Consider the following 144,179-nt stretch of genomic DNA (forward strand, 5'->3'; position numbering starts at 1 on the left):
ATGGGATGGGGAAAATGTAATTATACCCTTGGGTGTTTTTATATTATACAATTACTGGTATAATATAATTTTGAGGTAGAAAATGCTATGTATTTTCAGTTTCTGAGTGTAATCTTCTACAAGTACAATGTTATTTTTATAGTATTTTAAACTGTTTTTTAACCTTACCGATAGAGTTTGGATGTGCTGTCTCCGCCAAAACTCATGTGGAAATCTGATCCCCAATGTGGCAGTGTTGGGAGCTGTTTGAGTCATGGGGGTGGATCCCTCATGAATGGGTTAATGCTCTCCCTGGGGAGGGGGGCCTGAGTGAGATCTCACTCTATTAGTTCCTGCAAGAGCTTGTTGTATAAGACCCTGGCACCTCCCCTCTCTCTCTCCTGCTTTCTCTCGCCATGTGATCTGCCATGTGATCTGCTTGTACCTGCTAGCTGCCCGCTTCTTTCTGCCATGATTAGCAGCAGCCTGAGGCCCACACCAGATGCAGCTGTCCCAGAATCATAAGCCAAATAAACCTCTGTTCTTTCATGTTTCAGGTATTCTGTTAAAGCAACACAAAATGGACTAATTCACTTACTAATTTTAGTTTACTTTTTTTGTTAATTAGTGAAAAAGGAGCATCATAATCTACAGCTATAATTGTGAATTTGTCTATTTCTCTTTTTAGTTTGGTTAGTTTTTGCTTCAAGCCTTTTGAATCTCTTTAATTAGGAACACACACATTTATGATTGTTATGTTTTAATTTGACAAGTTAATAATGCATATTTTAAAGCCAATGGCAACCATTAAATACACAGCTAATAAGAAAAGAGTAGAATACTAAAAGATACTCACCTGGTATAAAAAAAAGCACAAAAATAAGATGCAAAATACAGAAATTATCAAACTGAATTAAAATTCAGTACATTAAATATAGAGACACAGAGAGTTTAAAAGTAAAAGCTTGAAAAAAAATACACTATGTCAACAGCAAGTGTACAATATATTACTATGTTAATATCAGAAAATGTAGACTTCATGACAAACAATTTCAGCAGAGATAAAGAGGAACATTTCATAGTCATAAAAATCCAACTCATCAAGAAAACATAACAATTATGAGTGTATGTGCCCCTAATAAAAGAAATTCAAAAGACATGAAGCAAAAACCAACGAAACTAAAAAGAAATAGACAAATCCACAATTATAGTGGTAGACTAAAGCTCCTTTTTCACTAATTGACAGGAAAAGTAAACTAAAATTAGTAAGGTTAAAAAATAATTAAAAATACTGTAAAAATAACATCATACTTATAGAAGATTACACTCAGAAACTGAAAATACATAGTATTTTCAAGTATACCTGAGACATTTATCGGGACAGATCGAAAACCAGATCATAAAACAAGTCATAATAAATTCTAAAGAATCAAAATCCTGGAGACTATATCCTATGACAGCAATGGAATTAGTATAGAATTCATTTTCCAAAATATGAAAAATAGCCTACTAGTTTAAATTTGAACATCCCATCACTAAATAGCTCATGGATCAGAGAAGAATTCAGAAAGAAAATTAGAAAATATAAACTGAATGAAAATTAAACTAGGTACATCTAAATACATGAAATGTGGTTAAGTAGACCTTAGAGAGAAAATTATAGCTTTAAATGCCTATGTAAGAAAATAGTAAAAGAGTTAAATCAATGTGTAAGTTCCCATTGTAAGAAGCAAGAAAAATAGAAGCAAATCATTTCCCTTACGGTTAGTGATGTTGAACATTTTTTCATGTACCTGTTGATCATTTGTATGTCTTCCTTTGAGAAATGTCTATTCATCTCATTTGCCCATTTTTCAACCAGATTATTTGTTTTTTTACTGTTAAGTTGTGTGAATCCCTTATATATTCTGGATATTAATCCCTTGACTGAAGCAAAATTTGCAAATATTTTCTCCCATTCTGTAGGTTGTCTTTTCACTCTGTTCATTGCTTCCTTTGCTGGGCAGAAGCTATTTAGTTTTATAAAATCCCATTTGTTTATTTATTCTTTTGTTTTCTGTGCTTTTGGGTCTTATTCATAAAGTCTTTGCCCAACCCTACATCCTAAAGTGTTTCCCCTGTGTTTTTTTCCTAGGAGGTTTATAGTTTCAGGACTTATACTTAAGTTCTTAATCCATTTTGCATTGATTTTGGTATATGAAGAGAGGTATGGGTCTAATTTCATTCTTTTACACATGGATGTCCAGTTTTCTCAGCACCATTTATTGAAGAAGCTGTCATTTCCCAAGTGTATGTTCTTGGTGCCCTTGTCGAAGATCAGTTAACTGTGAGTATGTGGGTTGATTTCTGGCTTCTCTCTTCTGTTCCACTGGGCTGTGTCTGTATTCATGCCATTACCATGCTGTTTTGGTTACCATATCTTTGTAGTATCATTTGAAGTCAGGTAGTGTTTTGAATTACCTTTGTTTTTGTTTTTATATTTTCCTTTTCCTCAGGATTGCTTTGGTTATTCAGGATCTTTTATGGTTCCATATGAATGTTAAGATTGTTTATTCTGTTTCTGTGCAGAATGTCATTGGTATTTTGATGAGGATTGCTTTGAATCTGTAGATTACTTTGGATAATATGGACATTTTCACAACATTAATTCTTCCAATCCATGAACATGGAATGTCTTTCTATCTTTTTTTGTCCTGTTTAATTTCTTTCAGCAGTGATTTGTAGCTCTCACTGTACAGATATTTCACCTCCTTGCTTAAATTTATTCCTAGGTATTTTTATTTATTTATTTTGTGGCTATTGTAAATGGCTGGTTTTCTTGCTTTCTTTTACTGCTAGTTCACCATTGGTGTATAAAAACATGACTGATTTTTGTATTTTGATTTTGTATCCTGCAACTTTATTGAATTTGTTTATCAGCTCTAAGACATTTTTGGTAGCGTCTTTAGGTTTTTATTTATATAGGATGTTGTCATCTGCAAACAGGGAAAATTTGACTTTGTCTTTTCCAGTTTGGATGCCCTTTTTTTCTTTCTCTTGCCTGATTGCTCTGGCTAGTACTTTCAATACTATATTAATTAGGTGTGGTGAGAGTGGGCATCCTTGTCTTGTTCCTGTTCTTAAAGGAAAAGCTTTTAGCTTTTAGCTTTTAGCTTTTAGCTTTTCCTGATTCTGGATGATGTAGGTGGTGGGTTTGTCATATATGGCTTTGATTGTGTTGAGATATTTCCTTCTGTACCATTTTGTTGAGAGTCTTTATCATGAAGGGATGTTGAATTTTGTCAAATGTTTTTTCTGCATCTATTGAGATAATTATATGGGTTTTTTCCCCTTGATTTTGTTGATGTGATGTATCACACTTATTGATTTGCATATGTTGAACTATCCATTCATCCCTGGGATGAATCCTACTTGATCGCAGTATATGGTTTTTTTGATGTGCTGTTGAATTCTGTTTTCTAGTATTTTGTTGAGAATTTTTGCATCTATGTTCATCAGGATATTGGCCTGTAGTTTTCTTTTCTTGTTATATCTTTTTCTGATGTTGGTATCAGGGTAATGCTGGCCTCATAGAATGAGTTTGAGAGAATGGTCTCTGTTTTGATTTTTTGCAATAGTTTGAAAACAATTGGTATTAATTCTTCTTAAAGGTTTTGGAAAATTCAGCAGTGAAGCCATCTGCTCCTGGGCTTTTCTTTGTTGGGTGTCTGTTGTTTACTGATTCAATTTCATTGCTAGTTATTGGTCTGTTCAAGTTTTCTATTTCTTCTCCCTTCAGTCTTGGTGGCTTCAGTCTTGGTGGTTTGTATGTGTTCAGGAATTGATCTGTTTCCTCCAGATTTTCAAATTTGTTGTTGTATAATAACAACATAATAGTCTCTAATGATTCTCTAAGATATTATGTCACCCCAGTGATACACGCTGTTATCTAAAAGATTGAGAATAACAATGCTGGTGAAGATGTAGAGAAAGGAGAACATGTGTACATTGTCGGTGGGGCTGGAAATTAGTACAGCCATTATGGAAAACCCTATGGAGGTTTCTCAAACAACTACAGATAAAACTACCATACAATCCAGCAATCACACTACTGAATATATACCCACAGGAATTGTCATATCATGTTAAAGGGGTACCTGCACTCCCATGTTTACTGCGGCTCTATTTATAACAGCTGAGATATGGAACCAACCTAAATGTCCATCAATGGATGACTGGATAAGGAAAATGTGGTATATATATACACCAGGGAATACAACTATGCCTTAAAAAACAGTGAAATTCTGCCATTTGAGGCAGCATGGTTGAGCTTGGAGAAAATTATGTTAAGTGAAATAAGCCAGGCACAGAAAGAGAAATACCACATGTCCTCACTCATAAGTGGGAGCTAAAAAATAAGTAAGTAAGTAAGTAAGAAAGAAAGAAAGAAAGAAAGAAAGAAAGAAAGAAAGAAAGAAAGAAAGAGAGCAATTACAACAATACATTGAACTTTCAGAAGGAGAGAACAGAACTGTGGCTACTAGAGGGAGGAAAGGGGGAAGCAAGGGGGGGGGGTAGGAAGAAATTGGTTAATGGACACAAAATAGCTAATTAGAAAAAATAAGTTCTATTGATTTGCAGTCGTACTTGGCATCTATAGTTAACATAAACTTACTACATGTTATCAAACGGCTAGAAGAGAGGAGACTGAATGTCTTTAGCACAATGAAATTATTATGTTTTATAATGATGACTATGCTGATTATTCTGATTTGATTATCACATATTGTACACAGGTATTGATATTCAACTCTGTACAGTACAAATATGTACAATCAATTACATGTCAATTAATAAAACAGAAGCACATCAAGCCTTAAGAACGTAAAAAATAAATAAATAAAAAAGACAAGATCAGAAATCAATGAAATAGGAAATGGACAACCAACAGAGAAAATAAATTAAATCTAAATATAGTTTCTTAAAATAATAACAAAATTGATAAACCTCTGATAAGATTGATCAAAAAAGTGTAAAAAAATAACAGATCACCAATATCATTTGTGAAAGAGGAAGCATTTTGACAGAAATTAAACAAATATTGTGAATGAATTTGTCAATAAATTTCACAATGTAAATAAAATGGGCAACTATTTTGAAATATTTACCAAAGCTAACACAAAAAATAAGAAATCTGAATAACTTATATTTATTAAAGAAATTTTAGTCATAATTAAAACCTTACAAAGAAAACTCACAGCCCACATAGCTTTACTGGTAAAATTAATCAAATCAAACATTTAAGGAAGAAAAAATACCAGCAAAATATAAAAACTTTCACAAAATGTTTATTTATTAGGTCCCCATCACCCTGATACTAAAATCAGACAAGGATTTTTCAAGAGCAATAAAAAATTTACAGATCATTATCTCTCATAAATACACATGCAATTAAAAAAAATATTAGAATATCACATGCAGTAATATATGAAAGGAAAAAAAAAAACCTTGATCTTACACTATACATTAAAATTTGTTCAACATGGGTCATATAACTAAATGGAAAAGCTAAATATATGAAGTTTCTAGGAGAGAACATAGGAGAATATCTATACAATCTTGAGGTATATGAAGACTCTAGAAAAGAAATAGAAAGCACTAACATAAAGGGAAAAATAATAAATTGGACTTCATCAAAACTAATAACTTCTTCTTACCCAAAGTCATCATCAGAAATGAATACCACAGTAAATATATGCAATATTTATATGTCTAATATATCTATTAATAATACATTTTTTTAAATGTTCAAAAAATGAATAGGTGTGTGACAAATTGGAACAAAATATTTGCAATACAAATACACTCAGACTTCTGTATCCATGGGTTTCGCATCCATGGATTCAACCAATGGTGGATAAAAAATGTGAAGAAAAAAACCCATAAAAATAATATAACAATAAAAAATAATACGGTATATCAACTATTTATAGAGCATTTACATTGTCCTAGATATTATAAGTAATCTATAGATGATTTAAAATATACAGGAGGATGTGTCCTGGGTTATATGCAAATGCTATGCTATATAAGGAACTCGAGCATCTGCAGATTTTCGTATCCATGGCGCTTCTTGGAACCAATCTCCTGTGGATACTGAAGGATTACTGTACTCGTATTTGTATTTGTCTATTTTCTTACTGTTTCTATGTTATCTACATTTATTAATTTCTTTTTTCTTTCTTCATGCTTCACAGACAACTTTAGTTTCTTATTGTTTGATAAAACCTTTAGCTATTTAGACTTAGAAAGAGAGATTCCAAAGATGTTTTTCTCATTAATGTGATTTTTTTTTTTTTTTCCTTTTTGTCTTTTTTCGTGTCCGGCAACGGATCGCAACCCTCAGTGTCGCGCCCGTACTGGACCAGGACTGGCAACAACCCTCGGCGTTGCTCCCACACCTCGCTCAGCCAGTGAGCGGGAACCGGTCTGTATGTGGGATCCAAACCCTTGGTGGGAGCGCCACCACGCTCCCAAGCGGCGCACTGTAGCAGTGCACCACTGGGCCGGCCCAATGTGATGTTTATAGGAAATTTTTATAGACAAAACTTATAAAGATAAAAGGATCCTTCCTATTTCCATTTTCCATTTTATGTGTAAACATAATCCACAATAGTCCCAGGTATAATATCCTTAAAATACTTTATTGTAATGTCTTCATCATAGATAATTTAAATGACCCAAATCCTATAATAAATAACAACATTGTTTCATGCTTTATTTTCAGGGAGAGGCAAATCAAGTTGAAACTTGTGCTTGCTTGAGAATTATTCTTGAATCCTGATGTTAAAAATGACAATGTTAAAAAAACAATCCTACATATTGGGTGGAGTTTCCACCTTCGGATTTCTCTTGTGAGAGGATGTACACATTAGGGTGAAAGAATAAGCTATGGCATGCAGGTGTTCTCTGGGGTTCTTACAAAAAGTTCTGCTGATTGCTGTGTGACTGTAGCACTTCTGATATTGGTTTCTATAAAACAGGAACCTAGCTGATCCATGCACGGATCTACAAGGCATTCAGATGATGCTGTTTCTGAGGGCCTGGGGTCCCTCCTGGACTAGCCCCCTATTTTCTGGTATTAAGTAAGTGGGAAAAATTTAAGGTGATGTTAAGTGGCTCATCTCTTTCATTGCTCATTTGCTTGGCCATGTGCTCTGCCTAGAATGCTATCCTTTGTTGTTGACCTTAGGTTCTTTCTATTCTATCAGTTTAAAAATCTTTTGCTTTTTTTTCCCTTGCAGAGCAGTTAGTTTTAGGAGTTAATTAATATGTAGTTGTTTATTGCTTCAAAGAGTAGACAGTTATCAACTTTAATTAGAAGGGAGCTAATAAATAGTAATAATTATATATTCACTGTGTAGCACAGTAGCAAATATGTACCACTCATTACTTTAAGTACTTGATGATAATAAAGGGGAATATTATTCTTCTGTTCAATATATCCCTAAAATATAGAGTAAACTAATTTTCACATTTTAGAGAATAAAGGCCATGATTGTGTCCTTAGTAATTAAAATAGCTGAGAATTTAAACAAAAATTTAGTGAGTTGATCTTATTTTATATATACATATATAAAGTTTCATGACTTTATTAATATCCCACACATATAAGATGTAATTTCAGTGATTCTAAACACATATATGTATGTATTTGAGAGTTGTGAAAATATCAGAAATTCCTGGAAGAAACCTAGAACCTTAACAATTTGGGGAAGCTGGCTTGCCAGCATCAAAATACTTGCCTTTAGTTTTCTTTTATCTTATTTAAGAAAAGAAACATAAATATTGAATAGATATAAATAGTATATCCAGTATATTTGCATTATAAAGACTAACGATGAACTGAACAACCATGTAATTGCTACCCATTTAAGAAAAAAAGACATTTAAGATTTATCATTACACAAGATGAAAGAAGATCAAATGTTGGTTTTCAAGGATGGTGGGTCAGCTTCATATAGTTAAGGACTCAAGCTCCTTCCAACTTATTTGCTGCTCCATCATCTGCAGCCTGTGGCTTCTACTTCAAGGTCCAAGGTACATCAGGATGGCAGTCAGTCTGGTTGTAAGGAGGAAGCGTGGAAGAAGGTGTGCCTCCTGCTGTTAGGATTCAGAGAAAGTTGCTTCCAGTTCTTCTGTTTACAACACTTCGACCAGAAATCAGTCCAAAAGTCTCACCTAGATGCAAGAAATCTGAAAAGTGTAGTCTTTGTTTGGGTTGTCCAAGTTCCTTCATAAATGTTGGATGTTTTTTTTAAGAAGAAAGAGAGAATGTCTAAGAGACAACTAGCAATCTGTATGGTAAGGAGTAATTAATCTATTTTACACAATGATCCTTAGTGAGTTTCTTGTGTTGTATAGAATATCTACTTCCAGATTAAGGCTCATCATTTTACTTTCTTTATCATGTCTTTAGATAACAGACTATTAAATTTAATGCATGAGAATGTAAACTTAGTACAGCCATCATGCAACACAGCACAGAGGTTCCTCAAAAAATTAAAAACAAAACTACCGTATGTTTCAGCAATTCCATTACTGGACATATATCCAAAGGAAAGAAAAATCAGTATGTCAGAGAGATATCTGCACTCCCGTGTTCGTTGAAACATTATTCACAATAGCCAAGATATGGAATCAAACTAAGTGTCCACTGGTAAATGAATGGGTAAAGAAATATGGTATATAAACAACAAAATATTATTCAACCTTAAAAAAGAAGGAAATCCTGTCATTCGCAATGATGTGGATGAAGCTGGAGGACGTGCGAAGTAAAATAAGCCAGGCACAGAAAGATAAATACTGCATGATCTCATTTACACATGGAATCTAAAACGTCAAATTCATAGAAGCAGAAAGTAGAAAGGTGGTTTCCAGGAGTTGGGGGTAGGGATAGGAGAATGGGAATATCTTGATCAAAGGGTACAAATTTTTAGTTATACAGGATGAGTCAGTTCTGGAGATATAATGTACAGCACAGTGACTACAGTTAATAGCAATGTATGGTATACTTGAGAATTGCTGAGAGAGTAGATCTTAAATGTTCTCATCACAAAATATTGTAACTATGTGAGGTGATGGATATGTTAATTAGCTCGATTGTAGTAATCATTTAATAATATATGCATATATCAAAACACTATATTTTACATCATATATACAAATTTTATTTAATTATACCTTGATAAAGAAAAACAAATTTAATAAAGTTGAATTTAACATTTTTTATTGCTGTTATTCATAGTTTAATAAATTTGTTCATATTCCAATTTCATAAAAAATGTATTAGTAAAAGCCAATCTAACATTTTTATAGCTTTGCCTTTCACATTCATGTCTTTGATCCATATGGGTCATATTTGTGTATGACATAAAGTGGGGATTCTATGTCTGTTTTTCCTATGCACTTGTCTCAGTACCATTTACAGAATAGTAATTCTTAACTGATTTGCAGTGCTAGATCTGTAATGGATCAGGTTTCCATGCATGTTTAGGTCTATTATTGGGATCCCCATTTTGTTCAATTTATATGTTTGTCTTTGTATACACTAATACCACAATGTTTAACTATAATAGTTTTATAATAAATCTTGATATTCTTTAATGCAGATTTCCTCACATTGTTTTTTCTTCTTCAGAAGAATCTTTGTTCTTCTTGGCTTGTTACTGTTCTATGCGTGTTTTAGAGCCATTTGAAACCTGTGGCTTGACTAAGTCATTTGGCTGCACTTCAAAGGAAATTCTCTCAAAAGACAGGATTTTAAAATTGTCTCTATTTGTTTTTTTCTGTGTTTTCATGGTTCTAGCTTCCCGATCCAACAATTATTTCATTTTCCAGGTATGATGGAGGCTGTATCTTCTTCTTTACCTGGATACATTGTGGCCATTCTTCTCTTACAAATAACAGTATTCACCTCAGGTAGGGATATCTATTTCCTTTTTATGGTGCATCACATCTATAAAGAAAGATAATGGTGGTAAATGACCGTGAAGGGAATGAGCAAGCTTTTCACTGCTGTTCTGCAGATTCTGCCCTTCTGTTGTAGTTTTGAGGGTAGAAATGAGCGTTAAAGCAGCTTGTGATGAAGAAATGTTATTTTAATCACTGTGTCTTTCTCAACCACAACTAGATGCCACAGTATTGTGATGATGCTCCTAGAAGAAGAGGCAGATAAATGTCTAACATCTACCCTTGGGAAGCTCAAGTTCTCACTGGCAAATCATAATGGATATATCTCTTATATTTAAGAACACACCACAATTATGTATGTGACCATATAAGTTATAAGTTTAGTAGGACCTCTGATAAAAAGGCTGGTGTGAGTGGAACCTGTCCACAAACTTTTCTTAGAGCAATGGGCCATTAAGTTTGATAATTCAGATTCCTCACTGTGAGAGGGTAAACATTCTAGGAAGAGACAGGAATGAATTTGGCATAGTTGAGAAGAGCAAAAAACTAATGTATGATAGTTATCTATAACAAACTATAGCTTCATGACAAATGATCCCCCAACTTAGTGATTTAAAACAACATCCAGTGTATGATATCTCACAGTTTGGGGGGTCAGCAATTCTGGCCAGTGCTCAGCTGGCGATTCTTCTGCTCCATGTGACATAGACTGAGGTCACTTGGTGTATTCTGCTGGTGAGATGGATAATCTAAAGGGCCCAACGTGGCCTCACTCTGAGGCCTGACATTTGGTGGGGTAGACTGGAAGGCTGGGATCAGCTGAACAAAGAAATCATGGACCACACAGTTTCAAAAGGGAGGAATATTGACCCCTTCTATACGTGGAAAGAGCATCAAAAAAATTGTAGCCACCAAAAACTGATTTTTTTTTTTTTTTGTCTTTTTTCCGCGTCCGGCAACAGATCGCAACCCTCAGTGTCGCGCCCGTACTGGACCAGGACTGGCAACAACCCTCGGCGTTGCTCCCACACCTCGCTCAGCCAGTGAGCGGGAACCGGTCTGTATGTGGGATCCAAACCCTTGGTGGGAGCGCCACCACGCTCCCAAGCGGCGCACTGTAGCAGTGCACCACTGGGCCGGCCCAATGTGATGTTTATAGGAAATTTTTATAGACAAAACTTATAAAGATAAAAGGATCCTTCCTATTTCCATTTTCCATTTTATGTGTAAACATAATCCACAATAGTCCCAGGTATAATATCCTTAAAATACTTTATTGTAATGTCTTCATCATAGATAATTTAAATGACCCAAATCCTATAATAAATAACAACATTGTTTCATGCTTTATTTTCAGGGAGAGGCAAATCAAGTTGAAACTTGTGCTTGCTTGAGAATTATTCTTGAATCCTGATGTTAAAAATGACAATGTTAAAAAAACAATCCTACATATTGGGTGGAGTTTCCACCTTCGGATTTCTCTTGTGAGAGGATGTACACATTAGGGTGAAAGAATAAGCTATGGCATGCAGGTGTTCTCTGGGGTTCTTACAAAAAGTTCTGCTGATTGCTGTGTGACTGTAGCACTTCTGATATTGGTTTCTATAAAACAGGAACCTAGCTGATCCATGCACGGATCTACAAGGCATTCAGATGATGCTGTTTCTGAGGGCCTGGGGTCCCTCCTGGACTAGCCCCCTATTTTCTGGTATTAAGTAAGTGGGAAAAATTTAAGGTGATGTTAAGTGGCTCATCTCTTTCATTGCTCATTTGCTTGGCCATGTGCTCTGCCTAGAATGCTATCCTTTGTTGTTGACCTTAGGTTCTTTCTATTCTATCAGTTTAAAAATCTTTTGCTTTTTTTTCCCTTGCAGAGCAGTTAGTTTTAGGAGTTAATTAATATGTAGTTGTTTATTGCTTCAAAGAGTAGACAGTTATCAACTTTAATTAGAAGGGAGCTAATAAATAGTAATAATTATATATTCACTGTGTAGCACAGTAGCAAATATGTACCACTCATTACTTTAAGTACTTGATGATAATAAAGGGGAATATTATTCTTCTGTTCAATATATCCCTAAAATATAGAGTAAACTAATTTTCACATTTTAGAGAATAAAGGCCATGATTGTGTCCTTAGTAATTAAAATAGCTGAGAATTTAAACAAAAATTTAGTGAGTTGATCTTATTTTATATATACATATATAAAGTTTCATGACTTTATTAATATCCCACACATATAAGATGTAATTTCAGTGATTCTAAACACATATATGTATGTATTTGAGAGTTGTGAAAATATCAGAAATTCCTGGAAGAAACCTAGAACCTTAACAATTTGGGGAAGCTGGCTTGCCAGCATCAAAATACTTGCCTTTAGTTTTCTTTTATCTTATTTAAGAAAAGAAACATAAATATTGAATAGATATAAATAGTATATCCAGTATATTTGCATTATAAAGACTAACGATGAACTGAACAACCATGTAATTGCTACCCATTTAAGAAAAAAAGACATTTAAGATTTATCATTACACAAGATGAAAGAAGATCAAATGTTGGTTTTCAAGGATGGTGGGTCAGCTTCATATAGTTAAGGACTCAAGCTCCTTCCAACTTATTTGCTGCTCCATCATCTGCAGCCTGTGGCTTCTACTTCAAGGTCCAAGGTACATCAGGATGGCAGTCAGTCTGGTTGTAAGGAGGAAGCGTGGAAGAAGGTGTGCCTCCTGCTGTTAGGATTCAGAGAAAGTTGCTTCCAGTTCTTCTGTTTACAACACTTCGACCAGAAATCAGTCCAAAAGTCTCACCTAGATGCAAGAAATCTGAAAAGTGTAGTCTTTGTTTGGGTTGTCCAAGTTCCTTCATAAATGTTGGATGTTTTTTTTAAGAAGAAAGAGAGAATGTCTAAGAGACAACTAGCAATCTGTATGGTAAGGAGTAATTAATCTATTTTACACAATGATCCTTAGTGAGTTTCTTGTGTTGTATAGAATATCTACTTCCAGATTAAGGCTCATCATTTTACTTTCTTTATCATGTCTTTAGATAACAGACTATTAAATTTAATGCATGAGAATGTAAACTTAGTACAGCCATCATGCAACACAGCACAGAGGTTCCTCAAAAAATTAAAAACAAAACTACCGTATGTTTCAGCAATTCCATTACTGGACATATATCCAAAGGAAAGAAAAATCAGTATGTCAGAGAGATATCTGCACTCCCGTGTTCGTTGAAACATTATTCACAATAGCCAAGATATGGAATCAAACTAAGTGTCCACTGGTAAATGAATGGGTAAAGAAATATGGTATATAAACAACAAAATATTATTCAACCTTAAAAAAGAAGGAAATCCTGTCATTCGCAATGATGTGGATGAAGCTGGAGGACGTGCGAAGTAAAATAAGCCAGGCACAGAAAGATAAATACTGCATGATCTCATTTACACATGGAATCTAAAACGTCAAATTCATAGAAGCAGAAAGTAGAAAGGTGGTTTCCAGGAGTTGGGGGTAGGGATAGGAGAATGGGAATATCTTGATCAAAGGGTACAAATTTTTAGTTATACAGGATGAGTCAGTTCTGGAGATATAATGTACAGCACAGTGACTACAGTTAATAGCAATGTATGGTATACTTGAGAATTGCTGAGAGAGTAGATCTTAAATGTTCTCATCACAAAATATTGTAACTATGTGAGGTGATGGATATGTTAATTAGCTCGATTGTAGTAATCATTTAATAATATATGCATATATCAAAACACTATATTTTACATCATATATACAAATTTTATTTAATTATACCTTGATAAAGAAAAACAAATTTAATAAAGTTGAATTTAACATTTTTTATTGCTGTTATTCATAGTTTAATAAATTTGTTCATATTCCAATTTCATAAAAAATGTATTAGTAAAAGCCAATCTAACATTTTTATAGCTTTGCCTTTCACATTCATGTCTTTGATCCATATGGGTCATATTTGTGTATGACATAAAGTGGGGATTCTATGTCTGTTTTTCCTATGCACTTGTCTCAGTACCATTTACAGAATAGTAATTCTTAACTGATTTGCAGTGCTAGATCTGTAATGGATCAGGTTTCCATGCATGTTTAGGTCTATTATTGGGATCCCCATTTTGTTCAATTTATAGTAAAGTGGGGATTCTATGTCTGTTTTTCCTATGCACTTGTCTCAGTACCATTTACAGAATAGTAATTCTTAGCTGATTTGCAGTGCTAGATCTGTAGTGGATCAGGTTTCCATGCATGTTTAGGTCTATTATTGGGATCCCCATTTTGTTCAATTTATATGTTTGTCTTTGTATACACTAATACCACAATGTTTAACTATAATAGTTTTATAATAAATCTTGATATTCTTTAATGCAGATTTCCTCACATTGTTTTTTCTTCTTCAGAAGAATCTTTGTTCTTCTTGGCTTGTTACTGTTCTATGCGTGTTTTAGAGCCATTTGAAACCTGTGGCTTGACTAAGTCATTTGGCTGCACTTCAAAGGAAATTCTCTCAAAAGACAGGATTTTAAAATTGTCTCTATTTGTTTTTTTCTGTGTTTTCATGGTTCTAGCTTCCCGATCCAACAATTATTTCATTTTCCAGGTATGATGGAGGCTGTATCTTCTTCTTTACCTGGATACATTGTGGCCATTCTTCTCTTACAAATAACAGTATTCACCTCAGGTAGGGATATCTATTTCCTTTTTATGGTGCATCACATCTATAAAGAAAGATAATGGTGGTAAATGACCGTGAAGGGAATGAGCAAGCTTTTCACTGCTGTTCTGCAGATTCTGCCCTTCTGTTGTAGTTTTGAGGGTAGAAATGAGCCTTAAAGCAGCTTGTGATGAAGAAATGTTATTTTAATCACTGTGTCTTTCTCAACCACAACTAGATGCCACAGTATTGTGATGATGCTCCTAGAAGAAGAGGCAGATAAATGTCTAACATCTACCCTTGGGAAGCTCAAGTTCTCACTGGCAAATCATAATGGATATATCTCTTATATTTAAGAACACACCACAATTATGTATGTGACCATATAAGTTATAAGTTTAGTAGGACCTCTGATAAAAAGGCTGGTGTGAGTGGAACCTGTCCACAAACTTTTCTTAGAGCAATGGGCCATTAAGTTTGATAATTCAGATTCCTCACTGTGAGAGGGTAAACATTCTAGGAAGAGACAGGAATGAATTTGGCATAGTTGAGAAGAGCAAAAAACTAATGTATGATAGTTATCTATAACAAACTATAGCTTCATGACAAATGATCCCCCAACTTAGTGATTTAAAACAACATCCAGTGTATGATATCTCACAGTTTGGGGGGTCAGCAATTCTGGCCAGTGCTCAGCTGGCGATTCTTCTGCTCCATGTGACATAGACTGAGGTCACTTGGTGTATTCTGCTGGTGAGATGGATAATCTAAAGGGCCCAACGTGGCCTCACTCTGAGGCCTGACATTTGGTGGGGTAGACTGGAAGGCTGGGATCAGCTGAACAAAGAAATCATGGACCACACAGTTTCAAAAGGGAGGAATATTGACCCCTTCTATACGTGGAAAGAGCATCAAAAAAATTGTAGCCACCAAAAACTGATTTTTAAAGTAAAGTTTGTTGTTCAGCATTCATGATCCACATCCCAACTCTTGACAATAAACAGTATTCTCCATTCATTCTTTAAATATTTAGAGAATTCCTACTATGTTCAGGCAATGTTTTATACACTTTGGATGTAAAAAAGAATAAGACAGAGATTCCTAGCAGTAGCTGGATGCAAGTTCCTTTATCAGATATATGGCTGAAAACATTTTTCCCCCATTCTGTGGGCTGTCATTTCATTTTCTTGATGGTACCTTTTTTTTTTTTTTTTTTTTGTCTTTTTTCCGCGTCCGGCAACAGATCGCAACCCTCAGTGTTGCCCCCGCACCTGACCGGGGACCGGCAACGGGATCGCAAGCCTCGGTGTTGCTCCCGCGCCTCGCTCAGCCAGTGGGGTAGACTGGAAGGCTGGGATCAGCTGAACAAAGAAATCATGGACCACACAGTTTCAAAAGGGAGGAATATTGACCCCTTCTATACGTGGAAAGAGCATCAAAAAAATTGTAGCCACCAAAAACTGATTTTTAAAGTAAAGTTTGTTGTTCAGCATTCATGATCCACATCCCAACTCTTGACAATAAACAGTATTCTCCATTCATTCTTTAAATATTTAGAGAATTCCTACTATGTTCAGGCAATGTTTTATACACTTTGGATGTAAAAAAGAATAAGACAGAGACTCTTCTGTTGCATGACTTACATATTAACAAGCCATAAGAGAAAATAAATAAATTAAAAAGGAAATGTCAGGTAGTAATATATGCTATAAAGATATGTTTAGGTATGATTATGGGAAGTGTTGAATGAGTTGTAACAAAACATTCCTCTAAGGAGTGGAGACCTGAGTGACAAAAAGAAGGCAGGTATGGGAAGTCTGAGGGAAAAACACTGCTGTCAGAATGAAGATAATCTCTGAGAGCAAAGTTCTGAAGTCAGAACGGAATTGGCATCAAGAACCAGAAAGAATGGGCCGGCCCGGTGGCGCACTGGATGGTGCGCCGCTTGGGAAGCACGGCGGCGCTCCCGTCCGAGGGTTCGGATCCCATATACAGACCGGTTCCCGCTCACTGGCTGAATCGAGGTAAAGCATCGTATTGCACCTGCGACTAAATCCTTGATCTCCACCTTCCTCCACAGAGCAGTTCACGGTGAGCAGCTCTACGAGCCACCAGGTGATTATGGTAGGCAGACAGGCTGAATTCAGCTGCCAACTGTCCCCACCACAGAGTGCACAGCACATGGAGATGGGCTGGTTTCGGGATCACTTCTCCCAACAGGTTTACCTGTATAAGGACGGGGAAGAACACTGGGGAGAAAGCAGGCAGAACTATATGAATCGCACAGTGTTCCTGAAGGATGCCTTGGGAGAGGGCAAAATGACCCTCGAAATCTACAATATCAGTGTTTTTGATGATGGGAAGTACCACTGTTTCTTTAAAGATGGTGACACCTACGAAGAGGCCATTGTGAATCTGAAGGTGGCAGGTAAGAGTAGAGGACAGCCATGTTCAGGTTTTCTAGGGAATGCGGGTCTGGACCCAAGACTCCAAATTCATAAATGCTGGGCAATGAGGAAATGATCTCAGGGCATTTTTAAAGAATGTGTTACTTTTTAATATAATGACTTAATAGAATTTATAGAAAAGTACGGAGAATAATATAATAACCCAGATACTGTTGACAATTTGTCGTATTTCCTTCAGATCAAAGTCACCTCTGTATTTCTCAGTGGTGCCATTTACTTTTCTCCTTTCCAAGAAGTGATCATTAAACTCATATTATGTCTCCTGTCTGTTCATTTATGTATAGGCATCCATAAAAATAGATAACATTATTTTGTGTACTTAAAATTTTACATAATAGCATCATTATACATTAGCCTAATTATTAGGCTTTATTATTTATTTATATTTATATTTATTATTACCCTTTATTAGCCTAATTATACTCGTAGTATTTTATTATTGATATCAATTTATGTTTATTCAAGTAGATACACAGTTCACTATTTTTAACCACAGTATAGTATTCCCTCCCTTAAGTATCTTTCTATTGCTTTATGCATTCCTATATTGATGGACATTAAGTGATAGACAAGTTTCTGTTTCTATGTTACACTATAATATTTGTGTGCAAGAGTTCCTTTAGGATACACAGCTAGGAGTTAAGTTGCTGGGCTGTTGTGTACAAATATCTTCAAATTAGTTTGCCAAATTAAATTGGTCCAAAATGATTGGACCAATTTTTTACTAGACTACGGTCATGAAAAAGCTACATCAATACTGATACTTAGTATTATCATGCTTTTAAACCTGAAAGTTTGATTTTAGTTTTGATCTTCCTTATTAGTAGAAAAATTTTGTTTGTTTCTTTTTTGTTTCATGGAGACTAGGTTTTCCCTTTTTGATTCTTGCCTGTTTGTTATCTTTGCTCATTTTACTACTGGGCTCTTTGATTATTTCTAATTTATGGAAATTGCTTTTTATTCTGGATATTAATTTTCTGTTTTTGTATGTGTTGCAACAATTTTTAGTCTAATTGTTTTTTTGGAAAATACTTTTATGGTGACTTTTTTTTTTTTTTTTTTTTTTTTTTTTTTTTTTTTTGTCTTTTTTTTTTTTTCGTGTCCGGCAATGGATCGCCACCCTCAGTGTTGCCCCCGTACCGGACCGGGGACCGGCAACGGGATCGCAAGCCTCGGTGTTGCTCCCGCGCCTCGCTCAGCCAGTGAGCGGGAACCGGTCTGCATTTGGGATCCGAACCCTCAGACGGGAGCGCCGTTGCGCTTCCCAAGAGACGTACTATCCAGTGCGCCACTGGGCCGGCCCTTATGGTGACTTTTTTGCACAGATCTAATTTTGGTATTATCAGATTTATAGTCTATCAATTATGGTTTGTAATTTGTGTCATATTAAAAAATCCTCATGTTATGAAGACATTTTCTTATATATTTTAAAGAAATTCTTTAAGTTCTTTAAGTTCTTTACTGGAATTTAATTAAATTCTTTAAGTTCTTTACTGGAATTCTTTAAATTCTTTAAGTTCTTTACTGGAATTTAGTTCTTGATCCACATGGATTTTACTTTGTGTATATTTTGAGATAATGCTCTCTTTCAATATTGAAATACATATTTATTGAATATTTCCAATAATTTTCAGGCACTTCTGTCATCTATCAAGTCCCTACCTGTGTGTGGGTATTTTTGTGAGTTAGTTTTGCTGTTATGTCATGATGTAACTATCTATACCTATGACAATACTGATCTATTTAAGTTACTACAGCTTATGTGCCTTGATATATGGTAGGATGTATCTTACAATCTTATGATTCTTTTTCGCAAGTGCCTTGGCTCTTTATTATGTGAATTTGAATTATAAAATTATATTCTTTTAGGAATTATTATCGAAATTGAATTAAATTCATAAGCTAATTTGGAGAGATTTGCTATGTTTCTTTATTGAAATGTCACACCAGTGAACATTTACTTAGGCTTTTTAATTTACTTCAATCTTATTTCAGTTAAATTTGCTATGTTTACCCAAAAGGTCTCGCACATCTTTTGTCAAATTTCATTAGTCAATTTTTTTGGATTATGAATGAGAATTGTTAAAAGTTATTGATTATGGTTGTGGTATAGGAGTGTTATTGATTTATTTTTCAGTTTTTGTTCTTTATGTATTATTTACTTTTTGAATAAAAACCTCCTCAAAATTAAATTTAATAATTTAAAGGATCCACAGTGAAAAGTCTTCCTTCCTATAGCCATGAAATCATGAAATTCACCTTCCACAAGCAGCTAATGTGATTTGATTCTTATGTACTACTTCCTGAGTATTTTTTACATATGTATACACACACGAATGCATAATATACACATATATGTACATGCATTTGCAAACATACAGACATACAAATATCTCTCTGAATATATTTATGTATATTCATAGCTTCTTTTAAAATAAATGCTAATAAGACTATACTTTCAGGGATCATTTCTATAGTTCGTTAAAATAAATGCTAATATACCATGTACATTGTTTTGCAACTTGCTTTTTTTACTTACTAACGTAAGTTGAAAGTAATTTAATATTAGTATATGAGTTTTTTTTCCTATTCCTTCTATGGTTGCAAAGTATTCCACTGTGTGGATGATTCAGAGATTATTTTACCTATATCCTATTAAGGAACTTGTAGGTTTCTTCAAGCTGTTGGTGTGCAAACAATGCTCTAATTAATAATTTTAAGAAGCACTATGTAAGTCACTTCATACACGGCCAAGTGTGTGTCTTTGTGTATGTGTATAAGATTTTTATTTTATTTTCATTTTCTCTTTACTATACAGCAGTTTTAGTTTTACAGAGAATTTGGGCAGAAAGTATAGGTAGTTCCCATACCCTTCCCCCACCCATATATAGTTCTCCTATTATTGACATGTTACGTTAGTGTGGTACATTTGTTACAATTACGAATCAATATTGATATATTATTACTAACTTAATTTTATATTAGGGTTCCCTCTTTGTATTGCACAGTTCAATGGGTTTTCGCTAATATATAATGTCATGTATTAACCATTACAGTATCATGCAAAATAGTTTTGCTGCCCTAAAAATCCTCTGTTCTCCACCTATTCATTGGTTTATCAAATCAAACACACATAGACACACACACACACACACACACACACACATTCTGGACTTTTAATTAGACTTTATTGAATTGATTGAGAAGTATGGAGAGAACTAGCTTCTCTTTTTGTACCTAGTACAGCTACTCTCCTATTTCGGTATGGCTTCCTACAGGATTCTAGTCCACAGCATCAGTTAACTGTGAGGTTTCTGCGTTGACAAGAGCCAAACTCTTTTAGGGCTCCTTCAGTCTCTAGAGGCCTCTAAACTACCCATTATTTTCTTTTTAAAATAAATTTTATTGTGTATATTTAAGGTAAACAACATGATGTTATGGGATACATATATATAGTAGAATAATTTATAGTAGAATTGCCTCTAGAAAACCAGCAAAATTCTTCATGAAGAAAGGCCAAGAACTGGCTTACACACACTTGAGTATGGGACAGGATTGATCCACCAGCATCTTTTTAATTTTTCCACATAAAGACTTTAAATTTTATTTACATAGGTAAATAATCTTCTTTAAATTATTATTATTTTTTAAAAATCAGGATAATTAGAATATTCATCTTTATACAATGTAATTGATTTTTGTAGCCCTTCACCAATTCCTCCCTTTCCCCTTTCCCACCCACAACAACCTCAGTTCTGTTCTCTTCTCTTCAAAACTTCAATGTATTATTGTGATTATTGTATCTTTTTTCTTTTTAAAATTTATTTATTTATGAATTTTTAATTAGCTCCCACATATAAGTGAGGACATGCTGTATTTCTCTCTCTGTGCCTGGCTTATTTCGCTTATAATTTTCTCTAATTTCATCCATGTTGCTGCAAATGGAAGTATTTCATTCTTTTTTATGGCAGTCTAGCATTGCATACACCACGTTTTCCTTATCAAGTCATCTGATGATGGACATTTAGGTTGGTTCCAACCCTTGGCTATTGCAAATAGAGCTGCAATAAACCTGGAAGTACAGGTATACTTTTGACATGATGATTTCCATTCCTCTGAGTATATACCCAGCAGTGGGGTAGCTGGGTCATATGGCAGTTCTATCTATAGTTGTTTGAGGAACCTCCATACCATTTTCTGTCATGGCCACACCATTTTACATTCTCACCAACAATGAAGGAGGGTTCCCCTTTCTCTGCATCCTTGCCAGTATTTGTTATTCTCGATCTTTTTGATAATAGCCAGTTTAACTGGAATGAGGTGACATTTCAATGTGGTTTTAATTTGTATAGATGCTGAGTGATGTTGAGCATTTTTCATGTGTCTCTTGGCCATTCATGTATCTTCCTTTGAGAAATGCCTATTCAGCTCCTTTGCCCATTTTTTAATCGGGTTACTTGTTTTTTTATTGTTAAGTTGTTTGGGTTCCTTGTTATTCTGGATATCAATCCTTTGTCAGATGAAAATTTTGCTAATATTTTCTCCCACACTGTTGCTTGTCTTTTCACTTTGTTAATTGTTGCTTGTGCTGTTCAGAAGCTTTTTAGTTTGATATAATCCCATTTGTTTATTTTTCCTTTTGTTGCCTGTGCTTTTGAGGTCATATTCATAAAGTCTTTGCCCAGTCCTACTTCCTGAGTTTTTCCACTGTTTTCTTCTAGGAGTTTTATAGTTTCAGTACATATAATTAATTCTTTAATCCATTTTGAGTTGATTTAGTTATATGGTGAGAGGTATGGATCTAGTTTCATTCTTCTACATGTGGATGTCCAATTTTCCCAGCATTATTTATTGAAGAGGCTGTCTTTTCCCCAGGGTATGTTCTTGGTGGCTTTGTCAAAGATCAGTTGGCTGTCGGTATGTGGGCTATTTTCTGGGTTCGCTATTCTGTTCCATTGTCCTGCGTGTCTGTTTTTATGCTGATACCATGCTGTTTTGTTTTCTATATCTTTGTAGTATAATTTGAAGTCAGGTAGTATCATGCTCCCAGCTTTATTATTTTTTTTTGCTCAAGATTGCTTTGACTATTCAGGGTCTTTTGTTGTTTGATACAAATTATAGGATTTTTTTTTTCATTTCTGTGAATTATGTCATTGGTATTTTGATGGGGATTACGTTGAATCTGTTTTTTTTTGCTCAAGATTGCTTTGACTATTCAGGGTCTTTTGTTGTTTGATACAAATTATAGGATTTTTTTTTTTCATTTCTGTGAATTATGTCATTGGTATTTTGATGGGGATTACGTTGAATCTGTAGATCACCTTGAGTAGTATCGACATGTTTGCAATGTTAATTCTTCCAATCCAAGAACGTGGAATATCTTTCCATCTTCTTGTGTCATCTTTAATTTCTTTCAACAGTGGTTTGTTTTTCTTGTCATAGAGGTCTTTCACACCTTTGGTTAACTCTATTCCTAGGTTTTTGTTTATTGGGTTTTTTTGGTGACTATTATAAGTGGACTAGGTTTCTTGATTTCTTTTTCTGCTAGTTCATTGATGGAGTATAAAAATGCTAATGATTATGGTGTGTTGATTTTGTACCCTGCAACTTGGCTGAAATCATTTATCAACTCTTAAGAGATTTTGGGGGGAGTCTTTAGGCTTCTGTCTATATAGGATGTCATCTGCAAACAGGGACAATTTGACTTCATGTTTTCCCATCTGGATGTCCTTTATTTCTTTATCTTCCCTGATTGCTCTGGCTAGTACTTCCAATACTATGTGAAATAGGAGTGGTGAGAGTGGGCATCATTATCTTGCTCCCATTCTTAGGGGAAAAGTTTTCAACTTTTTCCCATTCAGGGTGATATTTGCCCTGGGTTTGTTGTACATGGTTTTAGTTGTGTTGAGATACTTTCCTTCTATACCTAATTTTCTGAGAGTCTTTATCATAAAGGGATGTAGAATTTTGTAAAATGCTTTTTCAGTGTCTATTGAAGTAATTCCATGATTTTTGTCTTTGAATTGTTGATGTAATGTATCACATTTATTGACTTGCATATGTTGAACCATCCTTGCATCTCTGGCATGAATCCTACTTGACCATGGTGTGTAATTTTTTGGATGTGTTGCTGTATTCTATTTGCTAATATTTTATTGAGAAATTTTATATCTATATTCATCTAAGATATTGGCCTATAGTTTTCTTTTTCTGATGTATCTTTGTCTGGTTTTGTTATCAGGAATATCTTTGCCTCATAGAATGAGTTTGAGAAAATGGCCTCTGTTTGAATTTTTTTGGAACAGTTTGAAGAGAATTGGTATTAATTATTCTTTAAAGGTTTGGTAGAGTTTGGCAGTAAAGCAATCCAGTCCTGGGCTTTTCATTGTTGTTGGGAGACTGCTGATGACATCTTTGAACTCTTTGTTATTGGTCTGTTCAGGTTTACTCTGTCTTTTGGGTTCAGTTTGGTAGTTTGTATATGTCCAGAAATTTCTCCACTTCCTCCAGGTTTTCAAATTTGTTGGAATATATGTTGTTTATATTCATCTGTAATGGTTCTTTGTATTTCTGTGGTATTGGTTGTAATGTCTCCTTTTCTATTTCTAATTTTTGTTATTTGTGTTTTCTCACTTCTTTTTTTAGTTAAGATAAACAAAATAGAGAAGCCTAGGTAATGGTTTTTCTGTTTATCTTCTCAAAAATTGAACTTTCTGTTTCATTGATCTTTCGTATCATTTTTGGGGTTCCTATTTCATTTATTTCTGCTCTGATGTTAATTATTTTTTCCATCCACTAAGTTTGGGGTTGGATAGTTCTTGTTTTTTGAGTTCTTTGAGGTGTAGCATTAGGTTTTTTATTTGCAATATTTCTATTCTTCTGATGTAAGTGTTTATTGTGATAAGCTTCCCTCTTAGTACTGCTTTTGTAGTATCCCACAGGTTTTGGTATGATGTGTCTTTATTTTCATCAGTTTCAAGAAATTTTTTGGTTTCCTGTTTAATTTCTTCTTGTGCCCATATATCATTCAGGAGACTGCTGTTTAACTTCCATGTATTTGTATAGCTTCCAGAGTTTCATTTGTTACTGATTTCTAGTTTTAATCCATTGTGGTGTGAAAAAATACATGAAGTGATTTCAATTTGTAAAAATTTGTTGAGACTTTATTTGTGACCTAACATGTGGTCTATCCTGGGGAACATTCCATGTGCTGATGAGAAAAATGTATATTCTGTGGTTGTTGGATGAAATGTTCTATAGATGTGTGCCATGTTCAGGTCCTCAACTATTATGGTATTTGGGTCTATCTCTTTCTTTAGGTCTAATAGTGTTTTCTTTATATACCTGGCTGCTCCAATGTTCAGTGTATATATACTTATGATTGTTATATCTTCTTGCCAGATATATCCCTTTATCATTATATAGTGGCCTTCTTTGTCTTTTTTTACAGTTTTTGGTTTAAAGTCTGTTTTATCTGATATAAGAGTAGCTACTCCTGCTCATTTTTGGTTTTTGTTTGCATGGTATATCTTTTTCCATCCTTCCACTCTTAGTCTGTGTGTGTCTTTACAGGTGAGGTGAGTCTCTTGAAGACAGCATATTGTTGGGTCTTGCTTTTTAATTCCATCAGTCAGTCAGTTCCTTTGTATTTAATCCTTTTATGTTAAGAGTTGTTATTAAAAGGTGTTGATTTACTCTCGGCATTTTACTGATTTTTGTTTGAATGTTTTAAATATCTTTTGTTCTTTCCCTTTTGTTGTTTATCTTCCATTTATGTTGGTTTCTTGAGGTGGTTAGATAAAGTTCCTTTCTCTTTATCATTTGCCTTTTTGTTCTACTCATGGGTTTTGTTCTTTCTTGTTTATTCACAGTAGTGATGGTTATTTTTCAGATACCAGGTGCAATACTTCCTTGAGGATTTCATGAAGGGCTGGTTGTGTGGTGGTGAACTTCTGCAGTTTTTGTCTGGGAAATATAGTACTTCTCCTTCATTTCTGAAGGATATCCTTGCTGGGTATAGTATTCTAGGCTGGCAGTTTTTGTTTTTTAGTATTTTGAATGTATCATCCTATTCTGTTCCAGCCTTTAGGGTTTCTTATGAAAAGTCTGCTGTTAGTCTAATGGAGGCTCCTTTATAGGTGACTTGATGCTTTTCTCTTGCTGTTTTTAAGATTCTCTCTTTGTCTTTTAGCTTAGCCAATTAGACTATAATATGCATTGGAGAGAACTTTTTTGGGTTGAATCTGTTTAGGGATCTTTGAGACTCCTGGATGTGAATGTCTGTATCTCTCTCTATACCTGGGAAGTTTTCTGCTATTGTTTCATTGAATATGTTTTCAATGTCTTTTCCTTTTTTAATCCCCTTCTGGAATCCCTATGATTCAGATACTTGTGTGCTTATGGTTGTCTGCTACCTCTCTAGATTTTCTTCTTTTTTAAAAAATTCTTTTTTTTTTTTTTTTTTTTTTTTTTTTTTACCTGGGAAGTTTTCTGCTATTGTTTCATTGAATATGTTTTCAATGTCTTTTCCTTTTTTAATCCCCTTCTGGAATCCCTATGATTCAGATACTTGTGTGCTTATGGTTGTCTGCTACCTCTCTAGATTTTCTTCTTTTTTAAAAAATTCTTTTTTTTTTTTTTTTTTTTGCCTACCTGGGTTTTAAAAAGGCCGTGTTCAAGATCAGAAATTCTCTCTTCTGCTTGTTCTAGCCTGCTGTTTAAGCTCTCTGTTTTGTTTTTCATTTTACTGAATGAATCCTTCAGCTCCATGACCTCTGCTACCTTCTTTTTAGGGCTTTAATTTCTTTGTACATTTTCTCCTTCAGGTCTTGTATGCTTTTTCTCATTTTTTTGTGTCATCTAACTGAATCTTCTTGTATCTCATTGAGTTTCCTTACTATTGTTCAAAAATCCTTTTAAATCATTTCTAGGACTTCCTATTCTATAAGATATGGTATTTGAGAATTATTATATTCCTTTTGCGGTGTCATATTTTCTTGTTTTTTTCGTATTTATAGTATGTCTACATTAGTGTTTAGTTGTCTGGTAGAGAAATTGCTTTTTCTTGTACTCTGGAGTTGGGTTTGAGGAGAGGGAGTTCTTGTGGATGTGTTTTATAATGATGGCTGAATGGGGTGTTTTAGTATTGGTTCCAGGTTGACACAGTAGTGTAGTCTTTGTGTAGGTACTTTGGCTGAATTCGGTGTTGGAACTGTGTGAGAGTGCCTCTGTGGTCTAGTCCTCAGATCACTTCACATTTACTTGCTGAGGTTAGTTACACTCTCTTGGTTTGTCAGGATGTAGGCAAGCTCTCAAATTTTGGGGGGTAGTGCCTTGGAGTCTTGTCACTCCTAGATTATGGCAGATGTTCTTGGGCAGGCCTGTTGGCACCCTGGCTAGCCCCCCTGACCCTAATGGGTGCACTGGGGTATACTAGTGCTCCTCAGTTTGAATGGTTGACCCTGGGTGGGTTTTCTCTTTTGTCTTTCCTCTTTCCCTGGGCTCCACTATTGACTCTCCTATGTATGCTGATGAGTGGTCAGCAGGTCACCTGTGAGGTAGCTGTGGCTGCTGTTCTAGCAGTGAGCTGCCCTTGTGGTGGCAATTGCTGTGGTGATGGCTGTCATGGCCCACTCACGCATCAATGGTGTCTTTGGCAGTGGCAAGGGGTGTTGCTGATGGCACAGCTGCCTGTTATGCTGGCACCCGCAGCAGCATCTGGGTCAGGTTCTCAGGGGTGGGGCCCACTTACTGGGGTACCAGCATCTTTACCTTTTTGAGCTTGAGATTTATGATCCTCTTTTACTCCTTGAAGTTCTCTAAGAGAAGCTCAGGGTCATTAGATGCCTTCCCTGAGAAATAAATGCTGAAGTAATAGCTAAAATCTCCTTGAATTCCAGTCACTTCCCTGTTCAGGTTCTGTAATGACTATCTTGTTCGATTTAGTTTAATTTCAGGAGGTGCTTTTTGTATTTCATCCAATTTTTGGGTTGTCTTTAGCAGGAAGGTTGGCGCAAATTATCTCATCATCATCACTGACAACGAATTCTCTAAATACATAGTTTCAATTTTTTAAAATGGATTGTACTTATTTATTATTTGCATACTATTCTACTCCCCAAAAGAAATTGATTCCTTATCTACATTCAGGAAGTGATGATGCAAATTCCAAAATAGCCAATGTAGAGACTGGGACACCCAGGTGAAATTGGTTCTATCTTGGGTTTATCAAATTATTTTTCTTTTTGTGTTAAAATATATTTTTCATACAGGAGAGTGTGCAAATCCTAAGTGCATGGATCCATGAATTTTCACACATGCCCATGAATTCGCCCCTCTGATCAAGATATTGAATATTTTGGGCCGGCCCGGTGGCGCACTGGATAGTGCGCCGCTTGGGAAGCGCGGCGGCGCTCCCGCCCGAGGGTTCGGATCCCACATACAGACCGGTTCCCGCTCACTGGCTGAGCGAGGCGTGGGAGCAACACCGAGGCTTGCAATCCTGTTGCCGGTCCCCGGTCGGGTACGGGGGCAACACTGAGGGTTGCGATCCGTTGCCGGACACGGAAAAAGACAAAAAAAGACAAAAAAAAAAAAAGATATTGAATATTTTCAACCATCATCCCAAATTGTTCCATCTTGTCAATACCTAGTGAATACCACTCTCCTCCTGCTGAAGTAATCATTATTCTAACTTCTATCTCTATAGGTCAGTTCTGCTTATTCTAGAACTTAGTATAAATGGAATAAAACACTTATATGTATGATTGTTCACCATTATTCAAAAAATTATGCTGTGAGTAGCAGAAGTTTGTTCTTTTGCGTTTCTTTGTAGTACAGTGTTCTATGCTGTGAATGAACATTTGAATTACTTTCAGTTTGGGGTTATTATGAATAATGTGGCCATGAATATTCCTGAACTTTTTTTTTTTGTAGACATTGGTACTCATTTCTGTTATGTATATAACTAGGAGTGAAATTTCTGGGTCATGAGCATGATATAAGTTTAACTTTAGTAGACACTGATGACTTTCCAAAGAGATTAAACCAATTTACAGTCCTGGAGCCAACCAAATAGGAGAGCTGTCGTTGCTCTATAGCCTCTCCAGTATTTGGCAATGTCAGTCCCAGTCCTGTTCATTTTAAACATTCTAGTGGTGGAGAAAGTGGAATATCATTGAAGTTTTACTTTGCATTTCCATAATGGCTGGTGATATTGAGCATTTTTGCATATACTTATTAGCCATCTGGATATCTTTTAAAATTAAATGCCTCTTCAAATGTTTTTCCCTCTTTAGAACCTAAGTTTGTCTGTCTTATTGATTTATGGTATTTTAAAGTATATTTTGTACACAACTCCATTCTCAGATATATTACAGATATCTTCTAGTCTGTGGCTTGCTTTTTCTCTACATGTTGTCTTTTGATGAAGACAAATTACTTACTTTATAAAGTCTAATTTATCAGTCTTTTCTTATACAGTTAATATTTTTGGTGTCCTGATATCTCAGACTTAGACTGAAATATTGTCCTTGCCCTAATTGTGGCCACCCCATTAAACTTATGGCATACCTAACAGGCCACAAAGAATGAAAAGGTCCATTTACTTCTCAATTCTTGAGCTCACACCAATAATTAAAATGATGTTTCTCTCTTCTCTCCCCAGCTCTAGGCATGGATATACAGATTAATGTTCAAGTTCCTGACACAGAAGGGGTCATGGTGGAGTGTAACTCAGGAGGGTGGTTCCCACAAGCCCAGATGGAGTGGAGAGACAGCAGTGGGAATGTAATTCCACACTCATTAAAATCTTACTCTCAGGATGGAGCTGGATTAATGGTGGAGTGTAACTCAGGAGGGTGGTTCCCACAAGCCCAGATGGAGTGGAGAAACAGCAGTGGGAATGTAATTCCACACTCATTAAAATCTTACTCTCAGGATGGAGCTGGATTATTACACCTGAAGATGAGTGTCCTTCTTACAAATAGTACTGATGGTCCTGTCACTTGCTGCTTTTACAACCCAGCCATTGGCCAAGAGAAAAGGGCAAGTATTGTCCTATCAGGTGAGTGTTTGTGGCTTGGTTCCATCAAGGAAGAATTTTTTCCATCAATATGGCAACCTAAAGAGAAAATTAAGTACAGTAATAAATGTGAAGTGGCTTTATAAACTATGAACTGCCATAGACATGTACTATTTAAGTTGTATTATGTTGCTGGAAACCAGCAACATACCAGAGGCTAAGGGGGGATATTTTTTAAAATGGAAAGTATTGGAATAATTAGAGAAAGAGCCCTTATTCTGAGTTGCATGTTAAGGCTTCAAAAGTTATATGTCATTTGAGTACTAGATACACTATCTCTAGCTTTTTGACCTTGGATGTCACAATCTTCAAGACTACTGATTTTTTTTTTTCAGTTGGACATGATAACCTACATAGCATTTTGACTTTAAAGTGAAATATTTCAAGTTAAATGGCTTTACAAAACATAAAGCAATATGCAGAATTAAGATTGATTTAAAGATTATGTATGTCACAAGTGGACTTTATTACTACCTTATGAAGATTTAGACATATAGAAAATTCAGTTGCTAAAGGTCCAACAACCAATAAGTGATATATTCAGGATTAGATACTAGCTCCTCACCCATGATTCAGGCTACTTTTCTCTGGGAAGGGAAGGGTGTGATTATATAGGTTAGAGGCAAACACCATAAAATTGTGCCCTTTATGCTTTAGCAGTGCAGTCTGGAGAACTCAAGGAGAGTGGAAAGGACAGGAGGTAAGAACAGTGATAGGGTCCATTTTAGTTAGGACAACAGCTCAATTGTTACACAAAAAAGACTCACTCCACAGTAGTCTAAACATAACAGAACCAGTCAGTTCACAGTGAGTGTGGAGCTACTCCTTGAGGAAACTCAGTTACTCAAGTTCTTTCCACCTTATTGATCTGCCATCTCAAGGGATATCATTGTTAAAGCTGGCTTTTATGTTCACAACTTCATCCCAGCTCTTGTGGGGTGGAGAAAAAGAGGAAACACAAGACAAGATATTTCCTTTTACATCAAGAAGTTGTACATGTCAGTCCATTTCTATTCCACTGACCCAAATTAGTTGCCACAGCCAGCTTCCAGGGATATATATATATATATAGTTTTTCACTTGGTGACCATGTGTCTAATTCATAGTTAGGGTGTGGACCATCAACTGCCTAAAAGACCTGGAAAACCTGTTGATCAGCAAAACTTAATTTATTAGACCTAATGTTGTGAGGGACAACAGCATCTTGACAGAGTATTAGTAGTATCCTAATATGGGGAAGTTAGGATAGGGTATTTACAGAGTTTTAGGGCCTCCGCTGGATGATTTAAGGTAGGTCTTGCAAGGTGAGAGACAGGTTAGAGTATAATAGCTTTGGATTGGTGAGTACAGCAGGATGAAGGTCTTGAGGTGAGTCCTGATGACTCAATTGTTACTCCTGTTGAGTAAACTATTTTAATTGATTCACAGACTTATATTCCAGGAGCAAGAATTTCCTGGAGCCAGTAGCCAAGTTATTATTGCTTGTTTTCAGTCATTTAATATATGGACATGAATGTATGGCTAGTACCCAAACTGTTTACCAGGAGGACAGGAGATTGTTTCATCTGGGCATTGTTTAACACATGGACAGGGAAAATTTTGGTTTTGTTTCTCAAGGGATACCACTACTACTAAAAAGGAGAAGGAGAGAATATTCCCTGAGGGACACCATCAGTGTCTACCAGAGGGTCTTTGGGTATGATCTCAGATCAATTTTAGCTCTATTGTGAGAGTCCACCAGACAGCAGGAGGTAACTATTTAACTTGATCCCGTTCACAAAAGCTTAATATCAGGAAATTAGAAAATATCCTTTCTTTTTTTTTTTTTTTTTTCCTTTTTGTCTTTTTTCGTGTCCGGCAACGGATAGCAACCCTCAGTGTCTCGCCCGTACCGGACCGGGACCGGCAACGGGATTGCAGCCCTCAGTGTTGCACTCGCACCTCGCTCAGCCAGTGAGTGGGAACCGGTCTGTATGTGGGACCCGAACCCTTGGCGGGAGCGCTGCCACGCTCCCAAGCGGCGCACTGTAGCAGTGCGCCACCGGGCCGGCCAGAAAATATCCTTTCTCCTCACAGTCATGGAAGATCAATTAGGAAGCCAATAAAATAAATCTTGTAAACCCTTTCTTCTTGTTTACCAATGCCACATTTTAGGTGCTTGGGTCCATTTGTGATCCAAAATAGATTCTTTCAGTAAACTCAGAATTTCAATCACTGCCTACTTCATGGGTCTTACTTTGGTTTCCCTTCTGATACTACCTTTCTATTCTGAGTCATCCAGGTTTCCTTGACTGGTCAACAACAATCAGTGTTGTTGAAGCTAAGGTGTGAATGTAGACCCTTGGATCCCATGGTCTTTCTTGTTGATTCTTTTTATTTGAATAGAAGCCTTTCATAAAGTAAAAAAGCAAATTCAGTCATGGTGATAACCAAGTAGGGAAGATGCCTTGACAATGGAGCTAAGCTAGTTTTACATGTCATTATTTTTTCCCTAGAATCCATGTATCTCTCAAGTTCCATTAGTTCAATGCTAATTTACTAGGTTAGCCTGCTATACTTTAAACCATTTATTATTTAAATACATTGATTTTCTGTGTGTGTGTTGTGTATCTGAAAATTCCAATATATAATAGTATTGCCTGTATGATTTTGTGGGTTTGTTTGTTTGTTTGTCTGTCTCCAATATTGACTTCTTCATTCCTTGGGAACCAGTGTTTTTCTCTTTCCACAATATCTCAAATACAAGGAAAGCTCTTTAAACTCCATTCTTCAAGTCACTATTGATTAGTAGATGATAATAGAGCGAATGCTTGCTTTGAACCTTGCCCATTTTCTGAACTTTGAGGAATTTGAGGAGTTCCTTGCTTTATCACCACTCAGCAATTTATTTATTTATTTATGTATTTTTGAAATTTTGATCAGGATATTATGTTAGGTGTTCTGTTCTGGGAGAACTTTTTGTTGTTATTGTTGTATCAGTCCTACAGAAGTTCCTACAGGGAATTTAAACACTGAATGTCAAAAGCCTTTCTTAGTTTTATTTCTGTGATTTTAAAGCTCTTACATTGTCTTTAAACTTTCTAAAATTTTATTAGAGGCACTTCTAATCTAGCCCCACAAACATCATCTTCCCCAAATCCTACATTTATTGTGGTACTCAGGATCCTGTCCTGTAATTTCTCTCATCTCACAGATTGTCCACTAGAATGTAAGGACAAAAGTAGGGAGTTATTTCTCCATTCAATCCTGTTCCATTCTCTGAATAGTTTTGTTCTTATCCGAGCCCAGCTACCTTAGCCTGCAGTCCTCATCTAAGACTGGAGTACATAGCACACAGTGTGATGGGTGCCTTAAGTAGGGATCTTGCTTCCCTAGCAGCAATCTTCCATGCCCAATGGAGTATTGTGCTCTACTTACCAAGTTTTTTCTGCCCTCTCTTTCAGATGTCCTGTTCAAATCAGAATATATGTCATTGATGTGGTATAAAATTTCTTATCCCCTGATATATTTGATCATTTTGATTGCTCTTCTGTGTCTCAGAACAAAAGGTATTTAATTCAGGAAAGGTAAAGAGTTTTGAAGCTATTCCTTCTTTTTTAAATTTATTTTTTATTGAAGCATAATTGATTATACACATTTGTGGGGTACAAAGTTGACTATTAATAGTTATGTACAATACATGATGGTCAAATCAAGATAGTTAACTTATTCATCACAACAATATGTAAATCATTCTTTATGTCCATTAATCAATTTCTCATTTATCCATCTTCATCTCTCCTTCCCCCCTTTCCATTTCTAGTAACCACAGTTCTGTTCTTTCCTTCTAAAAGTTCAATGTATTATTGTGATTCTTTCTTTGTTTGTCTTTCTCTCTTTTTATCTCTCATTTATTTATTAATTCAGCTCCCACTTATGAGTGAGAACATGCAGTATTTTTCTTTCTGCACTTGGGTTCTTTCACTTAAAGTAATTTTCTCCAGCCTCATACATGTTGTTGCGAATGGCAGAATTTCATTCTTTTTTAGGCTGAGTAGTATTCCATTGCATATATATGCCAAATTTTCCTTATCCAGTCATCCATCGACAGACACTTACATTGGTTTCATAGCCTGGCTATTGTCAATAGAGCTGTGATAAACATGGGAGTGCAGGTAACCCTTCAACATGAAGATTTCCATTCCTTTGGATATATACCCAGTAGTGGGATTACTAGATCATATCACATTTCTATCTGTAGTTGCTTAAAGAACCTCCATACTGTTTTCCATAATGGCTGTACTAATTTACAGTCCCACTAACAGTGCAGAGGGTTCCCCTTGTTCTCTGAACTCTGTCTTTTTGGTAATAGGCATTCTAACTGGAGTGAGATGATATCTCAAAATGGTTTTGATTTGCATTTCCCTGATGGTTAATGATGTTGAACATTTTTCCATATATCTGTTGGTCATTTGTTTGTCTTATTTTGAGAGATGTCTATTCAGCTCCTTTCCCATTTTTCAATCAGATTATTATTTTTTTTACTATAAAGTTGTTTGAGTCCCTTGCATATTCTGCATATCAATCCTTTGTCAGATTTATAGTTTTCAAATATTTTCTCCCATTCTGTAGGTTGTCTTGTCACTCACTCTGTTGATTGTTTCCTTTGCTGTGCAGAAGCTTTTTAGTTTGATAAAATCTCATTTGTTTATTTTTTCTTTATTTGTCTGTAGTTTTGTGGTCTTTTGCATAAAGTCCTTGCCTAGCTGTACATCCTGGAGTGTGTCCCATATGTTTTCTTCAAGGAGTTTTAAAGTTTCAGGTTTTATATTTAAGTCTTTATTCCATTTTCAGTTGATTTTGGTATATGGTGAGAGTCCAGCTACATTAGCCTGCAGTCCTCATCTAAGACCAGAGTACATTGTTCAAATGTTTCATTATTCCACATAAGAATATCCAGTTTTCCCAGCACCATTTATTGAATGGGCTGCCCTTTTCCCATTGTTTGTTCTTGGTGCCCTTGTTAAAGATTAGCTGGCTGTAAATACGTGGGTGGATTTCTATGTTCTCTATTGTGTTCCATTGGTCCAAGTGTTAGTACCATGCCATTTTGATTACTATACCTTTGTAGTATCATTTGAAGTCAAGAATTGTAATGCCTCTGGCTTTATTTTGTTTGCTCAGGATTGCTTTGGCTATTTGGGGTCTTTTGTTGCTCTATGTGAATGTTAGGATTGTTTTTTCTATTTCTGTGAAGAATGTTGTCAGTATTATGATGGAGATCACATTGAATATGTAGATGGCTTTTGGGAGTATAGATGTTTTTTGCTATGTTGATTCTTCCAATCTGTGAACAGGAATGTCTTTCCATCTTTTTGTGTCTTCTTTAATTTCTTTCAGTAGTGATTTGTAGTTCTCATTGTAGCAATTTTTCACCTCCTTCATTAAATTTATTCCTAGGTATTCTTTTTTTTTTTTTTTTTGGTGACTATTGTAAGTGCGTTTGCTTTCTTGATTTCTTTTTCTGCTAGCTCATTGTTGGAATATGAAAATGCTACTGATTTTTATATATTGATTTTGTATACTGCAACATTGCTGAATTTGTTTATCAGCTCTATATACCAGATGCTTAGAGGAGGTTTACAGAAAACTGTGTCAACCTGCATCTCAGTGCATCCCACTGCCATATTTGCCGAAGTGGGTCTATATGTCTTGAGTTATGCCTTAAGGTAAGCTGCAGTCCTCCCTCCTTATGAGGCTTTCCAGGCAAAGGCACTGCTGCTGCTATTTGTAACTACTAAGACTAAGATCTCCTGATCTTTTCATAGCCATCGTTACTTATTTCCTCTCACTGGGGCCATTTTCTGGAATTCAAATAATAACAGCTCTGTTCTCTTCCACAGGTATCTGTGGACTTTTTAGACTTATTATTTAAATTGTTCAGAAAATTTTACTTTGATAATGAGAGAAAGAAAAATATATGAACTAGTAACCAGATTCTTGGTCCTCTGGGATCTCTTCTCAACTCCTATGAAACAAACCTGAACATACTCTATTTTGCCTCACTTGGGGTAGGAAATGCAGTATTAATTTCATGGAGTTAAAAACAGAGGGAAGAGAAGGCATCAGACATATTTGAGAATGGCCTCTTGTAGTACTGGACCACAGGACTTTAGACCATGCAAGATGAGTAACAGAAGAGGCAGGCTATAGCATCAAATACTGTAGATTTCATGAGAGAAAGGAGCTGCCATACACTCTAGACTATTCTGGATGGAGGAAGAGATGGACTGGAAGAGTTCGGGAGACACTTTAACCTATAGCGACAAATACACAATTCACAAGACAAGGTGCCTTTTGAGTGTTATTGTGTAAATGAAACTTATCTGTAGTTCAGGAAATGTAAAGCTGAGAAAGAACATAGAGCTCAACTTGGCCAGTCCTCTGCCCAGTTCATAAAAACCTTTATAACTTTTAATGGGTATTTATCATGTCAGAAGATGTGAAAAGAAATCTATAGTCAATATCTTACTAATTGATCCAAACAACCCTGTGAGGTAGGCTCTTTTTATTATCATTAGATGGGAAAAAATCAGAATTTTTGCACACATTGTTCAAGCTCAAACTATCTATAAATAAAGAACTGCATATAAACTATCTATCTAGATGTTTCAAGTGCCAAACACTTTGCTCCAACCACGATGCTCTTCTTCAGGAAGATGCGTGGTATCAAGACTACTCTTGCATGCTTACAGCAACAGGAAGGTCATTAACTCATTAGGCATTCTGACTTCTTTATTTATTCAACAAATACGCATTGAGCATCTCCTAGATACTAGTCACTGTTCTAGACAGTAACAATAAAGCAAAGGAGGAAAAAGCCAAAAGTCTTTGCCTTGTAGAGCTTACTTCTAGTGTAATGTGAAAACATTTTCCCTTTTTGGGCTTTACAGGTGGTAATTGCTATTGGCATTTCTAATTTTAAAAACTCACACACAAAAAACACAGAACCAAAACAAAACAAAAACGAAAAATCTTTGTCTTTTCTGGATCTTCTCCACTCTAAGTATTCATTGTTATTTGTTCCTTGCATGAAATGTCTGAGAATTACCCAACAATCTTGTCATTTTCCTCTAGAAATGTTATAAATCCATAAATGAATTTTTTCAAAAATCTAGCTTAATATAGGAAAGCATGGTTTAATAAGAAGAGTTGTCCATCTTTGATATGATTTTTCTCACACTGTAGTAAGCTCCCTGGGATATAGGTATTCAAGTAAACATTGAATGGCTAAATAGCAGGGATGCTGTAGAGAAGATCCTTGCATTATACCTTAAGGTCATTACAACTGTGAAATTCTCAGGTTCCAAGGTACTTTTTCCTCCTAACTAACTCAGAGTTTCCCAAAACTACCACCTTGTTGGTCCTATAAACTTTAGACCCTTATGCATTCAGAGAAAGTTACAGTGATCAGGGTTCTGCTCTCTCTAGATCTCATTTTTTTAGGATGATCACATGCTGCATGGTGTGGGGAAAAGTAGGAAGAGATTATTCTTCCTAAGTCTGCTCTGCTCTCAACCCAATTGATTGTAAGCCTGATCCTCAGCCCTGAATTCTTGATCTATCTTTACTTACAATTCTGCTTTTTGTGCCAAGCCCTGTTGAATAGGTTGTTGAATATTCAGCCCATAGGTTGAATAGACATAATTAGACATGACATTTTGACCTTTAAAAATTTTCTGTATCTAGTATGTTTGTTGCTATTCCAATGCATTCTCAGAGTCCTAACTTCCTAATTCTCCTTGACTCTTTTTTTTTTTTTTCCAGTTACAAAGAGTAAAGGGAGTGTTTGCTTTGAAATTGTGTTGGTGGGTCTACGTTTCCTGATGTTTACTGGTATCTTTCTTATCTACCCAAAATTCAGAAATGAAGGTAAGTAGAACTAGAAAACTGGGATCTCTCTGTTCACCTCTTCCCTGCCTGGTACCCTCTTTATGTGGTAGTATTGACATAAAGCTGGGCTTTTAGAGCAGCCACAGGAGAAGGAGAGGATTTAGGTGATGTCTTAGAGGCTTCAGATGCTGTCCTATGAACTGTGAGAGACCTAGAGTTTTTAGGCTTCCCTGATGACTGCCTGTTTTTCCACCACCACTTGTGGTCACAGTTGCTTGGGTAACAAGGGAAAGAATATATTCCTTCAGTTCTGGCAGCCTTATCATCCAAAATTGTTGGGTCCAGACACTCAATTACATAACACAATTACTGATGCCACTTTTATGTTGGCTCCAAGTCAATGATTAATAACCACTTTTGAATTAGAGATCCCTTTGGAAAATTAATCAACAAAATTCAAATGCAAAATTTTGCTTGTTTTATTTTCTATTCAGTTCCAAGGTGATTGAAAAGCTATCATTTGATGCTCTTCCCTATGTATTTAGATGCTATTTGGAAGTATAACTATACTACATCATACACTTTATTATAATGGTAGCTGAGAATTTATCAATACCTTTCATTTGTTTGCAGTCATTGGGAAGTATTTACATAAGACAATTGCTATCAAAGTAAATAAAAGGATCACTTTATTATTTTCTAGGGCTTTGCCTTCATGCCTAGGGTGGAACTGGGCCAGAGGCTATTCAGATAGCTTTTTAAAATCTATTATATATTTCTGAACTGCCCCCAACAAAGCCCATTTCATCTATTTGCACCTGAAATTATAAACCCAAACCTCAAATCTTAACAAACAAATGAGCACAAAAAGCAGGCTAACTAAGGTCAATTAAACAGTAGCAAGAATGTGCAAGAATATGTAAGATGAAATTCTGTTTCCAACAGTATGGAATACCCTAAACCACTAGATACCCTAAACCACTCTTTTTGACTACAACATGGGTGCTACAATTATCTATCTGCCTATCTATCATCTAACATTTATCTACCAACTATTATTTTCAAGTTATTTTTGAGCTATTGAGAAAGGGAGGAAAATATTTTGAGTAATGGGAAAAAATCAAGAGATGCAGTCAAGATCTTATTCTGGCTTTGTTCTCTCTCTCTCTTCTCTCTCTCTCTCTCTCTCTCTTTCTTTCTCTTTCTTTTTCTTTCTTTCTTTCTTTCTTTCTTTCTTTCTTTCTTTCTTTCTTTCTTTCTTTCTTTCTTTCTTTCTTTCTTTCTTTCTTTCTTTCTTTCTTCCTTTCTTTCTTTCTTTCTTTTTCTTTCTTTCTTTCTGTTGTGGACATCTTCTAAACCAAGGTTGCCTATTTACCTTTTGTTTTGAGGTCCACATTGGGGTAAGCAGATCAAGGACGAATCCCAGAGCCCTCATGAGGGGGAACCTAATAGAAATATCTACATATATTTGGGACCCCAAAGGAGTGAACACCAAAATATTCTGTGAAAACATTTAGTAAGAAAAAATATCTCATGGAATGGGATAATAAGAAAACAACTCTTTACCCCTTGGTACCAAATAGTAGAATTTAAAAATAACTTTGCTTGATCATTTATACACACAAACCCTCCTTTAATGAGATTGTAGCCATGAACTGGGTGGAAACTGATGAAATTCAGCAAAAAAAAAAAAAAAAAAAAAAAAAAAAAAAAAAAATATATATATATATATATATATATACTGAATATATTTCTTTTTTTTTTAATATTTACTTATTTGTGAGCTACAGTATATTGTTTCTATATATGCAACAATGATTCACTTAGAGTAGATAGTCTAGTTTCATACCCATTAGTCCACCACTTTTCCTTCACCAACACCCCCCTTTCCACTCCTGGCCTCTGGAAACCATTTTTCCACTCTCTACTTCTATGAGAACCACTTTTTTTTTTTTTAAGGTTCCACATATGAGTGACATCATGTGGTATTTGTCTTTAAGTGTCTGACTTACTTCACTTAACATGATGGTTTCCAGTTTCATTCATGTTGCTGCAAATAATAGGATATCATTTTTTATAGCTGAGTTAGCATTCCATTGTGTATATATACCACAGTATTTTTTTTATCCATTCATCTGTATTGATGAACACTTAGGTTGATACCATCTCTTGGCTATTGTGAATAGTGCTGCAACATGGGAGTGCAGGTGTCTTTTTTTTTTTTTTTCCTTTTTGTCTTTTTTCGTGACCGGCAATGGGATCGCAACCCTCAGTGTCCCACCCGCACCACGCTCAACCAGTGAGTGGACCAGTCTCTATATGGGATCCGAACCCTCGGCAGAAGCATCGCCGCACTCCCAAGCACCGCACTTTACCGAGTGCACCACCGGGCCGGCCCTGCAGGTGTCTTTTTGATATATTGATTTTATTTCCTTTGGGTATATACCCAGTAGTGAGATAGCTGGGTCCCAGGGTAGATCTATTTTTAGTTCTATGAGGAACCTCCATACTGTTTTCCACAGTGGCTGTACCAATTTGCACTCCCATCAGCAATGTAGGAGAGTTCCTTTTTCTCTGCATCCTCACTAGCATTTATTTTTCTCTTGTTGATAATAACCATTTTAACTGGAGTGAGATGATATCTCATTATGGATTTAATTTGCATTTCCCTAATGATTAGTGATTTGAACATTTTTTCATGTGCCTGTTGGCCATTTGTATGTATTCTTTGAGAAATGTGTGTTCAGTTCCTTTGCCTGTTTTTTAATTGAGTTATTTACTTTTTTGCTGTTGAGTTGAGTTTCTTATATATAGTCTGGATATTAGCCCCTTTTCTGATATGTAGTTTGCAAAGTTTCTCCCATCCTGTAAGATGTCTCTTCACTTTTTTGACAGTGACCCTTCTGTGCAGAAGCTTTTTAGTTTGATGTAGTCCCATTTATGTATTTTTGCTTTAGTTGCTGCTGCCTTTGTAGTCTCACTAAAAAAGTGGGGCTCACTTGCATTTCATTTAGCATCTCCCCTATGTTTTCTTCTAGTAGCTTCATAGTTCTGTGCCTTAAATTTAAGTCTTTGATCAATTTTGTGTTGATTTTTATTATGGTATGAGATAGCAGTCTAGTTTCAATCTTCTGCATGTGGATAACAAATTGCCCCAGCACCATGTGTTGAAGAGGCTGTCTTTTCCCCATTGTATAATTTTGGCACCTTTGTTGAAAATCTTGGCTATAAGTGTGTGGGTTTATTTCAGGGCTTTCTATTCTATTCTATTTGTCAATCTATCTGTTTTTATGCCAGTATCCTGCTGTTTGTGTTACTATAATTTTACAGTATATTTTGAAGTTGGTAAGTGTAATGCCTCCAACTTTGTTCTTTTTGTTCAAGATTGCTTTAGCTACTTGGGTTCTTTTGTGGTTCCATACAAATTTCAAGATCATTTTTTTTTCTATTTCTGTGAAGAATGACATTAGCATTTTGTTAGGGATTGCATTGAATGTGTAGGTTGCTTTGGATAATATGGATATTTTGATGATGTTAATTCTTCTGACCAATGAACGTGGGCTATTTTCCTTTTATTTGTGTCCTCTTCAATTTTTTTTCACCAGTGTTTTATAGTTTTTCATTGCAGAGGTCTATCACCCACTTGATTAAGTTAAGATGCTCCTAAACCAAGAAGGAAATTTAAAAATTCCTAGAGAGAAATGAAAATGAAAACATGTTGCTTTGCCCCCCATGGATTTGTCACCCCTCTTCCCCTGGGTGATGGAGGTGCAAAGGATTACTCAAAGCCCATCTCTTCTGAGCAGTGAGAGACCCTGAAGTGGTTAATCTCCTGCTGGAACCCTCAAGTGAGAGGCAACCCTTCCTTGGGAAATTAAACCCGAATTGGGGTTCTCTTCCTGCATTTATTTTCCAGACCAGGAAGTTATAGGAAGAGAACATAGGTGGGGTCATAGTCTAACAATATAGACTGGTAACTTTCAGTGAAACAAGTCAGATGACATTCCAGTAGACAATTAAGTGATCTTACAGCAATTTCTCAGTATCTTTACATAACAATCAATAATTAGTCTGTCCTTGAGCCAGCAACCTTGCTGTGCCATGATCTTTATCTTACACCAGAGACTTTACAGCCTTCAGAAAATTTCCACTCCTCCACAAGGTCAATATTTGAAACTGCAAGGCTTTGGAAAACCAGGCCCTGTGAAGTACATTTGCTTTAAGAATATTCCACAAAAATACACATACCAGAACCTGTAGAGTACAGCAAAAGCAGTTCTAAGAGGGAAGTGTATAGCAATAAATGCCTACATCAAAAAAGAAGACTCCAAATAAACAACCTAACATTACACCTCAAGGAACTGGAAAACCAAGAACAAATGAGACACAAAATCAAAAAGAAATAACAAAGATAAGAGCAGAAATAAATGAATTAGGGATTAAATTTGGTATATATTTTAGAGATAAAGCCAACTGATTGGTTATCCTATTGGATATTGAGGTAGAAGAAAAGAAAAAGTGTCAAAGATGATTTTAAATTTCTTAGAATTAGCAACTATGAAACAGAGTTGCCATGTTTATTAGACATAGAATATAAAGTAAATATGTTTTATGTATTTAAAAATAAAAGAATGGGGCCGGCCCGGTGGCGCACTGCTACAGTGTGCCACTTGGGAGTGCGGTGGCGCTCCCGCCGAGGGTTCGGATCCCACATACAGACCGGCTGCTCACTGGCTGAGCAAGGTGCGGGCGCAACACCGAGGGTTGCGATCCCGTTGCTGGTCCCGGTCTGGTACGGGCGCAACACTGAGGGTTGCGATCCATTGCCGGTCACGAAAAAAGACAAAAAGGACAAAATAAATAAATAAATAAATAAATAAATAAATAAATAAATAAATAAATAAATAAATAAAAGAATGAATTCAAAATATCAATGGAGGATCAGAGACTATAAAAAACACCAAGAATATTTTAGAAAAAATGACTAGAATGTTTAGAAATTAGATATATAATAATTGAAATTTAAAAACTCAGTGGGTAAGTTAAGCAGAAAATCACACAGAGTTTCCTTTTAATTGTGTCTGATCACATTTGTTAATTTGCATATTGTTGAACCCTTCTTACATCCCTGAGAAAAATCCCACTTGATCATCATATATATATATATATGTTTTTGATATGCTGTTGAATTCAGTTTGCCAGTATTTTGCTGAGAATTTTTGCATCTATCTTCATCAGGGATATTGGCCTGCAGTTTTATTTTGGGACCCTTGTCTGGTTTTGGTATCAGGATGATGCTGGCCTCACGGAATGAGTTTGGGAGAATACCCTTTGCTTAGATTTTTTGAAATAGTTTTAGAAGAATGGGTATTAATTTTTTTTGAAAAGTGTGGTAGAATTCAGCAGTGAAACCATCTGGTCCTAGTCTTTCCTTTCTTTTCCTTATAACTGATTATACATATGTGTCGGGTACAGAGTTATATTTTGATACATTTATACAATGTGTGATGATCAAACCAGAGTAGTTAGCATATTCGTCACTACAAAACTTAAACATTTTTTATGGTGAGGCTATTCAATCTCTTCTCTTCTAGCCATTTGATTACATGTGGTAAATTATTGTTAATTAAAGGTGCTTAGCTCAACTGCACACCAATAAAACTTGTTTTTCCTATCTAGCTGTTTTGTGTCCATTAACCATCCTCTCATATTCCCCCTTCCTCTCCTCCCTTGCACTTCTGGTAACCATAGTTCTGCTCTCTCCTTCTGAAAGTTTAACTTATCATTTTTTGTTTATATTTTTAGCTCCAAATTATGAGTGAGAACATGTGGTATTTCTTTTCCTGTGCTGGGCTCGTTTCACTCAACATGATTTTCTCCAAGCTCATCCATGCTACTGCAAATGGCAGAATTTCATTCTTTTTTTAATGGCTGAGTAGTACTCCATTGTGTACCATATGTACCACATTTTCTTTACCCAATTGTACGTTGATTGGTTAAAGAAATTAAGACATTAAAGACATTAAGATTGGTTCCATATCTTGGCTATTGTGAATAGAACCGAGATAAACATTATGACTTGCATTCCTTTGTGTATATACTCAGTAGTAGGATTGCTGGATTGTATCTTAATTTTATCTTTAGTTGCTTGAGAAACCTCCACACTGTTTTGCAAAATTGCTATACTAATTTACAGTCCCACCAACATTGTATAAGAGATCCCCTTTCTCCACATTTGTGCCAGCATTTGGTATTTTTTGGCTTTTTGATAACAGCCATTTTAACTGGGATCAGATGATATCTCATTTTGGTTTTGGTCTGCATTTCTCTGATGATTAGTGATACTGACCATCTTTTCATATGCCTAATGGCCATTTTTATGTCTTTTGAGAAATGTCTGTTCAGCTCCTTTGTCCATTTTTTAATTGGCTTATTTATTTGTTTATTTTTTGCTATAGAGTTGTTTGAGTACCTTGTCTGTTCTGGATATTAAAACTTTTTCAGATGCATAGTTTATAAATATTTTCTCCCATTCTGCAGGTTGTCTTTTTGCTCTGTTCATTGTTTCCTTTGCTGTACAGAATCTTTTTAGTTTGATATAGTCACATTTGCTTATTTTTTCTTTTGCTGCCTGTGCTTTCTAGGCCTTATTCATAAAGTCTTTTCATAGTGCTATATTGTGAAGGGTTTCCCCTGTATTTTCTTCTAGGAGTTTTATAGTTTCAGGTCTTATATTTAAGTCTTTAATCCATTTTCAGTTGACTTAGGCATATGGTGAGACATAGAGGTCTGGTTTCATTTTTCTACACATGGATATCCAGTTTTCTCAGCACCATTTATTGAAAAGGCTGTCCTTTCCCCATTATATGTTCTTGACACCCTTGTTGAAGATAAATTGACTGTAAATATGTGGACTAATTTCTGGGTTCTCTATTCTGTTCCATTGGTCCAAGCATCTGTTTTTAATGTTAATACCATGCTGTTTTAGTTATTATAGCTTTGTAGTATATTTTGAAGTCAGGTAGTATAATGCTTTATAATTTTTTTGCTTAGGATTGTTTTGGCTATTTGGGTTTTTTTGTTGCTCCATGTGAATGTTAGGATTGTTTATTCCATTTCTGTGAAGTATGTCATTTGAAGTGTGATGGGGATTGCATTGGATCTGTAGATTGCTGTGGATAGCATGAACATTTTCACATTAATTCTTCCAATACATGAATATGGAATGTCTTTCCAATTTTTTTGTGTATCCTCCTTAATTTCTTTCTCAGTGTCTTGTAGTTTTAAAATTACAAATCTTTCACCTTTAAAAAAATTTATTTCTACTTATTTTATTTTTTTGGTAGCTATTGTAAATGGGCTTGTTTTCTTGATTTTGTTCTCTGAGCATTCATCATTGCTGTATAGAAACACTACTTATTTTGTATATTTATTTTGTATCCTTCATATTTACTGAATTTGTTTATCAGCTCTCAGAGTATTTTGGTGAAGTCTTTAGATTATTCTATTTATAAGATCATGTCATCTGCAAACATGGACAATTCAACTTTGTCTTTTTCAATTTGGATGCCTTTTATTCTTTCTCTTACTTAATTGCTCTAGCTAGAACTTCCAGTAGTTTGTTAAATAGGAGTGGAGAAAGTGGGCATCCTTGTCTTATCTTGCTCCTGTTCTTAGAGGAAAAGCTTTCCTTTCCCCATTCAGAATGATGTCAGCTGTGGGTTTGTCATATATGGCTTTTATTGTGTTGAGGTACTTTCTTCCTATACCTAATTTATTGAGAGTCTTTATCACAAAGTTATTTTGAATTTTGTCAAATGCTTTTTTTTTTACATCTATTGAAATGATCATATGGTTTTTGTCCTTGATTTTGTTGATGTAATGTATCACATTTATTGATTTGTGTATGTTGAACCATCCTTGCATCCCTGGGGTGAATGCCACTTGATAATGATGTATAACCTTTTTGATGTGGTGTTGAATTCCATTTGCTAACATTTTGTTAAGAATTTTTGCATCTATGTTCATCATGGGTATTGACCTTTAGTTTTTGTGTCTCTGTGTGTGTCCTTGTCTGATTTTATTATCAACATGATGCTGGTCTCATAGAAAGAGTTTGGGAGAATGGCTTTTGCTTTGATTTTCTGGAATAGTGTGAAAAGAATCAGCATTAATTCTTTTTGAAAAATATGCTATAATTCAGCAGTGAAGGCATCCAATCCTAGCCTTTTCTTTGTTTAGAGACTGCTAACTACTGATTCGATCTTCTTGCTTGTTACTGGTCTTTTCAGGTTTTCTGTTTCTTGTAGTTCAGTGTTGGTAGGTTGTATATGTACAGAAATGTATCTGTTTCCTCTATATTTTCCAAATTTGTTGGTGTATCATTTTTAATAACAGTCTGTAATGATTCTTTTTATTCCCGTGGTGTCAGTTGTAATGTCACCTTTTTAATTTCTGATTTTCATTATTTGGATCTTCTCTTTTTTTTCTTGGTTATTATAGCTAATGGCTTTCTAATTTTGCTTATCTTTTTAAAAAGCCAACGTTTTACTTAATTGATCTTTAAAATTGTTGCTTTGGTTTGTATTTCATTAGTTCTGCTCCAGTCTTTATTATTATTTTTGGCCTAGTTTTGGTATTGGATTATTCTTGCCTTTCTGTTTTCTTGATGCACAATATTAGTTAAAATTTTTTTTTATTTTACTTTTTGATGTAAGCCCTTATTTATTGCCATAAACTTCCCTCTCAGTACTGTTTTTTCAGTATTCCATAGGTTTTGGTATGTTGTGCTTCTCTTTTCACTCCTTTTAAGAATTTTTTTATTTCCTGATTAATTTATTTTTTGACTTATCATTCATTCAGGAGTATGTTATTTAATTTCCGTGTATTTGTACTGTCTCCATATTTTCTTGTGTCAGTGATTTCTAGTTTTATTCATTGTAGTCTGAAGAGATACTTGATATGATTTTCATATTTAAAAATGTGTTGAGACTTTATTTGTGCTACAATGGATTGAATTATGTCCCCCCAAACTCACCGAAGCTTGAATTGTGTCCCCCAAGTTTTATATATTAGAAACTTGACCCACACTGTGACTTTTAAGAGGGTAGGAAATCCTACTATGGTAATAGAAAGGTGGATCCTTGAAGAGGGGATTAGATTGTAGGACCACGCGACAGTGAATGGATTAAAAATGGTGGTCAGGGGCATGGTTCTGAGGGCTTTAAAAGAAGAGAGAAGAGAGTCTATCTTTCTTTCACTCTCTGCTCTCTCTCTGCTCCAATATTTTCACTATATGATACCCTGCCATCACTGTCACCACCACCAAGGCCTTCACCAGCTCTGTTTCCCTGTATTTGGACTTACCAGCCAGCCTCAGAAACTGTAAGCAATGAATTTTGTTTTCAATCACCCAGTTCCATGTATTTTATTATAAGCAACAAAAACAGACTAATTCAGTGGCCTAACATATGGTCTTTCATAGAGAATGATCTCTGTATTGATGAGAAGAATGTGTCTTTTTCATCTATTGTAAAAAATGTTCTATAAATGTCTGTCAAGTCTGTTTGGTCTATAGTGCAGTTTATATTCAATGTTTCTATGTTGATTTTTGTTATTTTTTTTCTAGATTATCTGTCCAATGCAGAGAGAGGGGTATTGAAGTCCCTAACTATGATTGCATTGGGGTCCATATCTCTCTTTAGATCCAATAATATTTGCTTTACATATCTGGGTTCATATCTGGGTTCTGTTGCTTAATTGATTTCTTATCACTATATATTGCCCTTCTTTTTCTCTTTTTGTAGTTTTGTTTTAAAGTCTATTTTATCCAACATAAATATAGCTACTATTGCTTGTTTTTGGTTTCCATTTGCATGGAATACCCTTTTACATCCCTTCACTATTAGGCTATGTGTGTGTTTACAGGTGCTGTGAGTTTCCAGTAGGCAGCATATAGTTGGGTCTTTTAAAAAAAATCCATTTAGCCAGACTATATATCTTAAATGTGGAATTTAATCCATTTACATTCAAGGTTGTTATTGAAAGGTATTGCCACACATCTGACATTTTGTTAATTGTTTTATGTTTCTTTTATATATATTTTGCTCCTTTCTTTCTCTTTTGATGTTTTTCTTTGCTATTGCATGGGGTTTTATTTGTCCTGATAAGATATATAATTTCTTTCTCTTTTTCATTTGCATATCAACTCTACCAGTGAGTTTTATTCTTTTGCATATTATCATTATGATAGTTCTTGATCTTTTGGCTATAATCTAAAAGACAAAAAATAACAAATGCTGAGAAGAATGTGAAACAAAGGAACTATTTTCATATACTGTTGGTTGGAATTAGTACAGCCATTATGGAAAAGTTGATGGAGGTTCCTAAAAAAGCTAAAAATAGAACTACCATATGGAAGATGGAAAGATATCCCATCCTTTTGGATTGGAAGAATTAACATTGTGAAAATGTCCATACTACCCAAAGTGATCTACAGATTCAATGCAATACCCATCAAAATTCCAAAGACATTTTTCTCTGAAATGGAAAAAACTATCCTAACATTTATATGGAATAATAAAAGACAGTGAATAGACAAAACAATTCTAAGCAAATAAATAAATAAAGCTGGATTCATAACACTATCTAACTTTAAACTATACTACAAAGCTATAATAACCAAACAGCATGGTACTGGCATAAAAACAGACACACAGATCAATGGAATAGAATAGAGAATCCAGAAATCAACCCATACACCTAGAGCCATCTGATCTTTGACAAAGGCACCAAGTCTACACACTGGGGAAGAGACTGCCTCTTCAGCAAATGGTGCTGGGGAAACTGGATATTCATATTCAGGAGAATGAAACTAGACCCATACCTCTGACCATATACCAAAATCAACTCAAAATGGATTAAATAATTAAATATACATCCTGAAACAATAAACCTCCTTAAAGAAAACATGCAGGAAACACTCCAGGAAGTAGGATTGGGTAAAGACTTCATGAATATGACCCCCAAAGCACAGGCAACAAAAGGAAAAAAAAAAAACACAAATGGGATTATATCAAACTTAAAAAGCTTCTGCACAGCAGAAGAAAAAATTAACACAGAAAAAAGACAACTAACAGAGTGGGAGAAAATATTTGCAAAATAAACATCTGACAAAGGATTAATAACGAGAATATACAAGGAACTCAAACATCTTTACAGCAAAAAAAAAAAAAAAAAAGTAACCCAATTTAAAAATGGTCAAAGGATCTGAATAGACATTTCTCAAAGGAAGATATATGAATGGCCAACAGACATATGGAAAAATGTTCAACAACACTCAGCATTCAGGAAATGCAAATCAAAACCATTCTGAGATATCATCTCACCGCAGTTAGGATGGGTAATATCCAAAAGACTGAGAATGATAAATGCTGGTGAAGTTGTGGAGAAAAAGGAACCCTCCTACACTTTTGGTGGGACTGTAAAATTGTGCAGTCTTTATGGAAAATGGTATGGAAAACAATTACAGATCGATCTACCATATGACCCAGCTATTCCACTGCTGGGAATATACCCAGAGGAATGGAAATCATGTCAAAGGGATACCTGTACTCCTGTGTTTATTTCAGCACTATTCACAGTAGCAAAGAGTTGAACCCAGCCCAAATGTCCATCATCAAATGAGTGGATAAATGAAATGTGGTGTATCTACACAATGGAATACTACTCAGCTATAAAAACAAATGAAATACTGTCATTTGCAACAACATGGATGGACCTTGAGAGAATTATGTTAAGTGAAACAAGTCAGGCACAGAAAGAGAAATACCACATGTTCTCACTTATTGGTGGGAGGTAAAAATAAATAAATAAATTCACACAAACAAACAAATAAAAATTTTTTAAAAATTGAGGTAAAGCCATAGAATAGAATACTACAGAGCAATCAAAAATGAATGAACTGCCGTTACATGCACAATATGACATAATGTTTTGTCTGAATATAATCTTGTCTGAACAAGAGCCATACAAAAGTGCATTCTGCACAATTACGTTTATATAAATCCCCAAAACAGGCAAAATTAAGCAATGATGGTTTGTGTCAGAATAGGGGTTGCTTTGGGAGAGCAAATATCAACTGGGAAGGGGCATGAGGGAGTCTTCTGGGGTATGAAAATGTTCTATATACTATTCTGATGGTAGTTCCATGGGTGTATACATATTTAAACAGTTATTCAACTCTACTTGAGATGTGTGCACTTTATGCACTTAACATTTGTCTGTTACATATCAATAAAAATGTTTAAAATGTTTTTAAAAAAAGAATAAAATACTGCCATTCACAACAACATGGATGGACTTAGAAAAAAATTATGTTAAGTGAAATAAATCAGGCAGAGAAAGAGAAATACCACATGTTCTCACTTATTTGTGGGAGCTATAAGTAAATAAATAAATAAATATGCAAACCAATGTGTGTGGGGGGTGGTGCAGAGAAGAAGACACAACAATCACCACAATTTCTTGAACTCATTAAGACAAGAGAACAGATATGATGTTGATTGGGGGGGGGGAGTTGGAAGGGAACAGGAATTGGTAAAGGGGCATGAAAATCAACTATGTTTTATATTGACAAATTAAAAGTTAAAAAAAGAAAAAAACAGTAAATAATTGCCATATGATCCAGTAATCCCACTGCTGGGTATTTATACAAGGGAAATGAAATTAGCAAACCAAAGAGATATGCACCCCCATGTTTATTGCAGCATTAAGCCGAGATATAGAATCAAACTAGGTGTTCATCAACAGATGAATAAATAAAGAAAATGTGGTTTATATACACAGTGGAATACTACTTAGTCATAAAAAGAATAATATCCCATCATTTGTGGCAACATGGATAAGCCTGGAAGAAATTATGTTAGGCAACATAAGTTAGTTACAGAAAGATAAATACCGCATGTTCTCACTCATACGTGCGAGCTAAAATAAATAAGTTGAACTTATAGAAGTACAGAGTAGAATTTTGGGTACTAGTGCGTAGGAAAGGGAGGATAGTGAGATGATCATTAATGGACAGAAAATTATAGCTAGATAGGAAAAGTAAGTTCTAGTGGTGTACAGTAGTGCTAGGCATCTATAATTCACAATGTTATTGTATGTTCTCAAATGATTAGGAGAGAGAAGCTCAAATGTTCTCATCACAAAGAAATGATAACTTATTCAATGATGAATATGCTAAATACCCTGATTTGATCATTGCACACTGTATACATGTATTGAAATAGAACTATGTACCCCATAAATATGTACAAATGATATTTTCCATTAAAAATAAGTTATCTACAGATTCAATGTGATACCCATCAAAATACTAAAGACTTTCTCACAGAAATAGAAAAAAATGTTCTATATGAATCCTAACAGTTATATGGAACAACAAATTCCTGAATAGCCAAAACAATCCTGAGCCAAAAAAATAAAGCCTGAGGCATTACACTACCTGACTTCAAATTATATTAGAAAGCTATAGTAACTAAAACAGCATGGTACTGGCATAAAAACAGACACTCAGACCAATGGAAAACAATAGAGAACCCAGAAATCAACCTACAAATCTACCGCCAACTGATCTTCAACAAAAGCAACAAGAATATACATTGGAGAAAAGATTCCTTCTTCAACAAATGGTGCTGGACAAACTGGATATGCATATGTAGAAGATTACCTCCCACCATATATCAACAAAAAATGGATTAAATACTTAAATATAAGGACTGAAACTATAAAACTCCTTCAGGAAAACAGTGGAACCTCCCTACCAGGAGTTAGGGCTGGGCAAAGACTTTATGAATTAGACCCCAAAAGCACAGATAACAAAAGAAAAAAATAAACAAATGGGATTTTATCAAACTAAATAGCTTCTGCCCAGCAAAAGAATCAATCAACAGAGTGAAAAGACAACTGACAGAATGGGAGAAAATGTTTGCAAACTATGTATGCATCTGACAAGGGATTAATAACCAGAATGTAAAAGAGACTCAAACAACTTAACAGTGAAATGACAAACAATGCAAATAAAAAATGGACAAAGGAGTTGAATAGACATTTTTCAAAGGAAGACATATAAATGGACAACAGGTACATGAAAAAATGCTCAACATCGGGCCGGCCCGGTGGCGCACTGGAGAGTGCGCCGCTTGGGAGTGTGGCGGCGCTCCCACCAAGGGTTCGGATCCCATGTGGAGACCAGTTCCCGCTCACTGGCTGAGTGCGGTGCGGGGGCAACACTGAGGGTTGCAATCCCGTTGCCGGTCCCCGGTACAGGCACAACACTGAGGGTTGCGATCCCGTTACCTGTCAGTAAAAAAAAAAGACCAAAAGGAAAAAAAAAATGCTCAACATCACTCAGCATCAGGAAAATGCAAATCAAAACCACATTGAGGTATCATCTCACCCCAGTTAGACTGGGTATTGTCAAAAAGACAGAATAAGAAATGCTGGCATGGATGTGGAGGAAAGGGAGCTCTTCTATGCTATTGGTGGGACTGTAAATCAATACAGCCATTATGGAAGACATTTTGGAGATTCCTCAACAAACTACAGATAGAATCAACATATGATCCAGCAATCCCACTTCTGGGTATATATCCAAAGCAATGGAAATCATCATGTCAAAGGGATACCTGTACTCCTATGTTCATTGCAATTCTATTTACAATAGCCAGGCTATGGATTCAAAGTAAATGTCCATCGATGGATGACTGGATAAGGAAAATGTGATATATGTTCACAATGGAATACTACTCAGCCATAACAAGAATGAAATTCTACCATTTGCAGCAACATGGCAAAAGCTGGAGAAAATTACTTTACGTGAAATATTCAGGCACAGAAAGAGAAATACCACATGTCCTCACTCATAAGTGGGAGCTGAATTAATAAATAAGTACGCAATAAAGAAAGAGAAAGAAACAACAATCACAATACGTTGAACCTTTAGAAGGAGACAACAGAACTGTGGTGACTAGAAGTGGAAAGGGGGAAGAAGACTGGCAAAGGAAGGGGGTTAATGAGAAATTAATGAAAAACTGGTTAACAGACACAAGAAGTGACTATATATTGTTATGATGAATAAGCTAGCTATCCTGATTTGATCATCACATATTGTACACAACTATTGATATTCAACTTTGTACCCCACAAATATGTATAATCAATTACACTTCAATAAAAATTAAAATATTAACAAATAATAAATAAATAAATTACTCAAAACAAAAAAAGAAATTACTCAATATGGAGATCAATGTGAAAAAAGGATTGAAGAATATAAACAGCATTAGGGAACTGTAGGAAAATAACAAAAAAGGCTAACTTTGCGTCTTTGGAATTTCAGAAGGAAAGTGTAAACACTGAAGTACAATAAAACATTTGAAGTAATAATGACTGAAAAGTTGGCAAATTTGGCAGAATACATAATTCTGTAAATTTAAGAAGTGCAGTGAACTACCAAGTAGGAGAAATCAAGGAAATCCATGACCAGATGTGTAATAATACAACTGCTTCAGAGGTAAAGGCAAAAAAATTTTTTACCCAGGGAAAATTGACATATTGTTTAAATGGAAACCATGATACAAATAACTATGGAATGCTCATCAAATTTCATGCTGCCGAAAGGAAGTCACAATGCTTTTTAATGTGCTGAAGGAAAAGAACTCTCAATTTGAAATTCTATGTCTAGTGAAGATATACTTCAGAAGTGAAGGTCAAGTAAAGACAAGCTACGGTGATAGAAAAACTTGTATAATTCTTTAGCTGCAGGACTGCTCCAAAGCATTGCTTAAGGAAATTATTCAAAAGGAAAATAATTCTAGAAGGAAACATGGACAATGGGAATTTAAAAAGAGTAAGAGAAATGGTAAATATAGATGTAACTCTATTAGAATATTCTCTTGAGTTAAAAAAATGTGTTTGATGGTGGAAAGCAAAATCATAACATTGTTTTATTAGATTTTTAATTTTGTGTAGATGTAGATGTAACATACAAAACAACTACAACATAAATAGGGATAGTAGAAGGACCTATTGTACTGGTAAAATAATGATTCTAAGCAGATTTTCAAAAGTCAAGTATATATATTTTAATCCCTACTGTAACCAGTAAAAAGCAAAGGCAAAACAAAACAAAACAAAAAAAAGAAGAAAAGAAAAAACTATACAAAGCAATAAAGTCAACCCCACAAAAGTTAAATTAAAATGTATTCCTAGAAAAGTTCAACCAACCCCCCCAAATGTAGGAAAGGGTAAATAGGAATGACAAATAGAGAAAAATATAGAAAATAAATAATAAGATGGTAATCATAAATCAAAACATATCAATAATTACTTAAATATAAATGGTTTGGTAAGTTTTGTTAATTTTTCCTTTACATGTTTGAAGCTGTGATATTAAGTTCTACACATTTAAAACTGATAAACTTTGCTGGTGAAAGGAAGCATTAATCATTATAACACATCTGGTAATGCTTTCTTGCCTTAGCATCTATTTTGTCCAATAGTAGTATGGCTATACTAGCAATCTATTGATTAGTATTTGCATTGTATATCTTTTTCTAACTTTTTATTCAACTTCTAAAAATTTTGTATATTTAAATTTTCTGCATACTTATACTTTTATGCTCCTCTAGCAAAAAGGATATAATTCTATTTTCATTTTTAATCATATCAGACAATTATTGTCATCTAATGGATTATATTTATCCCTTTTGTTTATTGATATTTGAAAACTCTAATATTATTTTCCATTTATTTGATCTTCCTCTTCTGTATCTTGCTTTTATTTTCATTTTATTATGAGTTTAAAAATGTTTGCAATTGATGCATTGCAATTATACATACTTATGGTGTACAATCTGATATTTTGATATATATATATGCTTGTATAATAATCATCTTAGGGTAGTTAATGTATCACTAACCTCAAGCATTTACCAATTCTTTGTGGCAAAAACATTCAATACTCTCTTCTCTACCTATTGGGTAATATACAAAACTTTGTGGTTAACCATAGTCACCCTACTGTGCAATAGAAGAGCAGAACTTACTTCTCCTAATTGAATTTTGTACTCATTAGCCAACCTCTCCCTGTTCCTGCCTTCTCCCCTCCCCAGCCACTAGTAACCACTGTTCTACTTTCTACTTCCGCAATATCAACTTTTTTTTTTGGGGGGGGGTTCATATATGGGTGAGGTCATATGGTATTTGTTTTTCTGTGGCTGGCCTACTTTACTTAACATAATGTGCTCATGTCCACCCATGTTGCCACAAATGACAGGATTTCATTCTTTTTTATGGCTGAATAGTATTCCATTGTGCATGTATAACACACTTTTAAAATCCATTCATCTGTCGTTGGACACAGATTTATTCCCTATCTTGGCTATCGTAAATTGTGCTGTGGTAAACATGGGAGTGCAGATATCTTTTCAACATACTGACTTCATGTTCATTGGGTATATACCTAATAGTGGGATTGCTGGTTCAGATGGTAGTTCTATTTTTAATTTTTTGAGGAATCTCCATACTGTTTTGCATTAGGGCTGTACTAGTTCACACTCCCACCAGCAGTGTGCACGTGTTTCCTTTTTTCCACATCCTCTCCAACACTTGTTTTCTTTTGTCTTTGTGATAATAGCCATTCTAACTGGAGTGAGTTGGCATCTCATTGTTGCTTTGATTTGTATTTCCCTCATAATTAGTGATGTAGAGCATTTTACAAATGCCTGTTGGCCATTTGTCTGTCTTCTCTGAAAATTGTCAATTAAGATCCTTGGCCCATTTCTCAATTGGGTTATTTGGGGTTTTTTGCTGTTGAGTTGTTTAAGTTTCTCATACATTCATGATATTACCCATTGTCAGATGTATAGGTGGAAAATATTTTCTTCCATTTTGCAGGTAGTCTCTTCTCTGTTAACAGTTTCCTATGGTGTACAAAAGCTTTTTAGGTTGATGTAATCCCACTTGTCAATTTTTACTTTTATCACGTTTGTGTGTGTGTGCTTTTATTATTATAACGTAGTTGATTATACATATCTGTGAGGTACAGAGTTGAATATCGATATTTGTGTGTAATATGTGGTGCTCGAATCAGAATAATTATTATATTTAACAATATACACTGTCTTTGCTGTTCATGGCCCTTTACCAGTTCCTCCCTTCCCCGCCCCCCACCCCAGTTCAAGTAACCTCAGTTCTCCTTTTGAAAATTCAATGTATGATTGTGAATTTTATTTCCCTCTCTCTCTCTTTCTCTCTTTCTTTCCTTCCTTCCTTCCTTTTCTTTTTTATTTATGTGTTTACTTTTTAGCTCCTACTAAATAAGTGAGGACATATGGTATTTCTCTTTCTGTGTCTGGCTTATTTCACTTAACATGATTTTCTGTAAGTATACACATGTTGCTGTGAATGGCTATATTTCATTCTTTTTTTATGGCAGAGTAATACTCCATTGTGTATATATATCACGTTTACCTTATCCAGTCATCTGATGATGGACATTTAGATTGGTTCCAACTCTTGACTATTGTAAAAAGAGCTGTGAAAAAAGTGGGGGTGCAGGTATCTCTTCAACTTGGTGTTTTCCATTCCTTTGGGTATATACCCAGCAGTGGAGTTGCTGAATCATATGGCAGTTGTATCTGAAGTTGTTTAAGGTATCTCTATAAGGTTTTCCATAAAGGCTGCACCAGCTTACAGTCCTACCAACAGTGTAGGAGGATTTCCCCTTTCTCCACATGCTCACCAGCATTTGTTATTCTCTGTCTTTTGGATGTTACCCAGTCTAACTGAGATGAGATGATATCTTAATGTGGTTTTGATTTGCATTTCCTGGACTGAGTGATGTTGAGCATTTTTTCATGTGTCTGTTGGCCATTCTTTCATCTTCCTTTGAGAATGCCTATTCAGCTCCTTTGCCCATTTTTTAATTATATTTTTTTATTGTTAAGTTGTTTGAGTTACTTGACTATTCAGGATATTAATCCTTTGTCAGATGCATAGTTTGCAAATATTTTCTCTCACTCTGTACTATTTCTATTGCTTTGCAGAAGCTTTGTAGTTTGATAAAATCCTTTTTATTTTTCCTTTTGTTGCCTTTGCTTTGGGGGTCATATTCATAAATTCTTTGCCCAGTCATACTGCCTGAAGTGTTTTCCCTGTGTTTTCTTTCAGGAGTTTTATACTCTCAGGCATTATATTTAAGTCTTTAATCCATTTTGTGTTGATTTTGGTATATGGTGAGAGGTATGGGTCTAGTTTCATTCTTCTGTATATGGATATCCACTTTTCCCAGCACCATTTATTGAAGAGACCATCTATTACCCAATGTATGTTCCTGTTGTCTTTGTTGAAGATCAGTTGGCTGTAGGTTTGTGTGTTGATTTCTGGTTTCTCTATTTGTTCCATTGGTCTGAGTGTCTGTTTTCATGCCAGTACCATGCTGTTTGAGTTACTATAGCTTTGTAGTATAGTTTGAAGTCAGGTGTTGCTATGACTCCGGCTTTCTTTCTTTCTTTCTTTCTTTCTTTCTTTCTTTCTTTCTTTCTTTCTTTCTTTCTTTCTCTCTTTCTCTCTCTCTTTCTTTCTTCTCAGGATTGCTTTGGCTATTCAGGGTCTTTTGTTCCATATGAACATTAGGATTGTTTTTTCTATTTCTGTGAAAAATGTCATTGATATTTTGATGCAGACTGAATTGAGTCTGTAGGTCACTTTGGGTAGTATGGACATTTTCACAACATCAGTTCTTCCTATCTAAATGCATGGAATGTCTTTTCATCTTTTGGTGTTCTCTTTAATTTCTTTCAACAGTGATTTGTAGTTCTCATTGTAGAGATTTTTCACCTCCTTGGTTAAATTGGTGACTAGGTGTGTGTGTGTGTGTGTGTGTGTGTGTGTGTGTGTGAGAGAGAGAGAGAGAGAGAGAGAGAGAGAGAGAGAGAGAGACTACTGGAAATGGGCTAGCTTTCTTTATTTCTTTTTCTGCTAGTTTGTTGTTGTAGTATAAAAATGCTACCAATTTTTGCAAGTTGAATTTTATCCTGCAGCTTTACCAAAATCATTTATCAACTGTAATTTTTTTTTTGGTAGAGATTTTAGACTGTTCTATATGTAAGATCATACCATCTGCAAACAGGGATAATCTGAATTCATCTTTTCTAATCCAGATGCCCTTTCTTTCTCTGTCTTGCCTGATTGCTCTGACTAGTACTTCAAATACTAAGTTAAATAAGAGTGGTAACAGTAGGCATCCTTGTCTCATTCCCATATCTCAGATGATATTGGCAGAGGATTTGCCATATTTGGCTATTATGATGAAATAATTTCCTTCTGTACCTAATTTGCTCTGAGTCCTTATCATAAAGTGATGTTGAATTTTGTCAAATGCTTATTCTGTATCTATGAAGGTTATCATATGGTATGCAGAGTCCTTGATTTTATTGATGAGTTGTATCAAATTTAATGATTTGCATATATTGAACCATCCTTGCATCCATGAAATGAATCCCACTTGATCATGGTGTATAACTTATTTGATGTATTGCTGTATTCTGTTTTTGAATATTTTGTTGAGGATTTTTGTTTCAATGTTAATTAAGGATATTGGCCTGTAGTTTTCTTTTTTTATTGGATCTTTGTCAGGTTTTGTTATCAGAGTGATACTGGCCTAATAGAATGAACCTGGTCGAATGGCCTCTGTTTCAATTTTTTGGAATAGTTTGAAGAAAATTGGTATTAAATCCTCTTTAAAGAACTGGTGTAATTAAGATGTAAAGCCATCTGGTCCTGGGCTTTTCCTTGATGCAAGACTGCTGATTACTGCTTCAATCTCATTGCTTGTTATCAGTTTTTTCAGGTTTTCTATGTCTTCTTGTTTCAGTCTTGGTAGTTTGTATGTGTCCAGAAATTTATCCTTTTCCTCCAGGATTTCAAATATCTTGGTGTATAGTTGTTCATAATAGTCTCTAATACTCCTTTGTATTTCTTTTGTATCATTTGTTATATCTCTTTTTTCATGCTAATTTTTGTTATTTGGGATTTCTCTCTTCTTTTTTCACTTAGCCTGGCTACTGTTTGGTCTATTTTAACTTCTTGAAAGACCAAATTCTTGTTTCATTTTTGGGATTTCTATTTCATTTAGTTATGCTCTGATCTTTTTAAAAACATTTTAAAAATTTAATTTATCAGTATATAGTGTAGTTGGTTTTCATGTTCCTTTACCAATTCCACTTTACCCCTTCCTCTCTCCCCCCAAAAATCATCAAATCTGTTCACTTGTCTTAACAAGTTCCAGGAATTGTTCTTCTTCCTCCCCTCCCCCACGTTTGTTTGTTTGTATATTTATTTATTTATTGCTCCCACAAATAAATGAGAACATGTGATATTTCCCTTTCTGTGCCTGGCTTATTTCACTTAATATAATTTTCTCTAAGTCCGTACATGTTGGTGTGAATGGTAGTATTTCATTCTTTTTTATAACAGAATAGCATTCCATTGTGTAGATATACCACATTTTCTTTATCCACTGATCTGATCATGGATATTTGGGCTGGCTCCAACTCTTGGCTATTGTAAATAGTACTGCAATAAACATGGTAGTACAGGTATCTCTCAACATGATGATTTCCATTCCTCTGGGTATATACCCAGTGTGGAATAGCTGGGTAATATGGTAGATCGATCTGTAATTGTTTGAGGAACCTCCATACCATTTTCCGTAAGGACTGCACAATTTTGCAGTCCCACCAAAAGTGTAGGAGGGTTCCTTTTTCTCTGCAACCTTGCCAGCATTTATCATTCTCAGTCTTTTGGATATTACCCACCCTAATTGCAGTGAGATGGTATCTCAGTGTGGTTTTGATTTGCAATTCCTGAATGCTGAGTGTTGTTGAGCATTTTTCATGTGTCTGTTGGCCATTCATATATCTTCCTTTGAGAAATGCCTATTCAGATCCTTTGCCCATTTTTTAATTGGGTTACTTTTTTTTTTTGCTGTAAAGTTTTTTGAGTTCCTTGTATATTCTGGATATTAATCCTTTGTCTGATGTATATTTTGCAAATATTTTCTCCCACTCTGTTACTTGTTTTTCTGTGTTAATTGTTTCTTCTGCTGTGCAGAAGCTTTTTAAGTTTGATATAATCCCATTTGTGTTTTTTTTTCCTTTTGTTGCCTGTGCTTTGGGGGTCATATTCATGAAGTCTTTACCCAATCCTACTTCCTGGAGTGTTTCCTGCATGTTTTCTTTAAGGAGGTTTATTGTTTCAGGATGTATATTTAATTATTTAATCCATTTTGAGTTGATTTTGGTATATGGTCAGAGGTATGGGTCTAGTGTCATTCTACATATGAATATCCAGTTTCCCCAGCACCATTTGCTGAAGAGGCAGTCTCTTCCCCAGTGTGTACACTTGATGCCTTTGTCAAAGATCAGATGGCTTTAGGTGTATGGGTCGATTCCTGGATTCTCTATTCTATTCCATTGATCTGTGTGTCAGTTTTTATGACAGTACCATGCTGTCTTGGTTACTATAGCCTTTTAGTATAGTTTAAAGTCAGGAAGTGTTATGCCTCTAGCTTTATTTTATTTTAGTTAATGTTTTTGCTCAGGATTGCTTTGGCTATTCATTGTCTTTTGTTATTCCTTATAAATGTTAGGATAGAATTTTCCATTTCTGAGAAAAATGTCATTGAAATTTTGATGGGTGTTGCATTGAATCTGTAGATCACTTTGGGTAGTATAGACATTTTCACAATATTAATGCTTCCAATCAAAGAGCATTTGGCATCTTTCCATCTTCTTGTGTCCTCTTTAACTTCTCTCAACAGTGGTTTGTAGTTCTCCCTTCGTAGAGATTTTTCACATCCTTGGTTAACTTTATTCTGAATTATTTTATATTTTGGTAGTTATTGTAAATGGGCTAGCTTTCTTGATTTCTTTTTCTGCACTTTCACTGTTGGAGTATAGAAATGCTACTGATTTTTGAGTATTGATTTTGTATCCTGCAACTTTGCTGAAATTGTTTATCAACTCTTGGAGTTTTTTTGTAGAGGCTGTAGATTGTTCGACATATAGGATCATGTCATCTGCAAACAGGGACAGTTTGACTTCATCTTTTCCAATCTGGATGCCCTTTATTTCCTTCTCTTCTCTGATTGCTCTGGCTAGTACTTCCAACACTATGTTGAATAGGAGTGGTGAGAGTGTACATCCTTGTCTAGTTCTGGTTCCTGTTCAGGATCATATTAGCAGTGGGCTTATCATATATGGCTTTAATTATGTTGAGATACTTTCCATCTATATTCAAATTGCAGAGTCTTTATCATGAATGAGTTTTGAATTTTGTCAAATGCTTTTTTGGCATCTGTAGAGATGATCATATATTTGTCTTTGATTTCATTGATGGGTGTATCACATTTATTGATTTGTGCATGTTGAACCAACCTTGCATCCTTGGGATGAATCCCACTCGATCATGGTGCATAATTTTGTTTATGTGTTGCTGTATTCTGTTAGCTAGTATTTTATTGAGGATTTTTGCATCTATATTCATCAAGGATATTGGCCGGTAGTTTTTTTTTTTTGTTGTTGTTGTATCTTTTTCTGGTTTTGGAATCAGGGTGATCTTTGCCTCATAGAATGAATTTGGGAGCATGGCCTGTGTTTCAATCTTTTGGAATAGTTTGTAGATAATTGGTATCAATTCATTATTGAAAGTTTGGTAAAATTCTGCAGTGAACCCATCCAGTCCTTGGCTTTTCTTTGTTTGGAAACTTCTGATAATAGCTTCAATCTCTTTTATTGTTATTGATCTGTTCAGATTTTCTAGATCTTCTTGGCTCAGTTTTGGTAGTTTGTTTGTGTCCAGAATTTTATCCATTTCCTCTAGATTTTCAAATTTGTTGGCATATAGTTTTTTTATAGTAGTCTCTAGTGATATCTTGTATTTATGAGGTATCAGTTGTAATATCACCTTTTTCACTTCTAATTTTTGTTATTTGGGTCTTCTCTCTTCTTTTTATAGTTTGCCTTGCAAATGGTTCAGCAATTTTATTTATCTTTTCAAAAACGAACTTTTTGTTTCATTGATCTTTTGAATCATTTTGGGTGGTTTCTATTTCATTTAGTTCTGCTGTGATCTTAATTATTTCTTTCCATCTACTAACTTTGGGTTTGGAGTGTTCTTGTTTTTTTAGTTCTTTAAAGTAAAGTGGTAGGTTGTTTACTTGCCATCTTTCCATCCTTCTGAAGTAAGTATTTGATGTGATAAATTTCTCCCTTAGTACTGCTTTTGCAGTATCCCACAGGTTTTAGTATGATGTGTCATTGTTTTCATTAGTTTCAATAAACTTTTTGATTTCCTGTTTAATTTCTTCATGGACCCATATGACATTAAGTAGAGTGTTGCTTAATTTCCATGTGTTTGTATAGTTTCCAAGAGTTTCATTTGTTACTGATTTCTAATTTCAATCACTTGTGATCTGAAAAAATACATGGGATAATTCCAATTTTTTTCAATTTGTTGAGACTTGATTTGTTGCCTAATATGTGTTCCATCCTGAAGAATGTTCCATGTGCTGATGAGAATAATCAATATTTTGAGGTTGTTGGATGGAATGTTCTGTAGATGTCTGCCAAGTCCCATTGGTCTAAAGTGCTGTTTAGATATTGTGTTTCTCTGTTGATTTTTGCCTACATGATCTGTCCAATATTGAGAGTGGGGTTTTCGGGTCCCCTGCTATTACAGTACTACTGTCTATCTCATTTTTTAAGTTTAATGGTGTTTGCTTTATAAATCTGGCTGCTCCAATGTTGGTTGTATATACATTTAAGATTGTTATATCTTCTTGATGGATAGATCCTACTATCATTATATAGTGGCCTTCTTTATTTTTATGGGTTTTGGTTTAAATCTATTTTATCTGATATAAGAATAGCTACTCCAGGTCATTTTTTGTTTCTATTTGCATGGTATATTTTTTTCATCCTTACACTCTTAGTCTATGCCTGTCTTTACAGGTGATGTCAGTCTCTTGAGGGCAGCATATTGTTGAGTCCATATTTTTAATCCAGTCAGTCAGTCTGTGTCTTTGGAGTGGTGAATTTAATCCTTTTATATTAAGAGTTATTATTGAAAGGGGTTGATTTAATCCTGGCATTTTATGGAGTTTTGTTTCAATGTCTTAAGTATCTTTTGTTTCTTTCTGATTTGCTGTTTCTCTTCTATGTTTGTTGGTTTCTTCGTATGCTAAATAAACTTTTTTTCTCTTTATTGTTAGCATTTTTATTTTACTGGTGGGATTTGTTCTTTCTTGTGTATTCCTGGCAGTGATGTTGGTTTTTCATGTACCAAACCTAGTAGTCCATTGAGAATTTCTTGTAAGGCCAGCCATGTGATAGTGAACTCCTGCAGTTTTTGTTCATCTGGGAAATATACTATTTGTCCTTGATTTCAGAAGGATATCCTTTCTGGGTAAAGTATTCTTGGCTGGCAATTTTTGTCTTTTAGTATTTTTTTATTTTTTATTTTTTTGTCTTTTGTCTTTTTTCCGTGTCCGGCAACGGATCGCAACCCTCAGTGTTGCCCCCGTACTGGACCGGGGACCGGCAACGGGATCGCAAGCCTCGGTGTTGCTCCCGCGCCTCGCTCAGCCAGTTAGCGGGAACTGGTCTGTATATGGGATCCGAACCCTCGGACGGGAGCGCTGCCGCGCTTCCCAAGCGGTGCACCATCCAGTGCGCCACTGGGCCAGCCCGTCTTTTAGTATTTTGAATATATAATCCCATTGTTTTCTGGCTTTTAGGTTTCTGATGAAAAGTCTGATGTTAGTCTGATTAGGGCTTCTTTATAGGTGACTTGATGCTTCTCTTTTGCAGCTTTTAAGATTCTCTTTTTGTCTTTGAGTTTTGCCAATTTGATTATAACATGTCTTGGAGAAGACCTTTTTGTGTTGAATATATTTGTGGATCTTGGAGCCTCTTGGATCTGAAGACCTGTATCTCTCCCTATACCAGGGAATTTTTCTGCTATTATTTCATTCAATATGTTTTCAATGCCTGTTCCTTTTTCCTCCCCTTCTGTAATCCCCATGATTTGGATATTTTAGTGCTTATGGTTGTCTGTTATGTCTCTTAGATTTTCTTCCATTTTTTAAATTCTTTTTTCTTTATTTTTATTCACCTGTGTTATTTTGAACAGACCATTTTCAAAGTCAGAAATTCTCTTTTCTGCTTGTTTTAGCCTGCTGTTTATAGTCTCTGTTGTGTTTTTTATTTTTTTGAATGAATCTTTCAGCTCCACAAACTGTGCTACATTGTTTCTCAGGGCTTTGATTTCTTTGTACATTTCTTCTTTCAGGTCCTGTATACTTTTTCTCATTTCATTGTGTTGTCTAACTGAGTTTTCTTGTATCTCATTTAGTTTCCTTAGAATTGTTGCTGGGAATTCATTATCAGTCATTTCAAGGACTTCCCGTTCTATGGGATATAGAACTTGAGAATTATTATTTTCCTTTGGTGGAGTCATAGTTTCTTGGTTTTTCATATTTCTGGTATCTTTCCTTGTTGTTTAGTCATTGCTGCAGGGAGTTTCTTGGTGCATTCATTCCACATTGGTGTCTGGCTTGGAATGCACAGGGACTGCCAATTCAGTGTGGCTGGCTCAGGGCCTGTGGGCCTGGCAGATGTCAGGCCTCTCTGGGTGGTGGGGCGTCACCTGGGCTGAGGTTCCTGTGGTGCTGTGCCTTGTGATCTTTATTATTTATTTTCTTCTACTATATTTGAGATTGGATTGTTCTTGTTTTTCTAATTCTTTGAGGGGTAGCATTAGGTTCTTCATTTGAAATCTTTCTATTCTTTATACATAAGTATTTACTACAATAAACTTCCCTCTTAGAATTGTTTTTGCAACACTCCACAGGTTTTGGTATGATATTTCATTATTTTCATTAGTTTTGAGAAATGTTTTGATTTCCTGTTTAATTTCTTCTTGGACCCATACGTCATTCAGGAGCATGTTGTCTAATTTTTATGTGTTTGTCTAGTTTCCAGAGTTTCACTTGTTATTGATTTTTTAGTTTTAATCTATTGTGGTCCGAAAAAGGACTTGAAGTGATTTCAATTTTATAAAAATTTTTGAGGCTTGATTTGTGACCTAGCATGTGGTATATCCTGGAGAATGTTCCATGAACTGGTGAGAAGAATGTGTATTGTGTAGTTGTTGAATGAAATGTTCTGTAGATATTTGCCAAGTCTAATTAGTTGAAAATGTGGTTTAAATCCTTTGTTTCTCTGTTAATTTTTGCCTAGTTGATCTGTCCAATGCTAAAAGAGGGGTTTTGGGTCCCCTACTATTATTGTATTGGGATCTATCACTTTCCTTAAGTCTAATAGTATTTATTTTATGTATCTGGGTATTCTGATGTTGGGTTTATATATATTTATGATTGTTCTGTCTTCTTGCTGGATAGATCCGTTTATCATTACATAGTGGCCTTCTTTGTCCCTTTGTATAGTTCTTCGTTTAAAGACTATTTAGGTCAATATAAGAATTGCTAGTCTTGCTCATTTTTGATTTTCATATGCATGGTATATCTTTTTCCATCCTTTCACTGTTAGTCTCTGTGTGTCTTTACATGTAGATCTCTTGTAAACAGTATATAGTAGGGCCTAGCTTTTTAATCCAATTCAGCAGTCTGTGACTTTTGAGTGGGGAATTGAATCCATTTACATTTAGGGTTGTTAATGAAATGTATTGTCTTACCTCTGGCATTTTGTCAATTTTCTTTTGGATGTTTTAAATATCTTTTGTTTCTTTTTTCCCCCTTTTTTGTTTGCCTTCTGTTTTTGGGGATTTTTGAGTTGTCAAGATAGTTTCTTTTTCATTTTATTTGCATTTTTGTTCTGCAAGTGGGTTGTGTTCTTTGTTGTATGTTCATGGAAGTGATTATCTTTTTTTGTATTCCATATACAAGACTCCTTTGAGGATTCCTTATAGGGCTGTTCAAGTGATGGTGAGCTCTTGTAGTTTTAGTTTGTCTAGGAAACACACTATTTCTTCTTCATATCTGTGTGATACCATTGCTGGATATAGAATTTTTGGCTGGCAGTTTTTTTCTTTTAGTATTTTGAATATATTATCCCATTCACTTCTGGCTTGTAGAGTTTCTGTTAAGAAGTCTGCTGTTAGTCTGATGGGGACTCCTTTATAGGTGACTTAGTGCTTTTCTTTTGCTGTTTTCAGGATTCTCTCTTTGTCTTCGACTTTGGACAATTTGACTACAGTGTGTCTCAGAGAGGAACTTTTTAGATTGAATCTGTTTGGGGATCTTTGAGCTTCTTGAACATGAAGGCCATTTCTATCCATATACTTGTGAAATTTTCTTCTATTATTTCAGTGGATATGTTCTTAATGACTTTTCCTTTCTCCTCCCCTACAGTAATACTTGTGATTTGGATGTTTGTGTGCTTAAGGTTATCTGCTACCTCCCTTAGATTTTCTTCATTTAAAAAAAATTGTTTTTCTTTCTTTGTTGTCTGCCTGAATTTTTTCAAAGAGATTGTGTACAAGATCAGAAATTCTTTCTTCTGCTTGCTCTGGCTTGCTGCTTGTGCTCTTGGTGGTTGTTTCTTTAAAAAATTTCATTGATTGACTCCCTCAGTTCCATGGGTTCCACTGCACTGTTTTTTTTAAAGTATTAATCTCTTTGTAGATTTTTTTTTCCTTTATATCCTGGATAGTTTTGCTCAGTTCACTTTGTCATCTAACTGTGTCTTCTTTTATCTCATTGGGTTTCCTTAAGGGTTTTACTCAGAATTCTTTTTCAGTCACTTCAAGTATTTCCTGCTCTATGGAGTCTGGCTCTTGAGAGTTATTGTATTCTTTTGGTGAATTCATATTTTCTTGTTTTTTTTTTCATATTTTTAGTATCTTTACATTGATGACTAGTCATCTGGAAGAGCAGTTACTTCTTCTGTTACTTTCTTTTACTGGACTTTGCTGGTGGCCTTCTTTGTGTCAATTCAGATGAGTGGTTGGCAGTCTGCCTTCACAACCACAGTGGCTGCTGTGGCTGCTGCTGTGGTAGCAGACCACCTTCATGGTGGAAGTTTCTTTGGTGGATTGCCTGCATGGCAGCAGTGGTGGGCTGCTTGCACAATGATGGTGGATGTCTGGCAGTGCTGGTGGTGGCAGCAACTGCAGCAGTAGTGGTTGCAACAGCAACTTTCTTGGCTGTAGTGTCCACTGCAGCATCCTGTACATCTATGATGACTGCAGTGGAAGCTGGGTTAACTCACAGAGGCAGAAGACTCACTGGTGGCTGTAATTGCCTCTCCTGTGTCTACAGCATCCACAGTGGTAGTGGGATTACTTGTAAGGGCAGTAGAAGCTCTGCCAGCTGCAACTGCCTCCCTTGAGTTTGCTGTGTCTACAAAGACAGGAGGATTACCTTGTTGGGGAAGCAGTGGTACCAGAGGCTGGACCTGCCTCCCTCCTGTCTCTGCTGTCCACAGCAGAAGCAGGGTTAGCTGGGGGTGGCAGCAGGATCAGAAGCTGCAACTGCCTCCCTCGTGTCTGCAGTGTCCACTGTGGTAGTGTGGTTACCTTATGGGGTGGCAATCATGCTGGTAGCTGCAATAGCCTCTGATGCTGCTGCAGTGTCCACTAGTTACTTTGTAACCTTGTAACAGGGGGCAGCAGTGGCACTGGTTGCTGGAACTGCCTCACTGTTACTTGTGGTATCTTTGGTGGTGTCCTAGGTGGCAGCAGAGTTACCTCATAGTGACAGTAGTGGTAGTGATGGCTGCAACTGCCTCACTCCCATCTGTAGTGGCCTTGGCAGCTGCAGGGTTAATCCACAGCAGCAGCAGTGTTACGAGTGGCTGCAGCAGCCTAGGTCACATCTACAACATCTCTGGCAGCTGTTGTGTTAATTTGAATGTTAATTTGTGGTTGCAGCAGTGGGATGGGCAGCTGCATTTGCCTAGCTCACCTCCACTATGTCCTTGGCAGCTGCAGGGTTAATTCATGGCAGTGGCAATAGCTATGGTAGTTGTAGCAACTTCTCTTGCAGCTGTGGAGTCTGTTGCAGAGATGGATCACCTGAAGGATTGCTGCTCTGTGAGGAGCTGCTCTGCAATGGATGATGGTTCTGGGACAAGGCAATTGTTCTGGAGATTGCAACAGCAGTGGTAGTGGGCCTGTGTTAATCTTCTTATGTGAGAGAAACATGTCCTGGGTATCTCTAAGCCACTGTCTTCGCAGAACTCTTATTGCTCGTGTTTTTGAAGTCTTATTTAAAAATTCCCTGTGCAGTCCCATGTCATGGATCATTCTCGCTATGTTTTCTTCTAGTAGTTTCATAGTTTTGGGTTTTACATTTAAATCCTTAATCCTTTTTGAGTTTATTTCTGTATGTGGTGAGAGGTAGGGGTCTAGTCTCATTCTTCTGCATGTAGAAATCCAGCTTTCCCAGTACCACTTACTATCTTTTCCTTAATATGTATTCTTGGCAACTTCGTCAAAGATCAGTTGGCTGTAGGTGTTGCATTTACTTCTGGGGTCTTTATTTCATTCCATTGGTCTATGTGTCTCTTTTAATGATGGTATTATGCAGTTTGGGTTATTATAGCTTTGTAGTATAATTTGAAACCTGCTAGTGTGATCCCTCCAGGTTTGTTCATTTTTCTTAGGATTTTGTTGACTGTTCAGGATCTTTTTTTGGAACCAATGAATTTTAAAATTGTTTTTCCTATTTCTGTGAAGAATGTCATTGGCATTTTTATTGAATTACATTAAATCTGTAGATCGCTTTGGATAGAATGGCCATTTTAACAATATGAATTCTTCAATCCATGAACACGGATGTGTGCTCTTCAATTTCTATCTTCAAAGTCGTATAGTTTTCATTATAGAGGTCTTTCACCTCCTTGTTAAGTTTATTCCAAAGCTTTTTTTGTTTGTTTTTGGTTAATGTAAAAGGAATTGTTTTCTTGATTTCTTTTTCAGATAGTCGGCTATTAGTATATAGTAATTCTACTTACTTTTGTGTGTTGATTTTTATACTGAAACATTACTGAATTCACTAATTAGTTCTAACTTTTTTTGGTGGAGCCTTTAGGAGTTTCTGTATATAAGATCATGTCATCTGCAAACAGGGACAATTTGGCTTTGTATTTTCCAATTTGGATGCCCTTTATTTCTTTCTCTTGCTTAACTTCTCTGGCTACAACTTCCACTAATACATTAAATAGGAATGGTGAAAGTGGGCATCCTTGTCTTGTTTCTGTTTTAGAGGAAAAGCTTCCAGCTTTTCCCCATTCAGGATGATGTTAGCTGTGGGCTGTCACATATGGCTTTTATTGTGTTGAGGTCATTTCTATTTATACCTAATTGGTTGAGAGTCTTTATCATGAAGGTATGTTGAATTGTCAAATATTATTACTGAATCAATAGAAATGATCATATGGTTTTTGTCATTCTGTTAATGTGATGTATCACATTTATTGATTTGTGTATGTTGAGTCATCCTTGCATCTCTGGGATAAATCCCACTTGATCATTATAAATGATCTTATTAATGCTGTTAGAATTAGTTTGCTTGTATCTTGTTGAAAATTTTCACATCTGTGTTTATCAGAGATATTGGCCTATAATTCTCTCCTTTGTCCAGTTTTGGAATCAGAGTAATGCTGGCCTCATAAAGTGAGTTGGCAAGTATTCCCTTCACTTCAATTTTCTGGAATAATCTGAAGAGAATTGATATCAGTTCTTCTGTAAATGTTTGGTAGAATTCAGCAGTGAAACTGTCAGTTCTTGAGCTTTTATTTAATAGAAAACTTTGTATTACTAATTCACTTTCCCCATTTGTTATTGGGCTGTACAGATTTTCTACTTATTTATATTTTAATCTTGGTCGATTTTATTTATCCAGGAAATTATCCATTTCTTTGTGTTATCAAATTCGTTGTCTATAGTTATTCATAATACTCTCGTATGATCCTTTGTATTCCTGTAACATCGGTTGTAATGTTGACTTTTTTCATTTCTGGTTTTGTTTGAGTCTTCTCTCTTATTTTCTTGGTTAGTCTGGATAAAGTTTTATCAATTTTGTTTATATTTTTAAAAACTTTTTTTCATCAACCTTTTCAATTGTTTGGTTTTTTAGTTTGTTTCTATTTCATTTATTTCTGCTCTGGGCTTTATTATTTCCTTCCTTCTGCCTATTTTGGGTTTGGTTTGTTACTGTTTTTCTACTTCCTTTAGGTGCAACTGTAGATTTTTTATTAGAAATCTTTCTTCTTTTTTGATATAGGCATTTATTGTTATAAACTTTTCTCTTAGAACTTTTTTTGCCACATCTCATAGGTTTTGGTATAATGTGTCTCCATTCTCATTTGTCTCAGGAATTTTTAAATTTTTCTTTTAATTTCTTTACTAACCCATTGGTTGTTTAGGAACATGTTGTTTAAAATCTAATTATTTGTAAGGTTTCTGAGAATTTTTCTGTTGTTGTTGACTTCTAATTGTATACCATTGTGGTCAGAAAAGATACTTGATATGATCTCTACCTTTTTAAATTTGTGTAGACATTTTTTGTTACCTAATATATGATCTATCCTGGAGAATGTTCCATATGTAGCTGTGAAAAATGTGCATTCTGTACCTGTTGGATGGAATGTTCTGTTAATATCTGTAAGGTGCATTTGGTCCATGGTACAGTTTATGTCAGATATTTCTGTGTTTACTTTCTGTCTAGATCATCTGTCCATTGCTGAAAGTGGGGTATTAAAGCCTCCTATTATTATTGAATTGCACTCTATCCCTCCCCTTAGGTTGAATAATGTTTGCTTTATAAATTTAGGTGCTCTGGTGTTCAACGCATATATATTAACAATTGTTATATCCTCTTGTTGAATTGATCCCTTTATCATTATGTAATGACCTTCTTTGTCACTTTTTACAGTTTTTGACTTAAAATCTGTTTTATCTGATATAATTATGGCTATTCCTCCTCACTTTTGTTTTTTATTTCTATGAATTATCTTTTTACAGCCCTTCACTTTCTGTCTATTTTTATCTTTAACAGTTAAGTGAGTCTCCTGTCAGCAGCATATTGCTGGCTCTTCTTTTTTTAATCCCTTCAGCCACTCTATGTCTTTTAGTTGGAGAATTTAATCCATTTATATTCAATGTTGATACTGATATGTGGGAATATGTTCCTTCCATTTTCTTAATTGTTTTCCAGTTGTTCTATAGATCCTTAGTTTCTTTCATTTTCTCTTATTACCTACTTGTGCAGATTGGAGGCTTAGTTTGGTGCTAGTTTTGTCTTCTTTCTCTTTCTCATTTGTGTATCTGTTGTATTTTTTTGTTACCTTTGGGATAACATAAACAGTGTTGTAGTTATAAATGTTTTAAGCTGATAGCAACTTAACTTTGGTCACATAAAAATTTTTGTTGCCTTAATTTACATCTTTATCTCTTGTGTGTTTCTTAGCTGCTAGTTATAGCTGCTGCTGTTTCTTGGCCATTTTTGCTTTGAACCTTCATATTAGTAGATTGAAGGATTTATAGAGCACCTTTACCTCATGGAGGTATTCTGAATTTAAATTATGAATTTATGGCTGAGATTGAATTATGAATTTGCCGTATTTGGTGAGTATTTTTTTACTTTTTTGTTTTAATGATATCAATTATTGACTTTTCTTTTCCAGTTGTAGCACTACTTCCAGAATTTCATTTCCTGTAAGGCTGGTCTAGTATTAAAGAATTCCCTAAGCTTCCACTTATCTAGGAAGGTCTTTATTTCTCCCTAAATTCTTTTTTTTTTTTTTTTTGTCTTTTGTCTTTTTCCGTGTCCGGCAACGGATCACAACCCTCAGTGTTGCCCCCGTACCGGACCGGGGACCGGCAACGGGATTGCAACCCTGGGTGTTGCTCCCGTGCCTCACTCAGCCAGTGAGCGGGAACCGGTCTGTATGTGGGATCCGAACCCTCGGGCGGGAGCGCCGCCGCGCTTCCCAAGCGGCGCACTATCCAGTGCGCCACCGGGCCGGCCCCTCCTACTTGTTATTCTTGTTCTTTCTCTTTCACATAAGTTTTAAAATCAGCGAATCAAGTTTCAAAAAAATTATTGAAATTTTTATTGGAATTGCTTTGAATTTATATACCAGTTCGAGGAGAACTGACATCTTTAAATTACTGAGCCTTCTTATCCATGAACATGATAGAGCCCTATGTCTATTTAGGTCTTATTTTAATTCTCCTATAGTTTTACTTTTTTTTTCTATGGAGTTCTTGTTAGGTTTAGTCCCAAATTGCTTTTCTCTTGCCACTGTAATGATACTTTATAGCATCAAGCAGGGAATGGACAGCTCTGCAGGATAAAGAATTCTTGGCTGATGGCTTTTTTTCTTTCAACATTTTGAATGTATCATTCTGTTCTCCCCTGCTTGCAAGATTTCTGTTGTAAAATCTGATGATAGTCTAATAGAAATTACCTCATATGTGACTTGACACTTTTCTTTTGTAGCTTTCAGAATTTTCTCTTTGTTTTGTCTTTTGACAGTTTGATTATGAAATGCCTTGGAGGAGATCATTTTGGGTTGAGTCTAACTGAGGACCTTTGATCTTCCTGAATCTGAATAAACGTGGGTGTGGGGTGGGAGGGTAAAATGTCTCTGTAAAGGCTTGTCAATTGAGTGGATGCCACTGCCTGATCAGAGGTTGGCAGGACCTGGAAGCTCTATGAAGGACTGCTGGAGGAGGTGAAGCCACCACCTAATCTGCTGTAAAGGGGGGAGTAGGCAGGCACCAGTGTAGTAAGACATGACAGCTCTGTGGGAGGCTGCTGTATTAGCTTTTGATCCCATAGCAAGCCTATAATGTGCACCCAGGCCCTGTAGTTCTTTGTAGGACTGCTAAGTGGCAGCAGAGCACTGTCTAGAACATTCCACTATCCAGCAGGGAGCAGGTATGTACCAATGCAGCAGGGTCTGCTAGCTTTGTGGAAGGGTGATGGATCAGCTGTTGAACCTGGAGCAAGACTGCAAGAGTGCACCAGAGTGTAAGACTCCATCAAGCCCCACTGTGGGGAAGCTAAGCCACTGACCAGTTTGCTTTTGGCAAGGAGTAGGTGTGCACCAGTGCATTTTGACGTGGCAGTTCTGTGGAGGGCCGCTGGCTCAGCTCTTGAGCCTGGAACAAGCCTACAAGGTTTTAACAGGGCCCAGCATCTCAGTAAAGGCCTGCTGTGGGAAGGCAAGCTGCTGCTTATTCCACTGTTGGTCAGGGATCAGGTGTTCACTAGTTGATAATGGCCAAGAGATCTGCAGAAGGCCACTGGATCATCTGTTGAGCCTGAGGCAGACCTGAAAGGGTGCAACCAGGCAGTGCAGCTCTGTAGAGGCCCGGTGAGGGAAGGCAAAGCTTGGTCATGGAGCAGGAGTACACTGGTGCAGCAGGACCTGGCAGCTCTGTAGAGGTCTGTCATTGGAAGGCAAGCAGCTGCCTGCTCCACTGTCTGTCAGGGAGCAGGTTTACACTGGTGCACCAGGCCTGGAAGCTCTGTAGAGGGTCATTGGGGGAGAGAGTTCTACCTGAAGGAGTGGCTGTCAGGATGATGTGGGCATCTGTGGGCTCAGGGACCTATGGGTTGGGCAGGAAAGGTGTTAGCAAATGTGGTGGACCACCACTTTTTGGTGGCTTCGCTCCTGAGCAGATCTACCTGCTCATCTGAGAGGGGTATGGGAAGCTGCAGGGGTTCAGATCCTTGGGTCTTGGTCTTTCTCTCTGGCCTAGGTGCCAGGCAGCTGGGACTGTGGACCTGCCAGCACCCATGTGAATGTGTTAGAGACAAGGTGGGACCTCAAGATTGAGTGAGCCAGCTTTCGCCAGCCCTCCAGGCAGGATACACTAGAGTTCTGGGATTGGTTTCAAGATGGCACTGCGCCACAGCAACTTAGGTTGGGAGGGTGGGGGTTTCTCTGTCTGGGCTTTTAGTATGAAGCCATGTAGATGCACAAACTCCCAGCTACTCTCCAAAGTGAGTTGGGCCCTGTGAGGACAGGGGAACTCTCCTTTGGCAGGGATTGCTGGCATTTGTGGCATCAGTGGAAACATTGGGGTTTTTTCCAGCTTACTTTATCTCTGCCTGACTCTGAACCAGTTCAATCCCTATGGAGAGACAGTGAGGCAGAGGCAAGATGCCTTGCTCTGCTCTCTATGGTGCTATCCCAGTCTTCTGTGCTCCACAAGAGTTTTGTCACCCCCTTGGTACTCTGCAGTGTACTTCTTAAGTCTTTCCAGTAAAAATATAGTTATTTGTTGTTTGGTCTGTATCTTGTGGGAGGGACGAGTGCCAGAAAACGCTAGTTGGTTACCTTGCCCTTCCCTCTTTGTTATGTATCTCTAATCATTCTATTTTTACTTTTATAATTTTAATCATTCGTCTGTTTTCACTTATAATTGACACAATTTATAGTGTTTTTCTATTATTTAGTTGTTCCCATAAGTATACAACCAGTACACTTAACTATAAAGTCTAAATTTGGTTAATACCTTAAACACTCTCAAAAGATATAAAGACTGTGAAATAGTTGTAAAACATTTGTATCCTGTAACATTACTGAAATCAGTTCTAATAGTTTTTTGGGAGAGTCTTTAGGTCTTCCTTTATATAAGATCATGTCATCTGCAAACAGGGACAATTTGACTTCATCTTTTCTAATCTGGATGGCCTTTATTTCTTTCTCATGCCTGATTGCTCTGGTGAATAATTCCAATACTGTGTTAAATAGGAGTGGTGAGAGTGGGCATCCTTGTCTTGTTCCTGTTCTTAAGGCAAAACCCTTTAGTTTTTCCCCATTCAGGATGATATTGGGGATGGGCTTGTCATAGATGGCTTTTATTGTGTTAAGATACTTTCCTTCTATACCTAATTTCCTGAGAGCCTTTATCATGAATGGATATTGAATTTTGTTGAATATCTTTTCTGTGTCTATTGAGATAATCATATGGTTTTTGTCCTTGGTTTTGTTGATGTGGTGTATCACGTTTATTGACTTATGTATGTTGAACCTTCCTTGCATCTCTTGGATGAATTTCACTTGATAATGGTGTGTTGTTTTTTTATGTGTTGACGTATTCTGATTGCTAGTATTTTGTTGATGATTTCTGAATCTATTCTCACCAAAGATATTGATAGTAGTTTTCTTTCTGTTGTTGTATCTTTGTCTGGTTTAGGTTTAGGTGATGCTGGCTTTGTAGAATGAGTTTGGGAGAGTGGCCTGCATTTCAACCTTTTGGAATAGTTTGAAGAGAATTGGTATTAATTTCTCTTTAAAGGTTTGGTAGAATTCAGCAGTAAATCCATCCTTTGTTGGGAGACTGCTGATTACTCATTCAGTCTTGCACCTTGTTATTGGTCTGCTCAGGTTTTCTATTTCATCTTGGTTAAGTCTTGGTAGTGTATAAGTGTCCAGAAATTTATCCATTTCCTCCAGGTTTTCAAATTTGTTGGCATACAGTTGTTTAGAATAGTCTCTAATGATTCTGTGTATTTCTGTGTTATCAGTTGCAATGTCTCCTTTTTCATTTTTTTGTTAACCCTGCTAATGGTTTGGCTATTTTTTTAATCTTCTCAAAAAACCATCATTTTCTTTCATTTATCTTTTGTATCATTTTGGGGGTCTCTATATCATTTAGTTCTGCTCTTGTCTTAATTATTCTTTCCATTTACTAACTTAGGGATTGGATTGTTCTCATTTTTCCAGTTCTTTGATGTGTAGTATTAGGTCATTTATTTGAAATATTTCTGTTTTTTGATGTAAGCATTTATTGGAATAAACTTCCCTCTTAGTACTGCTTTTGCAGTATCCCATAGGTTTTGGTATGACATACCTTCATTGATTTCAATACATTTTTGGCTTTTTGTTTAATTTCTTCTTGGACCCATAGATCATTTAGGAATTATTGAATTTCCATGTATTTGTATAGTATCCTGAGTTTTGTTTGTTATTAATTTCTAGTTAAAATCAATGCCCCCAAATCAGTAGAATTTACATTCTCCAATAACAAGCTAGCACAAAAAGAAATCAAGGAAGTAAGCCCTTTGCAAAAGTCATCCAAAAATTAAAATACCTGGGAATCAATTTAACTGAGGAAGTGAAAGATCTCTACAAAAATAATTACATGTCACTACTGAAAGAAACTAAAGACACAAAAAGGCGGAAAGATATTTCATGCCCTTGGATTGGAAGAATCAACATTGTGAAAATGTTCATACTATCCAATATGATCTACAGATTCAATGCTGTCCCCATCAAAATACCAATGACATTCTTCACAGAAATGGAAGAAAGAAATCCTAACATTCACGTGGAACAACAAAAGACCCCAAGTTGCCAAAGCATTTCTGAGCAAAAAAATAAATAAAGTGAAATGAAAATAAAGCTGGAAGCATAACATTATTTGACTTCAACCTACATTACAAAGCTATAGTAACCAAAACAACAAGATACTGGCATAAAAATAGGCACTTGGGCCAATGGAACTGAATAGAGATCCCAGAAATAAACCAACAGACTTAAAACCAACTGTTTTTTGACAAAGACATCACAAACACATATTAGGAAAAGGACTGCTTCTTCAATAAATGGTGCTGGAAAAATTGGACAACCATATGCAGAAGAAGAAATTAGACCTGCAACTCTCACCACCATATACCAAAATAAACTCAAAAGGGATTAAAGACTTAAGTATAAGACCTGAAACTATAAAATTACTAAAGGAAAACATAGTGGTAACACTTCAGGTAGTAGGACTGGGCAAAGACTTTATGAATAAGGCCCTAAAGCAAAAGCTACTAAAGAAAAAAATAAGTAAATAAGATTATATCAAACTAAAAAGCTCCTGCATAACAAAGGAAACAACAGAGTGAAAAGACAACCCACAGGGTGGAAAAAAGTATTTGAAAGCTATACAACCAACAGAGATTAATATCCAGAATGTACAAGGAACTCAAACAACTACACAGTAAAAAAAAATAAAAAATGACCGAATTGAAAATTGGCAAATTAGCTGAATAGACATTTTCAAAGGAAGGCATGCGACTGGCCATCAAATACTTGAAAAAATGCTCAATATCACTAATAATCAGGGAAATGCAAATTAAAACCACATTGAGATATCATCTCACCCCAGCTCAACTGGCTTTAATCAAATGGATTGAGAATAACAAATGCTGGTGAGGATGTAGAGAGAGGGAACTCTCCTACACTGTTGATGAGACTGTACATTAGTACAGCCACTATGGAAAACAGTATGGAGACAAACAACTACAGACAGATCTGCTATACAACAGAGCAATTGTACTTCTGAATATATACCCCCAGGAATGGAAATCATCATGTTGAAGGGATACATGCACTGCCATATTCATTGCAGCTCTATCTACAACAGCCAAGATATGGAACCAACTTAATGTCCACTGATGGATGACTGGATAAGGAAAATGGAATGGAATACTACTACAACGGAATATACTGCTCAGCCATAAAAAAGAATGAAATTCTGTCATTTGCAGCAATATGGATAAGCCTGGAGAAAATTATAAGTGAAAAAAGCCAGGCACAGAGGGAAAAACACCGCATGTCCTCACTTGTAAGTGGGAGCTAAGGGAGAAAGAAGGAAGGAAAGAAAGACCACAGCAGTGCGTTGGACTTGCAGAGGGAGAGAAAAGAAGTAAGTTTGCTGGAGGTGGGTAGGGTGAGGGGTGTTGAGGAGAGGTTGGGTGGGGGACAAGGGGAATAATTGTAGTTTGAGATGGGGGACTGCTGACAGTATTGATCCAGTCATCCTATCTTGTGCACAGGTGCTGATGGTCAGCTCAGTGCCCCATGAATACATATAATAAATTTTTTAAAAACACAAACATTTAGCCCATTAAGATATATACTATGGTTGTTGGAAATTTTAAATCAATGTTTTTCAAACCTCATAGGAGGTTATTGTAATTACTGTTCCATATGGCATTATCTATTTATATTTATCCATATATTTACACCTTTTTGACCTTTTATTTTTCTTGTGTGTCAGACTTTATAAATATGACCACATTATCTTGTGGCTTTTATTTCGCCTTTGTTTTAATGGCCACAGAATTTTAGGTTGTAGATATTTTCCTCCAGTGCATTGAACACATTATTTTACTAACTCAGCTTTCACTGTTTATTTTCTAATGAGAATTCTTTTAGTCTAATTGCCACTTTTGATTGTGAACTGTGTTTTTTTATGGCTGCTCAAAAGAGTTCTTATTTGCTCTGTGTGTGTGTGTGTGTGTGTGTTATTCTTTTTATTTGTAATAATAGGGATTTGTGCTCCCTAGTTTTCTACATTACTGTCTTTTATTAGACCTTAAAAATTCTCAGCTACCATTGTTTCAAATACTTACTTTTCTCCATTCTTTAAATCCTCTTCTTTTATAACATTAGATAGCCATCAATTAGAACTTTCAACTCCATCCCGTATGTCTCTTACCTTCTCTTCTTTATTTTCCACTTTTTCTCTCCATTCTAATGTCTTCTAATTTATTATCAAGTTTATTAATTAACTCCTAATATATGACTAATTTGTTGTGGAACCTACACTTTGAATTCTTAATTTCAGAAGTTGTGTTTTAGTACTGCCATTTCTATTTACAACTTTGTAAAATGTGCCCTGTTCCATGTTGCTTTTTATTATTTTCTGCCCTGCAGGTGTTTCCTAGCTTGTCTTATTTAATTTTTCAAATATAATATGTATAGGTGTTTTATGAAATCTGTCTTATAATTGAAATATCTAAAATTGTTTTGTATCTGTTTTCTGATTTCTTCTGAATATTGTCTTTGTAGCTCTAAATCATTTTACAGATATATTTAATAAGGGCCTACTGTGTGTCAGGCACATTTCCAAGTACTGAGGACTCAATGCTTTGCATTAATAACATCAAAATTACCATCTGTAACTTCACTATTGGTTCTTTTGAGCCCCAGCACTATGACAACCTTTTAAAGATTTAAGTTCAGAAATCACGGTTTCTTTATTAGTCTTTGTCCATTTGTTATTTAAATGGATTGACTTTGAGCTCCTCCAATATTATGTTTATATCCACTGTACACTGAATATTAAAATTTTCTCTTATATCACTGAGCTGCAATTATAAAAAATTTTATTTTACCCTTCTGCTCAGAGGCCCAATGTATACTATCTGTGACATTTCCAAAACATTTTCCCTCTACAGCTCCTAAACAAGTGTATAAAAATAAATATGAATGTGTTCTTAGTTATCTGTGGGTAAATGAGTAGAGATGACATTTCACAATTTGCATTCATGGCTCAGCTCAGATTGCATGCACTCTCAGGCTTAACTAAAATACCAAGTCTTATCATGTTATCAAACCTAGGTTTACAGTCCCAAACTAGGCCCAGAAAAACCAAGTAATGAGGGCCAGCCAACAACTCCTCTTCCCTTTGTTAAGTGTACTCCTACACATCTGGTTTCTTAATTAGTGCATCTTTTCCAGTCTTCATTTCATTTCTACTTTTTAAGTACCATTTTTTTCTTTTTTTTCCAGTCTCTATTTCAGATGACCTGTTCCAATTGTATAGTACTTGGATGAGTGATGTATACGTGATCGTATGTGTACTAATGTTATTTTTCACCATACTGATTCTTTTTCTATTTTATACCTTGAAAGGTAAGTGAGGTAGCAAGGGTGGCAACTCCCAGGATGTATCTCCTGTACCTCTATCTGAACCCCTTGAATGGTTAGCCCTTACTCTATGAAACTTCTGTTATGGGGTCCAATAAGCTATAGAAAAAAATGGTGGCTTGGGTTATCCACATGTTTTCCTCTACTTCAGCAAGCAGACCAGGGGCATTTTAGGATTTACCTGTGTCTTACTAAGTGCTCATTTCACTAAATTGCAAAGTACTCTTTTACTTATGAAAGAACACGTTAAGTGCTAAAATAGGGGTTTTACCATTTTCATTTAAGACTCAGTGGCACCAGAGAAAGACCCCAGCCCAGCCACACCTGAACATTTGCTGCAAATCCACAGGGAAGGCTCTCTCTGTTATCTCCATTGAACTCTTCCTTCAACTAAAATTTATGACATGGTAAATTAGGCATATGTACAGGGAGGGATAGCATAACATTCAAATCATAAGCAATTCCCAGGTTAGAGTCACACATCAGCAACAAGAAAGAGCAGGTGTAATAGCATAAGAGCCAGAGCAAGTTTGCACTCAAACCGGTGCAGGTTTATTTTATACCTTCTTGCTGTGGCTCCAAATGGTAACTAATTCTGGGACTCATAAATAAATGTAATCTCTTTAAAAATCTTGGGGCTTTATAATGAGAAAGAATGTAGAACACCTCTGAACTTCGTGGTATCTGCCCTTCAGAGTTTGTGGGGGGAAAAAAGTCAGAATATTCCAAATTTCTGGAACTTTTCTCGTTTTGCTTGAAGTTTGACATTTACTTTTGCAGTCCTTTCCCCCTACATTAGGGTCTTAGATACCTAAATTTTGGTCTCTTTTATAAGCATTTCTTCCAATTCTAGATATTGAAAGTAGAAAGAGATGGAGATATTGGGCAGATTTATGGGATCTGAATCCTTGACTCTTGTTGTTTACCATTCACTTATTACAGCAACCGTATTTGCACAGGAAATAATGAATACAGACAAGGCTAGGAAAATTGCCATTCCCTAATATGATAACTTTCTCCAAAACTGAACTAAACTTTAGTAAGTCAAGATTGGGCCTATTGGTGTTTAAATTTGAGTTAGGCCTATGACCATAAACTAAAAATGGCATCATACTACTTAGATCCATAAGCCCAACAACGACTTAGCCCTTTGACTTTACCATTCTCATTGTGAAGAAAGTCTAGTCCAAAGCAGGCACAGCGGTTAGGAATAAAATAAGGAAAAGGAAAAGAAAAGCAAGACAAGAGTGTGTTGTACCAATAGAGGTTTATATGTAGGCGCTGCCTCCTGCCAGAGGTGGTAATGTACAGAGTAGGCACATGTCCAGGGAGGGGTAGCATATCATCCAAATACTGAGCAATTTTCATGTAAGAATTGCATGCCAATAAAACGAAAGAGCAGAAGTTACAGCCTAAGAGACAGAGCAAGGCTGTGCTCACCCTAATACAGGTTCATTTCATCCTCTTCTTACCTTGGCTCAGCAGTTTTCCTTTCTTTCTGAAAGAGAATCAGGTAAATTCCAAATCTTTACTAACTTGAGAGTGTCCAAAATACCCACCAACACCTTAATCCTGTGAAACAGGGGTTTCCCTTTCTGAGGAGGGCCAAAGTGTGTCTTGTCCCTGTCATGTTTCTCTATATAAGTCAAGCAATTGCAGAGGTATAGGTTCTTTTACCCAGACTGCAATTGACAAGGGAATGAGTCATAGCTGTGATATTGGGGTTAACGTTCTACTTCCAAAGGATATCATTTAACTTCTCTCTTGACAAATATATTCCAAATATTCCAATGTGCAGTTGCAACTACATTGTCTTGCAAGACACTCCTCTCCCTTTGCTAAATGATATACTCCAAGTTTATGGCAGGGCTCCCAAATTTTGTGCCTTGCATGATACCTAGACTAATCTTTGCTTGTCTATATGTATCTTTCCATCCTTTCAAAGTTTTTTGAATGACACATATAATTTACACAGAAATGATTGTCACTACTGGTTTCTGCTGTACAATTTAACTCTACAAAATGTACAATCGAAGAGGTTCTCTTCTTTCTCCAATTTTGTTCTGTATAGGAAATATAGACTTTGATCCTGATCTTTATTGACCTTTGGATGCCAGAAAATACCCCAATGGCCTCGATGTGCATTCCTGCCCATATCCTAAATTTAATTGGGTTTAAATCAACATGCCATCTATAATCAATAATACCCACTGCTTCCTTAACAGATTTTCTACAATTCTCTGTGGAATCAGACTTCTCATCTGAACACAGGAGGATTGAAGACAGTACACCAATGACATAAAACTTTTAGGAAAAAGCATTCTGGACAAACAGCCTGCACTTTTGTGAAAATCCAAGAAATTATCAACATGTGAGAGCAAAATAAAAGTTTTTCTAGATATTCAAAGATTCCTAGAATATATTACCTATGTTTCTTCTTTGCAAATATATGTGAGAAATTACCTAAGTCAAATGTAATTGCATCGTAATTAATATCTCAAGCTAGGGGAATATCCAATAGGTTGAAATAGTAAACTAAGAAACAAATAAATGTATCATAAATGTAAATATTTCCCTGAAGTACTCTAAATATATGATAAGCAGAAATGCAAATGAACAAAACTGTGGTTTTCAAACCGAGACTCAAATTGGATGAAATTACAAAATAGAAGATTGCTTTTCAGGGTATATAATTAAAACTTAATGGTAAAAGCAGTTTAGTGTGAAGAGATAAGAAATAAATACCTGGAAAATAATACTTGTATATCTATATTAATGTTAGCAATTATACAGAAAGCAGAAATACTATAGCTAAAAAAGATTTCTAAACTCTAATAAAAGGAGATGATATTTTAAATTCTAGCCATTCTCGTTAGCATGTAGTGCTATCTTAATGTGGGTCTTAATTTGTATTTTTGTGATGAATATATATATAATGCAGTATAAAATATAGGGAAAAGCAATACATCTAAGCATGATGCCTTCTGTAAAAAAGTGCAAAATCAATTTAAAGCAATGTGCAAATGAATTTAATCTAAAAAATCAGAGAGGAAAAAGTTTGGTGTGGAACTAACACCTTAGAGAAGGATTTCTGGAGAAGGTGGGGTTTGAATTGGACTTTTAAGGGACTTGATGCTTCAGGTTTACAAAGTAAGAGAAAATAAACCAGGGGAGATATCTGATGATTCTAAGCATAGAGTTTTTGTAATAATGGGTTGTTTTTAAGCAGTCTTGCTTCTTGGTGTTTTGAAAAGTTCCTCTGTGAGTTCTGCATGATTGCATCATAAGTAGGGACATGCTGATACAGCTCTCTGAATGACATTGTTAAATGAGTTGTGTAGCCTGAAGTGCTGAGGTCAGCAGATTTCCTTGGTTTCTGGAAGTCACAGAAATAGGCACTCTTGGGTGTATTGTTTCTGGAAATGCTTGGCTTTCATGTAGGACTAAATTTTTATTGAAATAAGAAAGTTTTACTCAATATAATAAGTTTTCAAAGTTGAAAAGGATGTTTTCATAGGGCTTTAAAGGTACACAATTTATTCTTTTTTTTTCTGTAGGCTTGAAGCAATTAAAGTCTATACAGTAATTTACATATTGATTAAAAAATATATGAGTATAATAACACTAATATATTTCAGTTATTATACATAAATTTCTAGAATAACATATAATATATCAAGATAAATAATATTTAAAAGCACTTGGAAATATGGTTTGCAAATATTTTCTCCTATTCCATAGGTTGCCTTTTCATTTGTTGATTGCTTCTTTTGCTGTGCGGATAGTTTGAGGTAGTCTCACTTGTTCGGTTTTGCTTTTGTTACCAGTGCTTTTGGTGTCAAATTCAAGAAATCATTTTCAAAACTAATGTCAAGGAGGTTTTTATCTACTTTCCTTCTAGGACTTTTACAGTTTCAGGTCTTACATTTAAGTCTTTAATCCACTTAAAATTGATTAAATGTATGGTGTAAGACAAGGGTCCAGTTTCATTTTCTTGCATGTGAACATCCAGTTTTCCCAAGAGCATTTATTAAAGAGTTTATCTTGGGCGGGCCCCGTGGCTCACTCAGGAGAGTGCTCTGAGGCCATGTGTTTGGATCCTATATAGGGATGGCTGGTGTGCTCAATGGAGGGTTGCGATCCCTTTACTGGTAAAAACAACAAAAAAGGAGTTTATCTTTTCCCCATTATGTATTATTGACACCTATGTCAAAAATTAGTTGGCCATATATGTGTGGGTATACTTCTTTTTTTTTTTTTGTCTTTTTTCATGACCGGCAACGGATCGCAACCCTCAGTGTCGCGCCCGTACCGGACCGGGACTGGCAACGGGATCGCAACCCTCGGTGTTGCGCCCGCACCTCGCTCAGCCAGTGAGCGGCCGGTCTGTATGTGGGATCCGAACCCTCGGCGGGAGGGCCTCTGCGCTCTCAAGTGGCGCACTGTAGCAGTGCGCCACCGGGCCGGCCCCGTGTGGGTATACTTCTGGGCTCTCTATTCGGTTCCATCGGTCTATTGTCTGCTTTTATGGCAATACCATCCTGTTTTGATTTCTATAGCTTTGCACTACAGTTTGAAATCAGGAAGTGTGATTCCTTCAGCTTTGTTCTTGTTTAACATTGTTTCAGCTATTCAGAGCCTTTTCTTATTCCATACTTATTTGAGGATTGCTTTCCTATCTCTGTGAGAAATGCCATTGAGATTTTGACAGGGATTGTATTGAATCTATAAATCACTTTGGGCAGTATGGACATTTTAATAATATTAATTCTTTGAATTCATGAACACAGGATATCTTTCCATTCATTTGTGTCTCCTACACTTTCTTTGACTAGTGTCTATGCTTTTCAGTGTACAGATCTTCCATCTCTTTGGTTACATTTACTCCTATTTTATTCTTTTTGGTGCTATTATGTATGAGATTGTTTTCTTGATATCTTTGTCAGATAGTTTGTTCTTAGTGTATAGAAATACAACTGATTTTTGGTAGTTGATTTTATATCCTGCCATATTCCTCAATTTGTTTATTAGTAAAAACAACCACAGAATGGGAGAAAATAGTTGTATATGTAGACTGTTAAAAATCAAAAAAATCTCAAACTCATAGAAGCAGAGATTAAAATGGTGGTTACCAGGAACTAAGGGGTAGGGAAAAAGAGGAGATATTGGTCAAAGGATACATAACTTTAGCTGTAACATGAATAAATACTGAGACCTAATGTGCAGCTGATAACTACAGCAAATAATAATGTATTCTATACTTGGAATTTGATAAATGTGTAGATTTCAAGTGTTCTCACCACACAAAAAGGCAACTGTGAGGTGATATATTAATTAGCTTAATTGTGGTAATTATTTCACAGTGTATACATATTCAAAACATCACATTGTACACCATGAATATATGCAATTTTTGCCAATTATACCTCTGTACAGGGGGAAGAAACACTTAGGAAAAATATTTGTGTTTATGTTTTTTTGTCCTCTCCTTGGTCATATCCACAAATATTTACAATTTTTATTTAAACATCTATGTTTCTTCTTGGAGAAAAAAAACTGCACTTAATTTAAGTGCACTACTGTTTTTCATGCACAAGATGGGCCTCAAGATAGTGAATGGGCTCTTTAAAGTTGCCATGCTTTGGGCTTTATTTCCTTATTGGTCATATTGAGTTCTGATAAGTTAATTTTTAAAATTTTATTCAATATATTTTAACATTTACTCGTACATATTTGTGGGGTACAGTGTGTTGTTTCAATACATGCATATATTGCACAATGATTAACTTAGGGTAGATAAACTAATTTTTACTGCAGTACCAATAATTTTATTTGTCATCCCTGCAACATGGCATTCTATTACAATGTTACAGTGCATTCTATCAGTGCTCTCAGGTTGAATAAAGCAGTGATGTAAAAATTCAGGGGATGGGATTTTAAGAATCATGGTAAGTGCACCAATCACAATGCAAAGATATTTTTTGATCAGTGACTCCTTAGCAGTTATCAATTTGTACCAAAGTTGGAACATAATATTTAGTAGAACTCTTTTATACTTACTACCCTATAATTTTATTTTCTCATGCAATACCATCTAATTTTTTGCTTTAACATATTGTTTTAAGCACATGATTTCATTATCTAACCTGTCATGACCTAAGATCAGATCCCTATCCAATTGCCTACTGCACATCTTTACGATAGACACAACAAAATTAATGTCCAGAAATGAAACAACTTTCCCTATATTTGGTTTAAAAAATCATTCTTTTAGGTTAATACACAAAGGACTTGTTAACCATTTTCTCATGATTACCATGAGTTCTCATGCTAATAGTTCCCTGATAAATTTCCCTAATTAATGTCTTAGATTTCCCCTGATATTATGTAATTCTTGAGCTCCAAAACTATCAATAAAACTTGGCTGAATTTTGTGAAGAACTGTCTTTTGGATGAGGTCTCTGCTCAGAAATTTTTGACTGGTTTTCTTCTCCAAAGCGATTATACACCATAAGTTGTCTAAAGTTTAATCACATAACCTTTTACATGAATGTAGAGTTTAACGCATCTCAGAAAGAAAATTCTGTCATTCAGAGTTTTCCAACCAGGGAACAGTATGACTAAGGTAATGGTGAGTTCATCATGCTTGGAAGTATTTAAACATATATTTGACAGCCAAATTAAGTGATAAAAGAAATTAAAGGAATATGTGCTCTAAGCTAAGTTATTTAATTTTAAGTCCTTGCTTTTTTCTATTACAGAACTTCAGTGGCTTTCTGTTCCTTTAGTATCCTCAGAAATTCTTAAAGCCACAGCTGGGATTATCTGCACAACTTTCAGTATGTTGGCAGGGAGTGATTCCTAACTACAGTCATATGTGAGGTCTACTCAAAATCATTCAAAACTCCAAGCTATGCCATATTTCTGTGTTTTTCTTCTCCTCCTAACTTCTGAATAATGCTGTATAAAACCGAAGGTAAAAGAACTTAAAGTCATGGGGGCCAATCCTACCTTTTCAACATGCTCCCTTTAGGAATCCTTGTTTCCTAGTTGTTAACTCTCTTTTCTTTTTCTTCTACATTCCAGTTCCTAATAAAGATTTGTTGGATGGGAAGTATGCCAGAAAGGCTTTTTATGCTCATGTTTAGGATAACCACATTAATTTTAATACTATATTTTTCTGTACTGATAATTGTGCATGGCAGATAGTGTGGGTGCTTTGAGGTATCCTTTCCCAGCCTCGTTTTATTTATTTATTTATTGGTGGCTGGCTGGAACAGGGATCCAAAACCTTGACCTATTTTATTTTTTAAATTTATTTTTTAAAATAAATTTTATTGTATATATTTGAGGTTTACAACATGATGTTATGATATATATATACATATATATGTATATATAGATACATAGATGCATAGTATGATGATTACTACAATGAAGCAGATTAACATCTATCATCTCACATATTTTTCTTTTTGTGACAAGACCAGCAAAAATATAGTCATCTAACAAAAATCTCTAATACAATACGATTTTATTATCTTTGTGCTCATGTTGTACATTAGATCTCTAGACTTGTTCATCCTATATATCTGCTGTTTTGTATCCTTTGACCTACCTCTCCCCAGTTTATAACCCACCCCCTTTCAGCCGCATGGAGATACTGTTTCATTCTCTATATCTGTGTATTTAAACTATTTATATATATATTCTACGTACGAGTGCAATCATGCAATATTTTTCTCTCTGTGAATTGTGGAGGATATTGACATTAATAAAACACGTATTTCAAAGGGCCATAACCTATAGCATAGTAGGACTAAAGTCCTTAGTTTAGTAGGACTGAAGTCCTTAAAGTAGTCTGTACCATAGTAGGACCAAAGTCCTTAGTTTACCAAAGTCCTGTAGTTTAAGCCCTAGCTCAATTCTATAGAAATACGCATGGACATGCTAAGATTGGGAAAAACCAAAAAGAAAACAAACAAACAAACAAAAAAAACCCTTCACAGAACTAAAGCCTTTGATGTAGATAAGAAAATTGAAACACAACAAAAGTGATTGCTCTGGGGGCGGTTGCCCTTGGTACAGCTAAACCTATATGATGGGAAAGTATGTGAGCTAAAACCTTTAAGGCTATTCTGCTAGTTACTGGTTGGGGGCTGTTCCATATCTTACCTTCAACTGTTTCTTTATGTTTCTTGGGGAGCTAAGCATTGCCATGGTGATTATCTACCTCATTGTTTCTTTTGTATCACATAGCTTAGTTTTATGACTCCTTTTGATGATAAATTGCTTGAACTATTTTAAATTACACCAGCTTTAATGAAAATTGTCATGTAGCCAGTTTGTTTATGTTTTCACTATGACTGATAAACCACCTGTGTTTCTTCTGTAACTTTCTTGCCTGCACAATAAAAGCTGAGAACAAACCTGACTGAGGGCTGTGCCTGGGGCTCTTCTCTCTTGAAGGAGTTTTCCCTGGGTCCAGCCCCTTTGGGCCTCTCATTGCTCTGGATACATGGGCTCTGAGTAATCCTTTGCATCTCTGTCACTCTGTGAGAGGTGACAGTGAATGACTTATTTCACTTAACATCATGTCCTCCAGGTCCATCCATGTTGTCATATTGTAGAAAATGGCAAGATCTCCTTTTTTTTAGGCTGAAAAATATTCTAGTGTGTGTGTGTGTATGTATATATATATCACACACACACACATATATATATATATATATATATATATATATATACATACATACCAACATACATACATACATATACATATATCACATTTTCTTTATCCATTTGGCCCTACATGGGCTTTTAGGCCTCTGCCTCATTTTAAACACTGTGATATTTGTTTATCATTGGTATATGATTCCCTATTTCAGATAATTTCAGATATAGGAAAAACATTGAACTGGGTTATATTTCAGTGATCTTCCACTTTTTGTCTTTGTTGAGATCTATGTATCCAGATTTTCATACTGTTTGGGATTATTCTCAATAACAATTTTATTGCTTTAATACAGTCATGAACATTAAATAGAAATTAAGGTTCATCTGTACAGTGAATTTGTACACATGCACCCACATATGTATAAAATTGAAAACATGTCACTTATGTTCATTAAACAAAATGAAGTAGATTTCTTATAATGTGACAAAATGTTTATATAAAAAAGAAATAGTATTCATGTTATATATGCTTGTAGAAATGTGTATGGACATGATAATAAAAGGAGAGAATAGTAACTAAATTGTTAATTTTCACTTTCTCATGGAAATGAAACTGACAGAGGGGGAAGGAACAAAGTATCTTTATCAATTTGTGTTATTTAACTTGTTACAATGAGTATGCATTATATTTTGTATACAAAATATATTTTTAATATATATTTTAAAAATATATTTTAATACAATTTTTAAAACTATAAAAAGAGAAAAGGACACTATTTCTTGCAATATGGAAAATTCCCTTTGATTCTCTTAATACACACACACACACAAACAAATACACACACACACCAGTAGCAACAGCAATAGCATCAGAAAAAAGTAAAAGAAAATATTTAGATATATTGAATTTAAGATGTCACTCTGTTTACATATAAGAGTTAATAAGTTCAATCCCTGGATATAAAATGAAAGAGGACACTTAAAAGAAGAGTAATAATCACATACTAATAAGTTGGTTAGGAGTGTATTGTAAGCCTCCCTAAACAAGAGAGCTGAATTTTAACAGCTTTACAAATATAGAAAAGTTGGTATTCACCTATATCACCTACATATATTCACTTTGAAAACTCAAATAGCTTTTAATTCTGAAATTCCACATGTAGGTTTACATCTTATAGAAGCTCTTTAAAACAATGTATACATGGAGACCGAATAATTTTCTTAGCCGCACTGCATGTAGTAGCAAAAATTGGAAATAGGAGAATGGCATAAATTGTTACATGGTAATACAAAAGAATGCTGAGAAAATGCCTGAAAATGAATTTTAAAACAGATATATCACATTATAAAATATACCTGCCAAATATCATGATGCTTGGATGAGATAATGAAGGAAAATGCAGGAGGCATAATACATACAGGCTCAGAAGTAGAGGAGAAATTGGCATTTTACTCATATTTAGCATTACCTTCCTGAAATATTTTCAAACAATTATTTAGATTGTTAACTCTTATGTATAAGCAGAATATGTTTGCAAGATCTAATTAAAAAATATTTTATGAAACTATAATAATACTAATGTTTCTTTTTTTTTTTTTCCTTTTTGTCTTTTTTCGTGTACGGCAACGGGATCACAACCCTCGGTGTTGCGCCCGCACCTCACTCAGCCAGTGAGCGGGAACCGGTCTGTATGTGGGATCCGAACCCTCAGCGGGAGCGTCGCTGCGCTCCCAAGTGGCGCACTGTAGCAGTGTGCCACCGGGCCGGCCCCTAATGTTTCTTTTTATTGTATAAACATGTCAGATGAAAACTAATGTAGTGAAGGAAAATAGCATAAAAATTGCTGAACAAAGTTAAAATGTTCAGGGATCCTTATATTCCCAAGAACAAATTTTATTTTATTTATTTATTTATTTATTATTTTTTAATTAAATGCTTAGATAGAAAATTGTCTCAATGTAAAAATGAAGGAAAACATCACAAATTAAATTAAAATCAATTGATAAGGAACAAATTTAACACGCAAAGATTGACATCCTTAATGCATAAAGAACTCTTAAAATGAATTAGAAAAATCTTAACAGAAATTTGGTGAAGGAGATGAGAAGAAAAGTCACATACCCCAAAGAAACACAAGTGGCTAATAAATATATTCTAAGATGTTCTTGTGGGTGGGGGCAGTGGCCCCATGACTCCCATCTTAGGACCCTGGGCATGCTCCATTGCTTGCCTGGATGTGGGCAGGAGTGTGTGGCCCCACAGCCCTGGTTGAGAACAAATTTTAATAGATTAATTAAGTTTAGAGCTTTTAGACTTAGTTTTAAATTCTCAAATATCTAATGGGATCTCTAACATAGCACAAGTAGAATGAAAATGTTTGAACAAATGGAAGAAAAAATGTTATACTAAGTATAGTTTAATCTATTCCAAAGAGCACACGAAGGCAAATATAAAATATAGAAAGAGTGAGGCAAATAAAAAACACATAATAAGACAGTGGAAGTAAATCTCACTATCTTTGAAGTCACAACAAGTTTAAATAAACTAACAACTCCAGTTAAACCTAAGCAGTAAATTTTTAAAAACTGCAACAGTGTGCTATTTAAGTTCACTCTAAGACTTAAGACTATGAAAAATTGATTATAGAAGGCTAGGGAAAATATAATAGCCAAGTAATAATCAAAAGAAAGCTGGTATAGATGGATAATATTAAATAATACACAAAACAAGATGCAAAATAATACACAAAACAAAAAATTCAGAGTTTTAATACCTAATCATAAAAAATTTACATTTTTTCCAAGCATAAATGCAATACATATTAACAATGATCTGATCCTATAATTATGGAAGTTCAAAAACTTCAAAAATAAGCATTAGAAAACCACATTCTCTAACATTAAAATTTAGTTGGCTATCAATAAACATATGAAAAATAATCTAAAGTATTTTGGAAACTTAAAAGAAGTAGTCTTTTAAATAATTATGGGTAGAGAGAAATTATCTCATTCATAACAATTTACACATAAAGGGGATTGTGGAAAGATGGTAAATGTGGCCTAGCATGCAAATCTTCCTATTTCCCTATATAGTAACAGACAGAGAAACTAGATTATTAAATTAAATCAACTGGGCAACATAAACAACAAAACAAAATAGTGCATACTCATGAATTAATACAAGAATGATTGGAGAAAAAGTGAGCACCAGTGAATATAGACAAAGAAGACACAAAATATGAATAATAGCAGAGTTTGGAATCTGAAACCAAATAAAAAGACTAGAAGAATACTAGAAACTATACAAATTATCAAGACTGAACCAAAAGGAAATAGAAAACCTGAACAGACCAATAACAAGCAATGAGATTGAAGCAGTAATCAACAATCTTCCAACAAAGAAAAGCCCAGCATAGGATGGCTTTACTGCTGAATTCTACCAAACTTTGAAAGAGGAATTTATACCAATTCTCTTCAAACTATTCCAAGAAATTGAAACAGAAGCCACTCTCCCAAACTCATCCTGTGAGTTCAGCATCATCTTGATAACAAAACAAGACAAAGACACACCAAAAAGAAAACTATGGACCAATATTCTGATGACCATAGATGCAAAAACCTCACTAAAATACTAGCAATCAGAATACAGCAACACATCAAAAAAAATTATACATCATGATCAAGAGGGATTCGTCCCAGAGATGCAAGTATGGTTCACCATACACAAGTCAATAACTGTGATACATCACATCAACAAAAGGACAAAAATTATACAATTATCTCAATAGATACAGAGAAATCATTTGACAAAATTCAACATACCTTCATGATAAAGACTCTCAGCAAATTAGGTATAGAAGGAGAGTATGTCAACAAAATAAAAGCCATCTATGACAGGCCCACTACGAATATCATAATGAAATGGGGAAAATCTGAAAGCTTTTCTCTTAAGAACAGGAACAAGGCAAGGATGCCCACTCTTACTACCCCTATTTAACATAGTATTGGAAGTACTAGCCAGAGTAATCAGGTAAGACAAAGAAATAAAGGGCATCCAGATTGTAAAAGATAAAGTCAAACTGTCCATATTTCCAGATGACATAATCCTATATATAGAAAAGCCTAAGACTCTACCAAAAAACTCTTAGAGCTGGTTAAGAATTTCAGTAATGTTGCAGGATACAAAGTCAATGCTCCAAATCAGTTGTGTTTATAATTCTCTAATAATGAATTAACAGGGCCGGCCCCGTGGCGCACTTGGGAGAGTGCGGCACTTGGGAGTGCAGCGGTGCTCCCGCCGCGGGTTTGGATCCTATATAAGGGTGGCCGGTACACTCACTGGCTGAGTGCAGTGCAGGCGACACCAAGCCAAGGGTTGCAATCCCCTTACCAGTCACAAAAAGGACAAAAAAAAAAAAAAGAACAGAAAGAGAACTCAAGAAAGCAAGCACATTTACAATAGTCGCCAAAAATTTAAAGTACCTAGGATTCAATAAAGCCAAGGAGGTGAAAAAATCTCTATAATGAGAACTACAAACCACTACTGAAAGAAATTAAAGAAGACACAAAAAGATGGAGAGACATTCCATGCCTTTGGACTGGAAGAATTAACATTGTGAAAATGTCCATACTACCCAAAGTGATATACAGATTCAATGCAATCCCCATCAAAATATCAATGACATTCTTCACAGAAATAGAAAAAAAAAACAATTGTAGCATTCATATGGAACAATGAAAGACTCTGAATAGCCAAAGGAATCCTGAGCAAAAAGAGTAAAGCTGGAAGCATAACAGTCCCTGATTTCAAATTATACTACAAAGCTATAGTAACCAAAACAGCATGGTACTGGCATAAAAATAGACACATGGACCAGTGGAACAGAATAGAGAACCCAAAAATCAACCCACAGACTTACAGCCAATTGATGTTTGGCAATTGATGGTGAAAAAGTAAGTGGTGCTGGGAAAATTGGATATCCATAGCAGAAGAATGAAACTAGTTGTGCACCTCTCACCATATACCAAAATCAACTCAAAATGGAATAAAGACTTACATGTGAGACCTGAAACTGTGAACCTACTAGGGGAAAATTTTGGGTAAACACTTCAGGAGCTAGGACTTGGCACAGACTTTATGAACAAGAGCCCAAAACACAAGCAAGAAAAGAAAAGATAAACAAACAGGATTATATCAAACTAAAAATCTTCTGGATAGCAAAGGAAACAATTAACAAAGTAAAAAGATAACCTATGGAATGTGAGAAAATATTTGCAAACTATACATCTGAAAAGGGATTAATATCCAGAATATACAAGGAACTCAAGGAATTCCACAGTACAGTAAAAAAAAGATAAAATACACACACACAGAATACAAAACAAACAACCCAATTCAAAAATGTGCAAAGGAGCTGAATAGACATTTTTTGAAGGAAGACATGCAAATGTCCAACAGGCACTTTAAAAATGCTAAAATCACAAATCATCAGTGATATGTACATTATAGCCACAAGGAGATATCATCTTACTGAAGTTAGACTGGCTATAATCACAAAGACTGAAAATAACAAATGCTGGTGAGGATATGGAGAGAAGGGAATGCTCCTACACTGTTGGTGAGACTGTAAATTAGTACAACCAGTGTTTAAAACAGTATGCAGTTTTCTACAACAACCTCAGATAGATCTACCATATGATCCAGCAATTCCACTTCAAGGTATATACCCAAAGAAATAGAAATCATCATTTCAAAGGGATACCTGCACTCCCATGTTCATTGCAGCTCTATCTACAATACCCAAGATATGGAGCCAACCTAAATGTTCATTGATGGATAATTGGATAAGGAAAATGTGGTATATATACACCAGGGAATACTACTCTGCCATAAAAAAGAAAGAAATTTGCCATTTTCAGCAAGATGGATGAGCTTTGAGAAAATTATGTTGAGTGAAATAGGCCAGGCACAGAGGGAAAAATGCCACATGTCCTCACTCATAAGTGGGAGCTAAGAGAGAAAGAAGGAAGGAAAGAAAGACCACAGTGGCACCTTGTACTGGAATAGAGAGAGAACATACCTAGGGTTGCTGGATGACTGGGAGAGGGATGGGGGAGGGAGGTCAGAGATTAACTGGGTGGGAGATGGAGAATAATCACAATCACAGTTTGTGGTAAAGGGCATGCTGATAGTACTGATCTGGCCATTACATCTTGGTCACAGGTGGTGATGGTCAGCCTTGTTCCTCGTGAATATGCACAATCAATTTAAAAAATATATCTATATACATGCTATTGTTCATTAAAAAAGAAACTCTAGTTCAAGAAAACTTTTATGAAGTAAAAAAATAAACAGATTTGATCTGCATATTGACCAAGCACCCCATATGCATAAGAATGCAGACCCAAACAACCAGGTGGAAAACACATTCTATTAAAATTACTGGACATTAAATTAAAATGAAAAAAAAAAACCTATCTGGGCATCTAGGCAAAACAATACATCACATAAAAGGAAAACAAAATTCGATTATAGTCATATATTTCAACACTAAAAATTTATGCCAGAAGAAAATAGTGCTGCATATTTAAGGTACCCAAGGAAAATAAATGTGAACCAAAGGTTTATAAACTGAGAAATGACTTTGTACTGTAAAGGTAAGGCCAAAGTATATAAATGTGCATTAACACACAGGGAATGTTGTTTCCAAGAGTCTGTCCTGGGGAATCTACCAAAGAACAAGCTTTAGAAAACCAGAAAGACTAAAAAGAGAGTCATATAATTACTGGTAATAACCATTAAATTTAGTAGTTATTTTTAGAACTAAAATTAATGAGGCATAAGTACGTGATAAATGTCTAATATTATTAGCCCTTATGGAAAGGCAAATTAAAACCACAGTGAGATATCAGTATGTATGCACCACAAAGGCTAAAATTACAGATTGGCATAACAAATGTTGACCAGAATGTGAAACAATGAAAACTTTCATGCACTGCTGCTGGGACTTTCAAATGGTACAACCACTTTATAAAAACAATTTAGCAGTTTTCTAAACATTTAAGTATACACATACCATGACACAGACATTCTATCTATATATTTAACAACAACAAAAAGGAGACATATGCTCACACAAGGACTTGTACACAAATGTTTATAGAAGCTCTAGTTGTAATAGCAAAGAACTGGAGGTGACCCAAAAGTTCATCAACAGATGGATGATTAAACACTCATCACATTGTATGAGATATCCATGCAGTGGCAAACTATTCAGCTATACAAATAACAATAAGGATGAATATAAAAATAATTAGTAAGAAGCTTATGCAAATTCTTTGGAATTCTATTAGCACTTTGAATGTGTCATCTTATTAACTTTGTCCTCCACTTTTAAAAATTTTTTATATTTATATTTGTATTTATTTATTTATTATTTTTATTTACACATATTTTTATTTATACATATTATACATATTAATGGGGTACAGTATTTGTGTCCAGTATGTGATGATTAAATCAATATTGTTAGGATGTTCATCATTACAAATCATAATTACTTTTTGTTTCCTTTACCCAATTACTCCTTATTCCACCTCCCACCTCTAGTAACTATAGGTCTGTTCTCTCCTTCTGAAAGTTCAATGTTTTATTATGGTCTTTCTGTGTTTCTTAGCTCTCATTTATGAGTGAGGACATGTGGCACTTCTTTTTCTGTGCCTGGCTTATTTCACTTAACATAATTTTCTCCAAGCTCATCCATGTTGTGGCAAATGGCAGACTTTATGAATGAGACCCCAAAAGCACAAACAGCTAAAGAAAAAATAAACAAATGGGATTATATCAAACTAAAAAGCTTCTGAACAGCAAAGGAAACAATCAACAAAGTGAAAAGACAACCTACTGAAGGGGAGAAAATATTTGTAAACCATATATCTGATAAGGGATGAATTTCCAGAATATACAAGGAACTCAAACAACTGCACAGTAAAAATCAAACAATCTAATTAAAAAATGGGAAAAGAAGCTGAATAGACATTTTTCAAAGTGAGACATACAAAGGGCCAACAGGTATTTGAAAAAATGCTCAACATCGCCACTGTTTTTGATAAGAAGTCAACTGTTAACCGTGTGGTGCCCATGTATGTGATGAGTCTTTTTCTTTCTGCTTTCAGAATTTTATTTTTATCTTTCAACAGTTTGACTATAATTTGTGGAGTTTGTTGAGCTTCTTGCATGTGTAAATTAACATTTTCCATCAAATTTCTGTGCTTCATTTAGTACAATATCTATTGAGGTATCTTCAAATTCAAGCATTATTTGGAGATGAGTCATTGTTCTTATAACTTACTTCAATTATTTAAACTTTTTTTCCAGTTCTTTAGATACTTTTATAAGTGCTTTGAAGTCTTTGTCTGCTTAGTCCAACATCTGGGCCACCTCAAAGACAACTTCTATTTCCTGCTTTTTTGTTCTATGTGTATGTCACACTTTCCTATTTCTCTGCATGTCTCATAAGTTTGTTGAAACTGGACATTTCATGTAGTATATTGCCAATTCAGCCAAATATTTAACAACAATTTTTCCCCTTATTTGCTTCCCCATACACAACTGTCTAGAATTTGATGTGCACATTTTTATAGTATGTGTGTGCATGTGTGTGTGTGTCTATGTGTGTGTATTTATAGGTATATAGTTCATATCTCATCATTTTCTATTATTTCAAATTCATATCACAATTGCTAAGCCTAAATTTTTCTTTTTAAAATATACTTGTGTATATTGAACATTATCTGTTTAAGATACTTGCATGGTAATGAAAGAAAATCTCCTTTATTGATTTTTTTATCTTGAAAAAGAATTGTTCTGTTTATTTATTTGACAGGGTTTTTAAAAATTGAAACATAACTGATTATACATATTTGTGGGGTACACATTTGAATATCAATACTTATGTACAATATGCGGTGATCAATCCAGGATAATTAGTATACTCATGTTTATAAATGTAATCAATCTTTGTGAACTTTAACCAATTTCTCGCTAACCCTCACACCATCCTACCTCTAATAACTACAGTTCTGTTCTCTTTTTTATTAAAAGTTCAACGTATTATTCTGATTGTTCTCTTCCTTCCTTCCTTCCTTCCTTCCTTCCTTCCTTCCTTCCTTCCTTCCTTCCTTCCTTCCTTTCTTTTCTTATCTTTTTTTCTTTATTTTTTTAGCTCCCACTTGTGAGTGAGGACATCTAGTATTTCTCTTTCTGTGCCTGGCTTATTTCACTTAACATAATTTTCTCTAAGTTCATCCATATTGCTATAAATGACAGAATTTCATTTTTTTTTAATGGCTGAGTTGTATCCTATTGAGTATATATACCACTTATTCCTTATCCAATTGTCTTTTTTTTTTTTTTTTACTGGTAAGGGGATCACAACCCTTGGCTTGGTGTCGCCCGCACCGCGCTCAGCCACTGAGCGCACCGGCCATCTTTATATAGGATCCGAACCCGCGGTGGGAGCACCACTGCGCTCCCAAGTGCTGCACTCTCCCGAGTGCGCCACGGGGCTGGCCCTCCAATTGTCTTTTTTTTTTTTTCCTTTTTGTCTTTTTTCATGACCGGCAATGGGATCGCAACCCTCGGTGTTGCGCCCGCACTTAGCTCAGCCAGTGAGTGGCCGGTCTGTATGTGGGATCCGAACCCTCGGCAGAAGCGCCGCTGCACTCCCAAGTGGCGCACCGTAGCAGTGCACCACTGGGCCGGCCCTCCAATTGTCTTTTGATGGGCATTTAGGTTGGCTCCAACTCTTAGCTATTGTAAATAGAGCTGCAATAAAACACGGGAGTGCAGGGATCTCTTTGACATGATGATTTCCATTCCTTTGGGCATATACTCAGCAGAGGGATTGCTGGATTGTATGGTGGTTCTATCTGTAGTTGTCTGAGAAAAGTTCATACTGTTTTCCATAGTGGTTGTACTAATTTAAAGTTCCACAAACAGTCAGTGGAACAGTTTTCCCCTTTCTCCACATCGTTGCCAACATTTGTTATTCTCTTCCTGTTTGATAATAGCCATTCTAACTGGGGTGAGATGATATCTCAATGTGGTTTTGATTTACATTTCTCTGATGCTGAGTGATGTTGAGTGCTTTTTGTGTATCTGTTGGCCTTTTGTATATCTTCCTTTGAGAAATGCCTGCTCAGCTCCTTTACCCACTTTTTAATAGGGTTACTTATTTACTAAGTTGTTTGAATTCTTTGTATATTCTGGATATTAAAACCTTGTCACATGCATAGTTTGCAAATATTTGCTTCCATTCTGTAGGATGTCTTTTCACACTGTTAATTGTTTCTTTTGCTGTGCAGAAACTTTATAGTTTGATATAATCCCATTTCTTCTAGGAGTATTATAGTTTCGGGTCTTATATTTAAGTCTTTAATCGATTTTGAGTTGATTTTGGTATACAGCAAGACGTACAGATCTAGTTTCATTCTTCTACACATGGATGTCCAGGTTTCCCAGAAACATTTATTGAAGAGGAAGTCATTTCCCCAATGTATTTCTTGTTGCCATTGTCAAAGATCATTTGGCTGTAAGTCTGTGGGTTGATTCCTGGGCTCCCAATTCTGTCCCTTAATCCAAGTGTCTGTTTTTATGCCAGTACAATGCTGTTTCGGTTACTATAGCTTTGTAGTATAGTTGGAAGTCAGGGAGTGTTATTCCTCTGGCTTCATTTATTTGTTTATTTTTCTCAGGATTGCTTTGGGTATTTGGGGTCTCTTGTTTCATATGAATGTTAGGATTGCTTTTTCTATTTCTGTGAAGAATGACTGTCTTTTTCTCTTTCTCTCTCTCTTACAGTTTCATTCAGAACTGCAACAAATACATCATCTAATAAATAAAAAATAAAATTTAAATTTCTTCTTATGTTATGATAATTATATATTTATTGACAATTATCTCTCCAGTTGGTTTGTACTGATTCATTTTTAAATCAGGAATGTATGTGGCCCATTTTTCCAAATAATCATCAAATCTTGAAACTTTTAATAGTGGTAAATGAAGTGCTATTGCTTTGAATTTAATTTATCCTGAATTGTGATTTTTAAGAATATTTTCACACAGTTTATTTTACTTTTATTTATAAATAAAATTGCTTTGGTACCAGGCCTTGTGATAAGTATTAAATCAGGTCATCATCATTAAGAACCTATGAGGTAGAAACTATTAATTTAGTCTGCCAATTCCCAAAGGAGGCATATTAAAATCTTATCAACATTTATAGAATTGTATACCTTTATTTGAATTTCTTTAAATTTTTTTCTAGATTTGAGTGTTTTATTAGTGTATATGTACTATGCAGTAATTTTGAGAGTTTTGATATATGGTTTTGTCTTTATTTTGTGGGTGACCTTTTTATCCCCAATAATTTCTTTTTAATTATCATTTTTTCCTTAATACTAATGTATTTTCCACATATATTTTGGTAGAATATGCATGGTTTTTGTTTTTGTGTCATGTATTTTCTTAATTTACTTTATTTTATTAATATTTTTTTACATTCTATGATGTTGTAGAGCAGTTGAGAGGGAGAGGGGAAAGGGGAAGGAAATGGGATGGAAGAAGGAGGGAGGAGGGGTGGGATTGAGGCCTGTGGCACCCCCTCATTCCCACAGGGGAGACCCATGGGCTTCCAGTGGTGGCTTGGTTACTGCCAGGCTACTTGCAGATGTCAAATTGGTGTGGCAATATCCCTTGCTCCCCACAAACCCAGCTCAGGAACCCAGGGCCCTTCTTGCTGAGGCTTGCTGGTCATCACTGGACTGGTTGAACATGAGGGAGCCATGGTCAAAACCTTCGGCCCCCACTACCCTGGCTTGAGAGAGCCTGGGGCACCTCCTATGGCAGCTCAGTGGTCATTGCTGGGGTGGTTGCACTTGTTGGGGGTGTGTAACCGAGGCTTTTGGCCCCCTCCTTGGGACTGGTTGCAGGTGTCTGGGGGCATGGCTGAGGCCCCGGCCCTCCCCACTTCCTGGCTTCAAGCCCAGGGGACTTCCAGTCCTTCTAGGTGTTATAGGTGTTCTTTGGTGAAATGAGACCTTTGCTAGTTAATATCAAACTTTGTCTCTAGTTGTGGGTATTTTATTTTTTCTTTCAGTTCTGTGTTGGATTATTTGCTGTTTCCACTGCTTAAACTCTGTACTGGAACTAATTTGTTGTGCTTTGCTTACTTCTAAGATGGGTGAACTTCCTGTGGAGACCAGCACTTGAGCTCTGTGGTTGAGTTAAATTGCTGCTTTGCTGCTGATTTCCTAGGGAAGGCATTTTGTGCAGCTCAGTTTTAATGATTGACTTTATAGGTACTTCTGGATCTGCTGAAATCTGGTGCACCTGGATTGTATAGAAACTCTGGTCTGGGCCTGAGTCTTCATCAAACTGCACCGCTTGCTATTCTATATTCCTGACCAGTCTCCTCTGAGTGGTCCTGCACAGACTGGGTGGCAGACCAGCTGTCCTTGCAGTCCCCCAGTGTTCCCCCAGTGGGCCTGTCTCTCCCACTGCCCATGCTCCAAACAATTCCCATGGGATGGGCCATGCTCCAGTCCCTTACATTGACTCGCCAGCCTCTCAGTGGTTCCTTTTTGTCAGTTGTTGTGGATCCTCAGTCCTATGTGGTCCACAGGAACCTTGTTGGTAGTACTGCTGGCCTGGGGTCCACCAAGGCCCTCTTCTCCCCTGCTGTCTCCAAGAAACTTCATGTGAAGGGCACAGCTGTGGCTTTTTGCCAGCTCTTGCTCCGTGCACTCAGCAGCTCCAGCCTTAAAGTGGCCATAGCATGAAACAGTCGGAGTGGTTTTTTCTTTCTCTCATCGTGGCTTCTCCCACCTTCATGCACTCCATAGGTCTCTCCTTCTCTTCCCCTGAGCTCTATAAGCCACAGCTTGGCTGTCATTGCTTTTTAATAGTTGTAAATTAGTTGATTTGGGGGAGAGACTGACTCTGGGAACTGTCTATCTGCCACCTTGACCAGAAGCTGCCCTGTATTTTCTAATTTTCCCTGTCATCATCCTTTAGTTAAGTCTGTTGCAAACATGATAGATTGGAGAGTTTTATTTTAATGTATATGTTTAATTACCCATAAATACAACTTTTAATTACTGATATAGACTTATTTCTACCTCCAGAGAATTACTTCCATTTTACCATACAGATTATTGGTTTTATTCTAGTTATCCTTCTGACTCATCGTGATTACATTTCTGCTGTGCATTGAGTTAATTGTGACCCCCAAAGTTCATATATTAGAATCTGAATTCCCACTGTAACTCTTGAGGGTGGGAAATCCTATTGTGATAATTGAAAGTTAGGGCCTTGAAGAGGTGATTAAGTTGATGGTTTAATGGTGGTTGTGGGCATAGATCCGAGGGCTTTAAAAAGAGGGTACATGAGGAACTATCTCTCTCTGCTCCACTATCTTCTGCCATGTGAGACCCTGCATTGCTGTAAAGCCACCATCAAAGAAGACCCTCACCAGCTATGTTCCCTGGACTTTGGATTTCCCAGCCTCTGAAATTATAGCAATAAATTTAATTTGCTTACCAATTACCTGGTACTGTGTATTTTGTTTTATAAGCAACAGCAATGGATTAATACAATTTCCGTCATTTAAAAAATTTTAGTTAACATAGTTTATACAAGAGCTGTCAATGTGATACAAATTTGAATATCCAAACATATTTTCTTTACTTGCTACATGACGACCATTTGGCTATGTATAAAATTATGGGGCTACAATTATTTTCTTTTGAGATCTTAGCATGTTGCACCACTGTAGTCTCTATCCAGAGTTCCAGATGAGAAGTTTGATGCTTGTTCAATCCCTCAACTTTGTAGGAAATCTGTCAAGGAAATAAAATTAACTCAAGGAATTGTAAATTCACATCTTCCTAAAAAGTCAAGTAGTTAAGATGAGAACATGTTTGAGAAAATATTTATTTTCTCTGAGATGCCAAAGATATTTTTGGAAAGGCCATGAGGAACAACTTTTATTTACAAATTGATTAACTTGAATTCTCTAGCTTAAATCAATAAGAGAAAAATACTTGCTGAGAGGAAGCCTACAAGGAATAAAGGCATCCTAGAAAAGAGCCCAGTTTAATTTGCATATTATCTGTTTGCAACAGAAGTAAATGAATACACCGGTGAAACTGCAATCAAAACATAGTCTCTGTCTGTCTCTGTCTCTGACTGTCTTCCTTTCTCCCTGTACCTTCATAACTCAGAAAACAGTAAATCACTATACGTTTTGTTTATTTGCTTGAGAAAGGCTATTGCAAAATAAAATTGGTGCTTGTATTATGAGACACATCTGAAGATGCAGTGGGTCTGTGGATTTGCTTTTAAACTTTTTCTAAATATTCTTATGGGTTCTCTTGACCTTCTGGAACTTGCAAAATTGTGGAACATTTGAGACATGGAATTGGGATAATCAACTTCTAACATACGAAAAAAATTCAGTGAAAGAGTACGGAGAATATAGCTACTAAAAAAGCAATGGGACTTATTCCAGTACCCCAGTAAAAGCTTGATAAAACTGAAGAAAACTTTAAAAATTGTGTAGGAAATTTGTACATATTTGGGGAAATTATTTCGTCTTTGTAAAATAAAATTAATCTGATTTTGGCAATTGGTTGGTATTTTTTTATTTAAAAAATTAGCAGCTAATTTAGGACATTTCAATCTGCAGTCAATTTTGACCATTTTCAATTTTAGCTACACTATCATGAAGTCGTTGCTATAAAACTCCGTATTATTAGCATTTAGGCATTAGTAGCCTAAATGATGTTAAATAGAATGATTTGGTCTTTTCAGTCCATTACATTGTGTAGTATCTAGTTCAAATCAATGAATGTGTTGTCTTGACCTTTTTTTCATAGAATGCTGGGAAAAACAAAAAAGATAAATTGATTAAATATTTGAATAGATAAAGCAACTCCTTCACTGGTCTCAATGGGATACAGAAGAGCAGCATCCAGAAATGGCCTTGCAGCCCCATGTAGGTGGAACAGGATGTGTTTTCTAGCTCCTCTGGACTCCTCTACTGTGAGAGACAGTAATACTTCTCTTGAAAGCAATCCTGCTTTTTTTTTTTTTTTTTTTTTTTTTTTTTTTGTCTTTTGTCTTTTTCCGTGTCCGGCAACGGATTGCAACCCTCAGTGTTGCCCCCGTACCAGACCGGGGACCGGCGACGGGATCGCAAGCCTCGGCGTTGCTCCCGCGCCTCGCTCAGCCAGTGAGCGGGAGCCGGTCTGTACGTGGGATCCGAACCCTCGGACGGGAGCGCTGCCGCGCTTCCCAAGCAGCGCACTATCCAGTGCGCCACCGGGCCGGCCCAGCAATCTCTTTTGTCTTTTTCCGTGTCCGGCAACGGATTGCAACCCTCAGTGTTGCCCCCGTACCAGACCGGGGACCGGCGACGGGATCGCAAGCCTCGGCGTTGCTCCCGCGCCTCGCTCAGCCAGTGAGCGGGAGCCGGTCTGTACGTGGGATCCGAACCCTCGGACGGGAGCGCTGCCGCGCTTCCCAAGCAGCGCACTATCCAGTGCGCCACCGGGCCGGCCCAGCAATCCTGCTTTTAATGCCACTGGGTCAATAGGTGAATGTGATGTGAGCTGAAGAATATTGGCTATAGACTCTTTACTACTTCCATCCCTATGAACGCCAGGAGAATAATTGGGATGTTTTTGTTGGTGGCAGAAACTAGGCATGAGGAGTATGCATCTGTATTGTAGCAGGCACACGCTTGTATCTTACACTTACTTCATCTCAGTGGGTAGGAAGTCTCTCAACATCGGCCAGATCATGAGTCTGACTCTAAGCCAATAACCTGTGTGTGATCCTTTAGGTCCAAGCATAGGAAGTTACAAAGGCTCTGCCTTGCAGACCTCACAGGAGAAAGCTGTTCTCCATGAAAGTCAGTGCCTTGCAGTTTCTTGAGGGAGTTGCAGTCCAGGACTCAGTCCCACTCCCAAACAGCCATGCTCATATGCATATCTGTACTCTTAGCCCAGGAACCTTCCTTGGAGACCTCCTCATTGGGGGCCTCAGCTGAGAGACTTTTCAGTCACCTCTGTTAAGGCCTTCTTTTGCGGAGGAGGCTTGACTAAAACACTCTTTTCCTCTGTGACTCAGTTTCTTTCCATTCCCAGTCCTTCCCTGTGTCTAACTTCCCTCCCACTAACCCATAAAATGGCAAGAACTCTTTGTAGTGAGATTTCCCCTACCTGTGTTGCATGTCACCTGACCCTTGCCCAGTGCTGTTCTACGGGAAAAAAATAGGACATTGGGGAGCCAGCACTACTTTCCTTTTTGGCCTCTTTCTTATACAACTGCAGTAGGTGAATGAAGGCTTGGCTGTTACTTTCACTTTGGCTTGTCCAAACTGACCAATAACAACACCTGGCAGCTCTCAACAGGTAGTATAGAGAAAGCTGAGAGTCAATGGATGCACAGATGAAAAAAAAAGTGGAACATTCTTTTTCTAGGTTATGGGCTTTTTTTGTTTAAGCAAAAATAATGTCTCTGTATTGTCCATAGTAACTCATGGTTTTGAGAGGAAAAGCCTGCTAGTAAATAAGAGCATACATTTGTTTAACTGTGCATATGTTTTTTAGTGGAATTTTTTAGGATTGTAGAAAACTGATCGAGTACAAGAATCAAGTATTAAATTTTCCTTCCTGTGTCACTAGTTCAGTATTTCCTTTCATTTTCACACAGAAATTATGTTTTCACAATAAAGCCAGTGCTTTTATCTTTGGGCATGAATTAAGGGGTGTTTCAAAGATTTATGCCTTCCTATAAACAGTTTCTGAAATGTTCCTGATCCAGCCCCCATAGACACTTACATATTTCTGAAAGAGAAAATTATGATATTAAATTTTCAATTCTGTCTTTGAGATCAAAATACAAGAAACCATGCAAGCCTTGCAAAGAACTCAGTGTACAGAAAGCTTTAGTGAATGCTTCTGCATGAAACTTGCCTTACGAGGTTAAGTGGGAAAGTTGTCACAATTGTTCAATCAGAGCTGAGACTGACATTGGCATTTGAGGCACTAATCCTGGCACTGGTAGAACACCCAGGAGCCTCAAGAAGGCTACAATCAGAAAGACCTTACATGGGATTAAATCTTTGCTTCTTCCGCCAGTTATTAAGGCACAAGGACCAGAACGGTCACCCCTCTGGTTATCTGGAGATCTGTCAGAGGAATGATGCCCTCTGAGTTACCACCCTTCCCATCCCACTTACCTCTCAATCTGAAGTAAATAAAGGAAAGGAACATGGTGATGAAGACTGTCAGCACACAGAGGGCCACAGTGATATCTTCCAACCATACAGTATCCAGCTGGAATTGTGGATCTGAAACAGGGACTGGGGAGAGATGAAAGAATTAAGAGTCACAGCAGAGAAAAGAGGGCTGGATTGCAGATTTATGATAGATTTACTTTTCAGGTTCCTATTGCTCTGAGTTTATATGAGGGTGAGAGGAAAGTAGGTTGGGTGATGTGAATGTTCCTTAGGATGAGTACGTTTGGGCTAAGCCTGGAAGAGGGCTGTGAGGAGGCAGACACCCAATCTCCTACTCAGGCAGTGTGGCCCTTGCTACAGCTGTCCAGAGTCTGAATGATGGATAGATATATTATGTCTTTATCTATTTTATCTGGTCATGAGGACCCTCAAGAATTCTGGACTTTGTGAGGAGTATGGTGAAATAGAATAGTCTTGGATGAGCAGAATATTTGAGATGTAAGAGATCTTACAATTCATCAAAGTCATACACTCATTTGGAGCAGAAGTCTCCTTTGAAGTATCTTTCCTGAGTGTTTCTAAAGTGGAAAACATTCCTATTCATAATACTGATTAATATGTCTTATGATGGCAGCACCATTGCCAACTATTAGGGTACCTGTTTCATTACTGAATAGCTATGTCTATCAGAAATTACTTTCCTGCAGCCATTTTTCATCTTTATTTCACAGGAGAAAATTATTGCCCTACTTTACAACTTCTGCATTGTGATTGTTGGCTTTAGCTCCAGCTTATAATAAAGAATTACTTTATCTTGCTGATCATTGCCTAGTATATATAATTTCCATGGGGACCTCAAAGATAAAGCTGAGGGCACATTTCAAATATGTTGGGTTCAGGTATCCCAAAACTTTCACAATATTCATTTCAATTTCACCCTCAAAGAGAGCCAAAGAGGAGAGGGATCTCCTCTTGAGAGAGTTTCATGTGTCCATGCACACCATAAAATTGAGCACATTTGTGTGGACATGTCAATAATTTTAAGAAGAGGATCTTTTACTTTTTATCAATCTCTGAAAAAAGTCTGAGATCCCAAAAGTTGAACGTAAACAGAATTATTACCTATTCTATGCTACAAGTATGAGAAGAATCAGCATAATTTATTAGGTAAAGTGATGGCTGGATTTTGGACCAAAATAAAGCTATTAAAGTGAAGGAAATATTTTCTTTTTTCTAGGAACAGAAGTATCAGTAGGTCATATCAAGGCCACAAAATTTATAAGCTAGAATCCAAGCTCTACAACTTACACTTCAAGTGTTTACTGTTCCTGCAGTTCAAACAAGTATCATTTCTCTTTGGCTAAATGTCTTACCAGAGACTGGGCTTTGGGGAAAGGAGCTGTTTCCAGCAAGTTCCCATCCTTTTAATTCCACTTACCTCGTGTTCTCCAGTGCATGTAAATGATGAGTCCAATGACTGTACCCATTGAAGAACAGACTATCACCGCACCCACGGCACAAGGAGAGGTATAGCTGCAGGAGCTACCTTGAGAAAAAGAGGTATCACAATCATCATTTATTGCTGTGGAGGCACTTTGGGTTGGGGAAAAATGGGCCTAGAAAGCAAGAACTATATTCTGATGCTATCCCTTGTATTCATTTAGAATAAGGCTAATGCTTATGTCTGAGGGATCAGAGAGCTGTTGATGAAAGCAACAGTAAGCAGAGCTGTTCCTAGGATGGGACAGGTTTTGGACTGAGACCTGCAGGAAAGCAGCTCATCTTTCTTTTTTTTCATCTGGCCCATCAGTCCGTGGGCCTCATTGGAGAGCATGAGGTGGAGTTATACACTCAGCATTATCATTTTATCAGAGTTTGAAAGAGTCTGGGTGGAGAAGAGCTCTGCAGATGTCTGAACTGCCTAAGAGATTATGAGAGTTTTGGATACAAGAATCTCATGAATGGAAGTGTCTTTAGACAACATATTGTTTAAAATCTTATTTATTGCCATTAAGCTATCTAGTCTCTCAATGAAAATATTCTGTGATTGGGGTCTTACTACCACAGGTGGTGCCTGTTTCTCTGCTGGAGAATTATAGGCACAGTTTAACTTAGTGGTTAAAACATGGGATACTAGTGTACATATGGCTTATATTCAATCCTATTTCTAACCATTACCAGATGTGTGATTTTAGGAGGACTATTTAACTGTGATGTACTTATTTTCTTCATATGGAAAACAGGGTAGTAATAATACTCAAAGTGTATTGTGGAAGTTTAATACATTAATAATGCTAATGTTCTTGGTATAGGTTTGCCAATAGTAAAAATTCAATAAATGTTAGCCTCTTATGATGTTGTAATAATTCCTATTATAAAATTAACTATGGCTCCTTAAAAATGATACATTCTAAATGATTAAAAAATGCCTTCTAGATAAAGATGAATAGAATGTCAGGGGCTCAAATTATGCCAATGAGGAACAGTTGAATAACAAGGGACAATCAGGTTGGCAAAGGTCAAGTTAGGAAAGTCTCTGACTATAAATTTCTGAAGAACTATCTGGGAAAAGGCAGCAATTGTTACACAAGTGGCCTTAGAAGGCTCAGTAAAGTGTAAGATACCCTGAAGCAGATCTGCAATAAAAAGAGAAATGCAATAAAAGATGTAATGAAGCAAATTATAAAAAACAAACCTTTAAAACTTAGTTTCAATAAGCAGACAGAAGGTAAAAGAATGCTTTCTTTTCCAAAACAACTACTAGGGTGAAAGTCGTGAACATGTGGCTTTCTGGTGTAGGGATCTGCCCCAAACCCCACAGCTACAGTGGTGGAAAAAGGCAGCCCTCGTGGTAAGATAACACAGTTCAGGCCAGAAGAGCATCTGGAAACGTCCAGGGGAAATACAGGAAGTTGGGAGAAGTGCAGAAGGACTGAGATCCAAATCCTTAGCTGACAGCTAAACTACCCATGTCTGGAGAAGATCCTAGAGGGCCTAATGAAAAAGCAGAAAGAGACCACAGAAGACTATACTCATGAAAGACAGAACTGTACCAGAAGGGATCTGTGAGTGTGAAGCTTTTTAAATGGACCACAGACCCACATTGTGAACAGCAATTTTTTTGTCACAAGTTTTCTTGCAAAATTTCTGTCTTCCCAGCCGCCCCCTCCCCTCCGGCCCATCGCCCTAATGTATCATAGTTGAGAATGGATAAAAAACTTTTACTCCCAGGAAAAGTAAACCACCTGGCGTTACAATTACTGTAACTCTCCCAGTGTAGTCTCTTTTCTTGATGCTGTGATGAGTGACGTCTTCTCAGCCACTTTTGCCACGTGCAGTTAGGACTTTATTTCCTGTTCCTGATGGGGTCGTTGGACCCTTTAAGAAGTGCAGTTAGAAATATGTGTAAATTGTGCTAAGTGTTAAATGTCAAAAAAGCTTTCCCAGTTTGTCTGGAAATCTATCACTATAGGAGAAAGGGCTTTCAACTTGACTGAGGCACAAGAAGCCCAGGCTTTCAGATACACAGCATTGTCAGCAGCTCCAGCAGCAGAAGAATATCTAGGACCCAGGAATGGGTGGAGGGCATATGTCTCACATAGAACCCAAGAGTTTAGAACTCCCTGAGGCACACAGCCTTGAGAATCAAGAGTTAGGCAGCGTTCCCACCCCCTCTCCCATGTTGCATCTCCCACCTACTTACGTTGCTGTTTGAAATAGAGTTCAGCACTGGGTATCATGATAAAGAACAGCAGCACAGCCATAATTGCAGCCAGAATCAGTTTCCAAATAATGTTCCATGGAAAGAGTTTATCTGAAATACAGAGTTTCAAATCTTACCACTTAGGAAATTTGGAGTGTTTGGACCTACTGAACAAGGAATGATGATTTCTCCAAAGCATATTTCCATTCAAGACCCCATCACCCTGGGACATTAGATTTAAGCCAGTTTGGGAGGCAGTGATAATTGGGCTGGTGAAGAGTAGGATAGGGTCTGGAGTGGGGCTGAGCTGGACGTGATGTAGTTTGAAGCTTGAGCAAAGGTGAGTGAAGGCCACTCTCCCTGTTCCTCTCATCTGCTTTGTCTCATGTTCTTCCTGACTAAAAGGGAAGAGGCTGGGCTAAGTTCTTCCCCTCAAGCCTCAGACACAAGTTTCCAGGGGCTACAATAAGGTCAGTCCCAACTCAGTCCTTCAGTCCTTTCACATATCTACTCTAAGAAAGTGTTAACTCAGAAAATATGCCTCTTGTTATTTACTGAAGTTGTAAATAAATGAACAACGATTTTTCCTTCTTTCTTTTATTTGTTTCATACATATGTATATGCAGAGAACTGGGGGGTGGGCAGAGAATAGGTAGTTTAGTCTCTCTTCATCCAGTGTAACTGTTTTGCTGTTTCTGATACAACCATAATATAAAGCTTTGCTTTTTTCTGGAAGATCAAATAAGAAAATACATGCAAAACTGTCTTGAAGGCAGTAAATTGCTAAAACTTTCAGAGGAGTTATTCAAATAAAATATTTTTGAATTACAATATCCCTCTCAGCTTCTGGCTCTAACATTAATTTCATGCATATACACAAACATTAATACATGTATATTTAATTGGCAATTTACAAGGCACTCATTTTTTTTAACCATTTAGATATCAATTATCTATTGCTTACCTACTATGTGCCATGAAATATATGAAGCAGTAGGGGTGTATCAGTGTATAAAACCAACAAAGATCTCTACCCTCCTGTTTTAGAGGGGAGATAGATAAGGGACAATAAGTAAATTATACAGTGGTTAAAAGATGATAATCCTATGTAAAAAGGAAAATTAAAGCAGGGTAAGGAAATAGAAAATCCCAGGTGATGGTGGTGGGGGTAGGTTGCATTTTTTCAAGTTGGTTTGTCAAGGTAGTGCTTATTAAAAAGGTGAGAGTTGAACATAGACTTGAAGGAGATATGGGAACTTGGTGGACTTTACACTATTCTAGGAAGAGGGACCGACTAGAGCAAGGACCCCAAGGCAACAGCATGTCTGTCATGGACGGAAAACAGCAAGGGCTGCACTAGAGTGGACAAAGGAGAACAAAGGACAAAGATGAGGACAGACAGGAAATCCAGTACAGACAGTGCAGTATATTGTGGGTGCATTTTACTGTGGGTAAAATGGTGAACAGCTGTAAGGTCTTGAACAGAGGGTGATGTTTTATGTCTCATGTTTTAAATGGGTCCTCCTATCCATATGTTGAGAATATACTATAGTTCTTTGAGGTGTAGCATTAGGTTGTTTATTCGAAATCTTTCTATTCTTTTAACGTGTTTATTGCAATAAACTTCCCTCTTAGTGCTGCTTTTGCTGTATCCCACAGGTTTTGGTATGATGTGTCTTTATTTTCATTAGTTTCAAGAATTTTTTTGATTTCCTGTTTAATTTCTTCTTGGACCTATATGTCACTCAGGAGCATGTTGTTTAGTTTGTTTAGTTGTATACATGTGTTTGTATAGTTTCCACAGTTTCACTGTTTATTGACTTCTAGTTTTAATCCATTGTGGTCTGACAAGATACTTGAAATAATTTCAATTTGTAAAAATTTGTTGAGACTTGATTTGTGATCTAACATGTGGTCTATCCTGGAGAATGTTCTGTGTGCTGATGAGAAGAATGTGTAATCAGTCGTTGTTGGATGAAATGTTCTGCCAAGTCCAATTGGTCTACAGTGTAGTTTAAATCCTGTGTTTCTCTGTTGATATTTTGTCCAGATGATCTGTCCAATATTTATAATCAACTATATTCCAATAAAAAGAAAATAATATACTATATCAGAGAAGACTAGAAATAGTAGAACTTTTAGGGTACTACTGCCAAAATTCAGACCATGGGTGATGGCGCCTCAGACTTGGGTGGCAGTAGTAAGGTGGTGCGAAGTGATGAGGCTCTGGATATATTTTAAAGATAGAGCTAGAATTATTTCTTGACAGATGAGACATAGAACATGAGAGAAAAATGAGAGTCAAAGATGACTTCCAGGAATTTGTTCCAAGAAACTAAAACTATGAAGTATGATTGGGAAGGCAGTTAATTAAGATGGTTGTGAGATAATCAGTTTAGTTTTTGACATGTTTGGTTTGGGATATTTATTAGACTTATGGTACTTAAAGCCATGAGACAGAATGAAGTCACAAGGGAGAAAAGGCTAAAAAACTATGCTTGGAAATTCCAATATCATGAAGGCAAAGTGAAAAAAAAATGAATATAGAAAAGAAAATAAGAAAGAAAACAAGCAAGATGTTGAATAAAGCCAAGAGAACAAAATGTCTTGGAAACCAAGTGAAGAGAGTGTAAGAATTTTTCTCTTACCTTATATGACAATGGCCATCCTTTAAAGGACAAATACTCAGATCTCACCTGATAGGGCAATGCTTGTACTTTCCTCTTGACCAGTTACAGGGTTTCGGAGATAGCAAGTGACATTTCCATGGGACTGACTGCTAAGGAGAATGGTCATCTTCATGTTGAACAATTTGTGACTGTCCTGTGAGTGGGCTTTTGATGCATAGGGAATGACCTCTCCTCTGCTGTTTCTCCATTCCATTTGAGGCTGTGGGAACCATCCTCTTGAATTACACTCCACTAAAAGACCTTTGATATTAGAAGGATGCAGAAGAATCTGTATTTCTAAGTTTGTAGCTGATTGAAGAAATGGGGAAACAGTATTTTTTAGATGAAGGGAAGGGGAAACAGAGAACAGAGATGGAAAAGTCCACCTCTCTCACTTTAATTCCTGTCATGTTAGACATGTTGATAGCCAAGCTCTGGGAAACTGATTGCCATGATGAGCTCATCAAAAGGGAAAAGGGACCAGCCAGAATGAGGGTTTATAATATAAAAATTGACAGCCTCATCCTGAATAAGTCAGGGGAGGAAATGCCTGTTTGTTTCATTCATTCAAAAATATTTATTGTTGATTTATTTACTAAATCTAGGAGACTGGGCTAGGTCCTTGATTATAATAGTGAACATTAATGGATAATTAAAAAACAACTAAGATCTCAATTCTCATAGAAGTTATGGCTTACTGTTTTTTCTTCAATCTTCACCATCAGTCACTTTGAGCTGACATACCAAATTATAAATAAACAATGGCTTTATAAATATGTTTGCAGCTTTAATAAAAACTTTAATTTGTATACTCTTTGCATACAATAGATATTTGCAAACAATATGTTTTGCATAAATAGGTAATACACTATTATTATTAAAATATAACATGTGGCTTAGATAAAATAAACAAGTCTCTGAAAAATTACAGGACATTGGCTGGGATACAAGACTTGCCTACTGTGTGGACAAAGGAAGAATGAATAAATATTTAAAAAGTGTTACTCTAGAGCAGCTCTGTCCAATAAAACTTGCTGCAGTGATGGAAGTGTTCTATATCTGTGCTGTCTAATATGGTAGCTACTTGCCACATAAAATTGTTGTGGAGCTACTGCTAAGGCAAATGTCTGGAATCCTATTGACATTGCTTATTGTCTAGCTCTTAATCCTGTCCATGACACCAATTGTAAAGCTGGGTGACCATGCTAGTTGTCAGGCTCTTTTACCAGCTGGTAATCCTGCACCAACTGGGCTGATCGTCGAGCTAAGGCTGGGTCTGGAGTCCACAGACCACTCAAGCCCATTCACAGACTGGGTCACAAGCCCTTCACATGCCAGGCTGGATCCCCAGACCCCTTAAACACAGGTCTATGAGCTAGGTAACTGGCAAACAGGTCTTTGGGAAGCATGGCTGCACTGGGCAGACGCCCGAGGAAGGTGCCCATCTGCCTACTTCACTAAAACTCTTCTCTTTCTCTCTCTGTCTCTCTGAAGAACACAAGAATAGCAACAAAACTAAAAAGATACATTGGCATGCATGTGCACTAACCACACACATACACACACAATTTGCTTACAAAGGATGTGCTAAAACCACACCCAACTGGACCTGAGGTGAGGGCCCTGACCAAACTATTCTGTTTTCCCAACAATCCATCCCTTCAGGGTCATTGACCTACAATCTATGCATTCAGAATCTTCCACAATGTTCCCTTAGGGAGGATAAATGAAGATAAATGAGGATAAATAAATCCCTTACACTCACATATTACACATTCCATCCTAGTCCCCAAAGTCTTAGCTTGCTGCAGCACCAACTCAAAAGTCCAAAGTCGAAAGTCTCCTCTTGAGACCAAAAGCAAAAGTCTTACCAGCCATGAACCTGTAAAGAGTCAAAAGCAAGTTTGTCTACTTCCAAGATACAGTGGGACAGACACTGGGTACACAGTCCCATTCCAGAGGGAGGAATAGAAAGGAAAGACAGGCACACAAACAAATCCAAAACCCAAACAGGGCAAATGTTAAGCACAATCGGGCACCTGGACCCCTAAAGCATTGGGCAACCTCACTCCTATAGCTCTGCCAGGTGCAGACCACTGAGCTGCCCTGGTGTCTTCAGCTTTTCCAAGCTGGCACTGCACATTGCCAGCAGCCCCACAGTTCTGGGCTCCTGGCAGCAGTCCCGCCATCCTGGCTCCACTAGACATTTCCTCAGTGGGGGTTCTCTGTGGGGGCTCTGACCCCACTTTTCTACTCCACATTGCTCCATAGATGACCTCCACAGTGGCTTCACCCCCTGCAGCAGGTCTCCACCTGCGTCCCCCGACTTTTTCATACATCTTCTGAAATCTAGGTGGAGGCTGCCACGCCTCCACTGCTCTCACATACTGCTGGCCTGCAAACTTAACACAACGTGAATGCCACCAAGGTTTTCGGCTTTTGCTCTTCAGAGGTGCTGAGGCAGGATTGCTCCAGCCAGAGTGGCTGGGATGCAGGGAACAATTTGCTGAGGGCAATGACACCTCAGGTCTGCCCTCTGGAGAAACTCAGTCCTTCTAGAATGGGAGAGGAGCTCTCCCAAACTTCTCAAATGCCCTCAAGGCTTTTTTCCCCATTGTCTTGGCTCTTAGCATCTGGCTGCCTCATCTCCAAGATAATGTCTTTAGCAAACAGTTTATCTTCTTCACCCTTGTGTTTTTCTCCTGCTCTCCACTTCTCTACCACATGGCCAGGCTGCAAACTTTCCAAATCTTTGTGCTCTGCTTCCCTTTTAAATTCTGGCTTTTGAGTTACTTCAATCAGCTTGGCTTACACTGGCTACTCACTCAGACTCAGGAAGTTTTGGCAGCCTTCACCCATACAGTTCAAACAGCTGCATTCACCCAGTCCATCAAGGAGTGGCTGCACATCCATAGCCATTCTGCAGCCACTGCCTCAGAGACAGGAACATAGTAATGGAGACTAACTTTTCCACTTTTTCACCAGGTGAAAACATACTTGAAATTCTGCAAGGGCACCCATTCTCAGGTCATCTACCCATCTGCATGTGGCACTCTTTTCTCAGGTTTTACAGCACCTGGCCAGCCATCAGGTTTAAGTGGCACCTTCCGAGCCTTTTGCCTTCAGAGAAATGCAAAACGCATTTACTACATAGTCTCTAGAGCACGTTACACCACCCACCCCTAGGTTGCATAGTTGCAGCCAGGGGCTCTGCCCGTTTCTGCTGCTTTAATGTCTCATTTTCTCATGCACAACAGGTCATGCCTGGAGATGCATGGTTTCCCCAACTCACGACTGGGTTGGTCAACCTCCCTGTTGTGAGAGGCAGGAGTGGCCAGTCACTGCACATCATCCTCAAGGACATTTATCCGTGCTTCCAACAACTCTGCTTTCTGCTGCAAATCTCAATCAGTTTGCAGCATAGTTATCAGCAGCCAGGCTCCAGTCAGCAGAAAAGTGGCCACCAGGCCCCACATGCTCAAGGATAGCCACATTTCCTCCTTCTTCCAAGGGCTTTCAGTTCCTGTACCTGCTCAGAATCCTGTCATAGACTACACCAATTGTGGTGCTACTGCTAATGTCGGAATCCTGCTCACAGCACCAATTGTCTAGCTCTTAATCCTGACAACTATGCTAATTGTGGGGCTAGGCTAATGTTGGCATCCTGCTGACTATGCCAATTGTGGAGCTACTGCTAAGGCAAATGTCTGGAATCCTGTCAACATCGCCAATTGTGGTGCTCTTAATCCTGTTCATGATGCCAATTGTAAATCTAGGTGACCACACCAGTTGTCGGGCTCTTTTACCTGGTGGTAATCCTGTACCAACTGGGCCAATTGTCAAGCTGAGCTAAAGCTAGGTCTGGAGCCCACAGACCACTCAAGCCCATTCACAGACTGGGTCACAAACCCTTCACATGCCAGGCTGGGTCCCCAGACCCCTCACATGCCAGGCTGGGTCACCAGACCTCTCACACGCAGGTCTATGGGCAAGGTAACCAGCCAAAAAGTCCTTGGAAGCTGTAGGTTGGAAAGCATGGCTGTGCTGGGTGGATGCCTAAGGCAGAGGCCGGCCTGCCTGCTTCACTAAAACTCTCCTCTCTCTCTGTCTGTCTCTCTCTCTGTCTCTCTGAAGAACACAAGAATAGTAATAAAACTAAAAAGATACATTGGCACGCATGTGCACTAACTCCACACACACACACACACACACACACACACACAATTTGCTTACAAAGGATGTGCTAAAACCTCACCCAACTGGACCCGAGGTGAGGGCCCTGACCAAACTATTTTGTTTTCCCAACAACTGTTAAGCACCTGAAATGTGGCCTATGAGACTTAAGAACTGAAAGTTTAATTTTATTTAATTTGAATTAATTTTAATGTAAGTTTAAATGGACGTGTGGCTAGTAGATATCATATTGAATAGTTCAGCTCTAGTCTATAGAGTTGGGTGTTGTATTATATCCAAATAGATGTTAAGTGTGAGTGGGCCTGAAACCGTACACTTGTGTCCTCACATTTGTGAAGCCCTTCTGTTTCTTAGTTTACTTACCAGTTTTCTTATTATCATTAAGGAAACTATTGTAAAGATTTACAGATTTTTTAAAATCTTAAGTTTTACTAAAGTGTTGTCAGAAATAACTGAAAGGATAGTAGCAAATCCTAAAAGGATTCTGTTGGTCCTTTAGAAATCTAACAATGCTTGTAGACATAAGAAAACAGACAATATTTACTAACAGAGTTGAAGTCTGCACAGACATAGTTTTCATTTTTGATCCTTCACTCCTCCCAATTCAAAAACTAAATGCATGAACTTGAATTTGCTATCCAAACCAAGTAATATGAAAATAGTTAGAAACACTGAGAATTTCCCTATTACTCAGCCTCAGATGGGTTGAGGTTCACGGATGCATAAAAACCTCAGAGGGATCCATCCTTACCTGTGACCGTCACTTCTGTGATGGCTTCTTCATAGAAATCACCATCTTTGAACAAGCAGTGGTACTGTCCGTCATCATCAACACTGACATTAAGGATCCGGAGGGTCACTTTACCTTCTCCAATGGCTTCTTTCAGTAGCTCTGTCCTCTCCACATACTTGGAGATAGTTTCTCCATACAGGTCTTTACCATCCTTGTACAGATGAACAGGTTGTGTGTAGCGGTTCCGGAACCAGCGAATCTCCATATGTTGTGCATTCTGTGGTGGGGACAGCTGGCAACTGAGCTCAACTTCTCCACCCAGTGAAGCCACGATTGGCCTCTCTAAGCCCTTCACTGTGAATTGTTCTGGGAAAGGAGATGGTAACCAAAGGTGAGAGTATGAGTCAGGACACAACTTCTATTTGAATCATTGTATCTCATGCACCATCTCATACATGTACACACACTCACACTTTGTTGTGGATAAATTCTTTTGTTTTCCCTGAAAACAACTTAACTTTGCACTTGATTTGAATAGTAGTTCATCAAATTGTTTCCCTTAAGAAATATAAAAATATGGCTTCCATTGCTGCTAAAGTTTCCATTTCTGTTAAAAAAGAAAAACTGCTACCAGTCTAATAGTTACTCTTTCATTCATTCTATTCTTTTATTCATTTTAAATATTCTTTCTTTCAGACTGCTTTTAAGGTACTGCATTTTAACTATAATAAATCTATGTATGAATTTATGCTTCTTTTTCTGACCTTTGTAGTGCTTCTTGAATCAAATGAATCCTGTCTTTCTTCGGTTCTGGAAAATTATCACCCATCCTGTGTTTACTCTTACCTCTTTTTTTCTCTCTCCTATTGTCTTATTACAGAAGTCCTATGTTCAACAGATAGGCTGTCAACTCTCTTGGGTATTACAGCAAAATATCTTAAAGCTCTGTGACCTGCTCCTCTAAGTGTCCCCGGGTTAAGATGTTTCACTTTTTGGTTTGCCTTTTTGATACAACTTGGCTACAACAGGTGTGCTGTCGGGTTAGAGACTCAGAAACTCTCAAAATTGATATTTAGCCCCTGACTGGAATGAGGTGTAGAACTAGCAGACATTTCAGACTCTCTCATTTTTGTCCCCTGCTCCACTCACTGAGGAGAGATGAAAAAATAGTTAATGCTACTTTCCACTTTACCCACATAGTGGCCATCTTGTCTCTCCCAATTCCTTCTGTTATAGTGCTGTTGGAGGGAGCAGGACTGAAGCCATGTTGGGACCTAAAGCTGCCTGGGCTGTGGAGTGGGGGGAGGATTTTAAAAAGAACATTTTTTTTCTCTCCACTCTTTCTTCCCATCCCCTGACTTTCTTAACTCACTCAATAAGTAGGAAAACAAGGCAAGAAGCTAATTAGTACTTTGCAAAGCTAACAGTTCTTTCTTTGAGACTTGTAGAGTTTTGAGAAATGATCAAGGCCAAATGACTGAAGCTGACCTTGGACACCAGGTAATACACCGGTGCAAATCAAAATCTTGCAGCGAAGATGAGAACAGAAACCAGAGGAGGCCTTGGCGAGACCTTGTACCTGACCCACAGAAATGGATCCCTCGTAACTCACGTCTCCTTCTCTCCTGCTTCTCACCTCCCACGTTCCATCCCTCAACTCCTCCTTTAAAAACTCCTCAGTAAATCTAAATCTTTGAGATGGGGTAGCCTATCATCTCCTTCAGCTGAATACATCTGCTTTTCTAACACCAACCATTTGACTTCTGAGTTTTTTTTCTTTCCTTATCAAAGGGGCAGGCAGCTGGACCTGAGTCTGGTAACAGTGCCACTTGGTAAAGACCACCAAGTCATTCTAGACTCCTCTCACCATTGGTGGCTAGAGTCTCAAGTGCCAATGTGTGAGTGATCAATTAATATTTAAAATATTGAAAATTATTTTTTATATAGAAATAATACTATTTTAGGTATAAATTATTGAATCCCATTTTGTTATATGCTTACATAACAAATCTTTGAAAATAACTTTAAATATTTGGGCAGTGCTAATGAAGTTAATATTATTCCCTTAAACAATTAGATTCCAATTACATGTTTAAAATACTGATTATTTTGAATGTGTTTTAAATGCATATGAAACAGACAAAATGATCACAAATAGAGGGATTCCAAACTAATTATGCCATTTACCTTTGTATATATTTAAAAATAATAATTATGTGTACTTAAGTCACTTTATCATTATTCTCTATTAGTTTTCTTGTCTAACCAGATATATAATTTGGTATGTTCTTGAGGTTGCATAATACTTATCTGACAAATTTTCAAGTTTACAACAATCTTATAGAGAACAAAGAAAAAGGAAGAAAAAATTTTCTCAAAGGTTTAATAGAAAATATTAGAATTTTTTCTATTAAAACCAACAATATGGTAAGCATAACTCAATGTAGCAATTTGAAGTCACCAAAATAAAAATACCTCTTAAATATTTCAAAAAAGAAAACATGTCTTTTAACTTTTCATAGAAAAATTGTACTAAAAATGCTACTGAGCATGAAATATCTCTATAGAATATTGAAATTTGTTGTATAAATGCGATCTTTTTTCTTAACATCTGAAATTGGCCCATAAGAGAGCTCAATGGGACAGAGTTTGGAAATTCAAATGCATTAGGGAAATTGGTTTATGACAAAGATAACATTTGAGATTAATGAATAAAGATGAATTATTTAATAAATGGAAAGAACAACTGGGGATTTTTTGGGAAAAAAAGTCAAATTTCCTTCTTAACATTTATATAAAAAATAATTTTTGATGGATTGATTTGAAAATATAAAATAAGTAAAAAGAATAGTTGTTATAATCTTGGAATGCATCTGGAAAACTTTTCTAAGTAAGCAGAACACCTGGACACCATGAAAATAAACTGTTAAATTACACAACATAAAAATAAGTCAAAAATGAATTTTAAACTGGTCAAGAATATATGGAAAAGGTGTAACAGTTTAAGCACTCATTTACTAAATTAAAATTTTAAATTCATTGAAATTAAAAATGTCTGCTCTGCAAAAGCTTTTGTAAAGAGATGGAAAAGATAAGACACAGACTGAGAAAAAACATTTCCAAAAAACATGTTTGATAAAGGAACTCAAGTCTATAAAAAAAAAGATCTCTTCTTAAAAATTATTTGTTGTTTTTTTAACTTATTTTTTCTTAATTGACACTTGATAACTATTTGTGGGGTATAGTGTGATATTTGGGCACATGTATACAGTGTGCAATGGGCATATCAGGGTAATGAGCATATCCATCACTTCATGCTGGGAACATTCAAAATTCTGTGTACTGGCTATTTGAGATTATAAAATAAAATGTTGTTAACTTAGTCTCCCTACAGTGAAATATAATACTAAGTCTTATTCTTCCTATCTAGCTGCAGTTTTGTATCCATTAATATTCAACAATAAGAAAACAAAGAACAATTAACAAATGGACAGAGGATCTGAACAGACCAAAGAAAACCAAAGATATGTTGATGGCAAATAAACACATGAAAATAAACTCAACTCATATATCATTAGGGAATTGCAAACTGAAACAACGAGCTACCATCACAAATTTATTAGAATGGCTGAAATCCAAAACACTGAGAAGACCAAATACTGTCAAGGGTGTGAAGCAACAAGAACTCTCCTTCGTTGCTGGTGGGAATGCAGAATGGTACAGACTGTTTGGAAGACAGTTTGGTAATTTCTTACAAAGCTAAACACAGGTTTACCATATGGTCTAGCAATTGTGCTCCCAGGTATAACCCCAATGAGTTGAAAACTGTATTCATAGAAGAACCTGCACACAAGTGTTTACAGCACATTTATTTATATTTGCCCCAAATTAATAAACTAAGATGTCCTTCAGTAGGTGACTGGATAAACAAACTCTGGTGCAGTCGTCCCCCTTATCTGCAGTTTTACTTTCCGTGAGTTCAGTTAACTAAGGTCAGCTTCAGTCTGAAAATATTAAATGGAAAATTCCGGTTTTAATAAGTTTTAAATTGTTTAAGACTTCTGAGTATGATGAATTCTCACACTGTCCAGCTCCATTCCACCCTGGACATGAATCATCCCTTTGTTCAGCGTCTCCAGACTGTATATGCTACCCACCCATTGGTCACTTAGTGGCCATCTCAGTTATCAGATCAACTCTTGTGAGACTGTAGTGCTTCTGTTCAAGTAACCCTTATTTTACCTAATTATGGCCCTAAAGGGAAAGAGTACTAATGCTGGCATATTGTTATAAATTGTTCTATTTTGTTATTAATTATTATTGTTAATCTTACTGTGCTTAATTTATAAATTAAGCTTTATTATAGGTACGTATGTATAAGAAAAAACATAGTGTATATCGGGCTCAGTACTATCTGTGGTTTCAGGCATCCACTAGGGGGTCTTGGAACATCTGCTCCTCCAATAAGGTGAGATTACTGCACATACACACAATGGGATATCATTCAACAATAAAAAAAAATGAGTGATCAAGTCATGAAAAGGTATAGAGGAAGCTTAAATGCATATTACTAAGTGAAAGAAGCCAGTTTGAAAAGGGTACATACTGTATGATTCCAACTATATTACACTCTGGAAAAGGCAAAGCTATAGAGATAGTAAAAAGAGCAGTAGTTGCCAGGGTTTCAGGGGGAGAGAGGGATGAATAAATGGAGAATAGGGTATTTTTAGGACGGTGAAATTATTCTGTACAGCATGTAATGGTGGGTAAGTGACATTATGCATTTATATAGTTTGGGGCTGATCGGGGAAAAGATAAGACCACAAGGTGGCGGTAGCACACAAGGAGCGTTTATTCGTGCAACACGTCAAGGTTGCAAAAGGAGGCAGTTCTCACAACTCGAGACAGTGTAGAAGCACCGGAGACCACCATCCCGTAGGGGAGGAGGGCAGAGGAACTCCCAGGGTTGGAGAGGGGGCTTATGTGTCTAGGTAACATCACTCCAAACACAGCAGAGACCCTCTGGGTCAAAGAGCTTTGAATAGCACTTGGGGTCTTCACAGAGTTTTTCTTATCTATAGCTAACAGATGTTGGGTGCAGTTTCACAAGATATACAAAGCAGGCAGCCATTAAATACTAAAAATTTGTCTATTTAGGATATATTTTAAATAACTGTATGCATAAAAATTAGAGTTTGGCATTGGTGGGCTTCTGAGCTAATGGATCCGAGTGTTGAAGAAACTTTGCAACACAAGACCAAAATACAGAAGCCATTTCTGACTGACTTTTGTAACAATTTGTTAAAACCCAGAGAAATGTACAACACAAAGAATGAAACTTTAAACTGGGATTTCAGTTAATAATAATCTATCAATATGGGTTCATCAATTGTAATAAATGTACTACACTAATGTAGCATGTTAGTAATAAAGGAAACTGTATGTGTGTAGGGGTGGGGGAGGTGGTGGACAGGGAGTGGGTTATATTGAAACTCCACATACTTTCTGCACTTTTTTTTATAAACCTAAAACTGCTCTAGAAAGTAATGTCTATTATAATTTAAAAAGTCTGTTTGGAGAACAATGTGGACAAAATAAACAGGGCTAGGAGGGAAATTTTGTAATCTTCAAAATAAGAAATCAAAGCAAAAAAAATGCTGCACATTCAAAATACAGTCAACAAGTCCATTGAATTACAAACTGATCATAAATACATGGAAAAGGTATAACAGATCAAAAATCAATTCTGAATATTTAAGAATTCTTAAAAAGCAACAAAGAAAAGACCCACAATACAAAGGAAATATGAAGTGAAGACATAAGCAGGCAGTTCAGAGGAAAAGAAATACAAAATTTTTTGGAAAGATACTCAACCTCACTCATTAATAAAAATATAAAATATAATCACTGTGAGATTCTATTTTTCGTCTGTAATTATAGAAAAGATAAAAAGCTCCAATGCCTGGGGCCGGCCTGGTGGCGCACTGCTACAGTGCGCCACTTGGGAGCATGGCGGTGCTCCCGCCGAGGGTTCAGATCCCACATACAGACCGGTTCCCGCTCACTGGCTGAGCAAGGTGCGGCTGCAACACCGAGGGTTGCGATCCCGTTGCCGGTCCCGGTCTGGTACGGGTGCGACACTGAGGGTTGTGATCCGTTGCCGGACACGAAAAAAGACAAAAAGGAAAAAAAAACAAAAACAAAAAAAGCTCTGATGCCTGTAACACCTCCCTGGCAAACTCACATGTGCTGTTGGTGGAAATGTACATTTATAACTATTTAAGAATAACATTTTAATATCATAATACAATAGCACATTACCTTTTACCAGCAATTCTATTCATAGGAATCTTTTCTACATTTGTACTCATAGGGATGCTTAAAAAATATGTGCAAGGATGTTTGTGGCAGCATTCTTTTTGTTAGCCAAAGACTGGATACCACCTAAATGTGCATCAGAAAGGTTTCTACCATTTAACATGAAGGTTTTGCTAGAAACTCGTAAATCTTTTATGCCAATTATTGTCTTAGGCTTTTCTTTATGTCTCTAAATAAGCTGTAGTTATTTCTGTTTTGCATAGATCCATTATAATGCAAATTCTTATCACCCGTCGAAGTCCAGCCCATTCCATCTTTCCTCATCTGATGCCCCAGTGTACTGAAAACTTACATGGATTCCAATATAGACCCACATCTTGGACCACTTCCTGACTGTATAAGTGATAAATCATGTCTCTTCAATATGAACACTGGGTTTTTGAAGACAAATAGTGGATCTTTATTTTATTTTCTCCCTGGAACCTAACATAAATCTGGGTACATGATAAAGACTTGCTGATTAGAAATAAATAACTTTTTCTAACCATAAACTGGGGTCTATAGTACACATCTCATTACATAACTATGTATCAAACCTTAAGAACAATGGTCAAAAGAGTTTGTCCCTACTTTTTGGTCCTTTCTTTTTCTGGCCTACTTGACATTGACATGACTCATAAAGGAAGGAGAGAGATTCATACCTGAACTTGGTGTTACCATCTGAAGGAAGTGTATGATAGCAAAGTACCTGGAGAAAGGCAGACCTGCAGTTTCCATGACACCTGTGATAAGAAATGAGGCAGGTTCAGAAACATTGATAACAGCAGTGAGAGTTGCAGAAATCAGATATATCCGCGTCTTTCTGCAGCAATTAACTCTCAGGTAGAGTTGCCAGGTAAAATGTACGACTCCTGGTTAAATTTTAACTTCAGATAAGCAACAATTTTTTTTTTTTTTTAGTATAAGTATTCCCCCATGTAATATTTGGCAGCCTATAATTTTTATTTGAAAAATCTAGTAAACTGCCTCTTAATAATTCAATATAATAACCAAGTCCAGCCAGAGGCTTCTTCCTATTAAAGGATTGCTTCCTCCCAGGCTATACTGCATGTCTTATGGTTTTGTAAACTTCATCAGATGACCTGCTTCTCCAGAGAAAATGGCAGCAGATCTCCTGTCTAGATCTCCAAAGCAGAAGTAACTATAGCTTATTTAGGGACACATAAAGAAAAGCATCTGGCTATTTTGTTACATTTTTACACAGAAAAGTTTAAAGATGGAGATTTGGCCTTATTAGTCTGGTGGCATAAAACAAGTGGCCATTTTAGAAGAGAATATGAATCTGGCCCTCACATCATGGGCAGGGGGATGACAATTAGCTTTGTATCTCATGAATATTCTTAATAAAAAATAAAAATAAAAAAAAGAAGAGAATATGACTTTCTTCCCTTTAGTTGTAACAATCCCTCTGAATTTCTTGCTCCTGGAGAATTCATAATTAGAGATAGATGTATGGACTCCTATAGTCAGTGAAGGACAAAGGGAAAAATTAAATTGCCTTTCTCAGTCAAATGTGAAGGCTTCTCATCAATTCTACAGTAGTCTGGTTTTTGACTCAGCAGACAAATATCGTAGCCATCTTTCTCCCTTAAAAAACAAACAAACAAACAAACAAACATTTTCTAAGTTTTAGAGAAGTGGATGGTAACAATAATGTGAAGATGCCATCTTATGTATGGGGGCAGCTCTTGTAACCCCGGAGAGCAAGTCACTTTGCAGCATCACGGCAAGGAGAAGGCCCACGAAGCCCTTCCTAGTGAGGCAGTGTCTACGTTTTGAAGAAAGAGCTGGCTTCCTCATAAAGCATAAAGGCAATGAGGATGCACATCACATGCAACACGTGAAAATTTTACTGAGCAAGGGGAATTGAGGAAAGTTTAGTAAGACTAAAGAGTGAGGCAGAGAGCAAATTGTGAAGGGCTTCACATGCCAGGTTAATGAATTTAAGCTTTATTCTCTAGGCTAGGGAACTACTAAGAGGCTAAGAGGTAATATGCATAGTGGTTAAAAGCAAGGTCCTGGAATGGTACAGCTACATTTAAATCTTGTCATTACTATTTAGTTGTATGAGCTTAGGCAAGTTACTAAAACTCTGTGGCTCGATTTTTTTTCAGCTCTAAATAGGGGATAACAATTTCTTCCTCATTAGACTTATTATTGGAATTAATGGGGTTATTGTATTTAAAGTAGTCAGATTAGTGCCTGATAAATACTATGCTATGAAGTACTATTAAAAACTTAAGAACTGTAAACTATTTGTTTTCTTATTTTTTAGTATTATGGAAGTTTAGTATTTAAAAGTAATGAAAAGTGAGAGCTTTGGAACCAGACTCAAATCCTGACTCTGCTACTGAACATTCGTGTGACCTCAGGTTACTTATGTAAGTACTCTGTGCCTCAGTCTACTCTCTGGAAAACAGATAACAAGAGTATGTGTTTCATAGGGTAAAATCAGTTTGATATAAAGTGTTTAGATAAAAAAAATTTCACTGTATCAAATGCTCAAGAGTTGTTATCTCTAGCTACTAATAAATGATTTAAGATCATGGCATAATATATCCAGATTTACATATAGATAGTCCCTGACTTACAATGGTTCTATTTACAATTTTTCTGCTTTACAATTTGTGTGAAAGCTATACATGTTTGGTAGAACATTAATAAATTACATGAGATATTCAACACTTTATTATAAAGTGGGCTTTGTGTTAGATGATTTTGCTCACCTATAGGCTGATGTAAATGTTCTGAGCACATTTAAGGGTTTAAGGTAGGCTAGGCTAAGCTGTGATGTTCAGTAGGTTAGGTGTATTAAACACAGTTTTGACTTATGATTAGGTTGATATATTCAACCTCGGATGGATTTATCAGGACATATTTGAAGGCTAGAGAAGGGCCAGAGACGTGACTGCCATATGGCAAGGTGTGCAATAGATATTTAAGCCCAAGCGGGTGATGTGGGGAAGGAAGAAAAGACCATGATATAAGAGGCACAACAGTTGTACAACTGCTAGGACACAATCAGTCTCTGAATATAGAGAGTGGTAGAAATGTATTTTCACAACTCCTGGTTTTCTGAGATGTGTAAGTAGGTGGATAAATTGTGTCATTAGTCATGGCAAGAAACTTGGGAAGAAAGCAATGGAGCTTTGAATAGGTCAAATTTTAGGTCTCTATGTGATTGATCTTATTTATCCTATTGAATTTTGCACACACATCACACCAGTTACAATTGTTAAGGCACATGGCTTCGCTATTAAATTTTTATGTCTTTAAGTACAGGAATTACATCTTCTCATCCCAAAATATTTTATGGAATCCTGCAATGTGTCTAGCACATGTTAGATGTGCTGATATCTCCTGTATGCTCTTCCAGATCCAATCTCCATTCTCTTCTTTGCTCTGTTTCCCAGAAAGCTGAAATGTAAGGAGTACAGAAATCATCTCCTTTCATTCTGATTTCTGGTCAGGTTTAGCAAGCATGAATAATAAGTGCGAGGTTGCAGGAATAAAAGAGGGTGAAGTTGGAGTATTTGTTCTCTCAGTTCGCTTCTTACTGGATTGCTGTGGTGAGCTGTATGCTCAATCAAGTCATCATGTCCATTAAAAAAAAAAGCCACACAGTGTAGCCCTCTCTGTCCTCAAGTTTGAGTTACTGTTTTCTGCCCCTGCTCCTTCAGGCCTAGGGATCCTCACAACCCCTTTATTTTAGCTCCACAGTACTGCACTGGTCCTCAGGATTTTCCTTCATCTTTCTCACATATTTGTAAGTAATCTCTTTGCTTAATGTTTCCCAAATCTGAGCATGCCATCTGTTTCTTATTAGAACCCTGACAGATACAGGAATTGGTACTGAAAGTGGCTCCCAGGAAGAGATCTTCAAACTGTGCTTCTGAAATCAAGTTGCTTACGTATTTGAAGAGGGCACGGCTAACCTCCTTGCTGGAGGGAAATGGGCAGGGGCAATGTGTAGCATGCCATGGCACCAGGCTCACCGAAGGTGCTGATATTGATGGTACAGGATTAAGTGCAGGTGGAGAGCAAGGCGGAGGGAAGGAAAGAAAATGGCTTGATAGCTATGGCAAAAATAGTCATTCTTCTGACTGCACTAGAAGATGGACATAAGGAAAGGGGGAAATGAAAAGCCATAAATATACAAATTGAGAATATGTTTGGAGAATTAGGAGGTCTCCACTGCTGCTCCAAAGGAGTCCCTCATCTACTTCCTCGTCATAAGAGATGTGGACAAGGACTGAGTTCAGGGTCTATGTTCCACCTCACAAAGTCTCTTACTGAGTTAAGGGGACTGGAGGGCAGCCTGGAACCCCAAGACACAGGGCAAGGACATTTGGCCCACATGGAGAAGGCACATGTGGACAAGGCCACACATGGGATCCACAACATGGATTTCCTCAGTCTGAATGAATTGGCTTTTGCCTTTGCTGATCATTCTCCTTTTCATTTCCAGGAGACTGGCAGGTTAGCTAGCTGCAACCATCATGGATGGGACATTAATTTGTCCTCAATTGATAGATACTTACTCTATCATTGGATCTGGCTTCCCTGCCAGTAGGACTTCTTCATGCACAATCTCATTCATACACATATGAAGTGGCTTTTTCATCCCCATGGTATTGCATGCAACATTGTCACTGACCAGCAGATACAATTTACAGCAAAGGAAGTCTACCAGTGGGCTCAATACCATGACATTCCCTAGTCTTACCACATACCTCTGACCCAGTTATAGCTGACTTGATAGAACCTGAGTTGGGTTAAGATAGGACACTAGGCTTAAATGAGTGGTTAACTGTGCCTTCTCTCCAGTGACACAACACACAGGCCTAGGAAATAGGCATAGATATGGGAGCGATCATCTCACTAAGTGGCTTTGTAGTTTACTTGAAAGATTTTGCTTCCCATCTTATAATATTCACATCAGTGCACTTGGAGGTGGAGGACCTCATGGGGAAATGTTTCCACCATAGGACACAGTTATGAATTTGATGAATTGGAAGCTGAGACTGCCCTACTCACTTTGGGCTTCTCGCTCCACTGAAACAAGAGTCAGAAAATTGCATCACTGGAAGGCTGGAGAGTCTGAACCACGGGCCAGAGATGTGCCTTGACCAGTAGTCCTGGTCAGTAGAAAACTGAGGCAGCCTGATAAGGGAAGGATAAGCAATGGCTGAGATCCAAAGAAATAACCCAGCGGGTTATGAACCTCATTTTGCTGAGTTGCTGACTGCAGGCATGGAGTACATAGAATGAGCAGTAGAAGAAAGCAGTTACAATTACTCTGTTTAGATTTTTGTGACCAGCTGGATCTATAACAGCTATGTTTTATGTTTATTAATTCTGACTTCTTGCTCATTTTGCTGCAGCTACTTTACATGAATACCACTGGTGGTGATGGTCTAGGTTATAGGCAGGAAATATGGCCAAATTACAATTATCCATCAAGATGATAGGATTAGGGCTCCACTTTGGTAAAAATGAGAACTTTCTACCCAGCTGACTAGGCTAGACTGTGGACAAGACTCTTACTAAGAGCAATGGTGGTGGACTGTGCTCAGTATCTTTCTTTGTCTATTCACATCCACTGTCCACATCTCTCCGAAGGTAATTGGTAACAAAACTGAAATAAAAGCCAAATTTGGACATTGGAAATAGTGGATAACAGCAACAGGGTTGTTATAGGAAATGTCATCCTTTGTAATGTTTAGAGAACCCACAAATTTTAATCTCACTCAAATGAGAATCCTGATCAGGTACATCTTTCTCATGGTACATGTGAGTTCTAAAAGATGTTCAAAGGACAGTATACAAATGGCCAACAGGTATATGAAAAAAATGCTCAACATCACTAATCATCAGGGAAATGCAAATCAAAACCACTTTGAGATACCATCTCTCTCCAGTTAGACCGGCTATCATCAAACTGACAGAGAATACATATGCTGGCAAGGATGCAGAGAAAGGGGAACCCTCTGCCTGTTGGTGGGAATGTAAATTAGCTCAGCCATTATGGAGAACAGCATAGAGGTTCCTTAAACAACTACATATAGAACTATAATATGATCCAGCAATCCCTCTACTGGGTATATATACATAGGTATAGAAATCATCATGTTGAAGGGATACCTGTACTTCCATGTTTATTGCAGCTCTATTTACAATAGCCAGGCCATGGAACTAACCTAAATGTCTATCAGTGGATGTCTGAATAAGGAAAATGTGGTATATATACACAGTGGAATACTACTCAGCTAGAGAAAGAACGAAATTCTGCCATTTGCAGCAACATGGATGAGCCCAGAGAAAGTTACGCTAAATGAAACAACCCATGTGCAGAAAGAGAAATACTACATGTCCTCGCTTATAAGTGGGAGCTGAAACCAAACTAAGGCAGTCTCAGCTATGAGAGAGAGAGAGAGAGAGAGAGAGAGAGAGAGAGAGAGAGAGAGAGAGAGAGAGTGGGAGAGAGAGAGAGAGATTGGGAGGGAGAGAGAGAGAGGGAGAGATTGGGAGAGAGAGAGATTGGGAGAGAGAGAGATTGGGGGAGAGAGAGAGATTGGGGGGAGAGAGAGAGAGAAAAAGAGAGAGAGAGAGAGAGAGACTGGGAGAGAAACAACAATCACAATAATATGTTGAACTCTTCAGAGAGAACAGAAATGTGGTACTAGAGGTGGAAAGGAGGAGGGGAAAGGGAAGGTGCTTAATGGGAAAAGAATGATTACAAATTGTAATGACGAATAAGCTAACTATACTGACTGACCATCACACATTGTACACAACTACTGATAGCCAAAGTACCCCACAAACATGTATAATAAAAAGTACCCCACAAATCTGTATAATAAAAAAATAAAATAAGAGTAAAACAATAAATAAAAGATGTTCAAACAATGGGGAATTAGTGTTTAATAGGTACAGAGTTTCAGTTTGGGCAGATGAAAAAGTTCTGGGGAAGGATGGTGGTAGTGATTGCACAGCAATGTGAATACACTTAACGCCACAGTACAGTACATTTAAAATGTTAAAAATTGTAAATCATACGTTTTGTGTATTTAACCAAAATTTCTTTTAAATGTTCAAACAAAAAACAAATATGCCATCAAGGGATTATAAAAGTTAGTACAAATTACATTTGATCTGCCAGAAAAGTAAATCAGATCAAAGAAGAAGAGATTTAACCCAATATGGTCAGAGCAATTTTCCCAGTATTATAGAAACAGTGTCTAATCCATCCTTTTTTTCTGTTATGTTTTTAGTTTAAGCAAAATGAAAGTGTTTCTTATATACCCTCCTTGCCTGTTGAGGTTAACTGAGTTAAAATATTTTTTATATCTCATCATATTTTGACAACCAATAATCTTTCAGATATAATATATTTAAACTCATCACAAATATCCCACAATTACATATTTCTCTTTCTCTTTCTAAATTTGTTTATCCCAACTAACTACACTAGAGAAAAGTTTTCAGGATTAGTCTTACAACTTTGCCACTGAGGAATAACATGCACAGGAATAATACTTTCCTTACGCATTATCAAACCACACCCCAGAAACTGAGTTTAACATTTGCTGGAACAAATGCTACAGAGGAAGCTTCAACTGACCCATAAAGAAAAATTGAGTTTTTTCCCTAAAGGTGATCAAGACTCCTCAGTTCATCCCATCCTGCTGAACTCCCAAATCTCACTCATCTTCAAATGAGTCTGCTGAGTCCCTAGAAATGTAAAATGGGATTCCTCCCAGAAGGCACAAAGAAGAGTGAGAGATGGAAGAGGCGAAGACCACTCATGAAGAGAGAGCTGTGTCACCAAACCTTACCACATCCCCTTACATACCTGACTGAACTTGGTGATCCCAAGTCAGCTCTCCGTTGTCCCTATAAAACGAGTCCCAGTTCAGTCACCCAAATTTCTCACAGCACTGCAGAATTTTCCTGTAGCCGGGGCAAGATGTGACAAATAGGAACCAGGCAAACTACCTACCAAAGCCCCTACTTCTGCCATCAAACTCTGGGCATCTGTTTCTGCCAGTGGATCCCTATGTCCCTTTCTCAGGGAAATTCCCAGGGGACTGACTGCTTCAACCTGTGGGTAGGAGTCTTTGTTCAGCTTCAGTGATTGCACCTGGCATTACACAAGTACTAACACGACATGCCTCACTCTCAAAAGACATCAAAACATAATCTGATTTATACATTTCACGTAATTGGTGCCGAATAAAAGGGCTATGATAAATTTATTTTGAATGTTGTATCTGTACTTAGAGAAGAAAAAAAGAAAGGGAGCTGTGGATGCACAAATAAAAGTCACTAAATTTAGATTAGGCATTCAAGGAAGGCTTCAGAGAGCTGGTAATGGCTGAGAGGGGTCTTGCAACAAAACTAACAGTAAGCCCAGCTAAGAGAAGAAGAGTAAGTTTTCCAGGAATAGCTTGAAAGACACACGAGAGAAGATGGTGAATTCAGAAAAACTACTTCAAGTAGTTTACCATGGCTGAAATGGCAGATGGGATGGGAGGGAATGACAAGAGGTGAGCTGTAGAGAGAAACAAAGGTAAAATTATGAAGTGTAATTTTTAGAAATATATATTTTATATACTTAAGTTTATATATGTATATGCTTGTCTCATATAATATATGAAAGCATGTGTATATAATTTAGAAAATATGCATATATAAGTATGTATAATATATAGCTACATATACAAGTATAAATATATACATATACACACATATGTATATATTTATAAAATAATTACACGTTTATGCATGCATACTTAAATACATACAGGTATAGGTACATATATGTGTGTTTATATGCACGTGCATACATATTATATAACTGTATATATGTACAATACATATATATGTAAATGATAAAATATGATATACGTACAATTGTCACTCATTATCACTGAAAATTGATTCCAGGAACCCTCCCCTGCTCCCTGTAGATACCAAAATCTGTGCATGCTCAAATCCCTTATTTATATAATATGACATGGTATTTGCATATGACCTATGCACATCCTCCCATACACTTAAATCACATCTATATTACCTATATTACCTAATGAAAAGTAAATACTGTGTAAAGAGTTTTTATACTGTATTTTTTGTTTGTATTAGTTTTGTTGTTGTATTGTTATTTACTATTGGTTTTTATTTTCTTTTGACTATTTTCCCTCCATCGTTGTTCAATCTGCAGAGGCAGAACCCACAAACATGGAGAACAAACAATAGACATATTGTTGAATTTTTATTTTTAAAATTTTTAAAAATTTTAATTGACACATAATAATTGTACATATTTATGGGATACAATGTGATGTTTCAATACATACATAAATTGTGTAATGATCAAATCAGGGTAATTAGCATATCCATCACCTCAAACATTCATCATTTCTTTGTGGTGGGAACTTTCAAAATCCTCTCTTGTAGCTATTTTCAGATATACAATATGTTACTGTTAACTATAGTCACCCTACTGTGCAATGGAACACCAGAATTTATTCTTCCTTTCTAATTGTAACTTTGTACCTATTGGCCAAACTCTTCCCAATAATCTCTCCCTCCTAACCTTCCCAGCCTCTGGTAACAACTATTCTATTCACTACTTTTAAGAAATCAATGTTTTTTACATTCCATATATTAATGAGATTATGCAGTATTTGTCTCTCTGTGCCTGCTTATTTCACTGACCATAATGTCCTCTAAGTTCATGCATGTTGCTGCAAATGACAGAATTTCATTTCTTTAAATGGCTGCATAGTATTCCATTATGTTCCATACATCACATTTGTATGTCTTCCTTTGAGAAATGTCTTTCCAGTTCTTTTGCCCACTTTTAAATTGAATTATTTATGCTTTTGCTATTGAGTTGTTTGAGTTCCTTATATATTCTGGATACTAACCCCTTAGATGTATAGTTTGCAAATATTTTGTATTCTCTCATTCTCTGGGTTGTCTCTTCACTATGTTGATTGCTTCCTTTGCTAAGAAGAAGCTTTTTAGTTCAACATAGTCTCACCTGTTTGTTTTTGCTTTTGTTGTCTGTGCTTTTTGGTGTCACATCCAAAAAATCCTTGCCCAGTGTCATAAAACATTTTCCTTATTTTTTTTTTCCTGTAGTTTTATAGCTTTGGGTCTTACATGTAAGTGATTAATCAATTTTGAGTTGACTTTTGTAAGGGTTGAAAGAATGATAGTTGTCTGATTTCATTTTTCTGCATGTGGATATCCAATTTTCCAAGCAGTATTTATTGAAGAGACTGTTCTTTCCCCAGTGTGTGTTCTTGATGCATTTGTTGAAAGTCACTTGGCTGTAGATGGGTGGATTTACTTCTGGGCTTGCTATTCTGTTCTATTTGTCTGTGTATTTGTTTTTATGACAATATCACACTGTTTTGGCTTAGCTTTGTAGTATATTTTAAAGCTGTGTTCTTTTTTCTCAAGATTGTTATGGCTATTTGGGGTCTTTTGTGGTTCCATATGAATTTTAAGATTTTGTTTCTATCTGTGAAGAATGGCATGTGTATTTTGATAGGAATTGCATTGAATCTGTAGATTTCTGCAGGTAACATGGACATTAAAACAATATTAGCTTTTTAAATTCATGAACATGAATATCTTTCCATTTATTTCTGTTTTCCTTAATATCTTTCATCAATGTTTTATAGTTTTCAGTGTATAGATCTTTTGCCTCGCTGGTTAAATTTAATCCTATGTATCTTATTTTTTGTAGCTCCTGTAAATGGAATTGTTTCTTAATTTTTTTCATATAGTTTACTATCAGCATGTGGAAGCGCTACTGGTCTTTTTATGTTGATTTTGTATTCTGTAACTTTTGAATTTGTTTATCAGTTCTAAGAGCTTTTTAATTGGATCCTTAGGGTTTTCTCCATACAAGATTATGCTGTCTGCAAACAGGAATGGTTTCACTTCTTCCTTTCCAATTTGGATGCCTTTTATTTCTTTCTCTTGCCTAATTACTCTGGCTAGGACTTCTAGTACTATGTTGAATAGAAAGTGTGGTGAAAGTTGGCATCCTTATCTGGTGGCAGAGCCTTAGAAAAAAAGCTTTCAACATTTTCCAGTTTAGTATGATGTTAGCTCTGGTATTGTCATATATGGCCTTTATGGTGTTGAGGTACATAACTTCCATACCTAATTTGTTGAGAGTTTTTATAATGAAAGGATGTTGAATTTTGTCAAATCCATTTTTTTTGTATCTTTTGAAATGATCATGTGGTTTTTGTTCTTTTTCCTGTTATTGTGATGTATCACATAATTGATTTGCATATGTTGAACTATCCTGGGATCTTTGGGATGAATCCCACTTGATTGTGATGACTGACGTTTTTAATGTTCAGTTGAATTCAGTGTTTTGTTAAAACCTTTTGCTTCTGTGTTCATCATGCACATAGCCCTGCAGTTATCTTTGTTTGTCGTATGCTTGTCTGGTTTTGGTGTCAGGGCAATGCTGGCCTTGTTGAATCAGTTTAGAAGTGTTCCCTTCTCTTCAATTTTCTGGGATAATTTGAGAAGGATTGGTATTAATTCTTTAAATGTTGATAGAATTCTGTAGAGAAGGCATCAGTTCTTGGCTTTTCTTTGTTGGGAGGCTTTCAATTAATGATTTGATCTTCTTACTTGTTACTGATCTGTTCAGATTTGTTTCTTCATAATTTAATCTTGGCAGGTTGTATGTGTCTAGGAATTTACCTATTTCTTTTAAGTTATAAATTTGTTAGAATATTGTTGCTCCTAATAGTGTTACTTGATCCTTTGTATTTCTGTGATATAAGTTGTAATATCTTATTTTTTCATTTCTTATTTATCTAAATATTCTCTTTTTCTTAATCTAACTAAAGGTCTGTCAATTTTGTCTGTCTTTACAAAAATCAACCCTTTGTTTCATTGATTTTTTCTACTGCTATTCTAGTTTCTATTTTGTTCATATACGCTCTTATATTTATTTACTTCTAGTAATTTTGAGATTAGTGTGTTTTGTTTTTCTACTTCCTTGAGGTGCAGTTTTAAATTATTTATTTCAGACTTTCTTCTTTATTTGTGTAGGTGTTTATTGCCATAAACTTCACTTTTGAACTGCTTTTGCTGTATCCCATAGGTTGTTTCTCTCTTTTTTGGTTTCTAAAAATTATCTTAATTCTTTAATGTATAATTTTAAATTCTGGAGATTTAGAAACAGTCACAAACATGTCTGTTAGGACTCCTATTACGGGTTTACAGAAAACCCATTACAAACTTGTGTAAAGAGGAAAAGGGGAGGGGCAGTAAGGAGAGAGACTTTACTGGATCTTTTACCTAAACAGCCCCAGTGGAGAACATACTCCAAACATGGCTGGATACCGGACTTAAAAAAAAAAAATAGGTTTTATTGTCAGGGTCCATGTGGCCAGATGTCTGTAGAATTAATTAAAAGAGAGTCTGGTTTTCTAGTAGCTGTAATAAAGTCATGTGTCCATCATGGAACCAGTCATTTTTTGTTGTTTTTTAATGTTTATTTATTAATATTATTTTTTTATACTCTACAATTTTGAGAGCCTTCACCCCCCACCTCCCCAGCTCAGCAGCTCAGGGTGCTTCTTGTGGAAGCTCACTGGTTGTCACTGAGCTGGTTATGGGCATTGGGGGAGCAAGGCTGAGGCCCTCACACCCAGTGCCCTGGCTTGAGAAAGCCCAGGGTGCTTCCTGTGGTGGCTTGGAGGTCACCACTGGGCTAGTTGCAGGTGTCTGGGGCTCTACCTGCAGCAGCTTGGTGGTATTTGCTGTGCTGGTTGCAGGGGTCAGGGGCCATGGCTGGGGCCCCAACCCTCTCCACTCCATGACTTGGTAGCCCAGGGGACTTCCAGTCCTTCTTGGTTCTATAGGTGTTCTTTGGTGTTGTGAGACCTTTACTAGTTACTATCAACTTTTGCCTCTGGTCTGCGGGTATTTTGTTTTTTCTTCCAGTTATGTGTTTGATTATTTGGTGTTCTGACCACTTAAACTCTTCACTGGAACTAATTTGTTGTCCTTTGATTACTTCTAAAATGGGGGAACTTCCTGTGGGGACCAGTACTTGAGCTCTGCGGTTGAGCTAAATTGTTACTTTGCTGTTGATTCCCTGGGGAAGGCTTTTTGTGCAGCTCAGGTTTTAATGGTTGACTTTATAGGTACTTCCAGGTCTTGTGAGATCCAGTACACCTGATGTGTGGAAACTCTGGTCTGGGCCTGAGTCTTATAGGTACTCCTGCATATGCATTTATATGCACACACATATCACATAAATATATATACATGTACAATCATTATATGTGTAAATTATGATATATGTATATATGCACATGTTTTTATATACACAAATGGCTGTGTCTATATATGCACACATATCTAAAAATATATGTATAAATGGGATATATATTTATGTAAAATATATATGACATATGTATATCATCGGCCAATAATACAATGAGAACTTAAACTAAAGTAGTAACAGAGCATGTAATGTATAACTGGAAAGATGTGAAATCTATTTGGGAAATAGAATTGATAGAATTAGGCAGTTGAGGGAAATGAAAACTATTAGAATGTTTCCTAGTTGACAGCATTCGAGTGCCTACGTGAGTGGGGAAGGAATTATTTGAGCTAGGCTTCAAGGAAGATCAACTTTTTAAAAACAAGGGGAAAATGTGGTGATTGTCAATAAGTAAGTTTTTGGAACAGACTGTTTTTAATGTACCTCTGGAATCCTGAGTAGGTTATATTCAAAAGACACTTGGTTGGATGGGTCTAGAGCTTATAGTTTGTCTTCGACCTCTTCTTTGAGAGTTTCAGTTTGGGAAAGGAGCTACCAGCATTGTCACTGCTGGGCTCCCTGTCTGCCTCCTTAGGCCCTTACTCTTATCTTGCAGGGCCCAGGGCCTACGGCTGCATCGCTCTGCCTAGTAGTTGCCCCAGCCACACTCCACACTGCAGTTACAACCCTTGGGGTATATGATATAATCTCCTCATCTCCCCTCTTTCTTGATGTGCTCAAAGCAAGCCAACTGACCTCTTTCTTTAAGACTTTTGCTGCCATTCTCTTTAGGAAAACTACTACTAATCCCTTTAGGAAAACTGAAGGTGAATGAAATTACTTAGGAAAAGATGAGCATAATTATATAATATTAAAAAATGCTTAGAGAACTAATTCATGGCCTCTATACCCTGAAGTGAGAATAGAAGAGGCTCTGGAGTCCATAGCAGAACTCTTGTTATTTCTTCTAATTGCTCATGTTATGGGAAAAATATCATTAAGCATCTTCTTACTGTATCCTTCATCTATAGTTATCCTTTGTATACATAGTAGAAACAATTTTAGGGATTATTTACTTAGTGATTAGAACCAAGGTTGAGACCTCTCAAAAATCAGTCTGGGATCCTTGAAGGAGGACCTGGACTCCCAAATATGAGAGAGAAGCCTGAATGACACACCTGTGGTTTCTAAGTGTGCAGCATCTACTCTCATGATGAACATGGTCATAGGATGTGGCTCCAATGCAGTCAAAATCCCTAATCTAACCACTTATCTGAGCTCCTGAATCTAGTGTGCTTCCCTTTTCTGGATACTCCTGCTGAAGCCCTAGTTGGCCCAGAATACTGGGAGTGTGCCTAACCTAGTGTCCCACACATAGAACCAAGCAGAATGGGTGCCAAGAAAGATGCAGAAAATCTGTAGAGAGACTGTGAAGTGTAACCACTGCTGATGCCCTGTTTTCTGTGACTAAAACATATCTATCCTGAGACAGAATCCAGAAGTTTCTCTTTTGTTCAAGAGGCATTAACTCAGAGTAATTCCTTGGGTAAAATTAACTCTGATTGAAAAGTTTTGAACATTTGAACAATTACATTTTCTCTAAAGTAATTGTGCCCTGTAAATCTTTCCCTGAATCACCAAAATGCACTCTTGGTATGTCTCTATATCAGGTTCTACCAGGCCTACATATTTCAAAGCCAGCTGAGGGAAATTTCAGAACTATGTTGAAGTGAGTAATGTCATTCTTATTTTAAATGTTCCCACAGATGATTGCATTGTGCAACCCAGGTTGAAATCTATTCCTGTGTAGGTAATGGAGATTTCTGTCTTGCCATTAAATTTCTTCAGAGCTTGTAACAGGAAGAAATCTGAGAGGGAGGGTAATAGAGAATTCTTAATTGGGGTATTAGAAATTAATTCCAAATCCAAATAGAACATCCTATTAGCTCTGATGTTTTGTAACTATTCTTACTCTCTAATTATGAGTGTGAGACTGTTGTGTTATGGAACAACATGTTTCATCTTGTAAATGAGAGGTGACTTCATGTGTTATTATCTCCACCTATTATACAATGTAATGAGAACTCTTGGTTTCACTCTCTGTTTACAGAATCAGAGATAAGAAAACTCTGCTCTAAATAAGTTACATTATATTCAAAAATTTTGTATATAGGTCACATAAGGACATAATAATAAAAGAAAAAAATGATGAATGAAGTTCATCAAAACTTAAATTTCCACTTACTCAAATACAATGTTAAGGATTTCTGCCTTCTGTCAGAAAGGTTAGAATGTCACTACAAATTTAAGAACAAAGAAAAGCTGGATAATCAACAAAGTTATAACTTTCCCTGATCCCTGGCAGAGTTTGTAGAGGAACAGGTAGCCTGAAATTTATAAGAATAGATGTGACACAAGCTATGACTCCCTGGGGCAGAGCACAGAAAGAAGAGGAGCCGCATGAAAACTGGTATGAAGATTTCAGTTAAAAATTTAGTTAATATATAAAGACCAAGTGTGGGCTAGCATGACAGTATAAATCCCTAGAAGATACAGACCCAAAGAGATTGCAAACACCTGCATAAACTTCACTGTGGACCTCACCATGTATTCATGAGAATAACTGGAGGAAGGACAGGGGGTTGGAGAAAGTCTCCCTTGTTATTCAAGCCTGCGTGAGTGATGATGCCTGTCCTGCAGGGAAGGTAGAAGCGACACCAAGAACCTTCTCACCTGGGGAACAAAAATGTTAAGATGCTGGAAGAAGGGCAGCAAACTCTATCACCCCTACGTCATAGGTGAAGAACTACGGCTAGATAAAAAGGAAACAGAAAAAATACTCTTCCCCGATGGAGGGTCAGGAAACTGTACTGGGCTGGTACTGTTAGAGACTACCCCTAATGGAGGAAATCAGAATGACTGTGAAAGTCCAAGCACACAAAATCCGTCCTTGGTTAAAATCCATCTAAGTTTGAGCTAAACCAGTACAACAGAGAACACTCTTTTCATTCCCCATGACCAAGGTAAGTACACGTTAAATAACAAATATTATTAGCAGGTTACCATCTATTAAGGGAAAGTCAAGAGCACAGATAAAGACCCTCTCTAATATACAGGCTCACAGAGAAAGCGTACAGTGTGCAGGGGGGTGGGGGCAGGGGGAAACATTGAGCAAAACCCTCTTGCTCCATCCTGGCCTGATCCATGGCTGAACTTGCCCTCCAAAAGCAGTGGTTGGGGAGTTCTCCTAAAGGAGATGAGGTCATTTGAGATTCCAAAGAAAGATGCACTAAACTCCAGAGCAATCAGTCCAAAGCATTGATTAAGGAAACATATATTGAAGAGTGCTGTAGCAGTATTTCCTTGTGAAGGACAGCAATAGAAAGGAATTTCCTTTCTGGGTATGTCTTGCAATGCAGGAGACCATGTATGAAATTTATATGAGGGTTCAGGGCCAGAGCTAGTTTCTTTTGGTGTTTTGGGCAACAACCTGAACATCTTTATCAGTGGGAAATCACTGGAAACATTCAGGGCCCCAGCTAGGGCTCAAGCCTGCTAGAAAAAACATGCAGCTGTCTGGGTCACAGATATGCCAAGGTACACAGAGAAATTTGAAGGTGGTAGTTCACTGAGGGTATCTATACAAATAATAAAACTGAAACCCATATCAACTTCTATAGGGATTGACTCAAAAGGGCAAACTAAAAATGTAGCAGGAGAAGAATCTCTATGCATAAATGCTATTTACCTCAATCACTACTTTTCTCCATACCATATCCAGCTTACAAACAAAAGTTATAAGATACAGAAGAAAATAACCCACTGTCAAGAGACAAATAAATAAACAGTACAAGACTCAGAGAAGGCCCAGATGCTGAAATTATTCGACAGGAAATTTAAATAATTATTAGGTTGAGTGGCATCAGCAGATGGAAGGAAAGGAGGTTCCACCTCTCATCTCCCTATAGAAATACAAATTTGACAATGATCCATGGATAAAAATATCTTTATTAGAAAATTCTGGAATCCAAATGAGAGCTTACAACACCCCAGGGGAGTACAGAAAAAAGACACGTGGAAAGGATACGAAAAAAGTTTCCCTTTATTCATATCACTCTTACTCTAATTTGATACAGTGAAGTGCTGGGAAAAATCTCCTCAGTTTGTTCATTTTCCCATTGGAGAAACAGCCAGCCAGTAGACCCTGGTACAATCACTGCAGACTTCTGCACAAGTCTGGGCCATTGACCCTGATATCAGGCAAGCAACTGCCAGCATATCCCTCCTCCCAGCAGGCCATGCCATGCACAGACCCAGGCATCAGGCCCACCCACTGATTCATCAGCCAGGTCACCTGTGGACACTACTACCCAGCTCATGCTAAGACTGAAAGAGGTGACCGCTTCTTTAAATGTGTAGACATCAGTGCAGGTCTACATGAATTATGAAACTCAGAGAAACATGACACCACCAAAGGAACAAAATAAGCTCTAGTAACCAATATTAAAGAAATGCAGATATATAAATGACATGACAAAGATTTCAAAACAATCCTCTTAAAGAAGCTTACTTCTGTACAAGAGAAAAAAGATAAACAACTATATTAAAAGAGGAAAAATATATTAGAATGAGAGGTTCAACAAATAAATTGAAATTATGTATTTAAAAAGCAGAAATTCTGGAGCTAAAAAATACAATTACTGAACTGAAAAAAATTGAATACAAATCCTTAACAGTTGACTCAATCAAGTAGAACCTGTAAATTTAAATGCACATCACTTGAAATTATGCAGTAAAGCAACTACAATAGCAAAAAGGAAAAAAAAAAGAGTGAAGAAAGCTTATGGAAGTAATGGGACATACCATCAAGTGAACCAATATATGAATTTTAGGATTGACAGAAAGAGAAAAGCAAGGAAAAGAAGCAGAAACCTTTCTTCAGGAAGGAAACAACTGAACATATCACAATCTGGGGAGGAAAATGGACATCCAGATTCATGAAGACCAAAGAATCTCAAATATGTGCAACCTAAAGAGGGTTACACTAAGAGTCATTAGAATTGACTTGTCAAAAGTCAAGGATAAAGAAAGAATATTGAAAGCAAGATAATAGTGACTGACCACATGCAAATGAACCATCTGAGACTTTTAGAAGATTTCTCAGCAGTAACATTATAGACCATGAACAAGTGGGAAGATATATAAACAGTGCTAAAGAAAAAAAAAAAAAAAAAAAAACCTACCAGCAGAGGATGCCCTACTTGGAGGAAATGTTTTTTTATTAGTGAAGGAGAGGTAAAGACTTTCCCAGACAAATAAAAATGGAGGGAGTTTTTGTCAGTAGACCTGCATTAGAAGAAGAGCTAAAAGGAGTTCTTCAAGTTGAAACTAAAGGCCAATAAACACCAACATGACAGCATGTCAAAGTAGAAATCTCACTGGCAAAGGTAAATGTACAGACAAATATAGAATAATGTAGCATAAAAGTTAAAAGACAAAAATGTTAAGAATAAGTGTAACAGTGAAAATTGGTCAATGAATATCCAATATAAAAAAAAAATTCTTTCATCAATAACATAACATGTGCATGGGGGACATAGAAGTGTAGAGTGTTTGAATGTAATTGAAGTTAAGTTTTTATCAACTTAAAATAGACTGCTATAAGCATAAAATTTTTATACAAGCCTCATGGGAAGTACAAAGAAAAAACCTACAGTAAATGCAAAAAAAAAAAAAAAAAAAAAAAAAAAAAAAAAAAAAAAAGGCAAGGAAAAAAGAATCAAGCTATATCTCTACAAAAGTTTCATATCACAAAGGAAGACAGCACAACAGCAGCAGAGGAACAAAGAACTATAAAACAGTAAGAAAACAATCAACAAAATTGCAATAGTACCCCAATACCTACAAATGTAAAAGGATTAAATTCATCGATTAAAAATGTAGTGAGAGAATGGGTAAAGGAACAAGACCCATCTATATGCTCTCTAAAAGAGATTCAGTTTAGATTTAAGGACACACATAAGATCAAAGTGAAGACATAGCATGCAATATTCCATGCAAATTGTAAATTAGAAAGGAGAGGTAACCATACTTATTTCAGACAAAATAGTTTTTGAGTCTAAAACTGTCACAAGAGACAAATAGGACATTGTGTAATGATAAAAGAGCAATTCAACAGAGTGATATAACAACTAAAAATATATGCAAACCTAACATCAGAGTATTTAAATACCCAAATTAAACATTGACCTATCTAAAAGTATAAATAGTAATACAATTATAGTAGGTGGTTTCAATAACTCATAACAATAGATAGATCATCAAGACAGAAAGTCAATAAGAACACAGCAGACTTATGCAGCACTGTACATAAAACTGACCTAAAGAAATATACAGAAACTTCCAACCACTTGCGGCAGAATATACCTTCTTCTCAAGTGCACATGTAACCTCCAGGATAGGTCATAAGCTAGGTCACAAAAGAAGTCTTAACAAATTTAAGAAGATTAACATTATTCCAGCTATCTTTTCCAACCAGTATAGAATCAACCTAAAAAATCATTTTGTTAATAGAAAAATTAGAATCTGAGAGGTACACGTTAAACAATCATTGGGTCAAAGAAGATATTACAGTTGAAATTAGGGAATTTCTCAAGGCAAATAAAAATGAAAACACAATATACCCAAATTTATGGAATGTAGCAAAAGTAGTAATAAGAGGGACATTTATACCAATAAATGTGTACATTAAGAAAGAAAAAAGAGGGAAGGACCCATGCCCAAAGCCTGCTCCACTGCTGCAGAGGCTTCATGGGACCAGCCCTGACCTGGCCAATCCCACAGGAACCCACACAGGTGAGGCCCCACCACCAAGGAGCCTACCCTGCCACTGCAGAGGCCCTGAGGCACCAGCCACAACCTGACAGAACTCACAGGAACACAGGCAGGTGAGATCCCATCCCTGCCCTGCCACCACAGAGGCCCCAAGGGAGTGACAGGCAGCTGTGGGTCAGCAATATCCCCTGCCACTGCTGCAGACACCAGTGCAGAAAGAGTGGACTGTGACAGCCTCCACCACAGCAACTGCTGCTGTAAGGATGGCTTGCTGCCAAAATAGCAGCCACCACTACTTCACAGATTTCCTGGTGATAACTCTTCAGCATAGACAGAAGGAGCATCACCAGTGGAGCCCAGGGAAAGAGGAAAGAAAAAAGAAAACTCATCCAGAGCCCATTCAAATCGAGGAGCACTAGTATACCCCAGTGCACCGAATAGAGTCAGGGTGAGCTAGCCATCTTGCCAACAGTCCTGCCCAAGAATACCTGTTATAACCTAAGTGATAAGACTCCAAGGCATTTTCCTCCAAATTTGAGAGCTTGTCCGTGCCCTGATATACCAATATAGTGTCACCAGCCTCAGAAAAGAAATTAAAATGTCCAAGGGAATAGGTCACAGAGGCACTCTCATTTAACTCCAACACTGAGTTTGGCTAAAATACCTTTACAGAGTCTACATAATGGTGTCAACCTGGATCCAATTCTAAAACACCTCATTCAACCATCATTATAAAATACACCTGCAAGAGGAACTCCCTCTCTGCTAACCCCACTCCAGAGTGCCAGAAAAAGTAAATTCTCTACCAGAAGACTGAATACAAATGTGGAGATACTAGAAATAATAAAAAAAAAACAAGAAAATATGACACCACCAAAGAATATAACTCTCATGTACCAGATCCTATAGAACAGGAAGTCCTTGAAATGACTGACAAGGAATTTTGAGCAACAATTCTAAGGAAACTAAATGAGATACAAGAAGATTATGTTAGACAACACAATGAAATGAAAAAAAGTGTACAAGACAAAAAAGAGGAAATGTACAAAGAAATCATTGCCCTGAAAAAGAATGTAGCAGAGGTTGTGGAGCTGAAGGACTAATTCAATGAAATAAAAAACACACAGAAAGCTCCAACAGCAGGCTAGAACAAGTAGAAGAGAGAATTTCTGACCTTGAGGACAGCCTGTTCAAAATAACACAGGCATACAAAAAAAGAAAAAAAAAAAAAAAAGGAAAAGAAAAAGAAAAAAAAAAAAAAAAAAGAAAAAAAAAAAAAAAAAAAAAAAAAAGAAAAGAATTTTAAAAATAGAAGAAAATCTAAGACAGATAGTAGACAACTTTAAATGCTCAAATATCTGAATCATGGGGATTGCACAAAGGGAGGAAAAAGAAAAAGGCATTGAAAACATTCAATGAACCAATAGCAGAAAACTTCCCATGTATAGGGAGTGATACAGATCTTTACATTCAGGGGGCTCAAAGATCCCCAAACATATGCAACCTTAAATGGTCTCTC

General features: G+C 36.4%; 2 protein-coding genes across 2 annotated transcripts; one reads left to right on the forward strand and one right to left on the reverse strand.

The window, feature by feature from the left end:
- Nucleotides 1-13,306: 13,306 nt before the first annotated feature.
- LOC103586866 (selection and upkeep of intraepithelial T-cells protein 8-like) lies at nucleotides 13,307-85,711 on the forward strand. Its single transcript, XM_008568212.1, has 7 exons — nucleotides 13,307-13,334; nucleotides 16,695-17,042; nucleotides 28,748-29,146; nucleotides 32,608-32,712; nucleotides 36,971-37,075; nucleotides 78,709-78,831; nucleotides 85,608-85,711. Exons 1-7 carry the CDS (start codon nucleotides 13,307-13,309, stop codon nucleotides 85,709-85,711), a joined length of 1,212 nt encoding a protein of 403 aa, XP_008566434.1.
- Nucleotides 85,712-104,587: 18,876 nt separating this feature from the next.
- Nucleotides 104,588-123,165, reverse strand: LOC103586867 (putative selection and upkeep of intraepithelial T-cells protein 1 homolog). The gene is made up of 7 exons (XM_008568213.1): nucleotides 123,147-123,165; nucleotides 116,146-116,493; nucleotides 111,228-111,509; nucleotides 108,532-108,642; nucleotides 106,267-106,374; nucleotides 104,829-104,951; nucleotides 104,588-104,676 (listed from the first exon to the last, which is right to left on the reverse strand). The coding sequence occupies exons 1-7, from the start codon at nucleotides 123,163-123,165 to the stop codon at nucleotides 104,588-104,590; spliced, it is 1,080 nt and encodes a 359-aa protein (XP_008566435.1).
- Nucleotides 123,166-144,179: the final 21,014 nt, after the last annotated feature.

This window comes from Galeopterus variegatus, unplaced genomic scaffold (assembly GCF_000696425.1).
Source record: "Galeopterus variegatus unplaced genomic scaffold, G_variegatus-3.0.2 Scaffold387, whole genome shotgun sequence".
NCBI lineage: Eukaryota > Metazoa > Chordata > Mammalia > Dermoptera > Cynocephalidae > Galeopterus > Galeopterus variegatus.

Excerpts from the sequence above, each read along its gene's own strand:
- LOC103586866 (XM_008568212.1), top strand. The coding sequence starts at position 13,307 with ATGTGGATGAAGCTGGAGGACGTGCGAA. Across the intron at positions 13,335-16,694 it reads GAAGCTGGAGGACGTGCGAA|AGCAGTTCACGGTGAGCAGC; the intron begins GTAAAATAAGCC and ends CTTCCTCCACAG. Across the intron at positions 37,076-78,708 it reads CCCAAAATTCAGAAATGAAG|TCTCTATTTCAGATGACCTG; the intron begins GTAAGTAGAACT and ends TTTTTTTTCCAG.
- LOC103586867 (XM_008568213.1), bottom strand. Across the intron at positions 106,375-108,531 it reads ACTCTATTTCAAACAGCAAC|GTAGCTCCTGCAGCTATACC; the intron begins GTAAGTAGGTGG and ends CTTTTTCTCAAG. Across the intron at positions 104,677-104,828 it reads TATTTACTTCAGATTGAGAG|CCTTCTTGAGGCTCCTGGGT; the intron begins GTAAGTGGGATG and ends TTCTGATTGTAG.